The 144,179-nt window shown below is 35.3% G+C and overlaps 1 protein-coding gene across 1 annotated transcript; it reads right to left on the reverse strand.

Annotated features, from left to right (window-relative positions):
- Positions 1-2,523: 2,523 nt before the first annotated feature.
- Positions 2,524-86,373, reverse strand: LOC126992487 (glutamate receptor ionotropic, kainate glr-3-like). Its single transcript, XM_050851244.1, has 9 exons — positions 86,291-86,373; positions 85,382-85,540; positions 84,913-85,093; positions 79,572-79,693; positions 56,754-56,849; positions 49,126-49,284; positions 29,970-30,073; positions 9,018-9,175; positions 2,524-2,613 (listed from the first exon to the last, which is right to left on the reverse strand). The coding sequence occupies exons 1-9, from the start codon at positions 86,312-86,314 to the stop codon at positions 2,531-2,533; spliced, it is 1,086 nt and encodes a 361-aa protein (XP_050707201.1). The 5' UTR covers positions 86,315-86,373; the 3' UTR covers positions 2,524-2,530.
- Positions 86,374-144,179: the final 57,806 nt, after the last annotated feature.

The raw sequence follows: 144,179 nt of genomic DNA on the forward strand, positions 1-144,179 counted from the left end.
TCGACTATCAAATTTGAATCGACACAAGCAACTGGTGTAGCCAGATGGGGATTATTTTACCATATTGAAAACCTATAAGGTGGATCATCCGAAATAATAACCTTAGCGTTAGAGCGTCGGGATATGCAGAGTGCCAAGAATAGTTTCTGGTTAGTGTGTGTGTGTGTGCGCGAGCGCGCGATAGTGTTGCCCGCCTATTATTATGGGTCGTACAGCGACGCGCCTTCGACATTTTTTCGACCATGCGTGCGACGTCGAGCGGCTGGCTAGACGAGGGGCGGTCGCGCATAGTCGCCAGGCCCTGCGTTCATCGCGAACCGTCGCAACGGGTTTTATTTTCAAAATTGGGCTCCTCTGCGTACAGTCGCGCGCATTCACGCACGATTCACCTCGACGTCCCCTCGCCTGTCGCCCTCGTGTGCGTATAGGCGAGCGACCCTCCCTCGCCATGTTGCTGTGAGTTGAAACAGAGGCAAACTTGCAGACAATAGCGATGCTCTCACGATTTCGTGCATTTTCAAAATCGTCAACCGTCGCAGAGCGAAATCGCAGATGTGTGATCCCAGCATTAGGCTTTACTCTGTCCAAGAGATCTGTGTGTGTTTGGAGTCCCCCCACACGTGAGAGGCATACTCCATACGAGAGCGGACGAGGCCCATGTATATGGATAGCAACTATGCGGTGGAATAGAATTGGCGGAAACGGTAGAGAACCCCCAACCTCGAGGAAGCTGATTTAGTGAGATAAGAGATGTGAAGTTTCCATTTAAAATTTTGAGTTAAGGATAGACTGAGGATGTTTAGTGTAGAAGAAGGTGACAGCTGATTGTTGTCGAAGAATAGGAGATAATTGTTCAAAAGATTGTGTCGAGTTGATAGGTTGAGAAATTAAGTTATTGAGGCATTGAAGGACACAAGGTTCTTTCTGCCCCGATCGGAAATAATAGCAAGGTCAGAGGTTAAGCGTTCTGCAGCTTCCCGTCTAGAGACTTGTAATTCCTGTTGTGTGGGTATTTTGTTGAAAGAAGTTTAAAAGTGCAAAGTAAAGTCATTGGCTTATGAGTCGATAGGACAGTTTGTTGTTAAAAGAAGATCACTGATGAATATAAGAAAAAGAGAGGGAGACAGGACAGAGTCCTGCGGGACATCACTGTTGATAGGCTTAGGGTAAGAAAAGTGTCCGTCTACAACAGTATAGATAAAACGTCCCCAAGAGTATACACTCTCCCGTTCAATACTTTCTGACAGCACTAAGGGTGGGTTGTAAAATCCCCAAATCCCATGTCAAATTGCATATGTTCTCCCTTATTTATTGACCAATCTATTTCATCAAAAAGCATTTTAATCAGGAAGGATAGGAAATTAACGTTTGCTATCGTTTAGGTTCATACAATAGTAACAAATATTTCTTAAAGTTCGATGAAAAAAAATGACAAATAATTTTCAAAACTCAAAATCAAATTCAAACAATAGTTTCGATAGCAGACCCTATTCCTTACTCATACATTCATAAGCTGCAGTAGGAAATATGTGTATAATAATAAGAGCAAAGTAGGAGATATTTTTTAAAGTGCAAAAAACATGGTTTTGAGAAATGACGGGATGCAGTTGAAGCATGTGGTGTATTTTACCTATTCCAGCTAGGGACTTGAAATTCACAGGATATATACATCAAGATATGAAGACAAAGCATACATGGTTTTCTTTACTTACTTTCATTGGTTGTGTACACAGGCTTCTTCGTTTATCCAAGGTCAGGTTTTTGTACCGGGTCACAAATGCAGGTACTCGAATTTTATTATATTTCGCCATATTTCAAAGTAAAAACCAGTGTTCCACTGTGTAAAATTAATAAAATTTAATGCAAAAGACATCTGATGGACATACATAAGAGTTTTTTGTTGGTTTTATGAAGAAAATAGGACATATATTGTTTTTTTACGGATAAATACGAGAAAATATTAGTAAGTGTTCAAAAAATCCATTTTCTTAGCTAGTGGTGCGAGAGAACCTTAGAGTTTCATGGCAGAATAGGAAAAAAATACCTAAAATAAAAACTAGGTGAAAACATCGATTGCAAGCCAGAGGCGCCGCGGAAGCTCATTGCAGCACGTTGCATTGCAATGCACTGCATGTTGCAATAGCACTTATTTACTATTCTTTCATCAGATTCTTACATATACCAAAAGAAAGGAAAAATGACAGAATAAAATAAGCCAAAATAAAAAAAAAAACAGGTCGAGTTTGTATGTTGCCAGATTGCAGTTCGATACTTTCAATTCTAGCTCCGTGATTAGGTAATCTACACTTTGTCCTGCTGCTACATCCTGTCCCGCTACACCGGCACCCTGAGCAGGCACAGCATCAACACAGGGGATTGTTAAAACCATTACACCTTGCTTGTACATTTATTCAAATAATGTTATAATTTACATTTTATATATATATATATATATATATATATATATATATATATATATATATATATATATATATATATATATATATATATATATATATATGATGCAAGTTTAATTTATTTTACGTTCGTCACAAAGTTTTTCTTTTCCTTGCCCAAGTTCACACAGGAATACTGTCAGTGATAGGCATTCTCCTGAAAAAAAAACCATATGATATAATATAATATAATATAATATATTTATATATATATATATATATATATATATATATATATATATATATATATATATATATATATATATATATATATATATATATATATATATATATATATATATATATATATATATATATATATATATATATATATATATATATATATATATATATATATATATATATATATATATATATATATATATATATATATATATATATATATATATATATATATATATATATATATATATATATATATATATATATATATATATATATATATATATATATACACACACACACACACACACACACACACACACACACACACACACACACAGATTCTCCCTAAAACCCTGTCACAGAGATTCACCCTCAATCCACCTTTCCCTCCCCCACACTGTGTGTGTGTGTGTGTGTGTGTGTGTGTGTGTGTGTGTGTGTGTTTGTAGAGATATATGTAGAGAGAGAGAGAGAGAGAGAGAGAGAGAGAGAGAGAGAGAGAGAGAGAGAGAGAGATGGATAGATAGATATAAATAGATAGATAGATAGATAGATAGATCAATATATATATATATATATATATATATATATATATATATATATATATATATATATATATATATATATTTATGATATATGTAGAGAGAGAGAGAGAGAGAGAGAGAGAGAGAGAGAGAGAGAGAGAGAGAGAGAGAGAGAGAGAGAGAGAGAGAGAGAGAGAGAGAGAGAGAGAGAGAGAGAGAGAGAGATCAAGTAATGGATGGCTTACTCTTTTTATTTTGCAGAGCCCTTTTCAGTAAGCCGCGAATTTTGGAAATTCAACCGCTATTGTGCGAATCGCCATAACTCCCTTATTTCTGGGTCTACAGAAAGGTTTTTGGTTTCACTCTACGGCAAAATAAAAGGGCTATATTAAATAAATTAATAAATAAATTAATAAAATAAATAAATTATCAAAAAACGACTCTGAAAAAAACAGTTTTTGAGTTCCCAACCATGAAACCCACTCATATTTTGAGAATTAAAAAAAAAACTATTTAACAAATGATTTAGTCCTGCCAATGTGCTTTCCAATATGGTGCATAACATTTCTCTACTTCTAGTAGTTTCCTCGCTAGAACTCGAAACGTAAATCCTATCGAGAACGGTTTTGATTGATGAACTCCAGACACTTTGCCGTTTTTGTCTAGTGTGGCCTTGGTATTGCGTCTAGAAGACTAATTTTACATGTCGCCCATCTTGGCAATGTAGTCTGACCAATTCGAATGAATTTTTGATAGCTTGATTCTAAGTTCGTCTTCGAGCCGTCACAAAATAGTCTGATTTGGACGCGTCCTAGTTTTTTTATTAAAACTGTTTTATTTATATAATACTCACCATTTTTTTCCTGATTATTAATATGTAGAGCATCATGTATCGCGACGAACATTCGCCGAGTCCGACTCATTTAACGCGCCGCGACGAAAAATCTTCCACGCCACAAAAATTAATATATCTGCATTAACATTCATATATGAACACTTCAATATGTTGACTAACTTGTATTAAAACCATTTTAACATATATGAATAAAAAAGTTACTATTTTTTTATAATCATTTCACTATATAAATCTACTTATATTAAGGGCCTTTTTTATACATGATATTTTTTTAGTATTCATCCATATCTCTTCTCATTTATGATCAATACATTTAATTTGCTTTCTTTTGGTACCAAACATATATATATATATATATATATATATATATATATATATATATATATATATATATATATATATATATATATATATATATATATATATATATATATATATATATATATATATATATATATATATATATATATATATATATAAATATATATATATATATATATATATATATATATATATATATATATATATATATATATATATATATATATATATATATATATATATATATATATATATAGTATCAAAATAAAGCAAATTAAATATATTATTCATAAATGAGAAGAAATATGGTTGAATACTAAAAAAATAAGAAATAACATGTATAATAAGGCCCTTAATATAGGTTGATTTATATAGTGAAATGATTATAAAACAATAGTAACTGTTATATTTAGATATCTTAAAATTGTTTTAAGACAAGTTAGTGAACATATTGAAGTGTTCATATATGAATTTTTATGCAGATATATTAATTTTTTTGTGGCGTCAGGAAGGTTTTTCGTCGCGGCGCGTTAAATGAGTCAGACTCGGCGAATGTTCGTCGCGATTTCTGGTCGAGCTCGAGCGAAAATTACTGAAGCTAAGAAGGTGTGCTTTGGGGCAAATGAAAGCTCTTTTAATACAGATTAATAATCAGAAAAAAATAATTGGAAGGCCTTAAATAAATAAAAATGTTATAAGCAAAAAACTAGGACTTGTCCAAATCGCGCCAAAAGGGCCGAAAAACATGCTATTTGGGACGGCTCGACGACGAATTTGGAATCGAGATATCAAAAAATTCTTCGATTTACTCACACTACATTGCCAAGAGGGGCTACATGCCACACATTACAGCCTTTTAAAGGCAATAGCAAGGCCACACTAGACAAAAACGGTCTAGACTACTGGGAGTAGGTAGCTGTTATGCACCATAGTGGAAAGCACATTGGCAGGGCTAAATCATGTGTTAAACACGTTATTTTGACATTCTCAAAATATGAGTGGGTTTTAAGGTTGGGAACTCAAAAATAGTTTTTTTTCAGAGTCGATTTTTTGCGAATTTATTCGATTTGTGACCCTTTCGAGTCGGTTTTTGAGCCCGGTCGCTAATTAACATAATATAGCCCTTTCATTTTGCCGTCGATTGATGTAAAAATCTTTTCTGTAGCCCCAGAAATAAGGGAGTAATGGTGATTCGCACCAAAGCGGTTGTTTGCCAAAATTCGCTGCTTAATGACAAGGCTGGGGCAAGTGTCCGTTCCATAGGATAGAGTTCACTGATATATATATATATATATATATATATATATATATATATATATATATATATATATATATATATATATATATATGTGTGTGTGTGTGTGTGTGTGTGTGTGTGTGTATCTATCTATTCATCTGTCTATCTATATCTATCTATCTATCTATCCATCTATCTATATATCTATTAATCTATCCCTCTATCTGTCTATCTATCTATCTATATATGTATATATATATATATATATATATATATATATACATATATATATATATATATATATATATATATATATATATATATATATATATATATATATATATATATATATATATATATATATAATTCTCACACACACACACACACACACACACACACACACACACACACACACACACACACACACACACACACACACACACACAGACAGAGAAGGATTTGGAGGAGGAAGAGGAGTATGAAAAGGAAGAGCAGGAGGAGGAGGAGGAGGAGGAGGAGGAAAAGTGAGGCTATTAGGTCTTTCTCCTGCTTTGAAGACAATGAACAAAGAAGAGAGAGAGCCTTTCTCCATTTCTAATTCTGCATATTAGAAATAGTCTGTATAGTATTAAATCTAAAAACAGTAAGGATAAGAGTAAAATATAAGTCACGCGTTTAATGACATAGTTACCCATCACTTGTGACCAGGCCAGTCCCCCCAGCACCCCCGTTCTCGCCGCGCGCGCTTATTGGTCCTAATTTCTCCCTATGCCGAACAAAACGAGACTTCGGGAATATGCCTCCCGGTGCTCCTCTTTACCGAAGTCGCTAAAGTTAATCTAATCTTATCTTCCGCTACTCGGCGACGGTTGAATATTGCCAGTGTGCACGCCAACCATCGGCCACCGTCACTTTTATAACTTTCCTGGTTAAGGATTATTTTACAGCTAGGGAAAAACAAGACAGTAACAGGTTTAATGACGGAAGTTTGCATGATTAGAGCTGTCAAATGTCTTTGGATCGGGCTGTATGTAGGCGTACTCTCAGTGGGGAGAAAAGTTAAATAGGAAAGGTTAAAAGTCAGAGACGAAATAGTTTGACCAGACGAGGTATCATCACGGAAGCACAGTTTATTAGTTCAATAATATAATTCTTCTGAGGACTGAGGCCAGAAAGGGCATAGAAAACATTCTCAAGAATTTTAATGACAAGCAAAGAAGTCAGAGGGGGAATGAGTAGGAGGAATATACCCTGAATCATCCAGAGTGGAATTTTTAGAGAAAGCTTGAGCGAAGAGTTCAGCCTTATAGTCAGATGTGACAGTGGTGTTACCATCAGGACTAAAAAGAGTTGGGAAATATGAATAAGTTAAATTGTTACCTGGACTAAGGACACCAGGACCAAAACACCTCTCAAGTATATAGCTAAAAGCAGAGTCTGATCTCGGGGCATGTGTAGTCCCCCCACTCAGTTGGGGACTCTGAAAATTTGATTTGGCAGGATTCCGGGTAGTAAATAATATACAGCTCTTGTTAAAGGTTAGTTCGAAAGCCCATTATGCTTTTATGACCTGTCACTTTATCTTGAACAAGTGCGTTTGAACGGAGCCTTTTGATCACGAGAACAAGTAGGAGGACTATATATACCTCCATCCCATGTACAATCACCTCCGGAATGCGCTGGTCACAAATAAAGAAGTTTGTGACCAGGAATCAGTGACCGTTTCACGGAAGATAAGAACCTTCCAACCCCAGGTCGCACCATTTTGCTGAAGCATAATGTCAAAACGACCGTTTCACCTTTGGGTTCAGAGGCCGTCCATTAGCGATAAGAGAAGATACGGTATTAAGACTGAGATCGGAGGAGCTTAAAGGGGCAGTTACAAATAGTTTGAGAGCGTAGAAGTGTTTTCAAAGAGATCCGGCATACGTAAAGGATGCTGAAGCAGGTGTTAAATTTTACTATGGAAAGCAAAATTGAAGGTTTGTTGACCAGACTGGTCAGTGAAGAAGGATCAAAGTCTAAGCTGGCGTTAAAAGTTTAAGTTTCTGCAAATGAATATTTCAGTAATGGGAGAGTGAGTCAAGAAGTTGGTTGGAAGGACACAAATGATGCGGACGTTAATTAGTGAAGAGAAAGTTATAAGAGCTATCAAGACACCTCTTAGGGTCGTAGCTCGAAATGGGTCATTTCGGTTCCCCTTCCCAGATGGGAACTCCTAAGTGGGTTTTATATTACACAATAAATTTTGAAAAATTCTAAAGACGTGATGTACATCGCTTGTATCCACTATGATGAAAAGTGAGATAATTTGTCATTATAGAACATGTTCAACAACTCTGGTGTTAGTTAAGACAAGAGCGAAACGGAGGTGAAGGTAACCCCGCCCACACCCGTCAGTCACGGGTGTGGGCGGGGTTACCTTCACCTTCATGTCCACAGTGCGGGGCTGGGGCGTCAGTTAATGGCCGCAGAAGTGGCCTCTGGCGCGGTAGCCTTTTAGCCCATCGGTGGTCTGGTCGGTATGCTGCCCTGCCTTCTAGTCAGAAGGCCCGGGTTCGAATCCTGGCACTAAGTGGTGTTCATTTGGGATGTTTTTCACTGTGTTAATACAGTTTCTCTAATGGAGAGTGAGGACACTGGTCGGTCCTTGATTGGGATGCAGCATCCCGTTCCCTCCGTTATGTCTCACCGAAACTTACGTATGTCTAGTGATGCCTATACCTTTTTCCCTTAAGACCTGTAGTACTGAACATCCCGAACGAGTAGTGGGTGTACCCCTCTCTACCGATCTCGGAAGTGTAAGTCCTAGAACGCGTTTATATCCACTTTGTCTAAAAAAAAAATCGTGCAGTAAGTGAGGCAGTCAGTGATCTTCCGAGTTTCAGTATATTCAAGGTGCCTGGTGTAAGGTAAGAGACCGGTTCTAAAGCGCTCCGGTCGCCCCCAAAACAAAATTAGGTTTTAGATGACCTCACTAGCGGAATATATAGGTTCCCGGCGGTTTTCCTTAGAGAGGTGGTACGCTCTCCGATCCTCATGTGTCGTGGGAGCACGACGTGTGGCAAGATTTCCATGAAATACCAGGTCATGGGTGTGACCTAAGCCTGGACTTCAGCATCTTTCCAAAGTGTTTTGTTCGGCGAATTAACAGCTTTTCTGCCGTAAGCCATAAGGAATGAGGTTACATAATCTCTGAGACAAAATCCACCGGCTATCCCAATAGCTTGGAATATTTAGGGTTTAGATGTTTTAGAGCTTTCGCTATTTATGTGTGTGTGTGTGTGTGTGTGTGTGTGTGTGTGTGTGTGTGTGTGTGTTTAATGAAATGGTGTATGAATTTTATACCATAGTTTTGTTAGATATATTTAAATCTAAATATCCTAAATATTATAATAAATTGTTAATCTGTGTCTTATGAGGTAATACAGTTGTACCAGCTATAAGCAAGAAAAAAATTCCGTAAAAATCCTGGAGTTGAAGGGGCCGTTGTTCTGAAGGTTCTGTACCCGGTTGAACCAAACAATAGGTGGCATTTAAAAGCTGGAGGCGCATCCAATAATTTATGAGGCCAGATTCTCCAAGTCGTCGTATTCTGTGAAAAGAAGAATAGACATAATAGTTTGGTGTGAAAGTATTTAGTTTATTAGGTCTGACAAATAATATCGACCATTAAGCTTGTTATCTTGCCATATCATATACATAATTGAGTATACAAGACGCCCCCCTTATAGCACTGGCCATGAACTAGTAGAACAAGGATCTAATGAAAAGAAAATGGGTCCGATGTCAAGTTTATTGAATTATAATATCAAAAGAGGCCCCCCGGTTATTGATAGCAGGTCAATCAAAGATATGTTTTCTAGGCATCAATCAAGTCGGTGTACAGTTGTGGACATAAGGGGCTGGGTATATTCTTGTAAATTCAATGTTCTTATCCACGCCTCTCCTCCATTCTCTCCATTCCCTTCCCCTCCTCGTCCCTGTTGTACTCATTAACCCTAAAACATCACCCGCGATAATGATCTTGTTTTGCGGTAAGCAGGGCACCTGCCCAGGCGAACTCGCAGGCGTACGGTCTTTTTCTTCCTAGCAGTGTTCATTTATAGTTATCTCATACAGCTGTCATGAAGGTGATTAACGCCTCCACGTCATACGACCAACCAACACACACACACACAAAAAAAAAAAAAAAAAAATATCACACCACCATTAGGGACTTAGGCCCACCTATCACCTCGACGCAATACACCCTCCCCCCACCCTTCCGCACCTCATTACTACCCGTTGTGCTGTATTCCTCCATTTTTGCATGTTGTAGATTTACAATTTTTTTGTAAATTTACAGCCTAAAGGCTGCTAAGGAATGAATAAACCATTTATTATTATTAGTATATTATAATTATTATTATTATTATTATTATTATTATTATTATTATTATTATTATTATCATTATTATTATCATTATTATTATCATTATTATTATTATTATTATTATTATTATTATTATTATTATTATTATTAGTAGTAGTAGTAGCACCAGTAACACACACACACACACACACACACACACACACACACACACACACACACACACACACACACACACACATTCCATGGACTTTCTCTACACCTTATACTAAAAAGCTTTCAGAAGTTCAATCAGGATTCTTCTCGTGCTGTCAAAGCTAGAGGGGCTGCTCACAAACGTTACCCAAGCCTCTGCACCCCTGATAATAATGATCTTTACAGTTCTGCCCGGAATCGTGCATCTACCACACTTAACTATAAAGGCTATTGTGTTATCTCACCTACTACAATCAACTTGTGAAGGAGGACAACGGTAACGCCGGCCCTGTGACGAGTGAGATAACAGCTCGCGCCTTAAATTAATCACTTCACATACACCACCTTAAAAATAACACTTAAAAACGGTTCACAATCGTGCCATCTCTTTTCTTCGACTTCCTAAAGAAATCCTTCACTAATATAAAATGCGACTTCCTTGCTTTTTCTAATTCTTCCAGATACTTCTGCTGTCTAGCCAAAACTATATCTAACAGTTTTACTTCTAGATTTTCCCTACTTCTGCTTAGTCCTGGTGTCCACCCAGCTATCATATATGTATGTAAAACTGAACTCTTCGCTCAAAAATTCTCTGACAATTTAAGGCTGGAGGATTTAGGGCATATTCCTGCTACTCATCCTTCCTCTGACTGCATTATGCCTCTTCTTGAAATTCTTAATACTGATGTTTGTATGCCCTCTCTGACATGCCTCCTCAGAAGGTTTGAAGACCTAATGGCCTCCTGTCGTTCTTTAAAAAAAAATGTATCTCCGTGCTGACACACAACCTGGTCAAATTCTCGTCTGTGTCTATCTTACAGCCACATGCAACCTCTGCGTAAGAAGGGTGACCGATCTAATCCAAACTATCATCCTACAAACTGTCTTTCTTGTTTTCCTACAGCTTCTAAAACAACCCTTGACAGGTAAATTTTCATTCGCCTATCAACTTCTGACCTCCCTGATACAAGTACGGGTCATGCAAGGGACGTTTAACTGGTGATTTTTTTTCTAGCTGACTCATCGTTATCTCCTCTTAGCCGTTTCGGTGAAAATTTTGCTGTTACCTTTGACATCGCGAAAGTTTTTGAGAGTCTGGCACAATTCTTTTCCTTAAAAACTATCATCCTACTTTCAAACCAATATATATATATATATATATATATATATATATATATATATATATATATATATATATATATATATATATATATATATATATATATATATATATATTGTACTGGAAGGCAGGTCTGGGGTCGTTTACATTGAAACAACCTTCTACATCCTCAGCGAGTCTGACAGACTTCTTATCCCTTCTCAAAAGGGTTCCAGTTCTTCGTGACAGGGTCTAGAATCAGTCCCAGTCGTTAAGCAGCCTGGGACCTCGACTCTATATCATCCAGTGTCACCCTCAAGGAAACTTCACTCCTAGACTTTGGACGCTCTTCAATACACTCCTCAGCCGCTTAAAGTTTAGCGTTTAAAGGTATCCCACAAAACCTCCAAGCATCAAGCATCTCAAACCAATTTGAGACTGCCACCGCATACTCCAAAACACACACCTAGTTCCTCAGTTTCTGAAGATGGAACCCGGAGTACTGCATCTTTTGAATTTCCTAGACTCGATGCATATCCTCATGTTGCACCAACAAGTCGGTAATGGGTCCCAAAGAACTCAGCACTCCGGAAACTACAGTTTTGAAGTATACCCAACGAGAATTAACGATAATGTGATCGATCTTTGCCACACCACATCTTTGCTATACCAAGCCAAGGGGCGAGGCTCGTGTCTCTGAAACCAGGGGCCATCAATCCTCATCCTTCTGGACTTAGGGAGGTCCGAAGGAGTAAAGTGCTTACGTTTCCGGTGTCAGACCAGTGGAGACCAAAGCACAACTCGTAGCCCAAGACAGTGATTGCGTCATGTCGTTGGCGCTGGTCGACTATATGTAAAACATTTTTTTTTGTTTTTGCATTTTTGCCTGTGGCGCCGGTTGGCTTCCGTAGTACAGCCTGATGGTCGACCCCAGACCGTTGTGGCGCAGGCTAGGGTTTATAGTGATGCCATCTTGCATTGGTTCATGCTGCCTCTCGGAGCTCATCTTTGATCCTAGAATCTAGAGTCCGGGTTGATAGGTGGTCTTCTGGACAGTATGTGGGTCTTAAGCCACTCGGCGGTGACTGAAACAAAACAGCACCGGGCGGGGCGTAAATCCGCGTCGTCCTGGACGCGGCGCCGTCACCCTATCAACTCAGTCACCGATTGGCATAAAACATCTTTTTTTCTCCTTAACCCAAGAAAAGTAGCCCCGGATTCACGGAACTACTTGACGCTAGTGGAATCATAGTTCTGTATGGTTCTCACATTCTCACAACAACGGCGTACCTAGTAACTTCAAATTCCCTCCTGACGTGCTAGAAGAGCAGACTGTCGCGTCCTGCTCGTTGTTGTTCGTTTGGCTGTGGGAAAGCCGGAGTTAGTGATAAAGTGTATAGTGGGCATCGGGTTTTTTTCTTATCAGATAGTGCTGGTAGTGTTATCAATGTTATACGCTGTGTCCAATGCCTCTCAAGATGACCTTGGAAGACATGATTCAAGTGTGTAACCTGCCAACAAGCTGTGAAATTACTACATCATCTGGGGCAACTGTGTGTGGGGCTGATCTTTTTTTTTACAACAAAGGAGACGGCTCAAGGGCAACAACAAAGCGTAGAAAAAGCCAAAAGATAGGTCAGTTTCGGGTGGAGAGGTGTCTAGATACACTCTTCTTGAAAGAGGTGAAGTCATAGGCAGGAGGAAAGGCAGACGAAGGAGGGCTGTTCCAGACTTTACCAGTGTAAGGGATGAAAGAGTGAAGATACTGGTTAACTTTTGCATAAGGGGTTTGGACAGTATAGGGATGAACTAGAGTAGAAAGTCGAGTGATGCGGGGCCGCGGCAGCGGGGGAGGCATGCAGTTAGCAAGTTCAGAAGAGCAATCAGCGTGAAAATATCGATAGAAGATAGGAAAAAAGGCAACATGGCGGCGGAATTTAAGGGGTAGAAGACAATCATTAAGATGAAGAGAGCTGATGAGACGAAGAGCCTTAGACTCCACTCTGTCCAAGTGAGCTGTGTGAGTGGAGGCCCCCACACGTGAGATGCATACTCCATACGAGGGCGGACAAGGCCCCTGTTTTTGGATAGCAAACGTGCGGGGGAGAAGAACTGGCGGAGACGATACAGAGCGCCCAACCTCGAGGAAGCTGATTTAGCAAGAGAAGAGATAAGAAGTTTCCAGTTCAGATTTTGGGTTAAGGATAGACCGAGAATGTTTAGTGTTGAAGAAGGTGACAGCTGGGTGTTGTTGAAGAATAGGGGATAGGTGATTGGAAGATTGTGTCGAGTTGATAGGTGGAAAAATTGGGTTTTTGAGGCATTGAAAGACACATGGTTTCTTTTACCCCAATAGGAAATGATAGTAAGGTCTGAGGTTAAGCGTTCTGCAGCCTCCAGTCTGGAGTCTTCTAATTCCTGTTGAGAGGGTCTTCTGTTGAAAGAAGTTGAATAATGCAGAGTGGAGTCATGAGCGTATGAGTGGATAGGAGAGTTTGTTATGGAAAGAACATCATTGATGAATAACAGGAAGAGAGTGGGTGATAGGACAGAGCCCTGTGGAACACTACTGTTGATAAGTTTAAGGGGAGAACAGTGACCGTCTACCATGGCAGAGACAGAACGGCCGGAAAGGAAACTGGAGATAAAGGATCAGAGAGAAGGATAGAAACCGTAAGAGGGCAGTTTAAAAAGCAAAGATATGTGCCAGACTCTATCGAAAGCTTTCGATATGCCTAGCGCAACTGAGAAAGTTTCACCGAAACGGCTAAGAGAGAATGACCAAGAGTCATTTATGAGAGCAAAAATATCGCCACTAGAACGCCCCTTGCGGAACCCATACTGGTGATCAGATAGCAGATCAGAAGTAGAAAGATGCTTTTTAATCTTCCGGTTAAGGATTCATTCAAAAGCTTTAGATAGGCAGGAAATTAAAGCTATGGGGCGGTATTTTGAGGAATTGGAACGGTCACCCTTCTTAGGCACAGGCTGTATGAAGGCGTACTTCCAGCAGGAAGGAAAGGTAGAAGTTGATAGGCAGAGGAGAAAGAGTTTGACCAGGCAGGTCGTCAGTACAGAAGCACAGTTTTTTAGGAAAATAGGAGGCTGTCCATCAGGTCCATAAGCCTTCTGAGAGTTGAGGCTAGAGAGGGCATAGAAAATCCGGGACTTTATCTAAAAACAAATATTCACCTAAAAAATTAATTTATCTTAATAAGTGCTCATCTACAAGGGCCACTGTATATTCATAGAAAATAAAATGAGGAAAATATGTTTTTGTAGGGGTAGGCCAATCTGGATAGGTAGCGCAGCGCACTCAATACCCTCCCCCAAGCTGTATGCTTTCTTCCCCGCTTTCTGAAATAGACAAACAGGACGCAGAGAAATACGATTCTGTCTACGTGGAAATAACCGCAAATAACAAGAAACTAACACTTGCAACCGTATACAGGCCTCCGAAATAACAGGCAGCCGATGACACTGCCCTCTACGAAGAGATTCACTCTGTTACACAAAGCAAGGAAGCAATTATGATTGGGGACTTTAATTGCCCTAACATTGACTGGGGACTGATTACTGGAGATCAAGAGGGTAACAGGCTTATAGAAATGGTGGAGGATTCGTTCCTCACTCAAGTTGTAACTAAACCAACAAGAGAAAACAATCTGCTGGATCTGGTATTAGTAAGCGACCCCGACCTCATTCGCGACTGTACAGTTGGTGAGAAACTTAATGGGTGCGATCACCACTTAATCCGTTTTAATATCAATATATGTCACAAACTCGTAGATAATCCGTCAGTGATACCAGATTACAAAAAAGGAAATTTCAACTTAGCCCGTGCGCTGCTTCCCCCTACGACCTGGGACCAACTTGGCATCACCGACAATACAATCGACAACGCGTGGAACGTCTTCAAAGATAAACTGTTGCAAGTAGAGAAGGCTACAGTGCCTACGAAATCCAGGCGAGTAAATGGGGCCATAGATCCACCGTGGATGACCAGATAAATAAAAGGGGCAGTGAACCTAAAAAAAAGGAATTATAATTTGATGAAAGAGAATGCTACGGCCGAAGCCAGCACACAGTACCACAACAGCCTCAGAGCTTGTCGCAGCCTTATTCGGAGTAGCAAACGCAACTATGAGAAGCAAATAGCGCGCGAAATCAAAACTAACTCCAAGAAATTCTTCACGTACATAAGATCGAAAAAGAAAGTAAAATCCAATATTGGTCCCCTGACAGACGAGACTGGATCTGTAACTCAGGACAATAAACAGATGGCCAGAATCCTCAATAGTAACTTCGCATCCGTATTCACAGTCGAGGACATCGAAACCATTCCCGAGGGTCCTGACCCGCCGAGTGAGATCACGCCTCTGGAAATTGACTCAATATGCGACCAAGAAGTAAAAAAGTACTTGGACAAACTCGACACGAACAAATCAACGGGACCTGACAGTTTGTCCCCGCGGTTATTAAAAGAGCTTAAACAACAAATACTTCAACCACTCACTAACATATTCAACCGGTCAGTTCAACTAAACAAGGTCCCAGAAGACTGGAAGATGGCGAACGTAACACCGATTTTCAAAAAAGGAGACAAAAGCGTTGCATTGAACTACAGGCCCATAAGTTTGACATCAGTGGCAGGTTAAATACTCGAAAAGATTATTAGAGATAAACTTGTTAAGTTTCTAGAAAACAATAATATAATCTCCGACACCCAGCATGGTTTCAGAAACAAGCGCTCCTGCCTAACGAATTTATTAGACTTCTTCCAAGGTATATATAAGAACTGGGATGCCCACATTCCCAGTGATGTTATATACCTGGACTTTCAGAAAGCCTTCGACAAGGTACCGCACGAGCGACTCCTTAAGAAACTGCACTCGGCGGGCATCGGAACCAATCTGATCGCGTGGATAAGAGATTGGCTCACCGACAGAAAACAACGAGTACTACTCAACGGACAGCCTTTCGATTGGCTACCAGTCACTAGTGGAGTGCCTCAGGGGTCAGTGCTGGAACCCATCCTCTTTATCATATATATCAATGACCTAGAATCAGGACTGAAATCCACAATATCGAAATTTGCAGATGACACCAAGGTGGGTGGAGATGCCCTCACAAAGACCGACTGCGAAATCATTCAGAAAGACCTCAATCACATTATCGAATGGTCGGAAAAATGGCAAATATCTTTTAATGTTGACAAATGCAAAGTCATGCACATTGGGTCCCAAAATAGTAACCATACATACATCATGAATGGGAGACCTCTGCAAGCGATGCAGGAGGAAAAGGATCTTGGAGTCACTATCAGCAGTGACCTGAAACACGCGAATCACTGTAAAAAAGCATACAACAAGGCCAACATTATGCTCGGGTTCATAGCGAGGAACTTCGAGTGTAATACACCAGACGTGATGCTATCCTTGTATAATTCCATGGTAAGACCGCACCTCGAGTATGCAGTGCAGTTCTGGTCTCCCAATTACAGAAAGGACATTGCTCTACTGGAAAGGATTCAGCGACGCGCCACAAAGATGATTCCAACCTTCAGGGCTCAACCGTACGAGGAACGACTCAAGCGACTCAATCTCTTTACATTGGAGAAAAGACGCCTACGAGGGGATATGATTCAAGTCTTCAAGTATCTAAAAAAGTTCAATAACGTCGATTACTCCAAATTCTTTGAACTGCAAACCAACTCAAGAACTAGAAATAACGGTTTACCCATTCAGTCGAGTCGATGTAACACAGACATTGGAAGGAGTTTATTTTCAAACCGAGTCATCCGCCACTGGAACAATCTTCCCTCAGAAGTAGTAAATGCGAATACCATCAACTCCTTCCAATATAGAATCGACCGTCATTTCGCTGCGTCGGGAGTAAACTGAATAACGAGGGGCTTCCATCTGCTCCTCAATATCGAGGTGCTTTCATCTGCTCACCAAGCCCCAAGTGGCGGTCGAGCAGACTAAATCACCCAAGCGGGCGACCTCGTAATGAGCCAATAGGCTTTCTGTTGCCTGCATTTCCATGTTTCCATGTTTCCATGTTTCTCTCCATTGAATGTGCCAAACCCTGAGGACAGGTTGGCAAGGCCTCCGTGATTGATGGGGGCGTAGGACAGCGAATTCGTCAATAAAAGCATATTGCATCCAGCACTTTGATAGCTCTAGGGACGGAGGGGAGCACTTGCCCCACCAATCTCACAATACTCCTTTTCCAGGGGATCGCCAAGGTGGAACAGCCACGCTCGGGGTTAACCTCTGGTAGGCTCTCCGTACGCATGCATATAATATCCTGAGCCCTTCTGATCAATAGCAACTACTCAATCAATTAGCTGAACTCAGGAGCTGGACAGAGTGGGCTCTCAGAGACGAATAAACCTGATAACAGAAAGATCAGTAGTTAGGGTTATACATACTACTTGACAAGCCAGCGCGATGGTGCATGTCTCAGAGGAGTAGCTATGGCAATTTCTAGCCAACTGCAGTCCTATGTTGTTGGGGTTAATTCAGTTCATGAGCGTATGACGCTGGTGAGGTTGAAACACACATGGGGCTTCATATTTATCATAGCAGTTTACGATCCTACAGAGATGTGTGAACTTAAGGAGAGAGAGTTGTTCTGCGCCAAGCTCGACTTTATAGTCGACCTACCTCCGTGACACGCTCATTATTTAACCTTAAAGTGCATCTACTGCTAGAGAGAGATGGACACGATTTATATGTGTGTGTCTCAAGGCTCTGGCACCAGACACACAAACACTTCTTTCTTCCTGACCTTTACACAGTCCAAAAGGCTGATGGCTGCTGCTTCTTGGTTCCAGAGAAGCGAACCGCACCCCTGGAGTTGGTACAGCTGTAGGGTTTTCCAGAGTGATTAATCTTTTTACGACTGACCATACTTTTTTTGGAAAACAAGATGCAACACTCTGAGGTTCCATCCTGAGAAACTGAGGGACCTGGCGAGTGGTCAGGAGTATACAGCGGTAGTCTCAAATTGGTTTGAAGTGCACCGAAATCTAGAGGATAGTGAAGAGTTGTGGAATACCTTTAAGTGAACCTCTTAAAACTGCAAAATAGTTTATTAGTAAGCGTCTAAGGGCTAGGAGTGGAATAGCCTCGCAGGACACGTTAGATAATAGAGAGGAGAGGGGTGCTGCTAGGCTAGCTAGGGACTCTGGGCGATACAGGACTCTCTCACGAAGGACTATAACCCTTCTAAAGAACGATAACGAGAGCTATGTTAGAGGTATCGCTGAGGAAGTCGATGCTTGTCTAAAATCAAGCGACCTTAGACCTGCCTTTCATGCTCTAAAAAATCAATCAATTAGGGGAGGCATACACCAAGGGGTGCGTTGCCTCACCCACCCTACGACGCCAAGTCTGGGGTTCCTCCGGGCAAGTCTCCAAGTCTCTGTGGGCATCCCCATGGCCTCCTCCGCTCAGGATGGTCTCTTACAGAGAAAACCCGATGAGCAGGGTCGGCTTCTGTGTAGCTTGCCATATGCCCGTATAGCCGAAGTTGGCGTTGACGGACTATTCAGGTAATATATGTCAAATCAGTCTCACGGAGTAGTCGCCGGTTTGACACAGTCTTTCCAGCGAAATCTTATGATTATGCATAGCCTATTATTACCAAAGGCATCAATCCGCCTCTCCAAATCCCTACTTAGTGTCCATGTCTAACAGCGGTAGTGTAAAACAGGAAGGACAAGGAACTTGAAGATCCGGATTTTTGTTCTTCTACATAGGTATCGAAAACGCCATATACTGAGCGAGTCCATAACACCGTGACCCAGGCCAATCCGCCGAAAGAGTTCCTGGCGAGACCCACAGTTGTGGAACTACGGTTAAATTTTCCAAGATGTCAACAAGTATGGCCAGACTACCGTTTCATCTAGCAAGCCTTCAAACACCTGCATCTTGGTCCTGACCAAGGAGAACTGAAGTCCCAAGGGCCTCGCTTCCTCGTTCAGTGCCTAGAGAGCCATTATCAAAACCTCCACTCCGCAATGATTACAGCATCATCGGCAAAAACAAGGACAGTGACCCTGGTGTTGCCAATAGATGCTCCACAATGACTCTGGTCCACAACTCTGTCCGTCCATACAAGTGTTGAAAAGCGATAGGACAAGGACACAACCCTGCCTCACTCACGAATTCACGGGAAAGAAACTGGACAAGTCCCACACCCTACAATTCACAGCATTCTGTCCCAGAGTACAAGCCAGTAGCAAACCAATAGTCCTTGCAGGAATCCCTCGGAGTCACAGGAGATCCCAGAGTGCCTCGCGATGCACTGAACCAAACGCCTTCTTGAGACCGGCATAGGCTGCAAACACTCCCTGTCGAGTCTCACGTCGGCGTTTCACCAGTTCGCGAAGCGCTAGGATACGGTTAATTGTCGACTTACCAAACGTGAACTCAGACTATTCAGGTCTCTGCATCTTCAGCAGCTGCCTGCGAATCCGCAACATCAATAGGTGGGTAAGCACCTTGCCTGAGCAGTGTAATACCGTATTAGTTATAGCAGTCTTGACGGTCCCGCTTCCCTTTCCAGATAAGGACGACCAGCCCTCTTCCAGTCAGGAGGAATGGTACCAGATTGCCATACGGCAGTCAAGACCGCTTTGAGCAGCTCCGCACTTATGTTACAGGTGTCAGGTTCCTTTCCGCCCCTCAACTTTGCCACAGCCTCTCTGACCTCGTCAAGAGATGGTGGACTTTCGTCGATGGGTGGATCAGCATCCGCCGCCTGCAACCCTGCAACTGGAAGCTGCCCACTCGGAAGGTCCGCCGCTTACAGCTGCACAAAGTACTCAGTCTACGTAGCCCTCTGCCCATGTAATTCAGATATGAGGCAGCTGTCAGCTATTCGGATAGTGCTCAACAGAGAGTGAGACTTGGAGCGGTGCTTATTCAGGGCTCGGTAAGGAGGATGGAGATCATTCGCATTAAAATGTAACTCGACTTTCTCAGCGAGACTCCTGACATGCCTCTCCTCAGGAGAGCTCTAGTTATACGCAACAGAGCCCTGTATTGGTCTCGATTCCCAGCAAGTCTGGCAGTGCGACTCTCCTCGATATTCTCCAGCGTCTCTGCCTAGGTAAATCCATTCTTAGCTCTCTGAAAAAGCTCTACTCCTGATATATATCTCAGACGATTACTGTCAGAGCGGCTGATGGGCAGATACTATCAGATACGAATGAGTACCGTGCTCTTTAGGCCGAGTACATTAGGCAGTTTTACAAGGCAGACCCTCCAAGTAGACAGCTCCCTCTAGCTAGGTTGGAGATGGTGGCTGTTGATCCATCAATAAACGATATTCCATCTCTTCTTGCGGAGGTGAGAGAGGTTGTGAGGAAATTGAAGAGTGAAAAGGTAATTGGGCTCAGTAATATCAGTGCATGCAGAAAAACTAAAAGCCGGGGGTGAAGCCATGATTCATGGGTTGCATACAGTGTTATCTGTCGTGTGGCAGCCCTCTTGACTTGAATAAAGGGCTGGTTGCCCAGTCTTGCAAGGGAAAGAAGACCGACAGGACTGAAGCAGTTCCTGTATTATTACACTGTTCACTGTGCCGGGATAGTACGCGCTCATCTGCTGCTGATGTAAATTCGATCTTATCTGCTAAAAGTTTCACAGACCTGAGAAAGTATGGAGTCGTGCTCGGGAAGCCAACAATTGACCGGATCCTAGTAAGTTGTGTCCTTACGGAACACGGGCGTGAATTTCGACATGGGCTACTTGCAACAAATGTCAATCTCAATAAGGCTTTTGCCTACGTCCATCATTGAACACTATGGGTCATTCTGCAGACCCATGTAATCCCTCCGTTTATTATTTACCTGATGAGTGAGTAAGAGTGCTGTGATGTGTGAGGGAGGCGTTTCTGACCTCTTACCTGTTGATTCAGGAGAGACAGGGGTGTGTCCTTGCTCAGTCAATTTCAACGCTTGCATGGTCTGGGTATTAGGCAAAATTGATTATCAAAGTCGTTGCGGAGCATATGTTAACGACTTGAAGGTCATTGACCTTATTTTTGCTGATGATGCTGTACTTCTCACGGAATCGCATGAAGTCCTGGAGATGGCTCCCGAAGTGCTGAGGAGGCTAGCAATCAATCAATCAATGGAGGCATACGCCGAGGGGCTCGCCGCCTCGCCCACCCTACGACGCCAAGTCCGGGGGTCCCTCCGGGCGAGTCTCCATGCATGCAGGCCTCCTACCTATCACGAGTACTTCCCGGCAGTATCTATCGACGATCTATCGGCTAGCCTTCAGGAAACAGAGTTCTCCTGCGCCAAAACCAAGGTGGTGTCTGAAGTGGTAGCGTGCTGGGCCCATATTCAACACGTAATAGACGATGCGAGTTCGAATCCCCATGCTATCACCTCGGATTTTTCAGTCACGGCCGAGTGGCTTAAAACTACCCACATACTGTCCTGAAGACCACCCATCAACTCGGACTCTAGAGGAAACCGTCCAAGAATCAATAATGAGTTCCGGGGGGCAGCATGAGCCAAGAGAAGATGGCGCCACTATAAACACTTGCCTGCGCCATGACGGGCTGGGGCCGAATACCATCCAGGCCCCTCAAGCAAGCCTACCGGCGCAATAGGCGGAGACGTAAAAAAAAAAGTTTGAAGTCTTCCTGGATGACACAGTCCAGTTTGTCAATGTATGCTGTGATGATGTCGAGGTCACCAAAAGTTTCACATACTTCGGTAGTGTAGTGCATGTCATTGGTGGGTCTTTCAGGTAGTCACTCGACGGATCGGCCTGCTCCACGGTGTTATGAACTCGCTCAACAAGAGTACATGCAATGTAGATATATATGCAGGCTGTCAAAGATTCGAATTTTAAATAGCTTGTGTTCGCATTATTACTGTATGGCAGTGAGACATGGACACTGAATAACCTGGAGAGGCGTGTCATTGCATTTGGTACCAAAAGCCTTCGTAGTGTCATGGAGTATCTTTGGAATTACTTATCTAACCAGCGACTACGTTATGAAATTGTTACCAGCTTAGCCTGTGAACGCCACCGGTTCCATGGTTCCATGATTATACGGGATGTGTATACTGCTCATAGGGTTGTTTCCGTATAAGATAACCCTGAGTGAAGGGGGACAAGGGGTTACCTACGTTACTCATGGATGGTTGAAGTCGATCGATCCTGCCAGGACGGACTAGGGGTAGATCTGTTAGTTGCGTGTGACCTTGCTCCGGAAAGATCGTCGGAAGTAGAGGCGGCGAGTGAGTGAAGCGACGGGCCTCCGGGAGTAAACTTCCCATTAGTTAGTTAGGTGTTGGCTTCCATTTTATCTGCTGATGCGAGATAATAACCCCACTAAGCGGACCCCTAAGCAGACAATTGGTGTTTGCTATACTACGTCCAGCGGTGAGGCTCGGTTCTCAACAGCCCAATACGCTCACCAACTAGAGTAACCCCAACATTAGAGTAATGTAGTTTGCTAGAAATTGCTATGCTACTCTTTTGAGACGGGCACCATCGCTCTGGCCGATCAGTAGTAGGTATAACGCCCACTACTCATCTCCCCATTGTCAGGTCTCATGGTCTCTGAGAGCCCGACATTGTCCACTCTCACCCTCCTGAGTTCAACTGTTGATGGGGTTGTCGCTGATCCTCCTAAAGGCTCAGGATGTTTCAGCCACCAACACGGAGAGCCAACCGGAGGTTAACCCAAGGCATGGGTCTTGTTTTCACCAGCCTGGCTGTCCCCAAGAGGTGGTGGGTGTGGTTGGCGGGGCAGTGGTAATATCCATCTACTGTAGGCGTACAGCCAATAGCGGTTGTTTCTATATTGTCTTTAGATTTCATTATGCACAACTTTTAATAATTCACGATTTTTAACTTCTTATAATTTTACAATTTTATGCGGTAATTTTATTCGGCGCCACATAACCAGTGTAGTTGTGGCGCCATGAATTTAGACTAATCAATCAATCAATCAATCGTAACCCCCTTCTCAAGACCTGTGAGATTAATGGATGCCAGTCACGTTTTGAAGAAGAAATTACCCTTACTACGTCTCCACCCATCACTGATCCTTACAAGGGGGATCTGATCGTTGGGCTGATATGGCCAACAGCCCTAGGTGTAACAGTAGAGTATACGCAGCCACCGTCTGACACAGTTGTTCCCGCTTTGGCCATTGTCACGGAAATGCAGACTAGCCGATTGACCTTTCCGAGCCAGGATAGGTTGTCCGAATAAAGAAACAACAATAAAAAAAAGTTACTTGCCGCAACTACGCTATTGCTTAACCTCCAAGAATCACGTCTCCCAGCCTTTCAGGGAAGCCACACGCGGCAAACATGTGTGGGGAACTAAGGTTAAAGGCTTACCAACCCGTCCCCAGGGTTTTACACGACCAATGGAGGAGGAAGAAGAGGAAGGGTAGAAAACAGTTTGGAGTGGCTGGGTGCCGTGGATTACTCGTCCAGATAGGTCTGTCACTACCCTAGCCCTAGCATGCACCACTTGGCAAAAACGGCAGCTATGTCAGATTGCAACACTGATTATAATTAATGGTCCATACAGACGAGGTTGCACACATATAAATGCCTTATATAAATGAATGGCAACGTATTAAATGCGCATTCTTACGAGCACCGTAGACTACGACCATTAGCGACTTGCCACTGCGGGACTTTATCCATATATGATAATATTTTAAGTTATTTAACATAGTTACCAACACTTGATATTCACACACAGATAATATTCCTTCTTGTACCTGTGCAGCTATATCATTTACAAGAAATTAAACAATTACTAGCCTTAGCTTGTTAAACACATTACCATTTATGTAAATAACTCACCCAACTACCCCTGCGGTGTATGAACATAAGAACATAAGAACGTAGGAGTCTGCAAGGGGCCGGTAGGCCTGTACAAGGCATGTAATATATATATTATAATGCACATGTGAGTGTGTGCCTGTGTGTGTCTAAGCACAGGCTCAGTGCCTTTGCCAGGATGTTATGGAACACGTCAGAGCTGATGGCCGTGGGAACACATGCTGAGCTAACGCAAGAATCGGCAAATGATGACTTTCATCAGCAGTCATCAACCGGAAGCCACACCCTTCCGGACGAACCAACAAGCAAATAAAACGAGCGAACAACGCGAAGACGAGGAGAGAAGAAGACGGGAAGCGGGCGGTGCTCAGCCGCTCCTCTCGGGGTGTGGCTTGCTTATCTTCGTGCGACTCGCTCACATGGACTATTGTGTAAAACTGTTAATATAGTTAAAACTCATTTCACGCTTTTAATGTCCCTGTGAGAGAGATAACTGAAGTGAACTAAAGTGAACTTATAACGGCTACCGCTCGACCACACATCACTTAACTTGAAGGGCTATTGTGTTATCTCACCTTCTACAATCAACTTGTGAAGCAGGCCACGGTAATACCGGCCCTGTGACGAGTGAGATAACAGTTCGCGCCTTAAACTTAACACATAACATTAACCACGTTAAAAGTAACACTAAAAACTACTAACATAAAATGGTCAACAGCGTGGTTACGAACTACTCCGAATAGTTATATCTCTCTCAAACATAACTTCAGTGACAGTGTGTGGGGGCAGTGAACGGTATCGGACGCAGCAAGCAAATGCTGAGTGCTGACCAAAGCACACGGCTTTTCCTGCCCCGGTGAGTCGACTCAGCACGCAGCCGCACCCGAGAGTAAAGCCCCGCCCCGCCCCGCAACTCCACACAGCCCATAGTCTCCACTTAGGGGTCTCGTTACCTTTTTACCGTTCGAAACACCCCATCGTGTACCTACGACTCAGCCTGTCGTAGGTGCGCACTTTTCTTCGCCCGACAACTCGGACCTTTGGGGGTGACTGTGGTGGGTGTACATACTCTGCCCGCCACCCATCCCACCACCGCTACCAGACGACGGACGGCAGACCCTGCCACCCCGGCGATCCTGCCCTGCCACCGGCGAGGCGAAGGACGCGAGCGTGCTGAGTAGTGGGGAATCGAGTTGCGGTCTTCGAAGTATTTTTAACACATTTTATCTGACACTACATTGATACGGTTTCAGAAATTACACCACTTGTACCAATATTTCAGGTGAATTACTATTATTATGTTCACGTGTTTAGGCGTGTGGAGCCGTATCTAATTTTCTTTTTCAGCTGTTGATTTTTTTCTGGCGTGTGGATGTTTAATATTATTCCTGAATAACATTGTTGCGTATTTTTATGTATATTCACTCATTTTATTTTCTCCTTTCTTTTGTGTATTTTATTGCACAGTGGAGAAGTTTTGTCTTGCTAAACCTCACTCATTATTATTTTTCCTTTTTTTTATGCATTTTAGAAGGATCGAGGAGGAGTGAGCACATACTTAAAGGTGAATGATTATTACTTTACTTATTTTTGCAGCGATAATTTTTTTCTTTTACCATTTTACTCCTCATTTTACTAGTAACTCTTTTAATGGCAGAGAAACCAGACCCATAGTTACAAGCTCTCACCGAGGACTGTAAGGAGTGAGTAAAGTGACGTCAAGGATAACGGTAACTGTCATATAAAGAGTGGTAGCAGTCTTCAAAGGGTGCTTTCTCCTCCTTCTTTTAAGCTGCATGAGCAACTAAGAGGTATTTACTTACCTTACTAATCCCACAATGGCTTCTGCCCCTATTCACCCGCTAACAGCAACAGCAGTTAGGCCTTTCACAGGTAGTAAGGGAGGCAGCTTACTCGGCTAGGGACTTCTTGTTTCAAATTGAGATTGTGATGAACATTCCATTCGTGTCAGATCCGGGAGATAAAATATCTCTCAGCCGCTCGAGGGTCAAACCCGGAAACGGAAGGATTATGATGCGTTTCGGTCACTTTTTCTTGAAACATTTGGGGAAGATGGGCAACACAGCCTCATAAAGGGTGTAAATTTTGCTGTGGACACTGTGCAAACGAGTGGACTTTTTAACAGGCCAGTGGACGCCTATAGGCTGTCTACTGATTTGATCTCGTGTTTAAAACAAGGGAACTGGACAGATGGAGAAACCATTTCTGTAGCTATTGCTGGATAATTACTTGAATTCCTAGTGTACGTGATTGTCCTTAAAGTTCCTCTTTGAAGGAGTGAAGTATCCCTTGACTACAGCCCCACTGACAACCTGCACGATTTTGTCAGCCAACTTTTATGGCACTTAAAGTAATTTTGGGTCCTTTATGAAGCTTCTTTTGCCGTCGACACGTTCGTCGGGGAGGGGGGCCTTCGCGACCCTCTGACCTAAACCTTTTTGGATGTCACCAGCGGTAATAAAAAAAAAAATATCCTTGGTGTGTTCTTTTACTCATAGTTTATGCATAAAATAGTCAGATAAATAGGTGGACGGAAATTTGAGATTTACGATCTACTTTTTAATACACAATGGTGCATAGTGATCCTCCCCAAAGATTAGCGCCGGCTTGAGGTTCAGCCTGACGCTGCTTTGTCTATCTTTCCACCAAACGACTATAACCTGCATCCTCGCATTTACTAATTTATGTTTTGTTCCTGAGCTTTTGCCTGCATCTTTTTCATGCGAGGGGGGAGTGCTTGAGTAATACTTTTCACTCTAACCCTCTATTTTCTTTTATTGCTGAGTTGATGCAAAGCAGTCAGTCTTCTTAGTTTATATGGAGCCGTAATAACCGAGGGTGTAGACTAACATAGGCATAGGTACTTTTTAACCTTGAACCTCATGTGCTTCTGCTTGAAACAGACATTTTTCTCTGTAAAGACAGACTTAACTAAACTTGAGCAGATGTTGTCCCTAACTTTTATTGTAACCAGCATGTGGGAATTATTTTTGGCGTCACAGATGTCAGTCATCCACGTTCGTTACGATCGAGGGATAGGTGGAAATTTGTCTTTTTAATTTGATGTTTATTAATGCTGGAATTACTTTAATCAATTATGCTGGAGTTATATATTTCAGTGAGATTTGTTACAACAGTGATTTCACAACTTGGCGACAAGATTTTCTTTTATAGTACCGTAGACCTGAAAAACGGAGTATTAGGAGTTAGTGGTGCTGACTGCCGATGATTCTAAGGTTCTCCAGACTTGTCCTTGTTATCACATTGTAACTATTAGGAGACTCTATGGATAACATTACCTCTTTTCACACAACCTTATCTATTGTTGTAGATCCCGCCCGTCTCGAAGGCGTGACGAGGGTAACGACACTGGCAATTAATTGTCACGCAACGGATGAGTGTTTCTCTGCGACAGTTTTGTGTCCAGGTGTGATGCGAAGGTTCAGTGTGTAGCAGATCTTCTTCAAGGATTTTTCCTTTTTCTTTTTACTATTCCAAATAGCTCCATTACCATGTATCCTAATGACAGTTTAGTCAATTTATTTTTTCTAGGATGTGTCATGTACATAATATTTCAAGCTGTTATTTTGTTTTCACGGAATAGTACTCAACTTCCACGTCCATGACTCTAGCCCTGTTTACCTCAACCTGTATGTACATTACCCATTTCTTGTTACTTCCATGATTATTATCATTGGAATTTCCCTATGTTGTATCGTTAGGCGGGCTCTAACCTGTGTGGTAATCTTTAAAGCAACTGTGACAAGACCACGCTTAGCTAGTACACATTGCGCGAATTTAACATGGGTATGTGCAGTAATTTAAAGGTGGGGTGAGTCGCGGGGTCGCGACTTTTGGGGGACCAAGCGATGTAATGTATATATTATAATGTACATGTGAGTGTGTTACTGTGTGTGTCTAAGCACAGGCTCAGTGCCTTAGCCAGGATGTTATGGAACACGTCAGAGCTGATGCCCATGGGAACACATGCTGAGCTAACGCAAGAATCAGCAAATGATGACTTTCATCAGCAGTCATCAACCGAAAGCCACACCCTTCCGGACGAACCAACAAGCAAATAAAACGAGCGAACAACCCGAAGACGAGGAGAGAAGAAGACGGGAAGCGGACGGTGCTCAGCCGCTCCGCTCGGGGTGTGGGTTGCTTATCTTCGTGCGACTCGCTCACATGGACTATTGTGTAAAACTGTTAATATAGTTAAAACTCATTTCACGCTTTTAGTGTCCCTGTGAGAGAGATAACTGAAGTGAACTAAAGTGAACTTATAACGGCTACCGCTAGGCCACACATTGCTTAACTTAAAGGGCTATTGTGTTATCTCACCTACTACAATCAACTTATGAAGCAGGCCACAGTAACACCGGCCCTGTGACGAGTGAGATAACAGTTCGCGCCTTAAACTTAACACTTAACACTCGCCACCTTAAAAGTAACTCTAAAAATTACGAACAGGCAGCTCCTTTGAACCTTAGCTCACGTGAGTCTAACCCTACCTAATGTCACTGTCCATGAATTTATCTAATCTATTTTTGAATGTGACAATTGTATTGGCACTCACCACGTGGCTGCTCAGCCTATTCCACTCATCCACCACTCTGTTAGTAAACCAATTTTTGCCTATGTCCCTGTTAAATCTGAATTTATCCAGTTTAAACCCATTACTACGTATCCTACCTGGTTCTCTTACCAACAAAACCTTATGAATATCCCCCTTATTAAAGCCCTTCATCCATTTATAAATCTCAATCGTGTTTCCACGCACCCTTCGCCTTTCTAGAGAATGCAAGTTTAACTGTTTGAGTATTTCCTCGTATGGTAAGTTTCTTAACCCCTGAATCATTTTAGTCATCCTCCTATGCACCGATTCTAACATTTTGATATCCATTCTATAGAAAGGTGACTAGAACTGAACCGCATAATCAAGATGAGGTCTAACTAATGCTAAATATAATTTGAGGAAGACTTCGGCGCTTATGTTGCTTACGCTCCTTGAAATAAATCCCAGCACCCTGTTTGCTCGATTTCTAGCTTGAATGCATTGTGCCCTTGAACGGAGATCACAGCTCACTAGGACCCCTAAATCCCTCTCGCACCCAGACCTGCTTATGAGAGTGTCATTTAAGCAATAGTTATGTGACGGGTTGTTCCTACCTACACTCAGAATACTGCACTTCCCTACATTGAACTCCATCTGCTATTTATCCGCCCAGTCATATAATCTGTTTAGTTCATCCTGGAGAATACTGGCGTCCCGATCCAACTCAATTACTCTACCGATCTTGGTATCATCTGCAAACTTACTGACATCACTACTAATTTCTGAATCTAAGTCACTGATATAAATAATAAACAAAAGTGGACCTAATTAATAAAGTATTTCGTCGCTCACTTTTAATAAATAGTCATAGTTTTATTAATAGTCACAGTTTATTCTTCGACCTACTTGTGCACCGGTGAGAGTTCATTAATTCCAAGTTAATCAGATAATATATCATATATAATTCCCAGTGATACCTTAAATAATAGTTGTAGGTATCCGCATTCACAACAGCACTGAGTAGCAGGCCATTAGCTGTACTACTCTATGACTATTTAGGTTTAAAAACTTCCAAGCCCACTTGATTATCTAGTAGGACAAATGTTAGACAACATAAACAAAACATGTCAGTGTTGACCTTACTGAAGAATTGCAGGTGGAATGTAAAGCAATAAGAACTTTTCATTCATGTTTGCTAATGCATACTAAACAAACAATTAAAAAACACTACGTAATGTTTTATGGATGCACGTGTTATAACGATAAGTGTAGACATCCAGTTATGATGTAGTTTACTTACACTGGGTCCATTTTTGATTTCAAGGCTGAATTTTTCGGGAAACCAAGACTCAGTACGTAGCTAACAATCGCCTCCCTCGTCAACCACAACGGACAGGACAGTGTCTGAAATAGTTGCAAATACGAAAACAAATGTATGATAATCAAATATATTGCCAACAGTCATGTTAAAATGATTTCGATCAAATTTATCTCCCACATAACTTGTATGATTTAATGCAACACAGATACATACAGACAAACACTTTCATACGCCTCATGGTTGAATAAATGTTACCGGTAGTCGCTTGCGCTCTTCAGGTGACAAGTGCCGCCCACCACCTATGTCTTTATGTGGTGCACTAAGCTGGTTTCGTCAGGCTACAAAATTATTCAACGGCCATATTTTGGGTAAGAATTTGTGATAAATGTTATGTCATTGAACCATTTTATTGCTGATACGTTTATATTAAGATTACTGGAAACAAGCCAAGTCATTGCAAGTGTACTGTCGACTTTTGTTTTGATAAGCAAAAAAGGCACTACAAGGATACAGACAAGGATATGAGGAGACTACATAAGGCCAGACGGCGCACACAAGGTAGCTCCTGAAGATGGGTGGCTCACCAATTTCCCTTCCTGCCCAATAATGCATCTTGTTTTCGTTTAAAGGTTGAAATACTGTTTGTCTCAACTATATACCTATTCAGTTTGTTCCACTCAGACATCACTTTGTTCGTGAACCGGTTTTTGCCTATTTCTTTTCTGAACTTGGATATATCCCATTTATATCAGTTACTGCGTTACCAGTTACTACTCCAGAAGGACGCGGGTTCGAGTCCTGCCTGCCGCTACAGCTGGGATTTTTCAGTCACTGCCGAATGTCGTAAGACTACCCACATGCTGTTATGAAGACCTCCTATCATCCAGAATTCTAGATTTTCTCTTTAAAAAGAGGCTCAAATATGAGTTCCGAGGTTCAGCATGAGCCAACCAAGATGGCGTCTCTATAACCACTTGCCTGCGCCATAATGGGATGAGGCCGACCATCAAGCCCCCACCAGGAAAACCTACCGGCGCCATAGGCTTGTGACAAGAAAAGAAACTCCAGCCTTGGAGTACCTATGCCATTAATATATTTCCTAGAGACGTCAGACGGTGAGGTATACATAGGAAGAACAGACATCTGACGACCTGGCGGACTATAGCGAGGGTGTCTGTCTACCACCGGTACTACTAACAATCTACGCGTGGAAGAACAGGATAAAATAGATTAAGGCTCCTCCCCATCCACCTCTCCATCCGGCAACGTGCCGGCAGAAAAGGGAAGAGAACACCTTGTGCCTTTTAGGAAGAAAGAGACATGGAAATTTTACAGGAAAGATATAAGTAAGAACAAATTAGTACCCTGGACTTACGCTACTGCTGATTTAAACTGATGAAAAATTGTTAATACATTAAGTCTTTAGGTTGGAGCCATACTGCTTTGAGTCTGAAACATTCGGAAATGGTCAGTAAAATCGTATATCCCTGAAGTACTTATCTAATGAAGATTTAAAACTATTCATACTGTGAGGGCTGAACTAACACACACACACACACACACACACACACACACACACACACACACACATTGGTATTTACACTCGGGGATTATTATATGGTTCGTGCTTTTATAGATTGTTCTCTGCTCAGCCGGCAGTGTGGCGTTACTGCTTCGTTAACCCTGCCTTGCTTCATTTAACGTCCCGAGGCTTCCTGCGATGGCGATACCGTCTCGTTCGGGCTTCACTGCCTGGCGTCACTGATTCTACGTGGCGTCGAGGCGAGTCTCTGTTGGCTGGTTACCAGGAAGGAGCTGACCCCTGAGCTGTCCAGGACCTCTGAGCGTCCGACGCCTCCCTCTCAACTAGTGGAGCCTTGCAGCCAAGCGGGCGCGGTATGCATTGAGCCTCCGTCCTACCTACCCGGTCTGACACAGCCTGTCCGTCTCGCTGGCTCACCCGTCTACCGTCACGTCATCGCCATCGGGTATTCATGCAGCTGCCATTCTGATGAGCCCGTCTCCCTCCATCAAGTGAGGTCTACAAGGTAGCTGTTCATCTCTGCTGGTTCAACCGTCTACACTAACGACGTGTTTCCCGGGAACTGCAAGCAGCTGCCTAACTTCCGAAAGGCCGTTAGCTCTTCACCCGAAGAACCTCTCACTACTGCCGGGTCGGGCTGCCGCGTCACCTGTGTCCTGTCCCAGTCTAGTGGATGTTACGGAAGGTGTATTGGACTTAAGTTAACATGCTTACACTTACACTTTTTGCTTGTTTTGTTCATATTTCCTTAGAAACCTGGTGAAGGTATAATCATCCTTGGACTCGACTGAAGTTGTTGCCGACGTTCTCCTTTCTTTAATCAGTCTACAACCATCTGATCCTTCTGACCTTGACATTGTGGCGACCGCGCCAGGATTATACCTCGCTGATTTCTAAGGATATATGTTCCAGGTCTCTGCTGACCCCTTAAGTCGCCGTGTGCGCGCACTCACTGGCCTGGTCCCGAAATGAGTATTTGTAGCACCACGCTACCGCCGTATAGTTGTTATTCCCACCGGCACTTGTTTCAGACGCTAGCTTGTTTGCTGCACTGGTGATTTGCTATATATGTGCAGACATTCTGTCTTGCACTGTGTTTGGATCTTTGTGGGCTCGTGCTGTCCCGGGAGTGTGCCCTTCCGGTTGTTTTCTATTGTGGCTTTGATTGCCTGTATGTTTGATTTAATCTTTCCAGTCTCTTGTCAGGATGTCCAGCTTCGAACAGCTTAAAGCTCTGGCCCTGGATCTGAAATCGGCCGCTATATGGTGGAGCAACAAACCGTGGAAAGGCAAAAATGTGCCTTAGAAAGGGAAGAAAGGAAGAGGCAAGAGGAGGTTGAAGAACGGAAGAGGCAAGAGGAGGTTGAAGAACGGAAGAGGCAAGAGGACATTGAAGAACGGAAGAGGCAAGAGGACATTGAAGAACGGAAGAGGCAAGAGGACATTGAAGAACGGAAGAGGCAAGAGGACATTGAAGAACGGAAGAGGCAAGAGGACATTGAAGAACGGAAGAGGCAAGCAGAGTTTGAAGAACGGAAGAGGAAAGAAGAAAGGGGGTTTGAAGAAAGGAAGAGGAAAGAGGAGCTTGAGACAAAGGAAGAAGAGCGAAAGTTCGAGTTAGCGAAGCTTCAGGCAGAGAAGGAACTTAAACTGGCTCGGATCTCCGCTTCGAGTAAGTCTGCTCCTCCTTGTTCTGAATGTGAGTGTGTTGACAGACTCGTTTACCGGCTTATAAGGATGGAAATGACTTCGCTTCCTATCTTGCCAGGTTTGAGAGGATAGCTGAGCTTTTAAAAGTTGATAAGAATGCTTGTGCTGATAGATTAGGAGCCCTATTGTCTGGTAAAGCTGCTAGAATTTATACTTCACTTTCTCCTGAGATTGTTGCTGACTATAATCTTCTGAAGATGTCCCTGCTCAAGAGCTTTTACCAGACTCCCTACGGCTTTAGTGGACTTCAGGTCGAGTAAGATTCAGCCAGGAGAAACCTATACGAACAGTTCAGCATTCAACTTGGCCGCTCCTTTGAACAGTGGAGGCTTGTAATATTGACCTCACTTACGCTTCTCTCAAGGATTTTATGGTGCTAGATCAATTTCTTTCCTTCCTTTTCCCAGACCTTCGCACCTTTATAAAGGAACGAGGAGTGCGTACGCTGGCGGCCGCCGTACAGTTAGCTGACGACTGGTCCTCGGCGCGCCACTCGTATCCCAAGTCTTCTCAGTCGTCATCTGCCAGCAAGAAGTCGCACAAGAAAGATCAAGCTTCCTCCGACTCCGGCTCTCATGCTGCCAAATGTCCTGCTTCTACCGTGAAGTGCCATCAATATGGGGGGATAGGCCATATCCGCCCCAGGTGCCCTAAGAACCCTCGCGCCTTCAAGGACGAGCCGTCCTCCTCAATTAAGGTAGGATTTTGTTGGGAGGACACGAAAGTATTCAACTACTGTGTTGCGGGGACCATTAACGGAGCCTGGACTTCTACCATTATCCGTGACACCGGTTGTTCCAGTCTCATCGTCTCTGAGGAGGCCTTACCAGATGTGAACACTACTGACTGTCGGGAGGAACTGTCTATGACTACTTAGGTCGGCCCGACACCTTCCCCATCGTTCGGTGCTACTTGAAGTGTCCCTTTTATGAAGGCTGGGCTGGTGCCATCCGTGCACCGATCAAGTTTGCAACAGCTTTGATTGGTGACATTCTCGGGGCCCGGAAGCCTGATGACCCTGCTTGTACATCTGATTCAAATATGCCTGCCTCTATCTCTGTTTCCCAGGAACAAGATGCTAGTTCTCCACCTCGTACTACGCCTGTTACGCAAGATTCTTCTACCTCGCTTCAGGACATCGCCCCTCCTTCCGAGTCGGAACTAGCATGTGTTATTCAGACTCGTGGTGCTTCGGTGCGTGTGAAACGCCTGCATCCGCTTGTCCTCCAAAACCTGCAACCACTCAAGGTAACACCCGCCGACTTTACTCGTTTGCAGGAGACTTGCCCCTCCCTCGGCGCTGTACACGCCAAGGCTACTGCCGGACTGCCTGACGTAGCCCTGGAAAGGAGCGTCCTACAAGTTCTCCCGGACGAATGGACAGACAGAGGATGTACTTTTTCGATTTCCCGTGGAATGATTATTGCTTCCAGGAGCGAGACCCCTCTGTGTGTGCTCAGCGCATCACATAGGTGATTGTCTCTGGAATAGAGGCATACATTCCACGTACTTTCTTTACTCCTCACGCTAAAAAAGACTTGGTTTAATCACGCTTGTTCTCGTGCTGTCAAAGACAGAGAGGCAGCTCACAAAGGTACCAGAGCCTTCGAACTAATGCTAACCAAGAACTATACATTTCTGCCCGGAATCGTGCCAGATTTATTCTCCGACTAACCAAAAACTCTTTCATCAATAGAAAATGCCAAAACCTTGCTTTCTCTAACTCTTCCCGTGACTTCTGGTATCTAGCCAAAAACATCTCCAACTTCACTTCTTCATCTTTCCCTCCACTCCTCAGTCCTGACGGCAACTCTGCCGTCTCATCTATATCTAAGGCTGAACTCTTCTCTCATACTTTTTCTAAAAACTCCACTCTGGACAATTCTGGGCATATTCCTCCTACTCATCCCCCTTCTGACTCTATTATGCCTGTTATAAAGATTCTTCAAAATGATGTTTTCTATGCCCTCTCTGGCCTCAATCCTCAGAAGGCTTATGGACCTGATGGTGTGCCTCCTATTGTCCTCAAAAACTGTGCCTCCGTGCTCTCACCCTGCCTGGTCAAACTCTTTCGCCTCTGCCTGTCAACATCTACCTTTCCTTCCTGCTGGAAGTATGCCTTCATACAGCCTGTGCCTAAGAAGGGTGACCGTTCCAATCCCTCAAACTATCGTCATATAGCTTTACTTTCTGGTCTATCTAAAGCTTTTGAATCAATCCATAACCGGAAGATTCAAAAGCACCTTTCCATTTCTGACCTTCTATCTGATCGCCAGTATGGGTTCCGCAAGGGGCGTTCTACTGGTGATCTCCTTGCCTTCCTAACTGACTCTTGGTCATCCTCTCTTAGTCGTTTCGGTGAAACCTTTGCTATTGCGCTGGATATATCAAAAGCTTTTGATAGGGTCTGGCACAAATCTTTGCTTTCCAAACTACCCTCCTACGGTTTCCTGCTCCTTCCTGGTAACCAACCGACGTAGACTCGCCTGGACGCCACGTGGAATCAGTGACGCCATGCAGTGAAGCGCGACGCCTGCTTAAACTTCACGCACGAAATAGAACAGAACAAGAAAATCCCTTTCCTCGACGTCATGGTGCACGGAGAGGACACATCCTATTCAACAGAAGTGTACGTGGAAGCTACTAATCTCGGATTCTGTCTGAACGGCATAAGCGAATGCCCCGAAATATATCGGCGCAGCGTAACAAGAGCATTGGTCAAGAGGGCCCTCACGCACACCTTCACATAGGCAGCCGCGAACACCGAGCTTAAGAGAGTTTCCCGGCTCCTCGTCAACAACGGTTACCCGCAGCAAGAAATCGACGACGCGATTAGATGACGACTGGACACCTTCATGAGTCATGAACCACAAGACCAAGACACACCGACCATCACCCTATACTACAAGAACACCATGTCGTCAGAATACAAAGAAGACGAGAAGGTCCTTAGAACATCATCCACAACAACGTAAAACCTACCAACCCCGACACCAAGCTCGAGCTCTTCATCTACAACAGATCAAGAAAATCCGCCAAACTGATCATGCAGAACAGCTGTTTACCTTCGACAAGTCCACTACAAGAGGTGAACGTCGTGTATCAGCACACATGTACTTTTTGTGACTGTAGTCGCCTACACTGCGTGCAGGTACATCGGCGTCGCCACGACTTTATCGAAGCGAATCACAGCTCACCTTACCGACAGGGCAACAAGAAGACACTAGCCCCCACCTCTTCCCCTTAGCTAGCTGTATTGCCGTCGGGGGCGGTCTTGTTTATAGGGACTTAGGGTTCTTTCAAACTACAAGCAGAGCAGGGCAGAGAAGAGCAGAGCGGAGCGGCGTGCACAAGAAGCATTCGCTATGGAGGATTTCGTGTGTGCGTTCCTATTGCTTAACAGCAAAAAACAGAAACGGAAACACTGGGTCCATCCCATTGACGCAAGGAGAGATCTGTATGGAGAATACCACCATCTCTTCAACGAACTGAGGAGAGAAGAATCGCGATTCTTAGCGTATTTACGGATGAAACAGGCAAATTTCGATATTCTTCACTCCCTTATAGAAATAAAAATTTCGAAAAGGTTAAGACAAGTTTTTATTTAGCAATAATTCATAAGAACATAAGAACGTAAGGAGTTTGCAAGAGGCCGGTCGGCCTATACAAGGCAGCTCATGTACACGCAACCTCACCTTACCTCACCATCCATGGCTTTATCTAACCTCTTCTTGAATGTATTTACGGTATTGGTACCCACAACATGGTTCCCAAGCCTGTTTCATTCGTCCACCAATCTATTGGTGAACCAATTCTTGCCTATGTCTTTGTTAAATCTGAATTTGTCTAACTTAAAACCATTGCTACGCGTTCTACCTGGCTCTTTTACTATCAAAATCTTATTGACATCCCCTTTATTAAAGCCCTTCATCCATTTATAGACTTCGATCAAGTCTCCTCGCAACCTTCGCCTTTCTAGAGAGTATAGATTTAACTGCTTCAGCTTGTCTTCATAAGGCAAGTTCCTCCCCCCCTGAATCATATTTGTCATCCTCCTCTGTACAGATTCTAACATCTTGATATCCATTGTATAGTAGGGGGACCAGAACTAAACTGCATAATCGAAATGAGGTCTAACTAGTGCTAAGTAAAGTTTGAGGATGACTTCAGCGCTCCTATTGCTTACGCTCCTTGAGATGAAACTAAGTACTCTGTTTGCCCGATCTTTAGCCTGAATGTATTGAGCCCTAGGACGGAGGTCAGCGCTCACTAGGACTCGTAAGTATCTCTCACGCCCAGACCTGCAGTTTAAACAAAATTAACGTCTTTACATAACGTGTTTTAGCTCTTTTTACAGTATTACAGCTTTTCGTAGGCCAGTTGGAAAGGAAGAGCGTCTTGTAGTTACTTTAAGGTGAGTTCGAGTAAAATAATTACCTTCAGAAATTACTGCTGGTCACATTTCACAAAGGGGTTAAATTTTGCTAATTTGACATGTTCATTTTTGGACAATTCTCATTTGTTAGGAATATATACTGAAGAGCATTGTGTTGGATATGTTGGGTCAGAATATTGGTTAGGTGGCACAAGAGTTTGGTATGTTTGCTGGACGTCAGATGCTCCCTGGACACAACTACATACTTTCTATTTGTTTCAATAATGCCTTCGAAGTAATTTGCTTCAATTCCAGCTTAGTTTGTATGAGAAGTCTTCTGTCTTCAATTTGCTTCAGATCATTGGCCAGATCTATAGCAAACACTTCCAGTGGGTCTTTTGTTTCTTCCATTAATTTCTGCCTTGAAATTGCAACGGTTTCTTTCAACAGATTGAGCTTCTCTTGCTCAATGCTGTCCGAACATGCTGTGCTGTACCTTTTCCGCTTGACTGCGAAGCTGAACTTGTCGATGCCTCGCTTGGACACCTGCTTCCAACTGAGGATATTCCAGATGCCTAGCTGTAGTGCTTGCTCCACCACATCTTCCTCATTATTTTCCTCTATTAGATCGTTTGTGTCATCGAAGCTCTTGTCACCGTTGTCTCGTCCGCTGCACTATGTATCCCCCGGGTGACAATGTAATTTTACGTCCAATGAATTCATCTTTCATGAGGAGAAGCTTTGTAAAATAGGGCCATGTTATCTGAGAGGACTTGTTAAAGGCCGGGGCACCATATTTCGTTTTCGGCAGGGAATTCACGTGCTTTCTCATGTCATGTTTCAGGGTTTTCAGCGCTTTTTGACCTCGTTGACTGAAAAAAAAGATTAACTATTTACTTATATATTATGTTATATATTTAATGTAATATTATATGGTCAAAAGTCAAAAAACGTCAACAATTAGAAAACTTTTGAGTCGAAAATTAACTTTCCAAAATAATGAGTGAAAGGAGAATACTTTCTTACGGTATTATTCTTCCCAATGCGTAAATACCTAAGTCTTTTTCGCTACTAAATTTTTTTTTTCACTTCCACTTTTTTGGCGACGGGAGCATCATTCAGATCATTGGCGTTTTCTTTTCGTCTTGGAATATCTACCGCAGCTGGCATTGTCAAGGCTACTTGCTTTGCTATTTAGGAATTACATACAACGTATCGGCCAATGCCGACAAGGCAATCCCTTCATGATACAGCAAAGGAGTTCCTTGATAGATGGAACTTCCCAAACACCATTTGTTATATTGACGGTAAACATATTCGCCTTCAATGCCCAGACAACAGTGGCTCCATTTATTTTAACTACAAATAATTATTCTCAATCGTGCCACGGGGTGTTGCTGGTCCAGATCTCAAGTTCATTTTTGTGGATGTCAGAGAGTACGGGAAAGAGAGCGACGGAGGAATTTTCGCAAGATCAAAAAAAGCATCTTTTGGCAATGAGTTTAACATCCCATCAACTGCCAAAACTACCTCAGACTTGCCAGCAGAACTGCCCCTCTTCCTACTTGGAGACACAGCGTATCCGCAACGAAAAGACTTCATCACCCCCTATATCACCGGCATGTACTATGAAAAACGAGTGTTCAAATACTGACATTCGCGTTGCCGCCGTTGAGTTGAAAGTGCATTCGGAATTCTGGCCGGAAAGAGGCGTGTGCTGCGCACGGCTATAGAAGTCAACGTTGACAATGCTACTACTATCGCACTGGCTGCAATCGTTCTCCATAACTTTTTCTTGTCAGTGGAACAAGTAGATCCAAATGATTACGAAGATTGGCGTGATGATCATCCTGCCAAACAGCAAACCCTGTATCGAGGAAGACCATCGGCCTATCCCTCATGGATCCGTGACCAGCTCAAAAATTATGTTAATGGTGTCGGTGCGGTTCCATGGCAAGCTGATAGGGTTGGATAAAGTGTATATAGTAAGTGACAATGTAATTGGCGATGGGTTTTCGTAAGTTTTAAACATTTACACATAAGTAAAAAAAAAAAAAAAAAAAACATTGTAAAACCGCAATTGTAATTCGCAATGATTTTTTGAGATGTGCAAATGCTTACTATCTATAAGTTGCGAAAAACCGCCGTAAATAGGGAACTTTCCAATCCCCGTTAAAACCCCTGACGTATGTTACTAACATCAGTAGTCGAACATCTTTGATTTTTTTTTTGTATGTGTGTAGTAGGCTACGCGGCTTTAACTATTTTCTTGTTTCCCCATGTATTATTTTTTTTTTATCATATCATTATTATTATTAGCTATCTATTATTATTGATGTTAAGTAAAACAAATAACGATTATTTAAAGATAAAAATAACGATAATAAAACTCATTATAATCAAAACTATTATTCTCCACTTCTAATTAAATTAAATGTAATCCACTTCCGAAATAATAGGCTACCTAATAAATTATACAGTAGACTAATCTTGGCGCGAGGCTTTTAAATCTTTTAATTTATTCTAAAATTATATGTGTTGTAAGTGTTACATATTATGCAAATAAAAAAAAATATTTCATGTCCTGCTAGCTTAGTATTTCACTTGCAAACACTACTTATGGATGTCATTTACTTTAGTTTCTACTTACCGGTGACTGATAATATATCTGCCTATTCACGCAAGAGGGTGTCGCGGACATCTCGTTTTTGGATGTCTGGGTGACCTTTTTGCCACAGAGCAGGTCGGGCAGGCAACAGCCCGATAAACTCCTCGGTGTTTATCTGGAAGGATGATGAAAAATTTAACGATTTACAAAGGAACATGGAATTTCGTTGTTAAAGCCAAGTCCCATGGCTGTGTGGGTCACTGATGATTGTGTATACTCAGTGTATAGGATCAGAATATCACCAAATTAGCTTTTCTCAACATACGGCTATTATATATCGTTAAATTGTACCTCAACTATGCACAATCTGGTCAGTGTTTTTGTAATTTTGGCTTCAGCAACAAAAACTCACCTTTGAAGATAGCTTCTTGGCCATGTTGATTGAAGGGTGGAGCCGTGGAGGACCGCTAGCTGCGAGCAGCAACAAATAAGGCCAAATTTCCCGAGCGTGCCGCTCCTCTCCGCTCTGCGCTGCTCCGCTTGCGGTGTAAACAACTGAGCGCCTGTACATTCAAAACTATTTAAAAATTAATGCCGCTACTAACCGCTCTGCTCTGCTCTGCTTGTAGTGGGAACGAACCCTTAGGTTGGTGCTGCTGCTTGCTTCTCCGACATGGGGAAGACCAAAAAGCATCGCCGTGATGCAGCTCGCGACCCTGCTCCTAAACGCACCCGCTCCACCTCGTCCTTATCTGCTAGCTCCTCGGGTGAGGAGGAGGACCCGTCTCCTGATCGTCTCGACGATCCTCCTGCCGCTCGGGCTGTTAAGTCAGCCCGTGTCCTCAAGCGAATGGAGGGGAATGACTCTTGACTCGGGGTCAGTGTCTACCTCCGACTCCAAGGTGATCGTGGACGGCACTGATGAGGAATCTGTTGCCCAGTCTCCCGAACCTGATATGCAGCTGCCTCCTGTCGACCTGGGGGATGATAGCGGCTGGCAAGTACAAGCCTCCAAAAAGCACCGTCGCTCCAACTCCGCTTCCTCTAACAACGCTGCTACTTTACCACCCCTCTCGCCCCCTCAGCACCCCTCTCAGTCCGATTCCTTACCCAAACTGTTGATTCCGGCGACGCTCGGCTTCGAGACGACTCTCGACCTCGCCGAGATGCTGGAAAAACAGCTTCAGCAGCGTCTCTCCCTCAAGTTTCTGGAGTCAAGTGCGTGCTTACTACGCCTACCGACCGAGCTCAGCACGACGCCCTGCTCGCAGTGAGGGAAGTCAACGGCAACCCCGTCGAGTTGAGAGTGGCCCCGGGTGCCAACACCAAGGGGGTGCTCTTCTCCTACCCGGTGGCCATGCCCTTGAAGCCGCTGCTGCGCCATCTCCGGGTTATGGAGGTGGAACGCTGCGCGACGCGGGACGGGCCAACCCCCAGGTCTTTATCACCGTCGCGGGGCCACTGCCGGGCTCTCGGGACCTGGGGAGTTGGGGAGTGTTCTACACTCGCCCATACAGCAAGGAGCTTCTCCGCTGCTACAACTGCCAGCAGTTCGGCCACCATCGAGAGGGGTGGTAAAGTAGCAGCGTTGTTAGGTGCACCCGCCCTCCGGTCTGTGGCATTTGTTCGGCCAGGCACGACACCGAAAAGTGCCTAATGCTGGGTTCACACATTCACGGTTTGTGGTCACGGTGCCCTCCCGACACGCAAAAATGGTGAATCGGCATTGTATCCGTGACTAACCTTGACATACCTTGGATTTCCGGCGCGGCATCGTAACCCCGCCGGGGAAAACCTTGGAAGTCGACAGTGTCTCACGATCATTTTGGCGCGAGCAAAATGATCGGGGCTCACCCCGACAACTGTCATATGCCGTGACTATCCGGGATGGCATCGGGAAGGGTCCGGGCTAGCACCTGGAGTCCGTCGGGAACGTCGGTAAGCCATCGGAAATAACCGTGACATTCCGGTGGGAAACCTTGGCTTTCCGCCGCTCAGCCACGGTCTGATCACGTGTGCTGCGGACGCCTACCGACCTCATAATGTTGTCGGGACGCTGCCGGGTTGGGCCAATGACCTCCCGGAGCGCACATCACCATGGCCCAGCGCTCTGACGCCTCCGTGCACGTGTTGCGGGTCGACGAGCTCGAGTTAGCCCTTGAAGCAGCAGAAATGGCTACGAAGCAGCCCCAGTCCTCCCTGCTGGAGGAAGGTACCGCTACCCAGACACAAGACGTAGCCACTCAGCCCCAGGAAAATGGACGGAAGAAGGCCGCCACCACGCTCCTCGATGAGGCGGTGGAGATGGACACACACACACACACACACACACACACACACACACACACACACACACACACACACAAACACACACACCTGGCTAATGACAGCCTTTATCAGTTTGCTGCCACTAATGACCTAAGTAGCCTTGCCGCTCAATTAACACCGAAGCATCAGGTCGTATAATCCCCTTTCTTTAATTTTCATCCCCTCAAAGGTCACTTCCCACGTAGCCTACCTGACCCTACCTGACCTGAGGTCCAAAGATCCTGCCAGCCCCGCCCCGTAATCTGAAAGCATCTGCCACCTGCAAACACTCCACGCCCACAAAAAGTATATCTACAACCGCCCCGCACACCCCGGACGGCTTTGGGGTGGGATTGGGATTGGTCCGGGAACGTCGTTTTCGCTCCGGCGCACTACCCTTGTACACCGTTGTACAGCCGCCACATGGGTAATCCGGCAGTCAGATCGTGGCCAGAGGTCACGGTTTTACCACCTGCTCTCAGGGGGGTGAATGTGTGAACCCTGCATAACGAAGTACAAAGCTGGTCAGGCCATCACCAGCAAGTGCCCGAACTGCCAGGAGGAGCACCATGTGTGGAACAGGAGCTGCGCCAACAGGCGTGTGTTGGTGGAGAAGCAGCGCACGGTTCAACAGCGCTGGGGCGTCGCCCACCGCCCAGCCTCTCCCGGCACCTTCCGCTGGGGCAGCCAGCTGCCTCCCGCGCCCTCAGAAGCTCCGTCTGCCCCACCGCCCCAGCCAGCACATCAGGCGCGGTCTGCAACCCCCCCCCCCCCCTCCCTCCGGCTCCGTACGAGGAAAGCTTCCCTCCGCTCGCTCCCCACCGCCTGCCGCCTCCTCCGGCGGCCCAAGCCCCCGCTCGCCATGTGCCCAGCAAGCCGCCTCGGGCTCCTGCTCCCCAAACTCCGCCCGCCGGCCGCCAGCCACGCTCCTTCCCCGCTGCGGCTCCCGCCGTCCCGCGGCCAGGGTGCCTTCTCATCACGAGGGAGGTGATGGTGGGCCTGTTGGAGGGCTTCGGGAGGATAATCGCGACGGTGCTCAAGCCCGGCGTAAAGCCGAGATTGTTCTCGGACGCAGCGAAGGAGGTGGTGGGGAGTCTCTTCCCGGAGGCGCCGACCCAGCAGGCTGTCACTCTTCCTGAGCAGGCCCAGACCCCCGGGGAGCCATCTCCACCCTCACCCTCGGCGCCCCCTCCAGCCCGGGGCTCGCCCCGTCGACGCCACCTGCCTTTGTGCATGCGAGCCACTCCGCGCCCGTGACGACGCCCACTCCCGGCGCAACCTGTCAGCCTACCCAGGTGCGAGCTCCACCTCCTGCCACCGCCGTCCCGACCACAGGCAGGCTACCGAACCGCCCGGTGCAGAGCCGGGACCCGCGATCGAGGAAGGCGTCCCTGTAAATGCCCGCCGCCTCACTGTCCTGCAGTGGAATGTCTGTGGCGTCCGCAGGAAGTCCAACTTCCTTCAGGAGACATTCCTCCCGGAGCACCGCGTGCTCTCCTTCCGGGGCTATCAGGCCTTTTACCTCCCTGCTGTGGCCGGTCGGACACGTGGGTGTTGCATCTTGGAAAAGGATTCATTTCCTTGTTTTCGAGTACGTCACCCCGTGGCTTGCGGCGACGACGTGGAGGTATTAGCGGTCGCTGTCACATTCCATCTGAAACGGCTGACCTTCTACTGCGTCTACAGTGGGCAGACGGCGGAGCCAGACTATGGGGAACTGCTCACCCTTGCCAGCGAGGAGCCCACCTTCATCGGCGGGGACTTTGACGCACACCATGAGAGATGGGGCAGCGCGTGGCTCTGCCGCTCTCGAGGAGGCCCCTCGGGTAACCCTCCTTAATTAACACTGGCGAGCCGACACACCTCGCGGTGGTGGGGTGTTGGACCTCTCCTTTGTGTCCGGGCCCTTGGGGGTTGACGCGGCGTGGTCGCTCCACCACCACCTCGTCAGCGATCATATCGCCTCAGTGGTCACTCTCCCCATCCATCTGCCTGTCTTCCCGCCTCGCCCTCCACTTTGGAGCTTTTGCAGGGCTAATTGGGGTAAATTCAGCCAGTGCCTCTCCACCTACCTGGCTGACAATCCCTGCCCTGCTGCTGTTGACGCTGCCGAGGCCCGCCCGGTCGCCGCCTTCCACTCTGCGGCAGACTCTGCCATCCCCCTGTCCAGGCGTCCCACGGCACACCACAGGGACAGGTGGTACTACACCGAGGAGATACAGGAGGTAAACCACCGCGTGAACATAGCAAGAAGGCTCAACCGCCAGTCCAACACTGAGGAAACTCGCCGCCTTCTGCGAGCTGCGGTCCGTATCGCGAGGGAGACGGGCGACCGGGTGAAGGAGCGCTGGCTTGCTTGGTGTGCCTCACTCGACTCCACCACGCCAGTCTCCCTCCTCTGGCGAAAGATTCGCTCGGTTGGCCGAGGGGCCGTACTCGGCCGGCGCTTCAACCCCGGCCGCAGGAGGAGGCTGAGCGGCTCGCCGAGCTATTTGCCTCACGATCCGCCATGGCACGTCTCCCCACTGCGGCACAGCTCAGGCAACGGAGGGATAACCCGGGAAGATGGCTGGCGTACCAGCAAGCCTGCCGCTTGCCCCATCCCGCTGACGCCGACATCCAGCTACATGAGCTCCTACGCGCTATTCCGGGGCGGAATACATTGCCGGGAGTGGACAAGATTAGCAATCCCATGCTTCGGAACGCTGCTCTTGACATGGAGGCTGAGGTCCTCCACTTGTTCAACCTCTCCTATGCCTCTCACATCGTCCCTGGCGCCTGGAAGAATGGGGACAACACGCAGTACCGCCCCATCTCCCTCATCAGCTGTCTGGGCAAGACGATGGAGCGGGTCCTTCACTCCCGTCTGGAGTGGGCGTTAGTTCCCCTTTACCGCCACCTATTCGCCTTCCGCCGGGGCAAAGGCACGCGGGACTGCGTGACGACTCTCTTGTCCAGGGTTGTTGGTTGCAAGGCGGTGGCCGTCTTTCTCGATCTCGAGAAGGCTTTCGAGATGGCCTCCACTCCGGCAATTCTGTCCATCCTGGCGGCGAAAGGTGTTCGTGGCCGTCTCCTCAGCTGGGTCGGGTGGTACCTCCAGGGGCGCACTGCGGCAGTATGCTTTCAAGGCACAACATGGGCCTTGAAGTCCTTCGAGAACGGGACTCCACAAGGGAGCATTCTCAGACCTGTGCTTTTCAACCTCCTTGTGGAACAACTTGTCAGCCTCCAGGTGAATGTCCAGGTCCTAAGATACGCGGACGACATCACCATCGTCGCCTCCGGACCCAACCACGTAGCTCGGGATTGCGCCATGATCCACCGCCTCCTTGCCTCCTGCTCTGAATTTGGCCTCGTCCCCAACCCAGTAAAGACGAAGGCCTTGGCGTTTCGTTAGGTCAACCCTCCTGCGCCCATCTACATAGACGCCGTCCCTGTGCCCAGGGTCCCTCGCTTCACGTACCTGGGCATGCTGATCGATGCTCTCGTGCCCACAACCTTGACTCTTCTGAATTTTCCACCATCTGGCTAAGACTTCATTGTCATTCTATTACTAAATACATATGTGCTGTTTATCTCTCACCTAACTCTACCAACTATGTAAAATTCTTTGACTATTTGAATTCTAAAGTGGAGCACATCTTGACCCACTCTCCCTTCGCTGAAATCTCCATCCTAGGAGACTTCAATGTTCACCACCAGCTTTGGCTTTCATCTTCTTTCACTGACCATCCTGGTGAACAAGCCTACAGCTTTGCTATCCTTAACGACCTAGAAAAGTTGGTCCAGCACCCTACACGTATTCCCGACCGTCTTGGAGACCCGCCCAACATTCTAGACCTCTTCCTTAACTCAAACCCTTCTGCTTATTCTGTCAAACTGTTCTCTCCGTTGGGCTCCTCCGATCACAATCTTATTTCTGTATCCTGTCCTATCGCTTCTGTACACCCTCTGGACCCACCGAAGAGGCGATGCTTCTGGCATTTTGCTTCAGCTCGGTGGGACGACCTGAGGATGTACTTTTCCGATTTCCCGTGGAATGATTATTGCTTCCAGGATAGAGACCCCTCTGTGTGTGCTCAGCGCATCACAGAGGTGATTGTCTCTGGAATGGAGGCATACATTCCTCGTTTTTTCTCTACTCCTCACGCTAAAAAGCCTTGTTGTCGTGCTGTCAATGATAGAGAGGCAGCTCACAAAAGGTACCAGAGCCTTCAAACTAATGCTAATTATAAACTTTATATTTCTGCCCGGAATCGTGCCAAATCTATTCTCCGACTAACCAAAAACTCTTTCATTAATATAAAATGACAAAACCTTGCTTTCTCTAACTCTTCCCGTGACTTCTGGCATCTAGCCAAAAACATCTCCTCCAACTTCACTTCTTCATCTTTCCCTCCACTCCTTAATCCTGACGGCAACACTGCCGTCTCATCTATCTCTAAGGCTGAACTCTTCTCTCAAACTTTTTCTAATAACTCCATTCTGGACGATTCCGGGCATATTCCTCCTACTCATCCCCCCTCTGACTCCTTTATGCCTCTTATTAAAATTCTTCAAAATTATGTTTTCTATGCCCTATTTGGCCTCAACTCTCAGAAGGCTTATGGACCAGATGGAGTGCCTCCTATTGTCCTTAAAAACTGTGCTTCCGTGCTGACACCCTGCCTGGTCAAACTCTTCCGTCTCAGCCTGTCAACATCTACCTTTCCTTCCTGCTGGAAGTATGCCTTTGTACAGACTGTGCCTAAGAAGGGTGACCGTTCCAATCCCTCAAACTACCGCTCTATAGCTTTACTTTCCTGTCTATCTAAATCTTTTGAATCAATCCTTAACCGGAAGATTCAAAAGCACCTTTCCACTTCTAACCTTCTATCTGATCGCCAGTATGGGTTCCGCAAGGCGCGTTCTACTGGTGATCTTCCCTTCCTAACTGACTTTTAGTCATCCTCTCTTAGCCGTTTCGGTGAAACCTTTGCTATTGCGCTGGACATATCTAAAGCTTTTGATAGGGTCTGGCACAAATCTTTGCTTTCCAAACTACCCTCCTACGGTTTCTATCCTTCTCTCTGTACTTTTATCTCCAGTTTCCTTTCTGACCGTTCTATTTCTGCTGTGGTGGACGGTCATTGTTCTTCCCCTAAACCTATTAACAGTGGTGTCCCACAGGGTTCTGTCCTATCTCCCACTCTCTTTCTGTTGTTCATTGATGATCTTCCTTCCAAAACGAACTGTCCTATCTATTCTTACGCCGATGACTCCACTCTGCATTACTGAACTTCTTTTAATAGAAGACCCACTCCACAGGAACTTAACGATTCAAGACTGGAGGCAACAGAACGCTTAGCCTCAGACCTTACTATTATTTCCGATTGGGACAAGAGGAACCTGGTGTCCTTCAACGCCTCAAAAACACAGTTTCTCCACCTATCCACTCGACACAATCTTCCAAACAACTATCCCCTATTCTTTGACAACACCCAGGTATCACCTTCTTCAACACTAAACATTCTCTGTCTATCCTTAACTCAAAATCTCAACTGGAAACTTCATATCTGATCTCTTACTAAATCAGCTTCCTCTAGGCTGGGCGTTCTGTACCGTCTCCGCCAGTTCTTCTCCCCCTCACAGTTGCTATCCATTTACAGGAGCTTTGTCCGCCCTCGTATTGAGTATGCATATCATGTGTGGGGGGGGTCCACTCACACAGCTCTCATTGACAGAGTGGAGTCAAAGGTTTTTCGTCTCATCAGCTCTCCTCCTCATACTGATAGTCTCCTATCTCTCAAATTCCGACGCCATGTTGCCTCTCTTTCTATCTTCTATCGATATTTTCATGCTGACTGCTCTTCTGAACTTGCTAACTGCATGCCTCCCCTCCTCCCGCGGCCCCGCTGCACACGACTTTCTACTCATGCTCATCCCTATACTGTTCAAACCCCTTCTGCAAGAGTCAACCAGCATCTTCACTCTATCATCCCTCACGCTGGTAAACTCTGGAACAATCTTCCTTCATCTGTATTTCCTCCTGCCTAAGACTTGAACTCTTTTAAGAGGAGGGTATTAGGACACCTCTCCTCCCGAAATTGCCCTCTCTTTTTGGCCACTCCTTTGACCTCTATTCAGGAGCAGAGAGAGAGAGAGAGAGAGAGAGAGAGAGAGAGAGAGAGAGAGAGAGAGAGAGAGAGAGAAAGGAAGTGACAAGGTATTCTTGATCCCTGTCCGCTTACAACGTCGTAGAGCAACGTTGTCATGGGTTATGAAATTCATACAATTCACATCGACGATCCTACAAAGTGGCATATACATAGCACTCTAGGAAATTTATTAGACGTATGCTTGATAATAATTACAAAATTTCAAGTAGTTAATAGCTGACATATGAGAGAGAGAGAGAGAGAGAGAGAGAGAGAGAGAGAGAGAGAGAGAGAGAGAGAGAGAGAGAGAGAGAGAAAATGTATTTGGTGCTGCATCATCGTTGGAGTGAGGCACGGGCCTCACCACAAAGGACTTCTTATTATGTGTCAGATTATAATCACTGATCACATAATATCTACAGTAGAAAACACAGCTTAAAGCAAACTTTCCATACCTTCGAGAAGGATGTGTGTAGAATGCTTTGGACGGTGGTTTTGTCTACTATAATGGCATTACCATCCTGTAAAATCATCTTCAACCCTTCTTGATATGTCCATGCTTCTCCTGCCCGACGCTTCCATGCTCGTCCAAAAAGAGAGTCCTCAGGAGCCTCCTGTTATGTAAAGTTAAAGTTAATGTAAATTCACCAATAATATATTTAACTGTGTTCAGTTATCAAATCCAATAACTCATTTTTTAGGCCACAATAATATTATTTGTGAATTGATGAAAGAATCCCAAAACCACAGAAATATCGAGAATATGTAAGACAAATTGGTGAAGAATCGGCTACAGCACCGGGGAGGCGGTGGCTGACGGGCCAGCGTTCGGGCGCGGCGTCCTGGCCCAGGACGCCGCGACTCCGGACTCCTGGGTGACTCCTGGTGCAGGTGTAGTGCCCTGAGAAGTAGGGCAGCCCAGAAATGTGGATAGCCAGTGTTACCAGAAGGGATATTCATATCGATGTGTAGGAAATGTCTGTAGATTTCACAGTACGTTTCCCCAATACATATTAAGTCTTTTTGAATTTATACGTATATTTTAGGTGAATAAAATACGAATGAATAAATTATAAACAAAAGGAAGCCTTGCATACCAATGCGAGGATGTGATAACACTGAGTGCGGGCGGTCACGTGATTATCGAGACACTGTTACCACATCCTCGCAAACGGCACAATCTCGTTGTCCCAAGAAGTTTCCATTAGTTGCTAACAGGGATGGGGTGAATACAAGAACTGTGTATTCGAATGCGAATACAAATACTTCATATTTATACGAATACGAATATACTGAAATACTGATAATTCGAATACAAATACGAATACTTCACGAGAGTATTCACTTTACGTTAAAAATAACTTTTTCATGTAGGTCGCTCGGCAATAAGCCTAATATGGTACTAAAGTTATTCAATAGTAAAATGGCGTCACGAACTTATAACTGATGCCAGTATTCTGTACATGTTTATCACACATAGACATATTTGTTTTCCAAAATTTTCAAGTAGCCTATATATCTAAGCTGTACTGAAACACAACAAAATACCTATATCAAATTATCAATCAATCAATCAATGGGGGCATACGCCGGGGGGTGCGTCACCTCGCCCACCCTACGACGCCAAGCCCGGGGTCCCTCCGGGCGAGTCTCCATGCAGGCCCCCTTCCCACCCCGTACCTCCCGGCAGGATCTATCGACTTGCACAAGCCACGAACTCCGTGGGCGTCCCCTTGGCCTTCTCCACTCAGGATTGTCTTTTACAGAGACAACTCGATGAGCAGGATCAGCTTCCGGAAAACGTGCCACGTGCCCGTATAGCCGGATTTGGCGTTGACGGACTATGTAGGTAATATATGTAGTCTACGGAGTAGTCGCCGGTTTGACACAAAGTCATTCCAGCGATATCCCACGATTCCGCGTAGACACTTATTACCAAAGGCATCAATCCGCCTCTCCAAATCCCCATTTAGTGTCCATGTCTCACAGCCAGAGAGTAAGACAGGGAGCACAAGGGACTTGAAGATCCGGATCTTTGTCCTTCTGTACAGGTATCGACAACGCCATATACTCGTGTTGAGCGAGTCCATAACACCGTGGGCCAGACCAATCCGACGTAAGACTTCCTGGTCAAACTCACCGTTGTTATGAACTACGCTACCAAGATACGTGAAACTTTCTGAGATCTCAACGTCCTCGCCACACGCATGAACAGACTGTACTGTTTCATCCAGCAAGCCTCCAAACAACTATACCTTGATATTGGCCCAGGAGACCTGGAGTCCCAAGGGCTTCACCTCCTCGTGCAGTGCCTCGAGAGCCATCACCAAGACATCCAGCGACTCCGCCAGGATTACTGCATCATCAGCAAAAACAAGGTCGGTGACCCTTGTATTGCCAATGGATGCTCCGCAATGACTCTGGTCCACAACTCTGCCCAGTACCCAGTCTATACAAGTGTTGAAAAGCGATGGAGCAAAGACACAGCCCTACCTCACTCCAGCATTCACGGGAAAGAGGCTGGACAAGCCCCCCCCCCCCCCCCTCACACACACACACACTTTACAGCACTCTCTGTCCCAGAATACAGGCCAGTCAGCAAACCTACAGTCCTCGCAGGAATCCCACGGAGTCGCAGAAGATCCCAGAGTGCCTCACGATGCACTGAATCAAACGCCTTCTTGAGATCGACGTAGGCTGCAAGCATCCCCTGTCGAAACTCACGTCGGCGCTCCACCAGTACGCGAAGCGCTAGGATACGGTCAGTTGTTGACTTGTCAGGCGTTAACCCAGACTGTTCAGGTCTCTGCAGCTTCAGCAGCTGGCTGCGAATTCGCATCAGCAATAGGTCGGCAAGGACCTTGCCTGGCCCACTGAGCAGTGTAAAACCACGGTAGTTGTTGCAGTCCTGGCGGTCCCCTTTCCCTTTTCATATAGGGACGACCAACCCCCTCTTCCAGTCAGGAGGAATGGTACCGGACTGCCATACGGCAGTCAAGACCGCATGGAACCCGCGGATCATGGCCTCACATCCAGCTTTGAGCAGCTCCGCACTGATGTTACAGGTGCCAGGTGCCTTCCCACCCCTCAACTTGGCCACAGCCTCTCTGACCTCGCCCAGAGAGGGTGAGCTTTCGTCAATGGTTGGGTCAGCATCCGCCACCTGCAATCAAGCAACTGGAAGCTGCTCATGTGGAGGGTCCGCCATGTACAGCTGCTCAAAGTACTTAGTCCAACAAGCCCTCTGCCCATCTATGTCCGACACGAGGCAGCCGTCAGCTATTCGGATAGCGCTCACCTGCGAGGGAGACTTGGAGCGGAGCTTTTTCAGGGCTCGGTAAGCAGGTCGAAGGTCATTCGCATTTAAATGGCCCTCGACTTCCTCAGCGAGACCTCTGACATACCTCTCCTTGTCTTTCCTCAGGAGAGCTCTAGTCCTACGTGACAGAGCCCTGTATTGGTCCCGGTTCCCAGCAAGTCTGGCAGTCCGTGAGGGCGTCGAATGACTGCGTGGGAAGGCGCTAGATGCCAGCGAGCCGGGGGCCACAGCGAATTGAAAAGTTAGGGGCGCTAGCATGTGCCAGGAGCCGCGGCAGTCCGTGAGAGTAAAACGAACTGCGTGTACTGTAGGCGCTGGCACGTGCCAGGGGCCTCTGTGGCTCGGGGAGTGAACCAGTGTTCAAAAAGGCACTGTAACACTGTACGCTTAGTGGGTAACACTGTGACACTAACTGTTGCTGGGGACGTGCTGCACTGAACTGTTGCTGGACACACTGCACTATACACAAGGATCCACAAGTGTAGGATAATCCAAGACGGCGGTGGTGGATCCAGGAGGCGGTGGTTAATCCAGGGGGCAGCTAGTAATCCCAGTGGGGTGTCACACTGTGTCTGCGTGTACACTGAGTCTGCGATGTGTGGTGGCGTATACACTGTCTGTATGGCGTGTACAATGAGTCTGTGTGTGGCGTGTACACTGAGTGTGTGGCACTGTGTGTCTCAGTAATATGTCGCACTGTATTTGAATGTTCACTGAGTCTGTGTAGTGTGTCACACGATGTGCGTGTCTCAGTCGCCGGACCAGCAGAAAAGCAGGGAGGAGGAAGGGTCGGGGTGGGTGAGCGCCGGGAGAAGCACCATGGGGCACAAAAGATGCCTGAAGGGCGCTGAAGATGCCTGGAGGAGGCGCACAGAGGGAGCCTAGAAGAGGCGCACAGAGGGTGCCTGGAAGAGGCGCAGAGGGTGCCTGGAAGAGGCGCACAGAGGGTGCCTGGAAGAGGCGCACAGAGGGTGCCTGGGGAAGGCACAGAGGGTGCCTGGAAGAGGCGCACAGAGGGTGCCTGGGGAAGGCACAGAGGGTGCCTGGGGAAGGCGCAGAAGGCGCCTAGGGGAGGGCGGGGGAAAACCCTGAAGGTGGCAACTACGCCTATGGCGTAATGTTTCTCCCGACCTGAGTGCTCAGCCCCACGAACCCCGAATGGAGGTGAGGATTTTTGCCCCAGGAGAGGGCGGACGAATGGACAAGTTACCCTGCCCAGGTCCTCCACTCTAGGAGAGAGTGCCCTTAAAACGGCACCGGCTATAAGCCACCTTGAACCATAGCAACACTCCAGGGTCACCAATTGTTGGTGGTAGCGAGTGTTCTAAGTGCTAATCGGTTCACGGATAAAGTCATATCCGCCAGGGTTACTTTATTGGACAGAACTTACACACCTCATCACGACAAGGACAACACATAGGATAGGTGTTTGTTTGTGTATGCTTTTGGGTGAATGTTGTTTGTGTAGGTTAACATTTAAGTGTTGGTGTATGTGTGGAACAATGTGTAACGGTGGACAACAAGAGAACGTGGACGGACAGTCAAAGGTAAACGAATACAAGGAAAGTTAACGATGAAGACGCGACAAGACAGACTGACAGACACAGTGACGATGGACATTACATGAAAACACCGAGAATCTTAGTCTCTCTTTGCAGCACCCCATTTTCTTGTCACTGAGGGGAAGGAACACGGAATTTGAGCGGTGACTGCTACAGAAGAACTGGCGGAGACGATACAGAACGCCCAACCTCGAGGAAGCTGATTTAGTGAAAGAGGAGATGTAAAGTTTCCAGTTAAGAATAGAGTTAAGGATAGACCGAGGATATCTAATGTTTAAGAAGGTGACAGTTGAGTGTTGTCGAAGAATAGGGGATTGGTGTTTGAAAGATTGTGTCGAGTTGATAGGTTGAGAAATTGAGTTTTTGAGGCATTGAAGGACACTAGGTTCCTTCTACCCCAATCGGAAATGATAGCAAGGTCTGGGATTAAGCGTTCTGCAGCCTCCAGTCTAGAGTCATGTACTTCCTGATGGGATGGCCTTCTATTGAAAGAAGCTGAATAATGCAGAGTGAAGTCGTCGGCGTTTGAATGGACAGGACAGTTTGTTATGGAAAGATCATTGATGAATAATAGCAAGACAGAGCCCTGTGGAACACCACTGTTGATAGGTTTAGGGGAAGAACAGTGACCGTCTACCACCGCAGAGATAGAACAGCCGGAAAGGAAAATGGAGATAAAGGAACAGAGAGAGGGATATAATCCGAAAGAGGGCAGTTAAGAAAGCAAAGACTTGTGCCAGACTTTATCGAAGGCTTTCGATATGTCTAGCGCAACAGAGAAAGTTTCACCGAAACGGCTAAGGGAGGATGACCAAAAATCAGTTAAGAGATCAAGAAGATCGCCAGCAGGACGCCCCTTGCAGAACCCATACTGGCGATCAGATAGAAGGTTAGACATGAAACGGTGCTTTTGAATCTTCCGGTTAAGGACTGATTCAAAAGATTTAGATATACAGGAATGTAAAGCTATAGGGCGGTAGTTTGAAGGATTGGAACGGTCACCCTTTTTAGGCACAGGCTGTACGAAGGCATACTTCCAGCAGGAAGGAAACGTAGATGTTGATAGGCAGAGACGAAAGAGTTTGACCAGGCAGGGTGTCAGCACGGAAGCACAATTTTTAAGGACAATAGGAGGCAGTCCATCAGGTCCATAAGCCTTCTGAGAGTTGAGGCCAGAGAGGGCAGAGAAAACATCATTATGAAGAATCTTAATAACAGGCATAAAGGAGTCAGAGGGGGGATGAGTAGGATGAATATGCCCAGAATCGTCCAGGGAGGTGGTGGCTGAACGGATAGCGAGACGGTCCCGCGTTCAAGAGGACGCGAGTTCAATTCCCGACCGGTGCCACCAAGCTGAGATTTTTTCAGCCGCCGCCGAGTGGCTTTAAACTACCCACATGCTGTCCAGAAGACCACCTATCAACCCAGACTCTAGATTCTAGGATTAAAGATGAGCTCCGGGAGGGCAGCATGAGCCAACGCAAGATGGCACCACTATAAACACTCGCCTGCACCAGAACGGGCTGGGCCAACCCTCAGGCCCCACCGGGAAGAAGCCTTGGACCGACCATCAGGAATCCAGGATCCACCGGGAAGAAGCCTACCGGCGCAATAGGCCAAGATGTAAAAAAAAAAAAAAAAAAAGGGGGGGGGAAGTTCTTACGGAAAGTTTGAGAGAAGAGTTCAGCCTTAGAGATAGATGAGAAGGCAGTGCTGCCGTCAGGGTTAAGGAGAGGAGGGAAAGAGGAAGAGGTGAAATTGGAGGAGATATTTTTGGCTAGGTGCCAGAAGTCACGGGAAGAATTAGAAAAGAGCAAGGTTTTGACATTTTCTATTGATGAAGGAGGTTTTGGTAAGTCGAAGAATAGATTTGGCACGATTCCGGGCAGAAATGTAAAGATCATGGTTAGCAGGTGTGCGAAGGCTTTGGTACCTTTTGTGAGCTGCCTCTCTATCTTTAATAGCACGAGAACAAGCATGATTAAACCAAGGCTTTTTAGCATGAGGAGTAGAGAAAGTACGTGGAATGTATGCTTCCATTCCAGAGACAATCACCTCTGTGATGCGCTGGGCACACACAGAGGGGTCTCTCTCCTGGAAGCAGTAGTCATTCCACGGGAAATCGGAAAAGAACATCCTCAGGTCGTCCCACCGAGCTGAAGCAAAATGCCAGAAGCATCGCCTCTCCGGTGGGTCCAGAGGATGTACAGGAGCGATAGGACAGGATACAGAAATAAGGTTGTGATCGGAGTAGCCCAACGGAGAGAACAGTTTGACAGAGTAAGCAGAAGGATTAGAGGTAAGGAAGAGGTCTAGAATGTTGGGCCTGTCTCCAAGACGGTCGGGAATACGTGTAGGGTGCTGAACCAGCTGCTCTACATCGCTGAGGAGAGCAAAACTGTAGGCTTGTTCACCAGGCTGGTCAGTGAAAGAGGATAAAAGCCAAAGCTGGTGGTGAACATTGAAATTTCCCAAGATGGAGATTTCAGCGAAGGGAGATTGAGTCAAGATGTGCTCCACTTTGGAGTTCAACTATTTAAAGAATTTTACAAAGTTAGTAGAGTTAGGTGAGAGATAAACAGCACAGATGTATTTAGTAATAGAATGACAATGAAGTCTTAGCCAGATGGTGGAAAATTCAGAAGAGTCAAGGTCGTGGGCACGAGAGCAAGTGATGTCGTTACGCACGTAGGCGTAACGTTCAGTTTTGGATTGAAAATTAGGATAGAGATAGTAGGAGGGAACAGAGTAGAGATTGCTGTCAGTAGCCTCAGAAATCTGTGTTTCGGTGAGGAAGAGAAGGTGAGGTTTAGAGGAGGAGAGATGGTGTTCCACAGAATGGAAGTTAGTTAACTCACTAAGACCACGAATGTTGCAGAAATTGATAAGGGGGTGCGAGGAGTTATCAGGACGTCTCTCAAGTCGCCAGCCAGAAGGGGAGTCCTTCCTGGGGGAATTTATGACCCCCCCCCCCCCAGGCGGGGATTCCGAGGCAGTTCGTTTATGTGCCATTTTAAATTTTGGGAAAAGGTGTGTATGTTGTGTGAATGTAGTGTGGTGTAGTCACGCGAGGTATTTGTTGATTTCTTGGAAAAGTATGTTTTGAATAATTCCCAGAGTTCTAACATATGCCCGACTCGTCTTCAAAAAGGTCATAAGATAGTTCACTTTATATTGCGCAGATGGCCTCCAATAATCAAACCTTGAGTGTATTGTAGACAACGCTGCCGCCCATCAGTATGAATGGCATTTCGTCCTGCGCTACCATTTCCTCCAAGTTGTTGAAAGGAAGATTCACCTGCGAAAGAGAGAGAGAGAGAGAGAGAGAGAGAGAGAGAGAGAGAGAGAGAGAGAGAGAGAGAGAGAGAGAGAGAGATTTACTTAGATTAACATTTTTCTATTTCAGAACACATAAATCGTATGGCTGTTTATATCGTATCGTATAGTTGTTTGATTTTGTAAAGCACGTTATGGCGCTGCACTTTATCGAACGATTTTTGTAATGAACACATACTAAGTCCTGTGGTTTTGTTACCTCATAACTGAGATGTATGTCGGAAGCATATGAATCGTAAATTAGTAACTCTCTAGTTAGCTCACATTTTGTCAATAATTAGGCTCTCAAGTAGCCTACAATCTGCTGAGGTCTGACTGACGGGCCTGTAATAATCCGGTGTTTTACTGTCCATAGGCTGGTGTGGCCTTATCAGTCTTTCAGTCAGAATGGACTATGCATTTTTGTTAAGAAGGATATGAGATAGTTGATTATCGTTTCTGTTATTAATTTGTGTATGATAAATACTGTCTGATCCTGGACATTAATTACGTTAAGGGATTGCAGTTCAGTAAGAACTTAATTGGTATTTATTTCATTGTTAGATACGTTATTACATGGATTTTTATTAATAATGGTAATTGTCATAACATTGGTTAAAATGATATCGAACATCGAAAAATTATAACTACTCAAAATGTTGGCAATGTGTTGGTTTTCAATTACCAAACCACTGTAGACTATATTATGGTATTCATACTAACGCTTGGGTGACGCGTTCCCTCGCACAAACTACGACACTAAACCCTGGGTAATTATCTGCACGTTTCATGTAGGCCCACATCCTACGTATCTCATGGCAAGATCTATCGACATGCTCAATCCACAAACTTTGCGGTTGCTCCCTTGGCCTCTTATACTCGGGATTATCTCTTACAGAAACAATCCAGTGTGCGGAGTCGGCTTTTGGGTAGCCTACCACATGCCCGTATAGCCGGAGTTGGCGTTCGCGTATATGCAGGTTAGGCTATAACCAATTTTCTAATTTTCTGATTGGGGTAAGAGGAACCTGGTATCCTTCAACGCCTCAAAAATATATATTTCTCCACCTATCAACTCAACACAATCTTCCAAACACCTATCCCCTATTCTTCAACAACACTCAGCTATTACCTACGTTAAACATCTCGGTCTAACCTCTGTGATGCGCTGGGGACACACAGAGGGGTCCTTCTCCTGGAAGCAGTAATCATTCCACGGTAAATCAGAAAAGTACATCCTCAGGTCGTTCCACCGAGTTGATGCGAAATGCCAAAAGCATTGCCTCTTTATGTGGGTCCAGAGGCTAGACATGAGCGGTGGGACAGTATACTGAAATAAGGTTGTTATCGAAGAAGCCCAACGGAGAGAATAGTTTGACGGAGTAAGCAGTCGGGTTAGAGATACGGAAAAGGTCTAGTATGTTAGGCGTGCCTCCAAGACGATCGGGAATGCGTGTAGGGTGCTGAACCAACTTCTCTAGTTCACTGAGGAGAGCAAAGTTGTAGGCTTATTCACCAGGCTGGTCAGTGAAAGAAGATGAATGGATGGAGACTTCATAAGAGAAGGTGAGGTTTAGAGGAGATATGGTGTTAAACAGAATGAAAATTGGAACGGAGACCGCGAATGTTGCAGAAGTTAATAAAGAAAAATAGGTTGCAGGGCTATCAAGAGTCCAGAGTCGAAAGGGAAGTCCGCTCTAGGGGTATTTGTGGTCTCTCCCCCCAGGTGGGGATTCCGAGACTTCGTTTTCTTAAGCCATTTTGAAAGATTAAAAAGAAATTGTGGAAATAGTGTGTGTGTGTGTGTGTGTGTGTGTGTGTGTGTGTGTGTGTGTGTGTGTGTGTGAAAAGCAAAAGAACCCCCTGCAAAATCAAGCAGAATTGGACATCTTAACAATATATATATATATATATATATATATATATATATATATATATATATATATATATATATATATATATATATATATATATATATATATATATATATATATATATATATATATATATATATATATATATATATATATATATATATATATATATATATATATATATATATATATATATATATATATATATATATATATATATATATATATTTGCTGAGTACCTGCTTAGGGTGTATCAGTCTCGCATTCCACGAAATTTATCAAATGCATTAGGGCGTCAACTGACACCATACCAGTGTTGCTACCTGCGGTACAATTGTACCAAAATGGTACATTTTGAAGCTGATGGTACTGTGGTCCTACATTCCAAAATAAGGCCATTTTTTGGTACAATTTGCATGGAACGGTACAATCTTAAATGTCAACGGTACAATTTGAAGTTTAGCTTGAAGAATATCCTAAAATAATGATTTTTTTTTAAATAATTTACAAAAATAAAATAAAAGAAAACATACTTTCTGAAACTTAACCACATGTATTAATTGATTTTGAGCATTGTATACGAGTGGCGTAATGACAGTCGCGGTATCCTGTTGAAACAGCGGCAGGGAGTGACCGTCACGGCGTCATTGGAGCCACCGGAGTCGGGAGGGAGGGGAGTCGGGGACCGTGGGGACGAGACGGGGAGGGGGAGAGCCTGGAGGGAGGTATCACGCGTGGCGTGGGTCAGTATCAATGTATTCCTTTTAGCTTCTTACTTTGATTCGTGTCTCAATATCAGATGTTTGAACAAATGATTTGCATACAAGTAGGTATAATACTAAGTCGACACCGCAGACTTCGTATTGCGCTAATGTAACGTTGTCTGCCGACTTGGCAGGGCGCGCACATTAGAAGATGGTGGCCATGACTGTGTAATAGCGTGTATTGTTGTGTGTGGGATGGTGACAGTGCACCAACTGATATAGTAGCCAGTGTGTCTTTTATGGGAGGGGCACGGCAGTACATAATTATGAGTATGTCTCGTGGTAGTCAGGGTGAAACTGCATTTTGTGACAAGCTAGTTTTCAAAACAAGCCAGACTCTTAGCTGGTGCACCTGGTTCCTTGACTATATCTATAGCCAGTCGTCATTTTGTGCCTAGCTAGTTTTCAAGACAAGCTCAACTGTTAGCTGGTCCACTGCTTCCTTGACTATATAAATAGCCAGTCGTCATTTTTTTGTATTATTATAGTGCGTATACAGATGTAGGATTTATTATTGATGATGAACATTTTCTGTTTAGTTAATAACAAAAACTATGGCACACCAGGCGTAAATGTTTTACATTCACAACATTACACAGCTCTGCTAGTGGTAAGTGAGCAGGGGCTTAGAGGGGTGGCAGGCCCCCAGCAGGAGTTGGTAGCAAAATATTACCCATTAAACTAGACCAACACTTGTCGGGGGGCTAGACGTGCCCACCTCGACCTCCACTCCTTCATACCACTGACAGAGCTTTGTAGTGGTATGGAAGTGTGTAAATAAAAGAATACTCACCAAACAATTTGAGTTATTAATGACAATCATAGTTAATTAAACGGGACAAAATTTAATTTAATAAAATACAAAACCCTACAGTTCAGTGACAGCTGATCTGCTTATGAAATGGACGGTAGTTAATAGAAAAAGAAGAATGTCTCGCTTACACTGGCTCAAGAAAGGCAAAGGTAAGACTATCATAATTAAATGTTGTGATTAACTTTTTGTGCAGTATGCACACAAACAGACTAGTAGGCTAAGGCTTTCCTTTGATACATATGTTTTCGTGTAATTAGTGTGCTGATCACTTAACTTGTCACGTATACGCTACATACTCGTATACTAGGGGGGAAGGCTGACTCATTAAATTAATCATTCAGGGGTAAGGCTGATTCAGCAACCAGTTTGGAAGCTGACCCTGATGACCCACAGTCATCAACTTCTCGTGTAAGTGAACAGGCTACCTCTCCAGGACCTAGTCTACTTTCTGGTTAGTTGCTTTATCATTTCTTTCACAAGTTACATAAACTATCATCTATATGGGAAGTTAACCCATATGATAAGAGAAAGCTGAATTTGTTCTATTGTAATGTAAGGATTTTTTAGAAGAAAATGTCAAGGGCAGTAAAACATGCAGAGGTGACCGTTTTAGTGACCTAGTTTCGTTTGATATAACTATTTTCGTCTAATTAGTGTGCTGAACAATTAGCTTGCCATGTATATATATTATGTACAACCTTTTTTCATATATCATATTATTAAATCATTCAGGGGGTAAGGCTGACTCAGAGGCTAAAGTAACCAGTTTGGAAGCTGACCCTGATGACCCACAGTCATCAACCTCTCGTGTAAGCGAACAGTCTACCTCTCCAGGACCTAGTCTACTTTCTGGTTAGTTGACCCATAATTTATTTCACAAGTTATATAAACTATCATCTGTACTTGAGGTAAACTCATGTGAAAAGGAAAGCTGTTCTATTGCATTGGAATAATTGTTATGAAGACTAATCAAGAATAGTAGAAGTAGGTATTCAAAGGAAACTGTGTTGTAGTGACCTATTATGAACATGGTAGACAGATGTAACGTTACTATAAGGGCTTGCTAGTAGCAGCCTGACAGAGAGTGCTGCTCCCACTACAAAACCTTAATTGGTCAGCCGTGTGGAGTACTGGATGTGTTCCTCCCAAAAATGACCAGACTGTGAAAGAAAATGCCACTAGTACCCGTCAGGTAATATGTAATCAATATCATTCTTAAGCAAGCAGTGGCAGAGGAAAACAGTGGAAAGGGGAAAACCACAGGTTCCAATGATGGATTTTTTTTTTTTAAGGTGTCAATTTGATACCAGCATATGAAAGGGAAACGTCAGTGTAAGAGTGGCTTACACTGGTGTATATGCTTACTAAAATGTACAACTTAACTCTGACTGTTGCTTATATAAAGGTAATATTTGGAATTTTGGGTATAGTTGTAATCCACCGGATAGATAACATTCTAATGTTACGATGTGTATCAGACAAGAATAATAAGAAATAAGCTCATTCTTTGTAGATACTAACTAAAACTGGTGTTGGGTTGCATCCTAATGTGGAAGACCAGCGTTCGGGTCCTGTTAATTAAGCAAAAAAAAAAAAAAAAAAAATATATATATATATATATATATATATATATATATATATATATATATATATATATATATATATATATATATATATATATATATATATATATATATATATATAGATATATATATATATATATATATATATATATATATATATATATATATATATATATATATATATATATACAGTACAACCTTTATAACACGGCATGATAGGGGTTCCAGCTTTGCCGAGTTATTGAATATTCTGAGTTACGCAAATCTCTCATTCCTTCCCCCCATTTGAATAAACAGTAATAATTTTAAAAACACTGCACTACACAGCAGCAGTAAAAGCTTAAATTAAGACATTGAAACGTGAGTGTTTGAGGAGCGAGCAGGAAGAGTAAGACTGCATGTTTTAAATATAGGAATAGTGCGATCAAGCCTTGACGAGAATAAAATAGGAGATGTGACGATAACTCTGCAGCATACTGGGATTAATCAGAGATTGCTGAGGAGTGATATCAGGTGGCCCAAGTGTGGATACAGGTTCTAAGAAAATGTGAGTGAGGCATGCCGAGTGTAGACAACAGGATGTGGTTAAAACTCGGCAATATGCCGAGATGCATGAATCGTTTCCATGTTTTTTCGTTATTTGTTTGATTTCTAATTTTATTTATTTTGAATTTCGTTGCATTGCCGAATTATATCAAATACCGAGTTATACAGTGCCGAGTTATAAAGGTTTTACTGTATACATTTTAGGTGTTTTGAACGTTTCTAATAATCTTAATTAACATCAGAATCGTTCAAAGCAAGTAGCACACCAAAAATAGTATTCATTTTAGAAGTTAATTAGAAATTAATGTTCTGTCTTATATCGATTACTTTCCAAAAGATTACAAGTAGTGGGGCTTTCCATATCAAGTACACTCAGACCATACAGCTACAAATAGGAGACAGGGCAAGACTTTAATTTATTAAGAAGCAACACCTCATCCGAGAATGTGGACAATTGTCTAATACCTGTGGATGAAGATGATCTGAATATTTGCACAAGCACATACTAGGCCTGGGTGTTGAATGAGTTATACTACAAGGAGAGCACAAGAAACTCAGCTTGACTGAATATAAAACTTAAAAAGAAACCCTGAGCTTAGGCTTTCTTTTATGTACGTTTGTTATTTTTCAAAGCTTATTGGCTTGTCATGTTCCTTTCCATATATAGTATACACTTCCTGCAGATGAGCTTCTCATTGAGGGATGAACACTGAGCTTTTGAAGTGTATAACACATGCCAACCAGTACAGAAGAATTATTATTATTTGTGCTATTCGATGTTTGTGATGCACAGCCGTATGTTTCAGGTAAAAGTATAAAGAAGAAAGGTGTGCCTCAAGCTCAGGGGTCAGAATCACCTGAAGACCTGGAGACCCCTCAAGTAAAAAGAAAGAAATATGATTCAAGGAAATTTAAATCAGAGTGGCAGAAAGACCCTAAATTACAATGCTTTGAAAGTCATGGTGATAAGACATTTTGTTCAGTTCGTTCTAAAGTTATTGAGGGTACTGTGTCACATCTGTATAGGCATCTAAATTCAACTTATCACAAGACAAGAGCTTCTGTAATGACAACATGCTCTGATATTAAAGTACAGTTAGTTAAAGATTCTTCTATGAAAGGGCAGTGTGAAAAAAAGTAGATTGCTATAGTTAAAATTCCTGTGTGAGCATAATCTCCCATTCAGTTTGATGGATCATTTAATAAAGACAGCAGAGAAAGCATATCCTGACTCAAAAATTGCACCAAATATACATTCTGGCAGGACTGTATCTAGAGGTTTGATTGTAAATAGCATAGGCAAAGAAAGTTTAGACATAATTGTAAAGAAACTAAGAACCCAAAGGTTTTCTTTATTGGTTGATGAAAGCACAGATATATCAACTACAAAGCAACTCGCTTTGGTTGCTAGGGTTCTAGATGATGACACAGAGACTGTGCAGGGTATATTTCTCCACCTAATTGATGTGGCTGATGCTACTGCAGATTCTTTGTTTAAAACCATTCATTCCATTTTTGAAAAGCATCAGATTCCATTTAGGAACATGATTGGTTTTGCTGGAGACAATGCAGCTGTCATGATGGGTAACGATAATGGTTTAAAAGCAAAACTCCAGCAGGTGTCTCCTAATTTATTTGTTCTTGGCGGCAAATGTCATTCTTTGCATCTTTGTTGTTCATCTGCTTGTTTGAAGCTCCCTAAAGTTATTGAAGACTTGTGCAGATACATATATAATTATATCTGTCATAGCCCCAAGCGTATGAATGAATTCCAACAGTTCCAGGAATTCATGAAAATACAGCCACACAGGATTTTACGTCCAAGTCAGACTCGCTGGTTGTCTGTTCAGTGTGTGGTAGACAGAATTCTGGAGCAGTGGAATGCCTTGTATTTTCAAGGTGCTGCTCTGGAAGACCACTTAGAGTCTGCTGAGAAAATCTATGGAGCATTGATGAATCCAGTGTATAAACTGTATTTCGGTTTTCTAAGCCATATTCTACCTGTTGTAACCAAAATGAACAAGGAATTCCAGAGTGAAGGTGTTCAAATCCACCATGCATTTGAAAAAGTGTGTGCTTTATGCAGATCAGTTCTTTCAAATTACATGAAGAGAAAGGTACTGAACACCCAAGACATATTCACAGTAAATCCTCATGACCCAAATAACTTTTTGAGTGAAACAGATATATATTATGGTACTAAGGTTCAGCGATTGCTTCTTGAGGCTCGTTCCACCATTGAGACATCTCTTGTATCTGGGTTTAGAGTCAAATGCCTTAATTTCTATGTTGAACTAGCAACTCAAATTCGTGAAAGGTTCATGGTAATAAACAAAGTAATCCCTTTTCTTACTGCACTGGATCCTAAGACTGCTATCAATCAAACAATGAGAGATTTAACTGAGTTAATGGATATATTCCCTAATCTTGAATGATGAATGGAGAAATCTTCCTTTTCACACAACCAAGATACAAAAGACATCTGATCCAGTACAATTCTGGTATAAAGTCAGAGCCTTAGAGTATGCTGACAAATCTCAGGTATTTCCTCACCTGTCTGCCTTTATGCTATCTCTACTAGTGTTACCACACTCAACAGCAACTGTTGAAAGGATCTTTTCCCAAGTAAATCTGATTAAGACAGATAGGAGAAACCGCCTTAATGCAGAGTCTGTTAATGGGGTAATGCTAACAAAAATGGATGGGGGTACCAAGCCATGTTATGAATGGGTACCAAGCCTGAAAATGATACATTCTGCATCTAAATTCAAGAGTGATGAAGAAGAGAACACTGATTAGGATAATAAGTAGCTAGTAATTAGTTAAATGTTTTTTTTTCCTTTTTTCAAGTTACACTGGGTAATATTTTCTTTTGTAAAGATGTGATAAATGATCAAGCCAATTTTATCTTGGTCCTTTCCTAATTGTATTCCTGAAAAATATATATGTTAAGTAGATTATTTTGTTCCTTACAAACTATGAGAATTGGACAGTATTATTATTATAGTATAGTATAGTACTGTATTATTCGGAAGTTAGTGGACCAGCTCAGCCAGCTCCCACCGGCCCTGTGGCCTATATTATGCTATTGAAGGGCAAGACAACATATATAATCATAGGGAGTGATAGTTAGTGGATATATATATATATATATTTATATATATATATATATATATATATATATATATATATATATATATACACACACACATGTGCGTGTGTGTGCGTGTGTGTATGAACTTTTTCTACTTTTGTATTCTTTCTACATTTTTTTTCGGAGATGGGCTGGCGCCTGGCAGGCACCTCCCATCTACTTTATTGTATATTCATACAACAATAAAATTATGTCATTAATATCAACTAAATTGAAGTAAACAATGGATGTATTCCCTTGTCGCATTGATTATCAAGGATTTTTCTGTATATTACCTTATCAACCATCATATTTTTATTAGATAGAAAGTGGTACATTTTGTGGTACATTTTTAAAATTTAGTGGTACAAATGGTACTTTTTCGGTGCAACATGCGGTACAACACTGCACCGTACCATTCGTTGTTTGATCAACATGTGGGACAATGGCTTCTGCTTCCAGTGTTAAAAATTCGTCTTCAACTTCTGGACTTAAACGTCATCGCCTGCTGGAAGCGGAAGCTAAGGACCTAATGGAGAGTCGAACACCTGGCAGTCCTAGGGCCGCTTTCACAGTCGTTTTGTTTGTTTTGATCGTTACCAATGGCGACGATCGCCACTTTATAATTTCCACTTAAAACTGGCTGCGGGATTAGCCTAGCCCCGCACCTTGCCACACACTCAACACCTCTCGCTTCCTCTGCAGCCGCCACTACCCCATAGGCCAGTTTCACGTGGAAAACTATAGTGTCGATCGGCGCCATTGGTAACGATCAAAACAAACAAAACGACTGTGAAAGCGGCCCTTAGTGTTTATTTTTTTGAGGGGGTTGTCGAATTGCTTGACGCCGTAATGGCTCTTGATAAATTTTGCTGAAGTCGAGGCTGATACACCGTAAGCAGATACTAAGCAAATATTGTTATGTAAATATTTTTTATAAGTTCAATTCTTCTTGATTTTGCAGAGCTTGCATGCAAGAGAGATTTTTAATGAGGAGAACATTCCAACTGCCATTTAGTTTCTCACTTATTGTATTGAAGTGTAATTATTACATGTCCCAGAGAAACATGTAATTTACGATGTTAGAAAGTATAGTTCTAGCTTCGTGGCCCCAAAAGACGTGGTCGGTAGTGACACTGGCTCGCTGGCAACTCTACATATACCCCATTCCGCCGCAATGTTGCTTCTCTTTCTATCTTCTATCGATATTTTCTTGATGACTGCTCTTCTGAACTTGCTAACTACATGCTTCGCACCCCCTTCCTGCAGCCCCGCTGCACTCGACTTTTTGTTCTTGCTCACCTCTATACTGTTGAAATCCCTTATGCAAGAGTTAACCAGCATCTTCATTATTTTATCCCTTACGTTCGTAAACTTTGGAACAGCCTTTCTTTGTCTGTATTATCTCCTGCCAACGACTTGACCTTTTTCAAAAGAGGAGTGTCAAGACACCTTTTCTCCTCTCTCTTTTTTGGCTCTCCTTTGGCTTCTTGTTCTGTTTCGTTATATTTGAGCAGCGCCTAGCGGACCTTTTTTGTCTTGTTTCATTTTATTGCCCTTTAGCTGTCTCCCTTCCTGTAAAAAAAGCCAGAGCAAAAGTCCTCGTTACAAGCGGATTGATATAGGAGACACGCCCGACACCAGACCTCCTCCTAATCTCTAATATTTCGTCTTATTCTCTTTAACTATTCTCTCCGTTGGGTTCATCGGATCACAACCTCATTTATATATTCTTTCCTATTGCTTTTGTGCAGCCTGTGAACCCACCAAATAGGTGGTGCTTATGGCATTATGCTTTAGCTAGATGAAATGACCTGTGGGTTTACTTTTCGAATATACCGAAGAATGCTTACTGCTTTTACGACGGAGACCCCTCTAGATGCACCCAGCGCATTCTGGAGGTGATTGTCTCTGGAATGGAAACATAGAAATGCAGGCAACAGAAAGCCTATTGGCTCATTACGTGGTCGCCCGCTTTGGTGATTTAATCTGCTCGACAGCCGCTTGGGGCTTGAGGAGCAGATGAAAGCACCTCGATATTGAGGAGCAGATGGAAGCGCCTCGATATTCAGTTTACTTTCGACGCAACGAAGTGACGGTCGATTCGATATTTGGAGTTGATGGTATTCGCATTTACTACTTATGAGGGAAGATTGTTCCAGTGGCGGACGACTCGGTTTGAAAAGAAACTCCTTCCAATGTCTGTGTTACATCGACTCGACTGAATGGGTAAACCGTTATTTTTAGTTCTTGAATTGGTTTGCAGTTCAAAGAATTTGGATTAATCGAGGTTACTGAACCTTTTTCAGGTCCTTGAAGACTTGAATCATATCCCCTCGTAGGCGTCTGTTCTCCAATGTAAAGATATTGAGTCGCTTGAGTCGTTCCTCGTACGGTTGAGCCCTGAAGGCTGGAATCATCTTCGTGGCGCGTCGTTGAATCCTTTCCAGTAAATCAATGTCCTTTCTGTAATTAGGAGACCAGAACTGTGCTGCATACTCGAGGTGCGGTCTTACCATGGAATTATACAAGGATAACATCACGTCTGGCGTTTTACACTCAAAGTTCCTCGCTATGAATCCGAGTATAGTGTTGGCTTTGTTATATGCTTGTTTAGCAGTGATTCGCGTGTTTCAGGTCACTGCTGATAATGACTCCAAGATCTTTTTCCTCCTGCATCGCCTGCAGAGGTTTCCCATTCATGATGAATGTGTGGTTACTGTTTCTGAACCCAATGTGCATGACTTTGCATTTGTCAACATTAAAGGACATTTGCCATTTTTCCGACCATTCGATAATATAATTGAGATATTCCTGAATGATTTCGCAGTCGGTCTTTGTGAGGGCCTTTCCACCCACTTTGGTGTTGTCAGCAAATTTCGATATTGTGGATTTAAGTCCTGATTTTAGGTCATTGATATATATGATACCGAGAATGGGCCGTAGCACTGACCCTTGAGGCACTCCACTAGTGACTGGCAGCCAATCGGAAGGCTGCCTTTTGAGTAGCTCTCGTTGTTTTCTGCCGGTGAGCCAATCTCTTATCCACGCGATCAGATTGGCTCGGCGAAGAGCGAAGGCGAAGCTCCCGCTTCGCCTTCGCCGCGTTGGCGACACCTAGGGTAACCGGCAACTCCAACTTTTCCTGGTGCGCGTCATACACGGCCAAGGTCGGTTGCCCGTATCCACATCCACAATGTAAACAAAGAACTTGCCATGTATCAACATGGCGTCGTCTGATAAAGTAAGGGCTGTTGCGGCTTGTGCTGCCATTACCCAAGTTATGGACTTGTTGCTGCAGTTAAATGGAAGGAAGAAACAGTTGTGGGTGTGGCATGCCTGTGGCTCCTCCATGCCAGTTCTCATTGTCACCACTGCGCGTGCACGGCCAACCCACCCGTACACATGGAACGAATAACAACAAGCACACACACACACACACACACACACACACACACACACACACACGCACGCATGCATACACCAGACTCTTTAGGAACCATTGCAGATGTTTCTGACAAATATAAATGACTTCACCATTTCTTTGCGTGTATTAGAACGTATTTGGTGAGTGGCTCACATGAACCAAACCTAGCTTTTGGCAAGAAGAGAGCAGTCGCCTTTAACACTGCTCTCTTCTTGCCATTGGGTATATTTGGTTTGTATGAACCACTCACCAAATAAGTTCTAACACACTCTAGGAAATGGCGAAGCCATTTTTGTTTGTGAGAAATATCTGCCATGGTTCATGATGAGTCTGGTGTGTGCGTGCGTGTGTGTGTGTGTCTTTGTTGTTACTCGATCCACGTGTTATGTGGTCGGAGTCTAGATGGGTGGGTTGCCGCTCACGCACAATGGTGACAATGAGAACTGGCACGGAGGAACCGCAGACACGCCACACCCACAACAGCTTCTTCCTGCCATTTAACTGATGCAACAAGTCCATAACTTGGGTAATGGCAGCACAAGTTAAGAACATAAGAATATAAGAACATAGGAGTCTGCAAGAGGCCGGTAGGCCTGTACGAGGCAGCTCCTCTGAACCTAAGCTCCCGTGTAGCACCCGTGTATCTAACCCCACCTAATATCGCTGTCCATGAATTTATCCAATCTATTGTTGAATATGACAATTGTATTGGCACTCACCACATGACTGCTAAGCCTATTCCACTCATCCACCACCCTGTTTGTAAACCAATTTTTGCCTATGTCCCTGTTGAATCTGAATTTATCCAATTTAAACCCATTACTTCGTGTCCTACCCGGTTCTCTTACCAACAAAACCTTATGAATGTCTCCCTTATTAAAGCCCTACATCCATTTATAAACCTCGATCATGTCTCCACGCACCCTTCGCCTTTCTAGAGAATGCAAGTTTAACTGTTTGAGCCTTTCCTCGTATGGCAAGTTTCTCAACCCCTGAATCATCTTAGTCATCCTCCTCTGCACCGATTCTAACATTTTGATATCCATTCTATAGTAAGGTGACCAGAACTGAACCGCATAGTCAAGATGAGGTCTAAGTAACGCTAAATATAGTTTGAGGAAGACTTCGGCGCTTCTGTTGCTTACGCTCCTTGAAATATATCCCAGTACCCTATTTCCTCGATTTCTAGCTTGAATGCATTGTGCCCTTGGACGGAGATCAGAGCTCACTAAGCCCCCTAAATCCACCCCCTAAATGCGACATCCCTTAATTTAGCAGACAACGCCATGTCGATACAGGGCAATTGCTTTGTTTACGTTGTAGATGTGGATACGGGCAACCGACCTCGGCCCGGAAAAGTTGGATTTGCCGGTTGCCCAAGCTGCCGCCAACGCGTTGGTAAGAATATGGCCCAGTGTGACACCAGCAAGTTACGGACAACCGACAACTCGCTCCCGGATGGGCGCACGGGCGTTGCCACAACAGTTAGAAGAAAACAGCCAGTGTGACACTGCCCCAAGGCAGCGAGGCCGCTGACCGGGTGAGCGCCGGCGATGACGTCATCGGACTCCTAGCGAATCACAAGCGTGTTTTCAGAGTTCAGCCAATTGTAAGGCTTCATCTGAGGCTTTAAAATGACCCGATCTCTCTTCCTGTTTTCTTCCTTTTTCCAAGGTACGTATTTATAGATAACAAGGGAGTAAAGGAGGAAAAAAAGTGAGCTTCGGGAGGCAGCATGAGCCAATTATAATAGCGCCACAATGAACAGTTGGCTGGGCCATGACAGGCTCGGGGCCGACCATCAGGTCCAGATGGATAGTCTACCGGCGCCATAGCCCACATGTAAAAATAAAAAAAATAAAAAAATAAAAAAAATCCACGGAACGGAACAGATAAGCGCTTTTTCAGTGTTTTCAATACCTCGAGTTTCGCGATCCTCGAGTTTAGCGCTAAACCTTCGGAACGAAGCGAGCGGGAAACTCGAGAGGGTACTGTATTTGTTACATACTTCATTCTAAAAAAAGGTTAGATTCACTAAACTGTCTATAGGATAGATTGGAATGGTATTTGTGGGTGTAAATCCATGATGGACCTTCTCCGGAAAGGTCGTCAAATTGACAGAACGAAGGGAACAAGCCAACCGTACCGCCAGGTGACCGGTAACCTCTCTATAAATTGATCCTTCAGGACAAACCACTGTCACAAAAAATGGTAGTGTGAAAAAGAAGTAGTGAAATCCGGAGAACCTCCTGTGGAAAAGTGGTTTAAGAATGACGTGACGATTGGGGCGAGTCTCTAGAGCTTTAGAAGCATCTGTCTGGGTCAGCACCACCTCGCAGATACCACCTGTCAACGGTGGGAAGGCAAAGAGTGACGCTGAGCAAAAATAGAGATTGTGATACTTTGTTTTGCAGGCCCGCAGGTCCGACAACTGAACCGTTGCATAAAGCGAAAAATCACTACGAATCAATACCACTGTGGCAGGTAAGTCGAGCACCATCACCGAGTCATTTACAGAGAAAGGGAAAGGTTCCAGCTGATAAGCCTCAAACTCATCCTTTGACTTGAAGGGAACGTGAATCACTATAGCTTCCGACGTCAGGAATGACTCCAGCAAAGGATAGTTGTGGTGTATGGCATGCATATCAAACAAAGGTGTTCCTCCTCTCCTATATTTTAAAGCCCTTTGTAAATCTCTGACAGGGAAAAGAGAAGAAGTAACCCTACCACAATCTGCATCCACTACATTCTGAATTACTAGTGCATTAGTATGGAGGACAGAGTTGACCGCACTCTCCAAGGCAGGCAAGGCTTGTCTAACACGTGCCATTTCGTACAAATTCCCCATGCCGGTAAACAACTCAATAAAGAAAGTCACTAAGGTTCGAGAATAAGAAGCAATGTCCTGTACCGCATGCTCAAGTCTGGAAATGTGTAAGTTAGGCCAAGTGGTTATACCTATCCCGCAGCTCCTCCACATCCTCATCATCCATGCGGCGACTTCAATAACCCCTCTGTTAACTGGTCTGCACTATCTGCCGACAGGGAAGGAACTAGATTATTAAATTTTGCGCAAGATACATTTCTTTATCAAACAGTTATCGCGCCGACGCGAGGAAATAACATTCTGGATTTAGTCTTCATGACCGACAGCCACCTCATAACCGCCTGTAAGGTCGGCGAGCCATTTGCAAGCAGTGACCACAACATAATCAGATGCGTTTTAAATATTGAAACAAAAGCACGAGCAAACTCACTCTTAATACCTAATTATAGTAAAGCAAATTTTATGGACCTAAAAAGAGAACTGGCTTCAGTAAATTGGAATCATTTGCTCAACAACGTCAGCGTTCAAGAAATGTATAATCGTTTTACTGCACAAATCACTGCGAGTGTAAATAAATTCATTCCACTCAAGCCACGAAGGACTGATAATCGAAAACCGTTGTGGATGAATAATTACCTACCTACCTACCTGTATGAGCAATATAAGCTGTCACATAATTCACAGGATCATACCAATTACATCAATGCCAAGAGAGAGTGCGAAAGGAAAATCAGAAAACAGAAACGCGAACATGAGATGAAAATATCACTCGATGCTAAGAAAAATCCCAGGTTATTTTTCAGTTACATAAGAAACAAAAAAACTGTTAAAAATAATATCGGCCCACTACTATTAAATGGCAATACGATTAGTGATGATAAAGGCATGGCGTCGGCCCTAAATTCAACCTTTAGTAATGTATTTACAAAAGAGAACATGACATCGATTCCAGCCCCGAAGAAAATTTTTCAAGGCCCTGAAGAACATAAGCTTGCATTGACCAAAATTGATATCAGCGAAGTGCGTGCGTACCTGCAGAAAATAGATCCAAATAAATCTCCGAGCCTCGACAATTTATCTCCTCGCGTGTTGAGAGAATGTAGTCAACAGCTAGAATTACCCATAACATTAATATTCAACAAGTCATTAGCACAGGCCAGTGTGCCTCTCGAGTGGAAAAAGGCCAACATTACCCCGATCTTTAAAAAAGGAGATAAAAAACATGCCAGTAATTATCGTCCCATCAGCCTTACGTCTGTCCTAATTAAACTATTCGAAAAAATAATCAGGGATAAAATGATCACTTTCCTTGATAGTCAGCATGGATTTCGTAGTAATCGGTCTTGCCTTACCAACCTATTAACCTTTTTCAACGATGTTTATACATGTTGGGACGCCCAAAGCCCATATGACGTAATTTACTTAGATTTTCAGAAAGCGTTTGATAAAGTTCCTCACGTTAGGGTTATTTCAAAACTGCGTTCCCACGGTATTAACTACCATCTATGTGCGTGGATTCATGACTGGCTCACCAACAGAGAACAACGTGTAGTTCTTAATGGTGAAGCATCGGACTGGCAACCCGTCACCAGTGGCGTGCCCCAAGGTTCAGTCCTGGGGCCAACACTATTCATAATTTACGTGAACGACTTAGAAACTGATATCCTATCAAAAGTAGCCAAATTCGCCGACGACACCAAATTAGGAGGTACGGTAATGAACAGTCAAAGTTGCGAGAATATTCAATCAGACTTAATAAGACTTGCCGACTGGAGCGAAAAATGGCAAATGAGTTTTAACGTAGATAAATGTAAAGTAATGCACATAGGTGAAAAAAATCCTAACTTTAAATATCAGATTCAAGGACATGAGCTCAGCGAAGTAAAACAAAAAAAAAGATCTTGGTGTCATTATCAGTAACACTCTTAAAATGAATGAGCAATGTTCTGTAGCGAGTAAAAAAGCCAATATGATGTTAGGATTAATCTCAAGAAACTTTGATTATAAGTCATCCGAACTTATGAAGAAATTATATTTAGCATTTGTAAGACCACACCTAGAATACGCCGTTCAGTTCTGGCCATCGAACTTTATCAAAGATCAAGTTTTGCTAGAAAAGATACAGCGACTAGCAACCAAACAAATTCCAGCGCTCCGAAACTTGCCATATGACGAGCGTTTAAAGCGTTTAGATATGTTTTCCCTAAGAAAGCGAAGGATAAGAGGGGACTTAATTGAAGTGTTCAAAATCCTTAATGGATTCGACAACATTAACCCAGATAGTCTATTTCAGAGAGACACCAACACAATAACACGCAGCAACGGTATGAAGTTAAAGGGAAACCGATGTAACACATTGGTGCGTCGATCACTGGAATAGACTCCCACCGTCAGTAGTTAGCGCACAGAGGATCAATAGCTTCAAGTCTTCATTGGATAAGTACTTCAGGGATATAAGATTATACTGACCCTTCTTCGCATATTTTCAGACAGATTGCAGCAAGACCTCAACCTAAATCCATATTATTCTCCCCCACAACCTAGATTGCAAGTAGCGTAAGTTAACAACAGAGTAAAGCAACAGTTAATGTTCGCATGACAGATGGAGTGAGGTGTGGGTGCAGTAAGGTGACAGGTTACTGGTGCGTGCCTAATACCGCCGGTTAAACGAGGATCAAGCCTCCATCTGTGCCCCTGAAACTACACCTCACCCATCGTGAGTATTAAGGGGGGATTCTGGGGCTGCCCTGTGTTGGCCACTCGGCCTCATCCAGCCTCCCTGTGTTTCCATGTTCTTATGTTCTTATGTAATGAAGTCATTTTCCCCCACAGCTTAGGTTACCAGTAGTGTAAGTTAAGGGTAGTAATTTCCTCTTATTTCTCTCTTTACTGTAAAATTTCCATGTCCCTTTCTTCCTTAAAGCTACATGATGTTCTCTTCTAACTATTTCCTGCCGGCACGTTGCCGGAGGGAGAGGTGGGTGGGGAGGAGCCTTCATCTATTCTGTCCAGTTCTACCACACGTAGATTACTAGTAGTAGCGGTAGTAAACAGACACCCTCGCCATAGACCGATAGGTCTTCTGGTGTCCGTTCTTCCTATGTATTCCTATGTATTGCGGTTCCAAACAACATGCGGGAAAGTTGCCCAATCCCATTGATCAAGCCCCGCTTAGTACGGTTAGAATAGGAAAGGTCTGCGTAGTTCTCCAAAGGCAGGGTTAGAGTGTCATTCAAGTGTCTTACGCGCTCATGCATCAGACGCGTGATACCCTCTACAGGAGCATTCCTATCCAGCTGCAACAAAACCTCAGTCACTTGTTCCGTTATTGTCCTCAGCGTGCCCGGTATTTCCACCAGAGCAGTAAACGGGTACTGGACCCGCAGGACATCCTCAACCAGAGAAACCCGACACAAATGGGCAGAGAGGGCTCCCGGCTTGAGGTGCGCAGGGTAGGGCAGAGGGTACCTATCATCCTCAGTTACCTCATTTACTTTCCTAAAATCGATGACAGGCCTGAAACTTCCGTCCTTCTTTGGGACTAAGAACAAGGGTGAGTTCCACGGAGATCGGGAATGCTGAATAACACCCTGGCCCAACATATCTTTAACCTGTTCATCTACAATCCGCCGTTGGCTGTGTCGAAGTCTGTATGCTGGAATGTACACCGGGTTGGTGTCGGGTTTAACCCATATCTTGTGTTCTGTCGTATCAGTTGCACCTAAAGGCTCACCGGGCAGGGCAATGACATCACGATACAGATGTAAAAGCTGTAGAAGCGGGCCCTTAAGCTCGGGATAATCGACTACTTTGACAAAAGAGTCGACAGATGAGGCCTGACTTGTCTTGTCGCCGGCGTCGGGTTGACCCACCGCGCTGACACAAGTCCACGTTATCTCTGAAGGTTCTGGCGACACCTGTCCGTCGAACGCTAATGCGCGACCCAAAAAGACTACATTTTTTTAGTTTAACTGGACCGCCAGTGGCATTAACCACTAAAGCTACGGTCCTACTTCCCTCGCGTACCGTGTTAAGGGTGGACTCTATCGCTAGCGTGTTCACACGACTAGGCCCTTCAAGGCAGACGTCACAACCTACGGTGGCGTTAGGGACTGACACGGGGACGTGCATTGCGGTTCGTTGAGGGATTTCATGATTCCTTACGACTATCGAATTGACATTTTTCCATCCCCTGAACACATCAGGTGGTGTTGGTGGTTTATCATGAAGTGAGGTGGTGCCCGTGTCAGGCACCGGCACCGTGGAAAGAGTCGGAGCGGTATGCACTACTGACTCAGGAGAAACATTTCCCGACCCTTGCTGGGTGTTTCCTTTCTTTCCCAGGGAGAAGCGAGGCGCACAGGTTGATCCATGGCCTTGAAACATCCCTTGAAACCTTACTGTATTAATATCTGGAATTATTACCATGCGGTTCGACCTCAGTGACGACAACCCTAGAAGACCGTCAGACGGCAGTGAAATGTTGGACGTCACGTAAAAATCTAAACGCATGATAGGGGTGTTTCATCCCAAACTCACTGGCAAACACACAATCCCAAGGATGTTAAGCCTGTCGATGGTGACACCGCAAAGGCTTAGATCAGAGTCGTAGCTGGTAGCGGCCTTCCCGCGACGCGCGTTTTAAAGCTATGTACGTCTCTTCTGACAAAACATTAACCGCAGCCCCGGTGTCGACCGCACAGGACGCTTGCAGCGGACCCAATTTTACTTTAAGTGCCATAATTGCAGGCTGACTGCACGCGGCAACAACATATTCAAACAGGCTACTATTGTCAGCCTGCACTGCAGTCTCAATTTCCTCTGGCGCCCGGGTTGCTACCCCGGGTCGGTTTTGGGGAGGCGTTCGGCTTTCCTCGACCTCTTTCCGAACTTTCCTGTTCGCTCTATCTTCAACTTTATCACAGAGAAACACTCCTCTGTGGTGTGGCTACCAGTACCGTGGATAAAACAGGACTTGCCAGTGTTGTAGCCCTCGGCACGACTTTTTTGAAGCGGCCGGGGTCTTCTGAGAAGCAGACTTGCCTGACATCAGCGAGCCTCCCCTTTCCTTATTTGCCTTTCGATCCCGCTGGTGTTTCATACAATAGTCAACCGTACGACCGTCTCGCTGACAATAAGAACAGTGGCGTTTAGGCTTTTCGGTGACGGATACCACCACCGATGAGGACGCGCTACTATTAACATTCTTTTGTTCTACAGAGGCTACATCGGGAGCTGGTGCTCCGTCTTTCTCTTCAATTTTGGTCTTGAGTTTAAGGACGAAATCGTGCAACTTGTCAGTGGGGCCGTAGGCTAGGGATAAAGAGCTTTTTTCGAAACTGGCCCTTGATGACAGCCAAGTACATGAAAAATTTCAGAAATTTGATCACATTAGCTAGAGACATATTCTCTCCCTCTGCCCAGCCACCAGCTCTCAAATATGAGCCCAAATCAGTAGACAACCGATAGGCGTCCACTTGCCCGGCAAAAAGACCTTTACTCTCCACAGTTGAAATCAAGGTGGTCACAGCTACATTTACGACCTTGACGAGGCTGTGTTTAACATCCTCCCCAAGTGATTCAAGAAAATGTGACCGAAACTGGTCATAATCTTTGGTTTGTTGCGGTTTCATGAACGCGCTGGCGTACATGAGAGCTGAAGTTTCTGTTCCAGCCTTTAATCGGGACCTAATGAAGGATATGTTATCTCCCGGATCTGACATCAATTAATTATTCATGACATCCTTGCACTGCAAAATGAAATCCCTAGCAGTGTAATTCACTTCATTGCCTGCGAAAGCTCTGACTGATGCCGTAGTCGGCAGAAGTTTAATGGTATTAGTAGCCATTATGGGTTGTTTGTTATTTAAGTTCCCACCGCTGCCACCATTTTTATGTTAGTCTTTTATGTTACCAGTTTTTATAGTAACTTCAGGTAAGTGTTATGGTTTGTGTTAAGGGCACGAACTACTATCTCTCGTCAGGTCCGGTGTACCGTTGCCTGCTTTCTCCAGTTGATTGAAGTTGACGAGATAACACAATAGCCCTTTAATTTAAGTGATGTGGATTATGTTTGGCCGAGTGGAGCCGTAAAGTTCACTTTGTTCACTTAGTTCACTTATCTCCCTCTCTCTCTGGTATATTAAAAGTGTGATTGGTTTTAACTATATTTACAGTTTTACACAATAGTTTCAAAGTTTATGTGAGCTGTCGCCCGCACACCCAGAACAGAGCGATGTTCTCGTGCTCGCTGCCCAGTGTGATCTGCCTGCTTCAGTCTGGGTGGAAGTATATATGTGCGTTGATAATTCACCGGAAGTGTTGATCTTCCGGATGCCGACTCGCCGGACCTTACAAGATTCCGGTGCTGAGTCTTGCTGATTCCACCGTCAGCTCAGCACAGTTCCCACGGCCAAAAGCACCACGTGTTGTTAAACATCCTGTGGCGTGATATTGAGCTGGCGTTTCGACACATACAGTCATACATTCACATGTACATTATAATATATACATTACATCCCTCCTCATGCTAAAAAGACTTCGTTCAATCACACTTGTTCATAAACTACCAAGACAGAGGCAGCTCTCAAAGTGTACCTGCCTAAGACTTCATTCTCCAGCTAATCATGTTTCATATTTCTGCCGAGAAATTAGTCAAATATCTTCTTCGCCTGAGCAGTCCGAGTTCACTTCCGCTAAGTCAAGAACTGATTAAGCAAGTCAGTATGCCATGTCACGAGGTATTTGGGACGAGAAAGGAGCCCTCATGGAGACTTGCCCGGAGGAACCCTCGGCGTTTGTGTCGGAGGGATGGCGACGGGTGCATCCCCCCGATGTATCCCCCCATCGGTTATTTGATCAGTCTTGACTCACCAAAATATATTTCATTAACGCGAAATTCCAGTCTTGCTTTCTATATTTCTTGCGAAGACTTCTGACATCTAGACAAATATATCCCCAACAACTTTAATTATTGATATTTGATCTATTTTGGCCGCTCTTTTCTATTTCCTTTATTTATTTTTTTGTTTACGTCTCCGCCTATTGCGCCGGCAGGCTTGCTTGAGGGGCCTGGATGGTATTCGGCCCCAGCCCATCATGGCGCAGGCAAATGTTTATAGTGGCGCAATCCTCAGCTGTTTTATTCTTTTCTGCCATTGAGCAGTTTCCTCTCCTGTAAAAAGAAAATGTCTAACCCTCCTTAATTATGATGGCTATACAGATTTCATGCATCTCTAAAGCTGAACTCTTTGCTCAAGACTCCGTGCATATTCTTCCTACTCATAATATTTATTTACTCCTCCTTCTGAAGGTTTATAGACCCACTGGATTTACTTATAGTCTTTAAAAATCTGCTAATAAGTTGACATTCTGCCTGGTCAAACTCTTATAAACATCTATCAGACGTTTTTTTTCCCAAATTTTTCCTCGGTCATCCTATCTTAGCTGTTTCGATTAAACGTTTGTTGGTGCATTAGAAGTCGTTGAGCCTCTGAGAGTCTGGTACAAAGTTTTTGGTTTATAAACTACTGTACTTCGAGCTGTATCCCGCTCCGGACTTTCATATCCAGTTTTCTTTCAGGCTGATCTTACTCTATCCGCTGAGGTGTTCACTGTTTTCCCACTAAAACTATCAACAGTGGTGTTCCGAATAACTAAAAGACACAGTTTAAATTATTCATGATCTTTGTAAACAAAATGTAATAACCACTTATACCAATAAAAACTTGGTCATACTTTAGGAATGATGAGCATGGCCTTGAGGTTACTCCTGTACACGATTGCAATGATTAGAGATGACAGAAGCCACACTCCTCCCACAAGCCTCCCAGTGTTAGTTCCTGGAAACCATCCCATGGCTGAAAAAAATAACACGAATGTTTAGAATTATAAAGGTAGTGAAATTATGATTTATTATGCCATCCACAACCAGAGTGCACACGATTTAATTAAAAATGCATTCGCATAGCATTATATTCGTAGGGCTACCGACATGAAGCTAACTTTGGAATTTGTCCAGAGTGCATATTTAACTATCTATAGGGGAGCATACGCCCATGGGCGCGTCGCTTTATTCACTCGCCGCCGATAGTTCCTGTGATCCTCCCGAGTAAGCTCCCACGCAGCTGCCCTATCCTTCCCAAGTCCTTCCCGACGCCTCAGCCACGAGTTATGAGGTCGTCCCCTTGGTCACCTCCATTCAGGATTGTCTCGTACAGAATTAACCTTGGGAGCAGGATCGACGTCGGTGAGGGATGCCACGTATAGTGTCCATATATCCAATGTTGGCGTTCACGGACTAAGGTGGTATGGCGCCTCAATTGAATTTCATTCCAGCGATACCCCATGATCCTGCAAAGGCACTTGGTACCAAAGGCAACGACACGCCTCTCCAAGTCACTAGTCAGTGTCTATATCTCACAGCTAGATAGTAAGAAAGGAAGCGCAAGCGATTTAAAGATTCGAATCATTGTCCACATGCATCGATTTGTACAACGCTCTATACTCGTGTTGAATGAGTCCACAACACTGTGGGCCAGGCCAAATACTCCTCAGGGCGTATTCCCGTCCAGCGATGTTTTTCTTCCTAGCAGTGATGCCAAATCAAAACCTTCTGTGAAACACTCCTATCTGGTAACACTGCGATCGGTTCATGTTATTGATTTAAGTACAAGCCAAGTATTTTCGTCAGACTGTGTTATTTTCAGCAAAGCAGTCTGATCGTTCCATAATCTTTAAAGTAACTTTGCTACATGAGGTCACATTCGTTGACTTCAATGATGTATGTAGTCACATGGCCCTCTCCTTGTACGCAATAACAAGAACAATAGCTGCCCAGGAATAGCTTTTTGCACCATGTATGTAAGCGTTTGTGGCCAAAAGCCTGCGAAATATACTACAGTGGGCTGGCAGCATAAAGGTCGCCCGTGAACATGTTATAAGCATCCTCTGTCCATTGTAAGCAAGAATCTGAGTAACTTCCATATATAAACCTTCCTGCCGGCACATGATATGATTATCGATGTAGTAGTTACCTCATGTACGAAATATGAATGAGAAAACAGTCCACGGTCACCGTTGCCAGATTATTGTACTAAAGAGCCGCGTATTTACCGGTTTCTGGCACATACCTGTTGCCGCAAAGCATCAATAATTAACCATTTAAACGATACCCATATATGAAGGCAGTTATTTGGGTGATGAAAGCAGTTTTTGTTCGGAAATCGGCAAACATAACAGGCAGAGTACGACAATCTGGCAACGTTGTGCATGGTTCAACTGATGACATTGCTGGAACACGGTATTGCCGCTTCCTCTATGTGAAAAGCGTATAGCTTGAACAATTGAATATTTCTCATTTCTTCTTCTTCCACTTATAAATAAACAACATGTACTTCTTATTCTGAAAACATAAATTTCGTTCATACGTTTCACTTTATAGAACATATTTTACGCTCTCAATAAACGTGACACCTTGCAGAATAATATCAACCTATTATATCCTATATATCCTATACTGCTTAAAGAAACAAAGAGCGAAATACTCCCCTCCCTCACAACCGTATTCAATATGTCCTTGCGACAAGGCATCGTCCCTTCGGATTGGAAAAAGGTTAACGTGACACCGATTTTTAAGAAAGGAGACAAAAAAATACCAGGTAACTACCGACCCATTAGTCTAACTTTAATTGTTGATAAGGTACTTGAGAGCATAATTAGAGACAAAATTGTGAGTTATCTCGAAAGCCACTCATTAATTGGGGATTCACAACATGGCTTCCGTAACAAAAGATCCTGCCTATCAAACTTATTGACCTTTTATAACGACCTCTTCTCAGTTTATGACGTAACTAAATCATTGGACGTAGTCTATCTTGATTTCCAGAAAGCGTTTGATAAAGTCCCACATCGTAAATTACTTTATAAATTAAAGCAAATAGGTATTGACGGTCAAGTAAACCAATGGATCGCGAATTGGTTGAGCAACAGACAACAAAAGAGTGGTGATTGACGGATTTAACTCAGAGTGGGCGCCGGTCACTAGTGGCGTCCCTCAGGGCTCGGTTCTTGGCCCAGTGCTCTTCATTACTTATATCAACGATGTGGATGTTGGACTCAATAATCGCATTAGTAAATTTGCAGACGACACAAAGATTGGTAACTCGGTTCTCACTGACGAAGACAGGCAAAGCCTCCAAGAGGATTTGCACAAATTTTCAGCTTTGTCGGATAGATGGGAGATGTCCTTTAACGTAGACAAGTGCCAGGTCCTTCAAGTTAGAACAAGAAATAAGAAGTTCGATTACGAAATGCACGGCGTTAAACTCACAAGCGTTCAGTGCGTTAAGGACCTGGGGGGTCAAAATCGCGTCAAACCCCAAATTCTCACATCAATGCATCGATGCAGCAAATAAAGCGAACATAATGTTGGGCTTCATTAAAAGAAGCTTTTTATTCAAGAATAAAGATGTAATAGTTCCGCTCTACAATAGATTAGTCAGACCCCACTCGGAATATGCGGTACAGTTTTGGTCTCCTCACCATGCAAAGGACATTGCTAAATTAGAAGGTGTTCAGCGTCGGGCAACAAAAATGACCCCTTCCTTGCGCAACAAATCCTACGAAGAAAGGTTTTCCACCCTTAATATGTTCTCTCTTGAGAAACGTCGCCTCCGAGGAAAACTGATCGAATGTATTAAAATACTTAATGGTTTCACGAATGTAGACAACAAAATTGTTTATGATCGATGACATTTTGCGAACGAGGAACAATGGCATAAAACTCAAATGTAGACAAGTAAATTCAGACTGCACCACATTTTTCTTCAACAACGTTGTAGTGCAAGAATGGAATAAGCTCCCACCGTCAGTGGTCCAGTGTAACACGATTGACTCCTTTAAAAACAAGCTCGACCGTCACTTCCTTGAACTTAATATTAACTAGAGTAGAAAAGCAACGTTTTGGAGCCATCTGATTAATGTAGAATCACTTAGGTTTAAGGACAGACCACCTAGTCTGGACCATGGGGTCTGTGTGGTCTGAGTTTCTATGTAATTCTATGTAATTCTTCGCTTCTACACTAAAGTCTTATAAACGTGTTTGTATTTAATTTTTTCCTCATATTCGGGTCAAGGTGGACTGTAATCTACGTGTTTTACGCCAGTTAGAAAATACTAGCACTTCATCGTGCATAAATGACGATATAATTCATAATTATGTCCCAAGGGAAAGGTTCAAGGGAGGTCTGGAGGTACCTCGGGAATGGATCCTTCGAGGATGATATTGGGAGACAGGCATACGGCCGCTAATCAAACACCTGGATCCATAGTTTTTCAAGATCGAACACTGGCGGGTTTCATATTTTTGTTTTCACATGATGCGTAACCCGAGTTTCGCAACACGCCTGTGATCTCCCTTAAAGAACTCAGCACTCCGGATTGATTATTGGGGAGTTTGGTCTTGGCGCCGCAACCGCAGTGTCATGTGGCGCCGAATATACGACTAAATGAAATATACTATTAAACTATAAGAAACGGTAACTAATTAAAACAAGATTAAAAAAGGACTGAATAAAAGGTCAATAAAATCGACAGGAGGTTGAAGACGCCATCCTCCTGTAGGAAGTCATAAACGTCATGTCCCGGGGAGAGTGTCTTTTCCCACGGCACCAGAGAGAGAGAGAGGGAGCGAGAGAGAAACTCTAATCTCCACCCCGACACCGGGAGAGGTACCGCTCTCGCAGGTCCCCCAGACTGGGGCACTTGACTAGAAAGTGCCGAACAGTCAGGGGGACCAAGCAGTCTTCACAGTACGGCTGAACTCCCTGGGACATGAGGAGTCTATGTGCGTAGCGAGTGTGACCCAACCTAAGCGGGTCAGGACAGTCTCCCTTTTGCGACTTCTTATATGGGAATACGACCAGGGACGCACAGCCCTGGTCGTGACTTCCCGTATCTTTGTCGTGGCAATCACAGCCTACCACCTGCGTTCCCACGGTGTGATGGGGGGTACCTGATAAACTGCTACAGGGAATCGTTACAGTTCAGGAGGATCATCCAACGAGTACTAACAAAGATGTGATTGATTTCCTTTGCCACACCAACACTATACGAAGTTCAGCGACGAGCCATGCGTCTCTGGAAACAATAACCAGCAATCCTCTTCCTTCTGGGTTTTGCAAATTTCAGAAGTGAACTCTTTACGTTTCTTGTGCCAGAGCTCTGTGTCAGTAACTGCACTGAAGTCGCCCAAGGCAATGAGTGTGTCGCGTGCAGGACACTGGTATAGAGTCGCATTTGGCGTAGAACATCTCTTTCTCCTCAAGTCAACACATCTTGGTAGGGACCCATATTACAGTTTAAAATAATATGAAGCCAAAGGTGTGCTTCACCCTCACCAACGTCTTACGCCAATCAACCGGAGTAACCCCAGTGGCAGATGATTGAAGTAGTAGGTATAACCTCCCAAAATGATCTCTCCACTGTCAGGTCTCTTCGTCTCAGAGAGCCCCACTATGTCCACTCTCAAACTCTTGAGTTCAGCTGACAGACTGAGTAGTAGCTGGTCATCCAAGAGACTCAGGAATTTCCACGCTCCCACACGGACAGCCCTCTGAAGATTAGCCCTGGCCTGGCTCGAGAAGCCCGTGCCCCGTCTGCGCCACCTGGCGGTCCCCCAAAAAGAAGGGGATGGGTGTGTTTTGGGGCACCGGAGCCCTGCTGACTCGACCAGACCTGTCAAAAATATTCGATACCATGTATATATATATATATATATATATATATATATATATATATATATATATATATATATATATATATATATATATATATATATATATATATATATATGCCACAACTACTAGTAGATACAACACGCGGCATATGGTATAAAAGAACATTAATTTTGTCAACCCTTCAATCGTGGTGCAGGCATCGAGGTTCACTCTGCTTAATTAGTCCGCCTCCATCGTCCCTCAGAAACAATTGCCTTTCATTTTTCTCCAGACTCCATGGAAGGAACGCACCAGTTGGGATCTGTAGACTTGGTATCTCTAGACTTATGTTATATACTTACGTTGGGTAAGCATTAACCCGTAAGCCCATGTGGCGATCTGAATAATGTGCGATATCCCGTGGAGTCCACCATCTTTTTCTCTTATTCCTTGGAGGGAGTACTGCAACTTCGACAGAGTAATAAGAAAGAAGCTGGTAGCTCCTATGATCGTAATAAATCCAAGGGCAATCATTGCCCATATCTGTCGATGTGAAAAAATAGTTAAACTATGTTTATTCGACGTTCAAAAACATAGAATCTTTCTGTTTTACATGTACATATTTGTTATTATAAACTATCATTTGTGCAAAAATTACTAAATGACAACCAGAGAGTAAAAGTAACTCAGACATCTATAATAGATAGATGATTCACACTTAATATTTTTAAACGCAGTTACTAATATTGTGTATATTTCCATAGAAAAAAACATAAAAAAGACCAATGTAGATTACATCTACCACACACTGCAACTTGTTGCTGATATTACCTGCACCGTGAAAGGCCTGATGAAGCCAGCCAACTCCGGTTGAAGTTTTGGACGTTTATAGGCAATAATCTGCTGGTCCATGAAGAGCAGTGCACTGAAATCCATGACCTCTGCTCGTTCTATGTTGATGCCCATGGGCCCGAGAGCGAAGTCCACTTCCTTAACCGCACCATAATACGCTGAATGAATTAATCGGTCGCATGTGTGTGTGTGTGTGTGTGTGTGTGTGTGTGTGTGTGTGTGTGTGTGTGTAATATTAATGATAATAATATAACGATTTATAATGGAAAACATTGTAGCCATAGAGCTGAAACTATACTATAATAATAATGATAATAATAATAATAATAATAATAATAATAATAATAATAATAATAATAATAATAATAATTATTAAAAAAAATAATAAAAATAATAATAATAATAATAATAATAATAATAATAATAATAATAATAATAATAAGAGTAATAATATCATAGCTAATAATTATAGGATAGATTATGTAATAATGATGGAAATCTGCAAGTGCTGCTCTCGAGGTTAATTCACATTCAGTTTAGACTCGTGACCATTACGGGCACTGTGCTGTTCTTGTAGCGGTCTGTCCATACCCGTATTGGAAGCAAGTTTATTACAACTGGGAAAATACCATTAGGTAAATATCACACACACACACACACACACACACACACACACACACACACACACACACACACACACACGTGCCACCTAAACACAAATTTATGCGCTCACGCAAACCTAAAAACACCCTTTCTTTTTTCCTCTTATTATCTGCAAAAATACTAAATTACGTACACATAAGATCATGTTCATCTAGTTTTACTATACACACAGTGCCATGATTTCTAGGAAAGTTATTTAGTGCAATGATACAAAACTCTACTCACCCCACGTTCGCACATCCCAACCATTCCAGTCCAGGACCCGTTCGGAAGGCGTGATCCCCAAGATCCTTTATTTTCAATTAGGTTAAAGCTTGAAAAGGATAATCATACTTTTATCAATCCGCAATATGTGCATGTCTCTGTTTGTGGATATTTTAGTATGTATCCATTTGTTCCAATGAATGTGAGTGTATATATATAAATATAATATATATATATATATATATATATATATATATATATATATATATATATATATATATATATATATATATATATATATATATATATATATATATATATATATATATATATATATATATATATATATATATATATATATATATATATGTGTGTGTGTGTATATATATATATATATATATATATATATATATATATATATATATATATATATATATATATATATATATATATATATATATATATATATATATATACCTTACCTCACCATCCATGGCTTTATCTAAACTCTTCTTGAATGTATCTACGGTATTGGCACCCACAACATGGCCCCCAAGCCTGTTCCATTCGTCCACCACTCTATTGGTGAACCAATTCTTGCCTATGTCTTTGTTAAATCTGAATATGTCTAACTTAAAACCATTGCTACGCGTCCTACCCGGCTCTTTTACTATCAAAATCTTATTGACATCCCCTTTATTAAATCCCTTCATCCATTTATAGACTTCGATTAAGTCTCCTCGCAACCTTCGCATTTTTAGCGAGTGTAGATTTAACTGCGTCAGCCTGTCTTCATAAGGCAAGTTTATCACCCCCTGAATCATCTTTGTCATCCTCCTCTGTACAGATTCTAAGATCTTGATATCCATTCCATAGTAGGGGGACCAGAACTGAACTGCATAATCGAGATGAGGTCTAACTAGTGCTAAGTAAAGTTTGAGGATGACTTCAGCGCTCCTATTGCTTACGCTCCTTGAGATGAAACCAAGTACTCTGTTTGCCCGATTTTTAGCCTGAATGCATTGAGCCCTAGGACGGAGGTCAGCGCTCACTAGGACTCCTAAGTCTCTCTCACGCCTAGACCTACTCAGAGGAGTGCCATTTAAGGAGTAATTGTGTGAGGGGTTATTCCTGCCTACACTCAGAATGCTACACTTCCCGACATTGAATTCCATCTGCCACTTCCCCGCCCAATCATATAGTCTGTCAAGCTCATCCTGGAGAACGGTAGCGTCCCTGTCTGATTGGATTACTCTACCGATCTTGGTATCATCTGCGAACTTGATGACATCACTACTTATTCCTGTGTCCAAGTCATTGATGTAAATAATAAAGAGCAGAGGACCCAGTACCGACCCTTGTGGGACGCCACTCGTAACACTGCCCCATTCAGATTTTTTACCATTGATTTGCACTCTCTGCTTCCTACCACTAAGCCACGCCCTGATCCAGTTCAAAACTTTCCCATCTATGCCGTGAGCCTGTAATTTTAGTAATAGCCGGTGATGGGGAACTTTGTCGAACGCTTTACTGAAATCTAGATACAATATGTCATAGTTTTCATATCGGTCAACCGCCTCGATTACTTTAGTGTAGAAGGACAACAGGTTAGTAGGGCAAGACCTACCCTTTGTGAATCCATGCTGTGAATCATGAATTAAACTATGCTTTTCTAGATGGTCCCGAATGCTCCCGGCTATAATTGACTCCAACATCTTTCCTACAACTGATGTTAAGCTAATTGGGCGATAATTTGAGGTGGCTGACTTGTCTCCCTTTTTGAAAATCGGCGTCACATTAGCTACTTTCCACTGATTGGGCACATACCCAGAATTTACCGACACCTTAAAGATATCGGTAAGCGGGCCACTGAGGACCTCCTTGCACTCTTTCAGCACCCTTGGGAATACTTCGTCTGGGCCCGGCGATTTGTTTTTCTTCAACCTACTAATCTCATCCTGGACTACATGCCTTGTGATGATCACATCCCTCAACTTGTCGTTCCCTTCGCCCTCGTATACCTGAACTCTCTCCGGAATGGTTGTTAGATTTTCCTGCGTGAAAACTGAGAGGAAATAGTCATTCATCATTCGGCTCCGATCTTCTCCATTCTCAACGAGCTCACCTGTGTTAGTTTTCAACGGTCCAATTTTGTCCCTTGTTTTCGTTCTGTACAATTTGAAGAAGCCCTTTGGATCGATCTTGGCCTCGTTGGCTACCCTAATCTCATAATTTATTTTTGCTAGGTGGGTGTTCCTCTTCACCGACCTGGCTAGCTCAACATACTTACCTCTGAGGTTGGTTTATCCGTTCTTTATTTTCCTATAAATTCCTCTCTTTAAGCCTATCTCATGCCTGAGTCTGCGGGTCATCCATTTGGGGTCGTTATTTTCCTTCCTACGTGCTTGGTAAGGGATATGCTGTCTCTGACCCTCTGCAATTACTCTAACTAAATTATTGTAGGTCATTTCTACTTGATTTCCCTGTCTTTCCGGCGCCAGCCTTGAGATCTGGCCCTCATCCAGCCCTAAGGTTCCCCAATTTACCTCCTCAAGGTGTCTTCTGAGCCCCTCATAATCAGCTCTTCTAAAATCAGGCACCATCACAGGGTTGAATTCATGGGTCACCGCCCAGTCCAATTTAAACCAAATTTCCTTGTGATCACTGCCACCTAATTCTCCCCCAACATCTAGCTCACTGATCATATTCTCGTTGTGAGTCAGGACTAAGTTTAAAATGTTATTTCCTCTGGTGGGCTCAGTCACTGCCTGCTTGAGAAAATTATCATGTATTACTTTCAGAAAATCCTCATATTCTAGATCACCCACCACGCCTTCCCAATCTATATTCCTATAGTTAAAATCCCCCATTACGCAGATATTTTGCTCCTGCTCGCCCTGCCTACCTCTTGCGGTAATATATCAATGTCCTGCCTGCTAAGGCTGGGTGGCCTGTAAAGAACCCCTAGAATTAGTTTGTCTTTCCCTTTGTGGACGTCCACCCAAACTGATTCTGAGTCGTCATTTGGTATTTTCCTATAAATTCCTCTCTTTAAGCCTATCTCATGCTTATATATATATATATATATATATATATATATATATATATATATATATATATATATATATATATATATATATATATATATATATATATATATATATATATATATATATATATATATATATATATATATATATATATATATATATATATATATATATATATATATATATATATATATATATATATATATATATATATATATATATATATATATATATATATATATATATATATATATATATATATATATATATATATATATTCGGGAGGACGCGAGTTCAATCTCCGCCCGGTGCCACCAAGCTGGGATTTTTCAGCCGCCGTCGAGTGGCTTAAAACTAACTACCCACATGCTGTCCAGAAAACCACCTATCAACCCGGACTCTAAATTCTAGGATTAAAGATGAGCTCCGGGAGGGCAGCATGAGCCAATGCAAGATGGCGCCACTATAAACACTCGCCTGCGCCAGAACGGGCTGGGCCGACCATCAGGCCCCACCGGGAAGAAACCTTGGACCGACCATCAGGCCCCACCGGGAAGAGGCCTACCGGCGCAATGGGCCGCGACGTAAAAAAAAAAAAAAAATAAATAATAATAATAATAATAATAATAATAATAATAATAATAATAATAATATATATATATATATATATATATATATATATATATATATATATATATATATATATATATATATATATATATATATATATATATATATATATATATACACAGTAGAGGAAACAGTTCAAGGGCAAAAGAAAGGAAATAATAATGAAAAAAAAAAGCCCGCTACTCACTGCTCCTACAAAATAGTCAAGAAGAGTGGCCGAAAGAGAGGTCAGTTTCGGGAGGAGAGGTGTCCTGATACCCTTCTCTTGAAAGATGTCAAGTCGTAGGCAGGAGAAAATACAGATGAAGGAAGATAGATCCAGAGTTTACCAGCGTGAAGGATGAAAGAGTGAAAATGCTGGTTAACTCGTGCATAAGGGATTTGGACAGTAAAGGGATGAGCTTTAGTAGAAAGTCGTGTGCGGCGAGGCCGCGGGAGGGGGGGGAGTCATCCAATTAGCAAGTTCAGAATAGCAGTCAGCGTGAAAACATCGTTAGAAGATACAAAAAGAGGCAATATCACGGCGGAATTTAAGAGGTAGAAGACTATCAGTAAGAGGAGGAGAGCTGATGAGACGATTAGTCTTAGACTCCACTCTGTCCAACAAAGCTGTGTGAGTGGAGTCCCCCGACAAGGTGAGATGCATACTCCATAAGATTGCGGACAAGGCCCTTCTATATGTATAGCAACTGTGTGGGATATAAGAACTGGCGGAGACGATACAGAACGCCTAATCTCGAGAAGCTGATTTAGTGAGAGATATGTGAAGTTTCCAGTTAAAATTATGAGGATATTTAGTGTTGAAGAATGTGGTAGTTGAGTGTTTTTGAGGAATAGGAGATAGGTATTTGGAAGACTGTATCGAGGTGATAGGTGAAGAAATTGGGTTTTTGAGGCATTGAAGGACACAAGGTTCCTTTTACCCCAATGGGAAATGATTGCTAGGTCTGAGGTTAAGGGATCTGCAGTTTGGAGTTTGCAGTTTGCAGATTGGAGTTTTGTAATTCTTGTTGAGAGGGTCTTCTGTTGAAAGAAGTTGAATAATGCTGGTTAGAGTCGTCAGCGTATGAGTGGATAGAACAGTTTGTTATGGAAAGAAGATCATTGATGAATAACAGGAAGAGAGTGGGTGATAGGACAGAGCCCTGAGGAACACCACTGTTTAGGGTTTAAGGGAAAAGCAGTGACCGTCTACCACAGGAGATATAAAACGGCCGGCAAGGAAACTGGAGATAAAGGAACAGAGAGAAGGATAGAATCCGAAAGAGTGCAGTTTAGAAAGCAAAGAGTTGTGCCAGACCCTATCGAAAGCTTTCGATATGTCTAGCGCATCTGAGACTGTCTCACCGAAACGGCTAAGAGAGGATGCCCAAGAGTCAGTTAAGAGAGTAAGAAGATCGCCAGTTGAACGCCCCTGCGGAACCCATACAGGCGATCAGATAGAAGGTCAAAAGTGGAAAGGTGCTTTTGAATCTTTTGAATAGCAGGAATCGATGTTCATGGACTATGTATGTATTATGCCTTAATCCATTTTGACGAAGTAATTTGTGTAGGCACTGGATCCGAATCAGGGCGTGGCTAAGCAGTTGGACAAAAGGAGTGCATTTCACTTTTAAAGAATCTGCCTGTGGCTGTTGCGAGTGGAATCAGGCAGTGGTCGGTATTGACTCTACTATTGTCTTTTATTTATAGCAGTGATTTCCATACAATGATTAGTAGAGATCTCATCAAGTTTGCTGATGATACAATTATCGGCAGAGTGACTGAGCCTGTTCTCTAGGATGTACTAGACAGATTTGGTGATTGGCGGGAAAGTTACAGCTGAGAGTTTAACGTCAGTGCAGTATTCTAAGTGTAGGCAGGAATGACTCCTCACAAATGCATTGCTTGAGGGGATTGCATAGTACTCAGATACCAAAATTGAATCACGAAGTCGATTTCTAGATTCTGGCATGTAGAGGCACTGCAGGCATCAGCTATGCCAGGCGTATGTTTATTCCTTATATGGCGTGTATTTAAATGCCTCGCAAGGGATTTGAATGGATCAGCTGATAAGGAGTGTTCCCATATCATGTAGTGAAGATTTTGGTTTCAATTTTATTCATAATTTTTATTTCTTTATGTGCAATATGTTGGTAAATCTTAGCCAGACTTTGAGGGCCGTTTTCTCGAATTTACTTTTTTGACTGGTATTGATGATTCTATGAGTAATAACATGTTTTTATTATTTTTGACCAATTTGAAATGTTAAGTTTATTTTGCAGAGTATGATATGCAGAAGATTTAGGCCTGGCAAATAAATTATATTTTTATTATTGTTTATATTTAAAAAAAATATCAATATTTTAGACTTTACCCAGACAGTTGGATAGATATGAAAATCTTCTTTAAAATGAGCTTTTGATATATATAATACAATTAAAGTTAGAGGAGTAGTTAAAGGTTTAACATTTTCTTTAATTAAAAATCTGTAAAAAAAATTTGAATGGCTTGATTTTTTTGGCTGAAGCCTTTTTATGATAGTCTCCACTTTGTATTGTAGGATCATGAAAATTGAACCATTCCTTCTATGTGTTGACCCGATCTTATGTAGTTACCTTAAATGACACTTCCCTAAGCAGGTCTAGGTGTGAGAAGGGTTTAAGGGTCTTAGTAAGCTCTGATCTTCGTCCAGGATCACAATGCATTCAGACGAGAAATCGTGCAAATATGATACTCATTTCATTTCAAGGAACGTGATCAGCAGCAGCGCTAAAGTCATCCTCAAATAATATTTAGTATTAGTTAGACCTCATCTCGATTATGTGGTTCATTTATGATCACCTTACTAAGATTGGATATCAATATGTTGGAATCGGTAAAGAGGAGAAAGGCAACGATGATGCACGGAATGGCACCGAGCTACAACACGGCATGCAACCTACGGATCACGGCTTCACCCCGAGCTTTAAAAATTTATTCCCTGATGTTACAGATCCCAGCTGACTGTCTTCCCTTCAGCTTCCTCACAACCTCTCTTACCTCAGCAAGAGAGGGTGGAGTTTCGTCTATTGGTGGATAGGCAGCCTCTATCCAACCCAACCTGAGGGTAGCTTTCTGCTTGGTGGTTCTGCCGTCTACAACTGCCCTAAGTACCTGCTCAGCCCAAAGAATCCGTTACCCATCCGCATCTGATACTATCTGCCCATCACCCGTTCAGATAGTACTCGTCTATTATGTGGATTTGGAGCAGAACTTCTTCAGAGCTCCCGTCTTCCAGTCTTGTAGGGATGCTACATATGGCAAGCAAGGTGAAGGACTATGGTTAAGGCGTACCAAACCTCCCTCATGGTTTGGCACGTCCAATGGATAGAGGGATTGATCAGAAAGTGGAAAAGAAGGGTACAGCTCGGGGTGACTGACTGGACTCCGCTACTCATCCAGATTGCCCTGCCCCTACCACATATGATATCTCGCAATTGCTATGGTAGATTTCTGAATTTATCGTCCTTACCAGACAATCACGATTAGGAGTGGACGGTGGATATTCACCCTCACCCTCGCACCCTCACGCGCCTAATTGTTTCCGTCTTGCCTCGCCCATATCTTCACCATGACGTCCCTCAAGCGTTGTTCTGGGTGTGGCCTTCGCATGGCCAAGCAGTACTTTCTTTCCAAGGACGTTTGTAGGTTCTGCGTTAAGACTCAGAAGGATGATCAGAGGATCATAGAGTTAGAGAATAGGGTTACGACTCTCGCCGCTCAGGTACACTTACTGGTTAGTGCAGCAGCAACAAGCCCCGCCTCCTCCTCCTCCCCTTCCTCTTCCTCTTCTTCCTCGTCCTCCTCCCCCTCCTCTTCCTCTTCTTCCTCGTCCTCCTCCCCTCTAGTATTGTCTTCAACCACACAGCAGCCCCTCCCATCCTCCTCCTCCTCCTCCTCGACCATCTCCGATCTCCCCGCTTCCCACCCCTCCTTCTCCTCTTCTTCCTCCTCTTCCTCCTCCTCCTCCTCCTCCTCCTCCTCCTCGCCTTCCTCCTCCGTCCCCCCTCTCCCCTCTCCCCGCCCACCCTCCTCCTCCTCCTCCTCTCCCTCTTCCTCCTCCTTGTCCTCCGCCTCTTCGCTCGTCCCTCCCTCCCCCACCTGTCCTTCACCTTCCCCGTCCCCCTCTTCCTCCTCCCTCTCCTCGTCCGTCCCTCCCTCCCGCACCTCACTCTCCCTTTCACCTACTCCTCCTTCCTCCTCCTCCTCCTCCTCCTCCTCCACCACCTCCTCCGCCTCAAATTCCTCGCCTTCCTCTTCCGTCCCCCCTCTCCCCTCTTCCCGCCCCCTCTCCTCCTCCTCCTCCTCCCCCTCGTTCTCCTCCGTGTCCTCCGCCACCTCGCGCGTCCCTCCCTCCAACCCCGGTCCCATGACTGCCCTTTCCCCCGCTTCCTCCCCTCTCCTCGTCCGTGCCTCCCTCCACCACCTCACCCTCCCTTTCTCCCTCTTCCTCCTCCTCCTCCCCCTTTCCACCTTCCACCTCTTCCACAATTTCTCCTCGTTCTTCACAGCAGGTCCCTCCCCTCCCTTCCCGCTCTCCCCTCCCCCCTTCACCCACCCCTCCTGGCCCCCCTTCCGACCGTCGGGTTCTTGTTGTTGGTGATAGTCAGGTTCGTTATGTTGACAGGTATTTTTGCTCCAAGGATAAGAACAGGACGAGGGTGTGTTTCCCAGGGGCAGGGGTGGGCCATATATCAGACAGGATTGAGGCGTGTATGGCAAGCGAGGGATCGAACCCCATTGTCTTTCTCAGCTGTGGCGGAAACGACGTTTCTCGTGTGCCAAGCGAGGACCTTCTCAGGCGTTTTAGAGAATTGTTAGGCAGGATACGTGACGCTGGTGGGTCACCAGTAGTGTGTGGCGTCCTGCCAAGGAGGGGCGTTGGCGATGGATGGCTGTCCAGGGCGATAGCAGTGAACAGCAGACTTGCTGAGCACTGCGAGCGCAATGGGTGGCTGTTCGTCGACAATTGGGACCTCTTCTTTGGCAACGACGCCCTCTACGCCCGTGACGGGATACACTTGACGTTCAAGGGTGTTGAGGCTCTCTCAGACTCCTTGAGCGAGCACTTGGTACCCTGAGGATTTTTAGTATAGGCGAGGGGGAGGAGTAATGAGCAATGGGAGGAGTAATGGGAGGACATCTAGATCATAATATCACCAGGCAGCTTAGAAGTAATTCTAGAGGAGTAACAGAGGACTGGCTAAGAATCTTCTATACTAACAGCAGGAGCCTCAGAAACAAGATAGACTTACTAAGGGGTGAAGCTTGTTCAGAAAATTTTGACATAATAGCGATCACTGAGACATGGATAGACTTTGCTAATAGAAATTTTAGGTCAGAATTTGAAATAACGGGTTATCAGATGTTTCACAAAGACAGAAGGAGCAGAAAGGGAGGTGGAGTTGCACTATATGTTAAAGACCCACTTAAATGTTTAGTTAACAACTCAGTCAAAACTAACATGGATTCAGAATCAGTTTGGGTGGACGTTTACAAAGGGAAAGAAAAACTAACTCTAGGAGTTATATACAGGCCACCCAACCTTAACAGGCAGGACACGGTATATTACTACAGGAGATTGGCAGGGCAGTATGAGTAGAAATGTCTGCGTAATGGGGACTTTAATTATAGGAATATAGACTGGGAAGATCTAGTGGGTGACCTGGAAGCCGAGGACTTTCTTGAAGTTATACAAGATAATTTCCTTAAGCAGGTAGTTACTGAGCCTACCAGAGGAGATAACATATTAGACTTAGTCCTAACCAATAATGGGAACTTGCTACGTGAGTTGGAGGTGGGCGGAGAGTTAGGAAATAGTGATCACAGAACGGTTCGTTTTAGGTTAGATCTGGGCGGTAACCGCGATCCAAACCCAGTGTTAGTGCCAGATTTTAGAAGAGCAAACTACGAGGGGCTTCGAAGACATCTTGAAGGGGTAAACTGGGATAATTTAGGGATTCATGAGGGCCAGAACTGCGGATTGGAGAGCCAGGAGAACCAGGTAGAAATGTCTTACAATAATTTAGTTAGAGTAATAGTAGAGGGGCAAGAACAGCATATACCACAGCGAACACTTAGAAAAGAAAACAATGATCCTAAGTGGATGACTCGTGGACTAAAACACAGATTGGGTTAAAGAATGGAATTAATAAGAAAATAAAGAATGGTGAAACACATCTCAGGGGCCGGTACGTCGAACTATCTAGATTAGTTAAGAAAAACACCAGGATAGCAAAAAAGAACTATGAGATCAAAGTAGCAAATGAGGCGAAAAGTAATCCTAAGGGCTTCTTTCAGATGTATAGAACAAAAACACGGGAGAAAATTGGACCGCTGAAATCAAACACAGGGGAGCTAGTGAAAATTACGAAAATATGAGCACATTGTTGAACGACTACTTCCTTTCAGTATTCACACAGGAGGATCGAACGACTATACCGGAAAGAGTTCAGGTGTACGAGGGCGGGGATGGCGATAAATTGAGGGATATAATAATTACCAGGCAAGTAGTTCAGGATGAGATAGATAAGCTTAAGAAGAACAAGTCGCCAGGTCCTGACGGGATATTTCCGAGGGTATTAAAGGAGCTAGGTGATATAATCAGTGACCCACTATCCGACATCTTTAAGATGTCGGTAAATACTAACTATGTGCCGAGCCTATGGAAAGTAGCTAATGTGACGCCGATTTTTAAAAAGGGGACAGGTCAGTTGCTTCAAACTATCGCCCAATTAGCTTAACATCGGTTATAGGAATATGCTGTAGTCCATATTAGGCAGTAACATTCGGGAGCATTTAGAGAAACATAGCTTAATTCACGACTCGCAGCATGGGTTCACAAAAGGTAGGTCATGCCTCACCAATCTCTTGTCCTTCTACAATAAAGTATTTGAGGCGGTTGACAGAGATGAAAATTATGATGTAATCTATCTTGATTTTAGTAAAGCGTTTGACAAAGTTCCTCACCAACGACTGTTGCTTAAATTACAGGCCTACGGAGTAGAGGTAAAGTTTTGAACTGGGTCAAGGCGTGGCTTGCAATAGGAAGCAAGAGTGCAAATCAATGGTAAAAGATCTGACTGGGGATGTGTTACAGTGGGGTCCCACAAGGTTCAGTATTAGGTCCACTTTTGTTTATTATTTATATCAATGACTTAGACACAGGAATTAGTAGTGATGTTAGTAAATTTGCAGATGATACCAAGATCGGTAGAGTAATTGAGTCGGATCAGGACGCTAGTATTCTCCAAGGTGAACTCAACAGATTATATGACTGGGCGGATAAATGGCAGATGGAGTTCAATGTAGGGAAGTGCAGTATTCTGAGTGTGGTAGGAACAACCCCTCACATAACTATTGCTTAAATGACACTCTCATAAGTAGGTCTGGGTGCGAGAGGATTTAGGGGTCTTAGTGAGCTCTGATCTCCGTCCAAGGCACAATGCATTCAAGCTAGAAATCGAGCTAATAGGGTACTGGGATTTATTTCAAGGAGCGTAAGCAACAGAAGCCCAAGTCTTCCTCAAACTATATTTAGCATTAGTTAGACCTCATCTTGACTATGCGGTTCAGTTCTGGTCACCCTACTATAGAATGGATATCAAAATGTTAGAATCGGTGCAGAGGAGGATGACTAAGATGATTCAGGGGTTGAGAAACTTGCCATACGAGGAAAGACTCAAACAGTTAAACTTGCATTCTCTAGAAAGGCGAAGGTGCGTGGAGACATGATCGAGGTTTATAAATGGATGAAGGGCTTTAATAAGGAGACATTCATAAGGTTTTGTTGGTAAAGAGAACCGGGTAGGACACGAAGTAACGGGTTTAAACTGGATAAATTCAGATTCAACAGGGACATAGGCAAAATTGGTTTACTAATAGGGTGGTGGATGAGTGGAATAGGCTTAGCAGTCATGTGGTGAGTGCCAATACAATTGTCACATTCAAAATAGACTAGATAAATTCATGGACAGCGATATTAGGTGGGGTTAGATACACGGGAGCTTAGGGTCAAAGGAGCTGCCTCGTACAGGCCTACCGGCCTCTTGCAGACTCCTGCGTTCTTATGTTCTTATGTTCTTATGAGTGATTTGTATAAAACTATATACAAAAATACAAAATAATTTAAATTTGTATGAAAATAAATATACAAAATACACATAAAATTATTTTATATCTATTTATACAAATGTACGTTATTTTATGTGAATTCATTTTTCATTTCATACAAATTTACATTATTTTATGTATATTTTTACATGTATTAAATACAAATTTAACTAATTAATATTTTATAAAAATACATATACAAAATACACATAGATTAATCAAATTTGTATTAAAATTAATATACAAAATGCATACAATAAGGTAAATTTGTATTGAAAATATGCAAAATACACATAAAACAATGTAAATTTGTTTCAAAATATATTTTCGAATACACATAAAATAAAGCAGATTTCTATATAAATATATATACAAAATACACGAAATAATGTAAATACGTACTAAAATATATATACAAAATACACATTAAATAATGTTAATTCTTGTCAAAATAAATTAACAAAATATCATGATAAGAATGTGTATTTGTATGAAAGTAGATATACAAAATACACATAAATAACCTAAATTTGTATAAACTGTATACAAAAATACTCAAAATAATTTTAAACTTGCATGAAAATAAATATACAAAAACATATAAAAATAGGTAAATTTGTATTGAAATGCATACAAAATACACATAAAATAATGTAAATTTGAATGAAAATATAAACATATAGATTTAAAATAACGTAAATTTGTATCAAATATATATACAAAAAACATTAAATAATGTAATATGTATAAAAATATATACAAAACACAAATAAAATAATGTAAAATCGTATCAAAATAAATACAGAAAATATTAATAAAATAATGTAAATTTGTATGAAAATTATGATGCAAAATACCCATAAAATAACGCATTTTATAAAATTATAGATAAGAAAAAACATAAAATATTTGATTTTGTATTATAATAAATAGATATACAAAATACACATAAAATAAGCTAAATTTGAATTGAAATATATATACAAAATACATAAATAATGTAAATTTGTCAAAATACCTATACAAATACATATAATAACGTAAATTTGTATAAAATATATAAACAAAATACATTAAATAATGTAATACGTATAAAAATGTAAAAATACACAAATAATCATGTAATTCGTATCAAAATAAATATAAAATACCAATAAAATAATGTAAATTTCATGAGAAAATATATACAAAATACACATAAGTAACAAATATCAATAAAAATATATATAATATAATATATTTTCTCATACAAATTTACATTATTTAATTAGTTTTTGTTTATTTATTTTGATACGAATGACTTGATTATTGGTGTATTTTGTAAATATTTTTATACGTATATACATTACTTAATGTATTTTGTTTATATATTTTTTACAAGTTTACGTTATTAATGTGTATTTTTAAAATATTTTGAAACGAATTTAAATTATTTCATGTATTTTGTATTTATATTTCAATTCAAATTTAGCTTATTTTGTGTGTATTTGTATATCTATTTTCATGCAAATTTAATTACTTATTGTATTTTTGTATATAGTTTTGTACAATTTACGTTATTTTATGTGTATTTTATTTATATTTATACAAATAAACATTCTCTTATTGGTATTTTGTTTATTTATATTTATACGAATTTACATTATTTTATGTGTATTTTGTATACATTTTTATTCGTATTTACTTAATTTTATGTGTTTTGTATATATATATATATATATATATATATATATATATATATATATATATATATATATATATATATATATATATATATATATATATATATATATATATATATATATATATATATATATATATATATATATATATATATATATATATATATATATATATATATATATATATATATATATATATATATATATATATATATATATATATATATATAGATATATTTATAGAAATTATTTTATGTATTTTATGTGTATTATGTGTATTATTTTATATATATTTTATACAAATTATCGTCATTTTAGTGTATTTGTTTACATTCAAATTTACATTATTTTATGTATTTTGTATATGTATTTCAATACAAATTTACCTTATTTTATGTGTATTTTGTATATTTATTTTCATACAAATTTAATTTATTTTTGTGTTTTTTTGTATATACATATAGAGTAAATTTCTATGAAAATATATATTCAAAATACATATAAAATTATGAAATAAGTATAAAAATATATATATCAAATACACCTAAAAAATGAAAATTCGTATCAAAATAAATAAACAAAATTCCGATAAAAGAACGTACATTTGTAGGAAAATAAATATACAAAATACACATAAAATTACGAAAATTTAAATAAAAATAAATACAAAAAAACAAAAAAATAAATTTCAATTTGTATGAAAATAGATATACAAAATATACATATAATTATTTAAATTTGTATTTAAATACATGTACAAAATACACATAAAATAATGTAAATTTGTATGAAATGAAAACAAATTCACATAAAATAACGTACATTTGTATAAAATATATATACAAAATATACATAGAATAATGTAAAATCGTATCAAAATAAATACACAGAATATCAATAAAATAATGTAATTTTGTATGAAAATAAAGATGCAAAATACCCATAAAATAAAGAATATTTTTTTTAAAATACATATACAAGAATACACATAGAATAATTAAATTTGTATTAAAATTAATATACAAAATGCACGTACAATAAGGGAAATTTGTATTAAAAAAATATACAAAATGCACATAAAACAATGTATATTTGTTTCAAAATATATATACGAATACACATAAAATAACGTATATTTCTATAGAAATATATATACAAAATACACATGAAATGACGTAAATACACAAAAATAATTTAAATTTGTATAAAAATATATATACAAAATACACATAAAACTAGTTAAATTTCTATTGAAATACATATACAAAATACACATAAAATAATGTAAATTTGAATGAAAATATATAAACAAATACACTTAAAATAACGTAAATTTGTATGAAATATATATAGAAAATACACATTAAATAATGTAAATATGTATAAAAAAATATATACAAAACACAAATAGAATAATGTAAAATAGTATCAAAATAAATACACAGAATATTAATAAAATAATGTAAATTTGTATGAAAATAAAGATGCAAAATACCCATAAAACAACGCATTTTTCATGAAAATATATAAACCAAAATACACATAAAATATTTAAATTTGTATTACGATAAAAATACAAAATGACATACAATAAGGTAAATTTGTATTGAAATAGATATGCAAAATACACATAAAACAATGTAAATTTGTTTCAAAATATATATACGAATACACATAAAATAACGTAGATTTCTATAAAAAAATATATACAAAATACACATAAAATGAAGTAAATACGTATAAGAAAATGTATACAAAATACACATAAAATAATGTAAACTCGTATCAAAATAAATAAACTAAATGCCAATAAAAGAATGTTTACTTGTATAAATATAAATATACAAAATACACATAAAATAACGTAAAATTGTATAAAACTATATACAAAAATAAACAAAAATAATTAATTTTGTATGAAAATAGACATACAAAAGACACATAAAATAAACTAAATTTGAATTGAAATAAATATAGAAAATACATAAAATAATTAAATTTGTATCAAAATATATATTCAAATACACATATATTAAAATTAATATACAAAATGCGTATATAATAAGGTAAATTTGAATTGAAAAAATATGCAACATACACGTTTACTCATACAAATTTATATTATTTTATTGGTATTTTGTTTATTTATTTTGATACGAATTACATGATTATATGTGTATTTTGTACATATTTTTTTATACGTATTTACATTATTTAATGTGTATTTTCTTTATATATTTTCATACAAATTTACGTTATTATATGTGTATTTGTATAAATATTTTGATACAAATTTACTTTATTTCATGTATTTTGTATATATATTTCAATTCAAATTTAGCTTATTTTGTGTGTATTTTGTATATATTTTCATACAAATTTAATTACTTCTGTGTATTTTTGTATATAGTTTTTTATAAAGTTACGTTATTTTATGTGTATTTTGTATATTTATATTTATACAAATACACAATCTTTTATTGCTATTTTGTTTATTTATTTTGATACGAATTTACATTATTTTATGTGTATTTTGTATACATTTTTTTATACGTATTTACTTCATTTTATGTGTATTTTGTATATATATTTTTATAGAAATCTACGTTATTATATGTGTATTCGTATATATATTTTGAAACAAATTTACATTGTTTTATATGTATTTTGCATATCTATTTCAATACAAATTTACCTTATTGTATGTGTTTTTTGTATATTTATTTTAAAACAAAATAATTTTTTGATGTGTATTTTGGTATATATATTTTTATAAATAAAAAAATGCGTTATTTTATGGGTATTTTGCTTCTTTATTTTCATACAAATTTACATTATTTTATTAATATTCTGTGTATTTATTTTGATACGATTTTACATTATTCTATTTGTGATTTGTACATATTTTTTTATAGAAATTTACGTTATTTTAAGTGTATGTGTTTATGTATTTTCATTCAAATTTACATTATTTTATGTGCATTTTGTGTATGTATTTCAATACAAATTTATCTAATTTTATGTGTATTTTGTATATTTATTTTCATAGAAATTTAAAATATTTTTGTGTATTTTTGTATATAGATTGATACAAATTTAGGTTATTTTATGTGTATTTTGTATATCTATTTTCATACAAATACACATTCTTTTATTGATATTTTGTTTATTTATTTTGACGCGAATTTACATTATTTAATGTGTATTTTGTGTATATATTTTTATACGTATTTACATCATTTCATGTGTATTTTGTATAGTTTTAAACAAATTTATATTATTTAATGTGTATTTTGTATATATATATATATATATATATATATATATATATATATATATATATATATATATATATATATATATATATATATATATATATATATATATATATATATATATATATATATATATATATATATATATATATATATATATATATATATATATATATATATACAAATACACATTCTTTTATTGGTATTTTGTTTATTTATTTTGATACTAATTTACATTATTTTATGTGTATTTTGTATACATTTTTTATACGTATTTACTTAATTTTATGTGTATTTTGTATATTTATTTTTATAGAAATCTACCTTATTTCATGTGTATTCGTATATATATTTTGAAACAAATTTACATTGTTTATATGTATTTTGCATATCTATTTTTGTGTATTCTGTATTTATTTTTGTTATACATAGAATAATGTAAAATCGTTAAAAATAGGTACACAGAATATCAATAAAATAATTTAAATTTGTATGAAAATAAAGATGCAAAATACCCATAAGATAAAGCATTTTTTTTTTAAAAAGACATATACAAAAATACACATAGAATAATTAAATTTGTATTAAAATTAATATACAAAATGCTCACATACAATAAGGTAAATTTGTATTGAAAAAAAAACGCAAAATACAAATAAAACAGTGTAAATTTCTTTCAAAATATATATACGAATACACATAAAATAACGTAGATTTCTATAGAAATATATATACAAAATACACATGAAATTATGTAAATACATATAAAAATATATATATAAAATACATATTAAGTAATGTAAATTCGTGACAAAATAAATAAACAAAATATCATGAAAAGAATGTGTATTTGTATGAAAATAAATAATAGATAATAAATTTGTATGTAATATATATGCAAGATACACATTAAATAATGTAAATATGTATAAAAAATATATATACAAAAAACAAATAGAATAATGTAAAATCGTATCAAAATAAATACACCGAATATTATGAAAATAATGTAAATTTGTATAAAAATAAAGATGCAAAATTCCCATCAAATAGCGCTTTTCTTATAAAAATATATATACCAAAATACACATAAAATATTTAAATTTGTATTGAAATAAATATACAAAATGCACATACAATAAGGTAAACTTCTGTTGAAAGAGATATGCAAAAATACATATCAAAAATTGTAAATTTGTTTCAAAATATATATACGAATACACATAAAATAACGTAGATTTCTCTAAAAATATATACAAAATACGTATAAAAAAATGTAAACAAAATACACATAAAATAATATAATTTCGAAACAAAATAAATAAACAAAATACCACGATATTTTATGTGTATTTTGTATATATATATTTATACAAATACAGATTCTCTTACTGGTATTTTGTTTATTTATTTTGATACGATTTTTATGTGTATTTTGTATTAATTTTTTTATACGTATTTACTTCATTTTATGTGTATTTTGTATATATTTTTATAGAAATCAAAGTTATTTTATGTGTATTCGTATATATATTTTGAAACAAATTTACATTGTTTTATATGTATTTTGCATATCTATTTCAATACAAATTTACCTTACAGTATGTGCATTTTTTATATTTATTTTAATACAAATTTTAATATTTTATGTGTATTTTGGTATATATATTTTTATAAAAAATTCGTTATTTTATGGCTATTTTGCATCTTTATTTTCATACAAATTTACATTATTTAATTAATATTCTGTGTATTTATTTTGATACGATTTTACATTATTTTATTTGTGTTTTGTATATATTTTTTTATGCATATTTACATTATTTAATTAGTATTTTGTATATATATTTGATACAAATTTACGTTATTTTAAGTATATATGTTTATATATTTTCATTCAAATTTCCATTATTTTTGTGTATTTTGTATATGTATTTCAATACAATTTTACCTAATTTTATGTGTATTTTGTATATCTATTTTCATACAAATACACATTCTTTTATTGATATTTTGTTTATTTATTTTGACGAGAATTTAAATTATTTAATGTGTGTTTTGTATATATATATATATATATATATATATATATATATATATATATATATATATATATATATATATATATATATAAATATATATATATATATATATATATATATATATATATATATTTTTATACGTATTTCCATCATTTCATGTGTATTTTGCATATATATTTCTATAGAAATCTACGTTATTTTATGTGTATTCGTATATAGATTTTTAAACAAATTTACGCTTTAATGTGCATTTTGTATATTTTTTCAATACAAATTTACCTTATTGTACGTGCATTTTGTATATTTATTTTAATACAAATTTAACTATTCTATGTGTATTTTTGTATATGTATTTTTAAAAAAATATGCTTTATTTCATGGGTATTTTGCATCTTTATTTTCATACAAAATTACATTATTTTATTGATATTCTGTGTATTTATTTTGATACGATTTTACATTATTCTATGTGTATTTTGTATATATTTTTCATTTAATTTAGCTTATTTTATGTGTATTTTGTATATCTATTTATTTTAATACAAAGTCAAATATTTTATGTTTTTTCGTATATATATTTTTATAAAAAATGCGTTATTTTATGGGTATTTTGCATCTTAATTTTCAGACAAATTTACATTATTTTATTAATATTTTCTGTATTTATTTTGATACGATTTTACATTATTTTATTTGTGTTTTGTATATATTTTTTATACATATTTACATTATTTAATGTGTTTTTTGTATATATATTTGATACAAATTTACGTTATTTTAAGTCTATATGTTTATATATTTTCATTCAAATTTAAATTATTTTATGTGTATTTTGTATATGTATTTCAATACAAATTTACCTAATTTTATATGTTTTTTGTATATTTATTTTCATACAAGTTTAAACTATTTTTGTGTATTTTTGTTTATAGTTTTATACAAATTTAGGTTATTTTATGTGTATTTTGTATATCTATTTTCATACAAATACACATTCTTTTCATGATATTTTGTTTATTTATTTTGACACGAATTAACATTATTTAATGTGTATTTTGTATATATATTTTTATACGTATTTACATTATTTCAAGTGTATTTTGTATATATATTTCTATAGAAATCTGCGTTATTTTATGTGTATTCGTATATATATTTTGAAACAAATTTACATTGTTTTATGTGTATTTTGCATATTTTTCTAATACAAATTTACCTTATTGTATGTGCATTTTGTATATTAATTTTAATACAAATTTGATTAATCTATGTGTATTTTTGTATATGTATTTTTATAAAAATATGCTTTATTTTATGGGTATTTTGCATCTTTATTTTCATACAAATTTATTTTAATATGATTTTACATTATTCTATGTGTATTTTGTATATATATTTTATATAAAATGTATTTGTTTTCATTTCATACAAATCTACATTATTTTATGTATTTTTTGTACATGTATACACATAAAATATTTAAATATGTATTGAAATAAATATACAAAATGCACATACAATAAGGTAAACTTCTATTGAAAGAGATATGCAAAAATACATATAAAACAATGTAAAATTGTTTCAAAATATATATACGAATACACATAAAATAACGTAGATTTCTATAAAAATATATATACAAAATACACATAAAATTAATTAAATACGCCTAAAAAAATGTAAACAAAATACACATAAAATAATGTAAATTCGAAACAAAATAAATAAACAAAATACCAATAAAAGAATGTGTATTTGGATAAATATATATGTACAAAATACACATACAAAATAAACATAAAATAAGGTAAATTTGTAATGAAATATACGTACAAAATACACATAAAATAATGTAAATTTATATGAAAATATATATACAAATACACATAAAATACCATGAATTTGTATAAAATTATATATTCAAAATAAATATTAAATAATGTAAATGCGTATAAAAATATATACACAAAGTACATATAAAATAATGTAAATTCGTATCAATATAAATCAACAAAATACCAATAAAATAAAATATATTTGAATGAAAATAGATTTACAAAATACACATAACATAACTAAAATTTGTATTGAAATATATACAAAAATACATAAAAATAATTTGAGTTTGTATGAAAATAGATATTCAAAATACATATAAAACTAAGTAAATTTCTTTTGAAATATATATACAAAATACCCATAAAATATTGTAAATTTGTGTCAAAATATATAAACAAATACACATAAAATAACTTAGAATAACGTAAATATGTATCAAATATATATACAAAAAACACATTAAATAATGTAAATATGTATAAAAAAATATATACAAAACATAAATAAAATAATGTAAAGTCGTATCAAAATAAATACAGAAAATATTAATCAAATAATGTAAATTTGTATGAAAATTAAGATGCAAAATACCCATAAAATAACGCATTTTTTATAAAAATATATATACGAAAAAACATAAAATATTTGATTTTGTATTAAAATAAATAGATATACATTCTTTTATTGGTATTTTGTTTATTTATTTTGTTTCGAATTTACATTATTTTATGTGTATTTTGTTTACATTTTTTTATACGTATCTACTTAATTTTATGTGTATTTTGTATATATATTTTTATAGAAATCTACGTTATTTTATGTGTATTCGTATATATATTTTCAAACAAATTTACATTGTTTTATATGTATTTTTGCATATCTCTTTCAATAGAAGTTTACTTTATTGTATGTGCATTTTGTATATTTATTCCAATACAAATTTAAATATTTTATGTGTATTTTGGTATATATATTTTTATAAGAAATGCGCTATTTGATGGAAATTTTGCATCTTTATTTTCATACAAATTTACATTATTTTATTAATATTCGGTGTATTTATTTTGATACGATTTTACATCATTCTATTTGTTTTTTGTATATATATTTTTTATACATATTTACATTATTTAAATGTATCTTGCATATATATTACATACAAATTTATTATCTATTATTTATTTTCATACAAATACACATTCTTTTCATGATATTTTGTTTATTTATTTTGTCACGAATTTACATTACTTAATATGTATTTTATATATATATTTTTATACGTATTTACATAATTTCATGTGTATTTTGTATATATATTTCTATAGAAATCTACGTTATTTTATGTGTATTCGTATATATATTTTGAAACAAATTTACACTGTTTTATTTGTATTTTGCGTTTTTTTTTTCAATACAAATTTACCTTATTGTATGTGTGCATTTTGTATATTAATTTTAATACAAATTTAATTATTCTGTGTATTTTTGTATATGTATTTTTAAAAAAAAAATATGCTTTATCTTATGGGTATTTTGCATCTTTATTTTCATACAAATTTAAATTATTTTATTGATATTCTGTGTACTTATTTTGATACGATTTTACATTATTCTATGTATAACAAAAATAAATACATACACAAAAAAAGATATGCAAAATACATATAAACAATGTAAATTTGTTTCAAAATATATATACGAATACACATGAAATAAGGTAGATTTTTATAAAAATATATATACAAAATACACATAAAATTAAGTAAATACGTATAAAAAATGTATACAAAATACACATAAAATAATGTAAATTAGTATCAAAATAAATAAAAAAAATACCAATAAAAGAATGTGTATTTGTATAAATATATATATACAAAATACACATTAAATAATATAAATTTGTTTAAAACTATAGAAAATACACATGAAATGATGTAAATACGTATTAAAACATATATACAAAATACACATTAAATAATGTAAATTCGCGTCAAAATAAATAAACAAAATATCAATAAAAGAATGTGTATTTGTATGAAAATAGATATACAAAATACACATAAAATAACCTAAATTTGTATCAAACTATATACAAAAATACACAAAAATATTTTAAATTTGTATGAAAATAAATATACAAAATACACATAAAATTAGGTAAATTTGTATTGAAATACATACACAAAATACACATAAAATAATGTAAATTTGAATGAAAATACATAAACAAATACACTTAAAATAACGTAAATTTGTATAAAAAAATATGTACAAAACACAAATAGAATAATGTAAAATCGTATCAAAATAAATACACAAAATATTAAGAAAATTATGTAAATTTGTATTAAAATAAAGAAGCAAAATACACATAAAATAACGCATTTTTTTTATTTATAAAAATATTTATACCAAAATGCACATCAAAAATTTAAATTTGTATTAAAATAAATATACAAAAAACACATACAATAAGGTAAATTTGTATTGAAATAGATATGCAAAATACATATAAAACAATATAAATTTGTTTCAAAATATATATACGAATACACATAAAATAACGTAGATTTCTATAAAAATATATATACAAAATACACATAAAATGAAGTAAATACGTATAAAAAAATGTATACAAAATACACATAAAATAATGTAAATTCGTATCAAAATAAATAAACAAAAACCAATAAAAGAATGTGTATTTGTATGAATATAAATATACAAAATACACATAAAATAACGTAAATTTATATAAAATTATATACAAAAATACACAGAAGTAATTAAATTTGTATGAAAATATATACAAAATACACACGAAATAAGCTAAATTTGAATTGAAATATATATACAAAATACATGAAATAAAGTAAATTTGTATCAAAATATTTATACAAATACACATATAATAACGTAAATTTGTATGAAAATATATAAACAAAATACACATTAAATAATGTAAATACGTATAAAAAAATATGTACAAAATACACATATAATCATGTAATTCGTATCAAAATAGATAAACAAAATACCAATAAAATAATATAAATTTGTATGAGTAAACGTGTATGTTGCATATTTTTTCAATACAAATTTACCATATTATATACGCATTTTGTATAATAATTTTAATACAAATTTAATTATTCGATGTGTATTTTTGTATCTGTATTTTTATAAACATATGCTTTATTTTTTGGGTACTTTGCATCTTTATTTTCATACAAATTTACATTATTTTATTGATATTCTGCTCATTCATTTTGATACGAATTGACATTATTCTATGTGTATTTTGTATATATTTTTCATACAAATTTACGTTATTTTATGTTTAAAAATATGTACAAAATACACATATAATCATGTAATTCGTATCAAAATAAATAAACAAAATACCAATAAAATAATATAAATTTGTATGAGTAAACGTGTATGTTGCATATTTTTTCAATACAAATTTACCTTATTATATACGCATTTTGTATATTAATTTTAATACAAATTTAATTATTCGATGTGTATTTTTGTATCTGTATTTTTATAAACATATGCTTTATTTTTTGGGTATTTTGCATCTTTATTTTCATACCAATTTTCATTATTTTAATGATATTCTGCTCATTCATTTTGATAGGAATTGACATTATTCTATGTGTATTTTGCATATATTTTTCATACAAATTTACGTTCTTTTATGTGTATTTGTTTATATATTTTGACACAAATTTACAATATTTTATGGGTATTTTGTATATACATTTCAAAAGAAATTTACCTAGTTTTGTGTGTATTTTGTATATCTATTTTCATACAAACTCAAATTATTTCTATGTATTTTTGTATATATTTTAATACAAACTTTAGTTATTTTATGTGTATTTTGTAAATTTATTTTCATTCAAATATATATTATTTTATTGGTGTTTTGTTGATTTATATTGATACGAATTTACATTATTTTATATGTACTTTGTATATATATTTTATACGCTTTTACATTATTTAATATTTATTTTGAATATATATTTTTATACAAATTCATGGTATTTTATGTGTATTTGTATATATATTTTTATATAAATTTACATTATTTTATGTGTATTTTGTACATATATTTTTTTACAAATCTACCTTATTTTATGTTTATTTTGTATGTGTATTTTGTATATTTATATTTATCCAAATACACATTCTTTTATTGATATTTTTTTTATTTATTTTAATTCGAATTTACATTATTTTATGTGTATTTTGTATACATTTTTTTTATACGTATTTACTTAATTTTAAGTGTATTTTGTATATATATTTTTATAGAAATCTACGTTTTTTTATTTGTATTCGTATATATATTTTGAAACAAATTTATATTGTTTTATATGTATTTTTGCATATCTTTTTCAATACAAATTTACCTTATTGTATGTGCATTTTGTATATTTATTTTAATGCAAATTTAAATATTTTATGTGTATTTTGGTATATATATTTTTATAAGATTACGAAAATTTGAAAAAAAATATATACAAAAAAAAAAACAAAAAAATTCAATTTGTATGAAAATAGATATACAAAATACACATATAATTAGTTAAATTTATATTTAAATACATGTACAAAATACACATAAAATAATGTAAATTTGTATGAAATGAAAACAAATTCACATAAAATTCGCGTCAAAATAAATAAACAAAATATCAATAAAAGAATGTGTATTTGTATGAAAAAAATATACAAAATACACATAAAATAACCTAAATTTGTATCAAACTATATACAAAAATACACAAAAATATTTTAAATTTGTATGAAAATAAATATACAAAAAACATAAAATTAGGTAAATTTGTATTGAAATACATACACAAAATACACATAAAATAATGTAAATTTGAATGAAAATACATAAACAAATACACTTAAAATAACGTAAATTTGTATAAAAAAAATATGTACAAAACACAAATAGAATAATGTAAAATCGTATCAAAATAAATACACAGAATATTAATAAAATAATGTAAATTTGTAAGAAAATAAAGAAGCAAAATACCCATAAAATAACGCATTTTTTTTATTTATAAAAATATATATACCAAAATACACATCAAAAAATTTAATTTGTATTAAAATAAATATGCAAAAAACACATATAATAAGGTAAATTTGTATTGAAATAGATATGCAAAATACACATAAAAGAATGTATATTTGTTTCAAAATATATATACGAATACACATAAAGTAACGTATATTTCTAAAGAAATATATATACAAAATACACATGAAATGACGTAAATACGTATAAAAATATATATACACAATACACATTAAATAATGTAAATTCGCATCAAAATAAATAAACAAAATATCAATAAAAGAATGTGTGTTTGTATGAAAATAGATATACAAAATACACATAAAATATTGTAAATTTGTATAAAACTCTATTAAAAAAATACTCAAAAATAATTTAAATTTGTATAAAAATATATATACAAAATACACATAAAACTAGTTAAATTTCTATTGAAATACATATACAAAATACACATAAAATAATGTAAATTTGAATGAAAATATATAAACAAATACACTTAAAATAACGTAAATTTGTATGAAATATATATAGAAAATACACATTAAATAATGTAAATATGTATAAAAAAAATATATACAAAATACAAATAGAATAATGTAAAATAGTATCAAAATAAATACACAGAATATTAATAAAATAATGTAAATTTGTATGAAAATAAAGAAGCAAAATACCCATAAAACAACGCATTTTTTATGAAAATATATATACCAAAATACACATAAAATATTTAAATTTGTATTACAATAAATATACAAAATGCACATACAATAAGGTAAATTTGTATTGTAATAGATATGCAAAATACACATAAAACAATGTAAATTTGTTTCAAAATTTCTATAAAAATATATATACAAAATACACATAAAATGAAGTAAATACGTATAAGAAAATGTATAAAATACATATAAAATAATGTAAATTCGTATCAAAATAAATAAACTAAATGCCAATAAAAGAATGTTTACTTGTATAAATATAAATATACAAAATACACATAAAATAACGAAAAATTGTATAAAACTATATACAAAAATAAACAAAAATAATTAAATTTGTATGAAAATAGATATACAAAAGACACATAAAATAAGCTAAATTTGAATTGAAATAAATATAGAAAATACATAAAATAATGTAAATTTGTATCAAAATATATATTCAAATACACATATATTAAAATTAATATACAAAATTTGTATTGAAAAAATATGCAACATACACGTTTACTCATACAAATTTTTATTATTTTATTGGTATTTTGTTTATTTATTTTGATACGAATTATATGATTATATGTGTATTTTGTACATATTTTTTTTATACGTATTTACATTATTTAATGTGTATTTTGTTTATATATTTTCATACAAATTTACGTTATTATATGTGTATTTGTATAAATATTTTGATACAAATTTACTTTATTTCATGTATTTTGTATATATATTTCAATTCAAATTTAGCTTATTTTGTGTGTATTTTGTATATATTTTCATACAAATTTAATTACTTCTGTGTATCTTTGTATATAGTTTTATGTAAATTTACGTTATTTTATGTGTATTTTGTATATTTATATTTATACAAATACACATTCTTTTATTGCTATTTTGTTTATTTATTTTGATACGAATTTACATTATTTTATGTATATTTTTTATACATTTTTTTATACGTATTTACTTCATTTTATGTGTATTTTGTATATATATTTTTATAGAAATATACGTTATTATATTTGTATTCGTATATATATTTTGAAACAAATTTACATTGTTTTATATGTATTTTGCATATCAATTTCAATACAAATTTACCTTATTGTATGTGTTTTTTGTATATTTATTTTAATACAAATTTAATTTTTTGATGTGTATTTTGTTATATATATTTTTATAAATAAAAAAATGCGTTATTTTATGGGTATTTTGCTTCTTTATTTTCATACAAATTTACATTATTTTATTAATATTCTGTGTATTTAGTTTGATACGATTTTACATTATTCTATTTGTGTTTTGTACATATTTTTTTATACAAATTTACGTTATTTTAAGTGTATTTGTTTATGTCTTTTCATTCAAATTTACATTATTTTATGTGTATTTTGTGTATGTATTTCAATACAAATTTACCTAATTTTATGTGTTTTTTGTATATTTATTTTCATACAAATTTAAAATATTTTTGTGTATTTTTGTATATAGTTTGATACAAATTTAGGTTATTTTATGTGTATTTTGTATATCTATTTTCATACAAATACACATTCTTTTATTGATATTTTGTTTATTTATTTTGACGCGAATTTTATGTGAATTTGTTTTCATTTCATACAAATTTACATTATTTTATGTGTATTTTGTACATGTATTTAAATACAAATTTAACTAATTATATGTGTATTTTGTATATCTATTTTCATACAAATTGAAATTTTTTTTTGTTTTTTTGTATATTTTTATTCAAATTTTCGTTATCTTATAAAAATATATATACCAAAATACACATAAAATATTTAAATTTGCATTGAAATAAATATACAAAATGCACATACAATAAGGTAAATTTGTATTGAAAGAGATATGCAAAAATACATATAAAACAATGTAAATTTGTTTCAAAATATATATACGAATAAAAATAAAAAAAACCTAGATTTCTATAAAAATATATATACAAAATACACATAAAATTAAGTAAATACGTATAAAAAAATGTATACAAAATACACATAAAATAATGTAAATTCGAATTAAAATAAATAAACAAAATACCAATAAAAGAATGTGTTTTATGTTTTTTTAGGTGTATTTGATATATATATTTTTATACTTATTTACATAATTTTATATGTATTTTGAATATATATTTTCATAGAAATTTACTCTATATGTATATACAAAAAAACACAAAAATAATTTAAATTTGTATGAAAATAAATATTCAAAATACACATAAAATTAGGTAAATTTGTATTGAAATACATATACAAAATACACTTAAAATAATGTAAATTTGAATGAAATTATATAAACAAATACACTTAAAATGACGTTAATTTGTATAAAATATATATAAAAAATACACATTAAATAATGAAAATATGTATAAAAAAATATATACAAAACACAAATACTATAATATAAAATCGTATCAAAATATATACACAGATTATTAATAAAATAATGTACATTTGTATGAAAACTAAGATGCAAAATACCTATAAAATAACGCATTTTTTATAAAATTATATTAACCAAAATACACATAAAGTATTTGAATTTGTATTAAAATAAATATACAAAATGCACATACAATAAGGTAAATTTGTATTGAAATAGATATGCAAAAAACATATAAAACAATGTAAATTTGTTTCAAAATATATATACGAATACACATAAAATAACGTAGATCTCTAAATATATATATATATATATATATATATATATATATATATATATATATATATATATATATATATATATATATATATATATATATATATATATATATATATATATATATATATATATATATATATATATATATATACAAAATTCAAATAAAATTAGGTAAATACGAATCAAAAATGTATACAAAGTACACATAAAATAATGTAAATTCGTATAAATATAAATAAACAAAATACCAATAAGAGAATGTGTATTTGTATAAATATAAATATACAAAATGCACATAAAATAACGTAAATTTGTATAAAACTATATACAAAAATACACAGAAGTAATTAAATTTGCATGAAAATAGATATACAAAACACACACAAAATAAGCTAAATTTGAATTGAAATATATATACAAAATACATAAAATAAAGTAAATTCGTTTCAAAATATTTTTAACAAATACACATATAATAACGTAAATTTGTAAAAAAAATATATAAACAAAATACACATTAAGTAGTGTAAATCCGTATAAAAAATATTTACAAAATACACCAATAATCAAGTCATTCGTTTCAAAATAAATAAACAAAAAACAATTAAATAATGTAAATTTGTATGAGAAAACATATACAAAATAAATAACGTTTTAAGTTTCTATAAAAATATATGTACAAAAATGCACATAAAATTAGTTTGCATTAAAAAATATATACAAAACACACATTAGATAATGTAAATGAGTATAAAAATATGTATATAAAATACCTATGAAATAATCTAAATTCGTATCGAGTTAAATTAAGAAAATAACAATAAAATAATGTAATTTTGGATGAAAATATATATAGAAAACACACATAAAATAACCTAAATACAAATACAAATATACACATTAAATAATTTAAAATTGAATGAAATAAATATACAAAATAAACATAAAATAAGGTAAATTTGTAATAAAATATATGTAAGAATACACATAAAATAATACAAATTTGTATGAAAATATATATACAAATACACATAAAATAACATGAATTTGTATAAAATGTTTCAAAATATATACGAATACACACAATAAAATAACGTAGATTTTTATGAAAATGTATATATAAAATACACATAAAATAGTTTAAATACGTAGAAAAATATATATATACAAAATACACATAAAATGATGTAAATTCGTAAAAAAATTAGATACACAAAATTCCAATAAAAGAATGTATATTTGTAGGAAAATATATATAAAAAAAACAAATACAATAACTAAAATTTGTATAAAAATATATACAAAAATACACAAAAATAATTTAAATTTGTTTGAAAATAGATATGCAAAATACACATAAAGTTATTCAAATTTGTATTGAAATACATATACAAAACTCACATAAAATAATGTAAATTTGTATGAAAATATATAAACAAATACATATAAAATCAAGTAAATTTGGATAAAATATATATATATATATATATATATATATATATATATATATATATATATATTTATATATATATATATATTTATATATATATATATATATATATATATATATTTATATATATATATATATATATATATATATAAATATATATATATATATATTATATATATTATATTATATATTTTGTCTATTTATTTTGATACGAATTACATGATTATTTGTGTATTTTGTACATTTTTTTATACGTATTTACATTATTTAATGTGTATTTTGTTTATATATTTTTATACAAATTTACGTTATTATATGTGTATTTGTATAGGTATTTTGATACAAATTTACATTACTTTATGTATTTTGAATATATAGTTCAATTCAAATTTAGCTTATTTTATGTGTATTTTGTGTATCTATTTATTTTAATACAAAATCAAATATTTTATGTTTTTTCGTATATAAATTTTATAAAAAATGCGTTATTTTATGGGTATTTTGCATCTTAATTTTCATACAAATTTACATTATTTTATTAATATTTTCTGTATTTATTTTGATACGATTTTACATTATTTTATTTGTGTTTTGTATATATATTTTTTATACATATTTACATTATTTAATGTTTTTTTTGTATATATATTTGATACAAATTTACGTTATTTTAAGTGTATTTGTTTATATATTTTCATTCAAATTTACATTATTTTATGTGTATTTTGTATATGTATTTCAATACAAATTTACCTATTTTTATATGTTTTTTGTATATTTATTTTCATACAAGTTTAAATTATTTTGTGTATTTTTGTATATAGTTTTATACAAATTTAGGTTATTTTATGTGTATTTTGTATATCTATTTTCATACAAATACACATTCTTTTCATGATATTTTGTTTATTTATTTTGACACGAATTAACATTATTTAATGTGTATTTTGTATATATATTTTTATACGTATGTACATTATTTCAAGTGTATTTTGTATATATATTTCTATAGAAATCTGCGTTATTTTATATGTATACGAATATATATTTTGAAACAAATTTACATTGTTTTATGTGTATTTTGCATATTTTTTCAATACAAATTTACCGTATTGTATGTGCATTTTGTATATTAATTTTAATACAAATTTGATTAATCTATGTGTATTTTTGTATATGTATTTTAATAAAAATATGTAATTACTTAAATTTGTATTTAAATACATGTACAAAATACACATCAAATAATGTAAATTTGTATGAAATGAAAACAAATTCACATAAAATAACGTACATTTGTATAAAATAGATATACAAAATAATTTTATGTGTATTTTGTATATTTATTTCCATACAAATTTAAATTATTTTTGTGTATTTTTGTATATAGTTTTATACAAACTTAGGTTATTTTATGAGTATTTTGTATATCTATTTTCATACAAATACACATTCTTTTATTGATATTTTGTTTATTTATTTTGACGAGAATTTAAATTATTTAATGTGTATTTTGTATATATATTTTTATACGTATTTACATCATTTTATGTGTATTTTGTATATTTATTTCTATAGAAATCTACGTTATATTATGTGTATTCGTATATGGATTTTTAAACAAATTTACACTTTTATGTGTATTTTGCATATTTTTTCAATACAAATTTACCTTATTGTATATGCATTTTGTATATTAATTTTAATACAAATTTAATTATTCTATGTGTATTTTTGTATATGTATTTTTATAAAAATATGCTTTATTTTATGGGAATTTTGCATCTTTATTTTCATACAAATTTACGTTATTTTATTGATATTCTGCTCATTCATTTTGATACGATTTGACAATATTCCATGTGTATTTTGTATATATTTTTCAAACAAATTTACGTTATTTTATGTGTATTTGTTTATATATTCTGACACAAATTTACTTTATTTTATGGGTATTTTGTATATATATTTCAAAAGATATTTACCTAATTTTATGTGTATTTTGATTATCTATTTTCATACAAACTCAAATTATTTTTAAGCATTTTTGTATATATTTCAATACAAATTTTAGTTATGTTATGTGTATTTTGTAAATCTATTTTCATTCAAATATATATTATTTTATTGGTATTTTGTTGATTTTTATTGATACGAATTTACACTATTTTATATGTACTTTTTATATATATTTTTATACGCATTTACATTATTTAATATTTATTTTGAATATATAATTTTATACAAATTCATGGTATTTTATGTGTATTTGTATATATATTTTCATATAAATTTACATTATTTTATGTGTATTTTGTACATATATTTCATTACAAATTTTTACCTTATTTTATGTTTATTTTGTATGTGTATTTTGTACATTTATATTTATACAAATACATATTCTTTTATTGGTATTTTGTTTATTTATTTTGTTTCGAATTTATATTATTTTATGTGTATTTTGTTTACATTTTTTTATACGTATTTACTTAATTTTATGTGTATTTTGTATATATATTTTTATAGAAATCTACGTTATTTTATGTGTATTCGTATATATATTTTGAAACAAATTTACTTTGTTTTATATGTATTTTTGCATGTCTCTTTCAATAGAAGTTTACCTTATTGTATGTGCATTTTGTATATTTATTTCAATACAAATTTAAATATTTTATGTGTATTTTGGTATATATATTTTTATAAGAAATGCGCTATTTGATGGGAATTTTGCATCTTTATTTTCATACAAATTTACATTATTTTATTAATATTCGGTGTATTTATTTTGATACGATCTTACATTATTCTATTTGTTTTTTGTATATATTTTTTTATACATATTTACATTATTTAATGTATATCTTGCATATATATTTCATACAAATTTATTATCTATTATTTATTTTCATACAAATACACATTCTTTTCATGATATTTTGTTTATTTATTTTGACACGAATTTACATTACTTAATATGTATTTTATATATATATTTTTATACGCATTTACATAATTTCATGTGTATTTTGTATATATATTTCTATAGAAATCTACGTTATTTTATGTATATTCGTATATATATTTTGAAACAAATTTACAATGTTTTATTTGTATTTTGCGTTTTTTTTTCAATACAAATTTACCTTATTGTATGTGTGCATTTTGTATATTAATTTTAATACAAATTTAATTATTCTATGTGTATTTTTGTATATGTATTTAAAAAAAATTGCTTTATCTTATGGGTATTTTGCATCTTTGTTTTCATACAAATTTAAATTATTTTATTGATATTCTGTGTACTTATTTTGATACGATTTTATATTATTCTATGTATAACAAAAATAAATACAGAATACACAAAAATAGATATGCAAAATACATATAAACAATGTAAATTTGTTTCAAAATATATATACGAATACACATGACATGGGTATTTTGAATCTTAACTTTCATACAAATTTACATTATTTTATTAATATTTTCTGTATTTATTTTGATACGATTTTACATTATTTTATTTGTGTTTTGTATATACTTTTTTTTATAGATATTTACATTATTTAATGTGTTTTTTGTATATATATTTGATACAAATTTACGTTATTTTAAGTCTGTATGTTTATATATTTTCATTGAAATTTACATTATTTTATGTGTATTTTGTATATGTATTTCAATACAAATTTACCTAGTTTTATGTTTTTTGTATATTTATTTTCATACAAGTTTTAATTATTTTTGTTTATTTTTGTATAAAGTTTTATACAAATTTAGGTTATCTTATGTGTATTTTGTATATCTATTTTCATACAAATACACATTCTTTTCATGATATTTTTTTTATTTATTTTGACACGAATTAACATTATTTGATGTGTATTTTGTATATATATTTTTATACGTATTTACATTATTTCAAGTGTATTTTGTATATATATTTCTATAGAAATCTACGTTATTTTATGTGTATTCGTATATATATTTTGAAACAAATTTACATTGTTTTATGTGTATTTTGCATATTTTTTCAATACAAATTTACATTATTGTATGTGCATTTTGTATATTAATTTTAATACAAATTTGATTAATCTATGTGTATTTTTGTGTATGTATTTTTATAAAAATATGCTTTATTATATAAGTATTTTGCATCTTTATTTTCATACAAATTTACATTATTTTATTGATATTCTGTGTATTTATTTGGTATGATTTTACATTATTCTATGTGTATTTTGTATATATATTTTATATAAAATGTATTTGTTTTCATTTCATACAAATCTACATTATTTTATGTGTTTTTTGTACATGTATTTAAATACAAATTTAACTAGTTATATGTGTATTTTGTATATCTATTTTGTATGTATATTTTCATAGAAATTTACTCTATTTTATGAGTATTCGTATATATATTTTGATACAAATTTACATTATTGATGTGTATTTTGCATATCTAGTTCAATACAAATTTACTTTATTGTACTTGCATTTTGTATATTTATTTTAATACAAATTTGATTATTTTATATGTATTTTTGTATATATATTTTTATGCAAATATGAGTTATTATGTGGATATTTTGCAGCTTTATTTTCATACAAATTTACATTATTTTATTGATATTCTCTTTATTTATTTTGATACGATTTAACATTATTCTATGTGTATTTTGTATATATTTTTTATACATATTTACATTATTTAAGGTTTATTTTGTATATATATTTTATCCAAATTTACATTATTTTATGTGTATTTGTTTACATATTTTTATACAAATTTACATTATTTTATGTGTATTTTGTATATACATTTTCATAAAAAAATTACGTTATTTTATTGTGTGTATAAGTATATATTTTGATACAAATTTTATACAAATTCATGTTATTTAATGTGTATTTGTATATATATTTTCATACAAATTTATATTATTTTATGTGTATTTTTTCATATATTTCATTACAAATTTACCTTATTTTATGTTTATTTTGTATATTTATTTCATTCAATTTTAAACTATTTTATGTGTATATTTGTATTTGTATTTAGGTTATTTTATGTGTATTTTGCATATATTTTTTCATCCAAAATTACATTATTATATTGGTATTTTCTTAATTTAATTCGATACGAATTTAGATTATTTCATAGGTATTTTGTATACATATTTTTATACTCATTTACATTATCTAATGTGTGTTTTGTATATATATTTTTATGCAAATTTATTTTATGTTCATTTTTGTACATATATTTTTATAGAAATTTGCGTTATTTTAAGTGCATTTTGTATATTTATATTTATACAAATACACATTCTTTTATTGCTATATTGTTTATTTATATTTATACGAATTTACATTATTTTATGTGTATTTTGTATACATTTTTTATACGTATTTACTTACTTTTATGTGTATTTTGTATATGTATTTTTATAGAAATCTACGTTATTTTATGTGTATTTGCATATATATTTTGAAACAAATTTACATTATTTTATATGTATTTTGCATGTCTATTTCAATACAAATTTACCTTATTGTATGTGCATTTTGTATATTTATTTTGATACAAATTCAAACATTTTATGTGTATTTTGGTATCAATAATTTTATAAAAAATGCGTTATTTTATAGGTATTTTGCATCTTAACTTTCATACAAATTTACATTATTTTATTAATATTCTGTGTATATATTTTGATACGATTTTACATTATTCTATTTGTGTTTTGTATATATTTTTTTATACATATTTACATTATTTAATGTGTATTTTGTATATATATTTCATACAAATTTACGTTATTATATGTGTATTTGTTTATATATTTTCTTTCAAATTTACATTATTTTATGTGTATTTTGTATATGTATTTCAATAGAAATTAACCTAATTTTATGTGTATTTTGTATATTTCTTTTCATACAAATTTAAAATTATATTTGTGTATTTTTGTATATAGTTTTATACAAATTTAGGTTATTTTATGTACGCATTTCTATTATTTAATGTGTGTTTTGTATATATATTTTTATCCAAAGTTAATTTATTTTACGTTCATTTCTGGACATATATTTTTATAGAAATTAGCGTTATTTTATATGTATTTGCATATGTTTTCTCATACAAATTTTCATTATTTTATTGCTATTTTGTTTATTTAGTTTGATACGAATTACATGATTATATGTGTATTTTGTACATATTTTTTATACGTATTTACATTACTTAATGTGTATTTTGATTATATATTTTTAAACAAATTTACGTTATTATATGTATTTTTATAAATATTTTGATACAAATTTACATTATTTTATGTATTTTGTATATACATTTCAATTCGAATTTAGCTTATTTTATCTGTATTTTGTATATCTATTTTCATACGAATTTAATTACTTCTGTGTATTTTTGTATATAGTTTTATACAAATTTACGTTATTTTATGTGTATTTTGTATATTTATATTTATACAAATTCACATTCTTTTATTGGTATTTTGTTTATTTATTTTGATACGAATTTACATTATTTTATGTGTATTTTGTATACATTTTTTTATACGTATTTACTTCATTTTACGTGTATTTTGTAGATATATTTTTATACAAATCTACGTTATTTTATGTGTATTCGTATATATATTTTGAAACAAATTTACATTGTTTTATATGTATTTTGCATATCTATTTCAATACAGATTTACCTTATTGTATGTGTATTTTGTATATTTATTTTAATATAAATAAATTTTTTTATGTGTATTTTTGTATATATATTTAAAAAAAAAGCGTTCTTTTATGGGTATTTTGCTTCTTTATTTTCACATAAATTTACATTATTTTATTAATATTCTGTGTATTTATTTTGATACGATTTTACATTATTCTATTTGTGTTTTGTAAATATTTTTTATACAAATTTACGTTATTTTAAGTGTATTTGTTTATGTATTTTCATTCAAATTTACAGTATTTTATGTGTATTTTGTATATGTATTTCAATACAAATTTACCTAATTTTATGTGTATTTTGTATATTTATTTTCATTCAAATTTAAATTATTTTTGTGAATTTTTGTATATAGTTTTATACAAATTTATGTTATCTTATGTGTATTTTGTATATTTATTTCAAACAAATACACATTCTTTTATAGACATTTTGTTTATTTATTTTGACGCGAATTTACATTATTTAATGTGTATTTTGTATATATATTTTTATACGTATTTACCTCCTTTCATGTGTATTTTGTATATTTAAAAAAAATGCGTTATTTTATGGGTATTTTGCATCTTTATTTTCATACAAATTTATATTATTTTATTTACATTCTGTGTATTTATTTTAATACGATTTTACATTATTCTATTTGTTTTTTGTATATATATTTTTTATACATATTTACATTATTTAATGAGTATTTTTTATATATATTTTATACAAATTTATGTTAATTTAAGTGTATTTGTTTATATATTTTCATTCAAATTTACATTATTTTATGTGTATTTTGTATATGTATTTCTTTACAAATTTACCTAATTTTATGTGTATTTTGTATATTTATTTTCATACAAATTTAACTTATTTTTGTGTTTTTTTATATATAGTTTAATACTAATTTACGTTATTTTATGAGTATTTTGTATATGTATTTTCATACAAATACACATTCTTTTATTTATATTTTAATTATTTATTTTGACACGAATTTACATTATTTAATGTGTATTTTGTATATATATTTTTATACGTATTTACAACATTTCATGTGTATTTTGTATATATATTTTTATAGAAATCTACGTTATTTTATGTGTATTTGTATATATTTTTTGAAACAAATCTACATTATTTTATGTGTATTTTGTATATATATTTCATTATAAATTTGCCTTATTTTAAGTTTATTTTTATATCTATTTTCATTCAAATTCAAATCATTTTATGTGTATATATTTATTTGTATTTACGTTATTTTATGTGTATTTTCTATATATATTTTCATTCAAAATTACATTATTTTATCGGTATTTTGTTCATTTATTTCGATACGAATTTAGATTATTTCATGTGTATTTTCTATACATATACATATAGAGTAAATTTCTATGAAAATATATCTTCAAAATACATATAAAATTATGTAAATAAGTATAAAAATATATATATCAAATACACCTAAAAAAATGAAAATTCGTATCAAAATAAATAAATAAAATTCAGATAAAAGAACGTATATTTGTAGGAAAATAAATATACAAAATACACATAAAATTACGAAAATTTGAATAAAAATATATTCAAAAATACACAAAATTAATTTCAATTTGTATGAAAATAGATATACAAAATACACATATAATTAGTTAAATTTGTATTTAAATACATGTACAAAATTCACATAAAATAATGTAAATTTGTATGAAATGAAAACAAATTCACATAAAATAACGTACATTGGTATAAAATAGATATACAAAATATACATAGAATAATGTAAAATCGTATCAAAATAAATACACAGAATATCAATAAAATAATGTAATTTTGTGTTAAAATAAAGATGCAAAATACCCATAAAATAAATCATATTTTTATAAAAATACATATACAAAAATACACATAGAATAGCTAAATTTGTATTAAAATTAATATACAAAATGCACGTACAATACGGTAAATTTGTATTGAAAAAATGTGCAAAATGCACATAAAACAATGTATATTTGTTTCAAAATATATATACGAATACACATAAAATAACGTATATTTCTAAAGAAATATATATATACAAAATACACATGAAATGACGTAAATACGTATAAAAATATATATACACAATACACATTAAATAATGTAAATTCGCATCAAAATAAATAAACAAAATATCAATAAAAGAATGTGTATTTGTATGAAAATAGATATACAAAATACACATAAAATATTGTAAATTTGTATAAAACTCTATACAAAAATACACAAAAATAATTTAAATTTGTATAAAATATATATACAAAATACACATGAAATTAGGTAAATTTCTATTGAAATACATATACAAAATACACATAAAATAATGTAAATTTGAATAAAAATATATAAACAAATACACATAAAATAACGAAAATTTGTATGAAATATATATAGAAAATACACATTAAATAATGTAAATATGTATAAAAAATATATACAAAACACAAATAGAATAATGTAAAATAGTATCAAAATAAATACACAGAATATTAATAAAATAATGTAAATTTGTATGAAAATAAAGATGCAAAATACCCATAAAACAACGCATTTTTCATGAAAATATATATACCAAAATGCATATAAAATATTTAAATTTGTATTACAATAAATATACAAAATGCACATACAATAAGGTAAATTTGTATTGAAATAGATATGCAAAATACATATAAAACAATGTAAATTTGTTTCAAAATATACATACGAATACACATAAAATAACGTAGATTTCTATAAAATATATATACAAAATACACATAAAATGAAGTAAATACGTATAAGAAAATGAATACAAAATACACATAAAATAATGTAAATTCGTATCAAAATAAATAAACTAAATGCCAATAAAAGAATGTTTACTTGTTTAAATATAAATATACAAAATACACATAAAATAACGTAAAATTGTATAAAACTTTATACAAAAATAAACAAAAATAATTAAATTTGTATGAAAATAGATATACAAAAGACACATAAAATAAGCTAAATTTGAATTAAAATAAATATAGAAAATAAATAAAATAATGTAAATTTTTATCAAAATATATATTCAAATACATATATAATAACGTAAATTTGTATAAAAATATATAAACAAAAAACACATTAAATAATGTAAATACGTATAAAAGATATGTACGTAATGTAAAAGTTTATAAATTAAAGATGCAAAATACCCATAAAATATCTCATATTTAAAAAAATATATATACAAAAATACACATAAAATAATTAAATTTGTATTAAAATAAATATACAAAATACACATACAATAAGGTAGATTTTTATTGAAATAGATATGCAAAACACACATAAAATAATGAAAATTTTTATCAGAATATATACACAATAAAATTACTTAAATTTTTATGAAAATATATATACAAAATACACATAAAATAATGTAAATACATAGAAAAATATATATACAAAATACACATGAAATAATGTAAATTCGTATCAAAATAAATAAACAAAATTTCCTCTAAAAGAATGTATATTTGTAGGAAAATGTATATACAAAATTCAAATAAAATAAAAAAAATTGTATAAAAATAATACAAAAATACACAAAAATAGTGTAAATTTGTTTGAAAATAGATATGCAAAATACAAATGAAATTAGGTAAATTTTTTATTGAAATACATATACAAAATACACATAAAATAATGTAAATTTGTATGAAAATATATAAACAAATACACATAAGATAACGTAAATTTCCATAAAATATGTATACAAAATATACATCAAATAATGTAAATATGTCTAAAAATATATATACAAAATACACAGAATAACGTAAAATCGTATCAAAATAAATAAACAGACAACCAATAAAATAATGTAAATTTGTATGAAAATAAAGATGCAAAATACCCATATAATAACGCATATTTGTTTAAAAATATATATAGAAAAATACGCATAAAATAATTAAATTTGCATCAAAATAAATATACAAAAGGCACATACAATAAAGAAAATTTGTATTGAAATAGATATGCGAAATACACATAAATAACGTAAATTTGTATCAAAATATATATACGAATACACATAAAATAGACTAAATTTCTATGAAAATATATATTCAAAATACATATAAAATTATGTAAATAAGTATAAAAATATATATATCAAATACACCTAAAATAATGAAAATTCGTATCAAAATAAATAAACAAAATTCCGATAAAAGAACGTATATTTGTAGGAAAATAAATATACAAAATTCACATAAAATTACGAAAATTTGAATAAAAATATATACTAAAATACACAAAATTAATTTCAATTTGTATGAAAATAGATATACATAATACACATATAATTAGTTAAATTTGTATTTAAATACATGTAAAAAATACACATAAAATAATGTAAATTTGTATGAAATGAAAACAGATTCACATAAAATAACGTTCATTTGTATGAAATATATATACAAAATATACATAGAATAATGTAAAATCGTATCAAAATAAATACACAGAATATCAATTAAATAATGTAAATTTGTATGAAAATAAAGATGCAAAATACCCATAAAATAAAGCATTTTTTTATGAAAATACATATACAAAAATACACATAGAATAATTAAATTTGTATTAAAATTAATATACAAAATGCACGTACAATAAGGTAAATTTATATTGAAAAAATATGCAAAATGCACATAAAACAATGTATATTTGTTTCAAAATATATATACGAATACACATAAAATAACATATATTTCTATAGAAATATATATACAAAATACACATGAAATGACGTAAATACGTATAAAAATATATATACACAATACACATTAAATAATGTGAATTCGCGTCAAAATAAATAAACAAAATATCAATAAAAAATGTGTATTTGTATGAAAATAGATATACAAAATACACATCAAATATTTTAAATTTATATAAAACTCTTTTTATAAAAATATATATACCAAAATAAAAAAATATTTAAATTTGTATTACAATAAATATACAAAATGCACATACAATAAGGTAGATTTATATTGAAATAGATATGCTAAATACATATAAAACAATGTAAATTTGCTTCAAAATATATATACCAATACACATAAAATAACGTAGATTACTATAAAAATATATATATAAAATACACATTAAATGAAGTAAATACGTATAAGAAAATGTATACAAAGTACACATAAAATAATTAAATTTTTATTAAAATAAATATACAAAATACACATACAATAAGGTAAATCTATATTGAAATAGATATGCAAAATAAACATAAAATAATGTAAATTTGTATCAAAACATATACGAATACACACAATAAAATAACGTAAATTTTATGAAAATATATAAAAAATACACATAAAATAATGTAAATACGTAGAAAAATATATTTACAAAATACACATAAAATTATGTAAATTCTTATGAAAATAAATGAACAAAATTCCACTAAAAGAATGTATATTTGTAGGAAAATATAAATACAAAATACAAATAAAATAACTTAAATTTGTATAAAAATATATAAAAAATACATAAAAATAATTTAAATTTATTTGAAAATAGATATGCAAAATACACATAAAATTAGGCAAATCTGTATTGAAATACATATACAAATTACACATAAAATATTGTAAATTTGTATGAAAATATATAAACAAATACACATAAAATAGCGTAAATTTATATAAAATATATATACAAAATATACATTAAATAATGTAAATGTGTATAAAAATATATATACAAAATACACATAGAATAATGTAAAATCGTATCAAAATAAATAAACAGAATATCAATAAAATAATATAAATTTGTATGAAAATAAAGATGCAAAATACCCAAATAATAACGCATATTTTTACAAAAATACAAATAAAATAATTAAATTTGTATTAAAATAAATATACAAAATACACATACAATATGGTAAATTTGTATTGAAATAGATATGAAAAATAAACATAAATAATGTAAATTTGTATCAAAATATATAAACGAATACCCATAAAATAGAGTAAATTTCTATGAAAATATATATTCAAAACACAAATAAAGTGATATAAATAAGTATAAAAATATACATATCAAATACACCTAAAATAATGTAAATTCGTATAAAAATAAATAAACAAAACTACGATAAAAGAACGTATATATGTAGGAAAAAAAATATACAAAATATATTTGTATAAAAATATATACAAAAATACACAAAATTAATTTCAATTTGTATGAAAATAGATATACAAAATACTCATATAATTAAATAAATTTGTATTTAAATACATGTACAAAATATACATAAAATTAGGTAGATTTGTATTGAAATACATATACAAAATACACATAAAAAAATATTTAAATTTGAATAAAAATATATAAAAAATACACCTAAAATTACGTAAATTTGTATAAAATATATATAAAAAAACACATTAAATTATGTAAATATGTATAAAAAAATATATATACAAAACACAAATAGAATAATGTAAAATAGTATCAAAATAAATACACAGAATCTTAATAAAATAATGTAAATTTGTATGTAAATTAAGATGCAAAATACCCATAAAGAAACGCATTTTTTTTATAAAAATATATATACCAATATACACATAAAATATTTGAATTTGTATTAAAATAAATTTACAAAATGTACATACAATAAGGTAAATTTGTATTGAAATAGATATGCAAAATACATATAAAACAATGTAAATTTGTTTCAAAATATACACACAAAATAACGTAGATTTCTATAAAAATATATACAAAATACACATAAAAAGAAGTAAATACGTATAAACAACTGTATACAAAATACACATAAAATAATGTAAATTCGTATCAAAATAAATAAACAAAATACCAATAAAAGAATGTGTATTTGTATAAATATAAATATACAAAATACACGTAAAATAACGTAAATTTGTATAAAACTATATAAAAAAATACACAGAAGTAATTAAATTTGTATGAAAATATATATACAAAATACACACAAAATAAGCTAAATTTGAATTGAAATATATATACAAAATACATGAAATAAAATAAATTTGTTTCAAAATATTTTTAACAAATACACATATAATAACGTAAATTTGTATAAAAATATATAAACAAAATACACATGAAGTAATGTAAATACGTATACAAAAAATATGTACAAAATACACAAATAATCATGTCATTCGTATCAAAATAAATAAACAAAAAACTAATTAAATAATGTCAATTTGTATGAGAAAACATATACAAAATACACATAAAATAACGCAAATTTCTATAAAAATATATGTACAAAAATGCACATAAAGTTAATTTGCATAAAAATATATATACAAAAGACACATTAGATAATGTAAATGAGTATAAAAATATGTATACAAATACCTATGAAATAATCTAAATTCGTATCGAGTTAAATTAAGAAAATAACAATAAATTAATGTAGTTTTGGATGAAAATATATATAGAAAACACACATAAAATAACCTAAATACAAATACAAATAAACACATTAAATAATCTAAAATTGAATGAAATAAATATACAAAATAAACATAAAATAAGGTAAATTTGTAATAAAATATATGTAAAAATACACATAAAATAATATAAATCTGTATGAAAATATATATACAAATACACATAAAATAACATGAATTTGTATAAAATTTGTTTCAAAATATATACGAATACACACAATAAAATACCGTAAATTTTTATGAAAATGTATATATAAAATACACATAAAAGAATTCAAATACGTAGAAAAATATATATACAAAATACACATAAAATAATGTAAACTCGTAACAAAATAAATACACAAAATTCCAATAAAAGAATGTATATTTGTAGGAAAATATATATACAAAAAACAAATAAAATAACTAAAATTTGTATAAAAATATATACAAAAATAAACAAAAATAATTTAAATTTGTTTGAAAATAGATATGCAAAATACACATAAAATGAAGTAAATACGTATAAAAAAATGTATACAAATTACACATAAAATAATGTAAATTCGTATCAAAATAAATAAACAAAATACCAAAAAAAGAATGTGTATTTGTATAAATATAAATATACAAAATACACATAAAATAACGTAAATTTGTATAAAACTATATACAAAAATACACAAAAGTAATTAAATTTGTATGAAAATAGATATACAAAATACACACAAAATAAGCTAAATTTGAATTGAAATATATATATACAAAATACATAAAATAAAGTAAATTTGTATCAAAATATTTATACAAATACACATATAATAAGGTAAATTTGTATGAAAATATATAAACAAAATACACATTAAATAATGTAAATACGTATAAAAAATATGTACAAAATACACATATAATCATGTAACTCGTATCAAAATAAATAAACAAAATACCAATGAAATAATATAAATTTGTATGAAAAAACATATACAAAAAACACATAAAATAACCCAAATTTCTATGAAAATATATGTACAAAAATGCACATCAAATAAATTTGCATAAAAATATGAGTACAAAAAAAATATGAGTATAAAAATATGTATTCAAAATACCTATGAAATAATCTAAATTCGTATCGAATTAAATTAAGAAAATACCAATAAAATAATGTAATTTTGGATGAAAATATATATAGAAAATACACATAAAATAACCTAAATACAAATGCAAATATACACATAAAATAATTTAAAATTGAATGAGATAAATATACAAAATAAACATAAAATAAGGTAAATTTGTAATGAAATATATGTAAAAATACACATAAAATAATATAAATTTGTATCAAAATACATATATACAAATACACTTAAATAACAAGAATTTGTATAAAATTTGTATCAAAATATATACGAATACACACAATAAAATAACGTATCAAAATAAATAAACAGAATATCAATAAAATAATGTAAATTTGTATGAAAATAAAAATGCAAAATATCCATATAATAACGCATATTTGCATAAAAATATATATACAAAAATACATATAAAATAATTAAATTTGTATTAAAATAAATATACAAAATGCACGTACAATAAAGTTAATTCGTATTGAAATAGATATGCAAAATACACATCAATAATGTTAATTTATATCAAAATATATACGAATACTCATAAAATAGAGTAAATTTCTATGAAAATAAAATAATGTAAGTTTGTATGAAAATAAAGATGCAAAATTCCCATAAAATAGGGCATTTCTTATAAAAATATATATACCAAAATACACATAAAATATTTAAATTTGTATTGAAATAAATATACAAAATGCACATACAATAAGGTAAATTTGTATTGAAAGAGATATGCAAAAATACATATAAAACAATGTAGATTTGTTTCAAAATATATATACGAATACAAATAAAATAACGTAGATTTCTATAAAAATATATATACAAAATACACATAAAATTAAGTAAATACGTATAAAAAAATGTATACAAAATTCACATAAAATAATGTAAATTCGAATTAAAATAAATAAACAAAATACCAATAAAAGAATGTGTATTTGGATAAATATAAATATACAAAATACACATACAAAATAAACATAAAATAAGGTAGATTTGTAATAAAATATATGTACAAAATACACATAAAATAATGTAAATTTATATGAAAATATATATACAAATACACATAAAATACCATGAATTTGTATAAAAATATATATTCAAAATAAATATTAAATAACGTAAATGCGTATAAAAATATATATACAAAGTACATATAAAACAATGTAAATTCGTATACAAAATACACTTTAAATAATGTAAATTTGAATGAAAATATATAAACATATAGACTTAAAACTACGTAAATTGGTATCAAATATATATACAAAAAAAACATTAAATAATGAAAATATGTATAAAAAAATATATACAAACACAAATAAAATAATGTAAAATCGTATCAAAATAAATACAGAAAATATTAATAAAATAATGTTAATATGTATGAAAATTAAGATGCAAAATACCCATAAAATAACGCATTTTTTATAAAAATATATATACGAAAAAACTTAAAATATTTGATTTTGTATTAAAATAAATAGATATACAAAATACACATAAAATAAGCTAAATTTGAATTGAAATATATATTCAAAATACATAAAATAATGTAAATTTGTATCAAAATACCTATACAAATACACATATAATAACGTAAATTTGTATAAAAATATATAAACAAAATATACATTAAATAATATAAATACGTATAAAAAAAATGTAAAAAATACACAAATAATCATGTAATTCGTATCAAAATAAATAGACAAAATAAAATAAAGTAAATTTCTATGAGAAAACATATACAAAATACACATAAATAACGCAAATATCAATAAAAATATATATAATATAATATATTTTTATACATATTTAAAATATTTAATGAATATTTTGTATATATATATTTTATCCAAATTTACGTGATTTTATATGTATTTGTTTATATATTTTCATACAAATTTACATTATTTTATGTGAGTTTTGTATATGTACTTCAATACAAATTTGCCTAACTTTATGTGTATTTTGCAAATCTATTTTCAAACAAATTTAATTTATTTTTGTGTATTTTTGTATATATTTTTATACAAATTTTAGTTATTTTATTTGTTTTTTGTATATATATTTTCCTACAAATATACATTCTTTTATTGGAATTTTGTGTATTTAATTTTTTACGAATTTACATTATTTTATGTGTATTTTGTATATATATATATATATATTTTTCTACGTATTTAAACTATTTTATGTGTATTTTATATATACATTTTCATAAGAATTTACGTTATTTTATTGTGTGTATTCGTATATATTTTGAAACAAATTTTATACAAATTCATGTTATTTTATGTGTATTTGTATATATATTTTCATACATATTTATATTATTTTATGTGTATTCTTACATATATTTTATTACAAATTTACCTTATTTTATGTTTATTCTGTATATTTATTTCATTCAATTTTAAATTATTTAATGTGTATATTTGTATTTGTATTTAGGTTATTTTATGTGTGTTTTCTATATATATTTTCATCCAAAATTACATTATTTTATTGTTATTTTCTTAATTTAACTCGATACGAATTTAGATTATTTCATAGGTATTTTGTATACATATTTTTATACTCATTTACATTATCTAATGTGTTTAGTATATATTTTTTTATGCAAACTAATTTTATGTGCATTTTTGTACATATATTTTTATAGAAACTTAAAACGTTATTTTATGTGTATTTTGTATATGTTTTCTCATATAAATTTACATTATTTAATTACTTTTTTGTTTATTTATTTTGATACGAATGACTTGAATATTTGTGTATTTTGTAAATATTTTTTTTTATACGTATTTACATTACTTATGTGTATTTTGTTTATATATTTTTTTTACAAATTTACGTTATTATATGTGGATTTGTTAAAAATATTTTGAAACGAATTTACTTTATTTTATGTATTTTGTATATATATTTCAATTCAAATTTAGCTTATTTTGTGTGTATTTTGTATATCTATTTTCATACAAATTTAATTACTTCTGTGTATTTTTGTATATAGTTTTATACAAATTTACGTTATTTTATGTGCATTTTGTATATTTATATTTATACAAATACATATTCTCTTATTGGTATTTTGTTTATTTATATTTATACGAATTTACATTATTTTATGTGTATTTTGTATACATTTTTGATTCGTATTTACTTAATTTTATTTGTATATTGTATATATATATTTATAGAAATCTACGTTATTTTTTGTGTATTCGTATATATATTTTGAAACAAATTTACATTGTTTTATATGTTTTTTGCATATCTATTTCAATACAAATTTACCTTATTGTATGTGCATTTTGTATATTTATTTTTATACAAATTCAAATATTTTATGAGTTTTTTGGTATATATAATTTTATAAAAAATGCGTTATTTATAGGTATTTTGCATCTTAGTTTTCATACAAATGTACATTATTTTATTAATATTCTGTGTATATATTTTGATACGATTTTATATTATACTATTTGTGTTTTGTATATATTTTTTTATACATATTTTCATTATTTAATGTGTATTTTTTATATATATTTTATACAAATTAACGTCATTTATAGTGTATTTGTTTATATAATTTCATTCAAATTTACATTATTTTAAGTGTATTTTGTATATGTATTTCAATACAAATTTACCTAATTTTATGTGTATTTTGCATATTTATTTTCATACAAATTTAAATTATTTTTGTTTTTTTGTATATACATATAGAGTAAATTTCTATGAAAATATATATACAAAATACATATAAAATTATGTAAATAAGTATAAAAATATATATATCAAATACACCTAAAAAAATGAAAATTCGTATCAAAATAAATAAACAAAATTCTGATAAAAGAATGTATATTTGTAGGAAAATAAACATACAAAATACACATAAAATTACGAAAATTTGAATAAAAGTATATACAAAAAAACAAAAAAATAAATTTCAATTTGTATGAAAATAGATATACAAAATACACATATAATTAGTTAAATTTGTATTTAAATACATGTACAAAATACTCATAAAATAATGTAAATTTGTATGAAATGAAAACAAATTCACATAAAATAACGTACATTTGTATAAAATAGATATACAAAATATACATAGAATAATGTAAAATCGTATCAAAATAAATACACAGAATATCAATAAAATAATGTAATTTTGTATGAAAATAAAGATGCAAAATACCCATAAAATAAAGTATATTTTTTTTTAAATACATATACAAAAATACACATAGAATAATTGAATTTGTATTAAAATTAATATACAAAATGCACGTACAATAAGGGAAATTTGTATTGAAAAATATACAAAATGCACATAAAACAATGTATATTTGTTTCAAAATATCTATACGAATACACATAAAATAACGTATATTTCTATAGAAATATATATACAAAATACACATGAAATGACGTAAATACGTATAAAAATATATATACACAATACACATTAAATAATATAAATTCGCATCAAAATAAATAAACAAAATATCAATAAAAGAATGTGTATTTGTATGAAAATAGATATACAAAATACACATAAAATATTGTAAATTTGTATAAAACTATTCAAAAAATACACAAAAATAATTTAAATTTGTATAAAAATATATATACAAAATACACATAAAACTAGTTAAATTTCTATTGAAATACATATACAAAATACACATAAAATAATGTTAATTTGAATGAAAATATATAAACAAATACACTTAAAATAACGTAAATTTGTATGAAATATATATAGAAAATACACATTAAATAATGTAAATATGTATAAAAAAATATATACAAAACACAAATAGAATAATGTAAAATAGTATCAAAATAAATACACAGAATATTAATAAAATAATGTAAATTTGTATGAAAATAAAGATGCAAAATACCCATAAAACAACGCATTTTTTATGAAAATATATATACCAAAATACACATAAAATATTTAAATTTGTAATACAATAAATATACAAAATGCACATAAAATAAGGTAAATTTGTATTGAAATAGATATGCAAAATACACATAAAACAATGTAAATTTGTTTCAAAATATATATACGAATACACATAAAATAACGTAGATTTCTATAAAAATATATATACAAAATACACATAAAATGAAGTAAATACGTATAAGAAAATATATACAAAATACACATAAAATTATGTAAATTCGTATCAAAATAAATAAACTAAATGCCAATAAAAGAATGTTTACTTGTATAAATATAAATATACAAAATACACATAAAATAACGGAAAATTGTATAAAACTAAATACAAAAATAAACAAAAATAATTAAATTTGTATAAAAATAGATATACAAAAGACACATAAAATAAGCTAAATTTAAATTGAAATAAATATAGAAAATACATAAAATAATGTAAATTTGTATCAAAATATATATTCAAATACACATATATTAAAATTAATATACAAAATGCGTATATAATAAGGTAAATTTGTATTGAAAAAATATGCAACATACACGTTTACTCATACAAATTTATATTATTTTATTGGTATTTTGTTTATTTATTTTGATACGAATTACATGATTATATGTGTATTTTGTACATATTTCTTTATACGTATTTACATTATTTAATGTGTATTTTGTTTATATATTTTCATACAAATTTACGTTATTTTTGTATAAATATTTTGATACAAATTTACTTTATTTCATGTATTTTGTATATATATTTCAATTCAAATTTAGCTTATTTTGTGTGTATTTTGTATATATTTTCATACAAATTTAATTACTTCTGTAAATTTTTCTATATAGTTTTATATAAATTTACTTTATTTTATGTGTATTTTGTATATTTATATTTATACAAATACACATTCTTTTATTGGTATTTTGTTTATTTATTTTGATACGAATTTACATTATTTTATGTGTATTTTGTATACATTTTTATACGTATTTACTTCATTTTAAGTGAATTTTGTATATATATTTTTATAGAAATCTACGTTATTTTATGTGCATTCGTATATATATTTTAAAACAAATTTACATTGTTTTATATGTATTTTGCATATCTATTTCAATACAAATTTACTTTATTGTATGTGTTTTTTGTATATTTATTTTAATACAAATTTAATTTTTTGATGTGTATTTTGGTATATATATTTTTATAAATAAAAAAAATGCGTTATTTTATGGGTATATTGCTTCTTTATTTTCATACAAATTTACATTATTTTATTAATATTCTGTGTATTTATTTTGATACGATTTTACATTATTCTATTTGTGTTTTGTACATATTTTTTTATACAAATTTACGTTATTTCAAGTGTATTTGTTTATGTATTTTCATTCAAATTTACATTATTTTATGTGTATTTTGTGTATGTATTTTAATACAAATTTACCTAATTTTATGTGTATTTTGTATATTTATTTTCATACAAATTTAAAATATTTTTGTGTATTTTTGTATATAGTTTGATACAAATCGTGGTTATTTTATGTGTATTTTGTATATCTATTTTCATACAAATACACATTCTTTTATTGATATTTTGTTTATTTATTTTGACGCGAATTTTATGTGAATTTGTTTTCATTTCATACAAATTTACATTATTTTATGTGTATTTTGTACATGTATTTAAATACAAATTTAACTAATTATATGTGTATTTTGTATATCTATTTTCATACAAATTGAAATTAATTTTTTATTTTTTTGTATATATTTTTATTCAAATTTTCGTAATCTTATAAAAATATATATACCAAAATACACATAAGAACATAAGAACATAAGAACGCAGGAGTCTGCAAGAGGCCGGTAGGCCTGTACGAGGCAGCTCCTTTGACCCTAAGCTCCCGTGTATCTAACCCCACCTAATATCGCTGTCCATGAATTTATCTAGTCTATTTTTGAATGTGACAATTGTATTGGCACTCACCACATGACTGCTAAGCCTATTCCACTCATCCACCACCCTATTAGTAAACCAATTTTTGCCTATGTCCCTGTTGAATCTGAATTTATCCAGTTTAAACCCGTTACTTCGTGTCCTACCCGGTTCTCTTACCAACAAAACCTTATGAATGTCTCCCTTATTAAAGCCCTTCATCCATTTATAAACCTCGATCATGTCTCCACGCACCCTTCGCCTTTCTAGAGAATGCAAGTTTAACTGTTTGAGTCTTTCCTCGTATGGCAAGTTTCTCAACCCCTGAATCATCTTAGTCATCCTCCTCTGCACCGATTCTAACATTTTGATATCCATTCTATAGTAGGGTGACCAGAACTGAACCGCATAGTCAAGATGAGGTCTAACTAATGCTAAATATAGTTTGAGGAAGACTTCGGGGCTTCTGTTGCTTACGCTCCTTGAAATAAATCCCAGTACCCTATTAGCTCGATTTCTAGCTTGAATGCATTGTGCCCTTGGACGGAGATCAGAGCTCACTAAGACCCCTAAATCCATCTCGCACCCAGACCTACTTATGAGAGTGTCATTTAAGCAATAGTTATGTGAGGGTTGTTCCTACCTACACTCAGAATACTGCACTTCCCTACATTGAACTCCATCTGCCATTTATCCGCCCAGTCATATAATCTGTTGAGTTCACCTTGGAGAATACTAGCGTCCTGATCCGACTCAATTACTCTACCGATCTTGGTATCATCTGCAAATTTACTAACATCACTACTAATTCCTGTGTCTAAGTCATTGATATAAATAATAAACAATAGTGGACCTAATACCGAACCTTGTGGGACCCCACTCGTAACACATCCCCAGTCAGATCTTTTACCATTGATTTGCACTCTTTGCTTCCTATTGCTAAGCCACGCCTTGACCCAGTTCAAAACTTTACCCTCTACTCCGTGAGCCTGTAATTTAAGCAACAGTCGTTGGTGAGGAACTTTGTCAAACGCTTTACTAAAATCAAGATAGATTACATCATAATTTTCATCTCTGTCAACCGCCTCAAATACTTTATTGTAGAAGGACAAGAGATTGGTGAGGCATGACCTACCTTTTGTGAACCCATGCTGCGAGTCGTGAATTAAGCTATGTTTCTCTAAATGCTCCCGAATGTTCCTGGCTATTATGGACTCCAGCATCTTCCCTATAACCGATGTTAAGCTAATTGGGCGATAGTTTGAAGCAACTGACCTGTCCCCCTTTTTAAAAATCGGCGTCACATTAGCTACTTTCCATAGGCTCGGCACATAGCCAGTATTAACCGACATCTTAAAGATGTCGGTTAGTGGGTCACTGATTATATCACCTAGCTCCTTTAATACCCTCGGAAATATCCCGTCAGGACCTGGCGACTTGTTCTTCTTAAGCTTATCTATCTCATCCTAAACTACATAAAATATTTAAATTTGCATTGAAATAAATATACAAAATGCACATACAATAAGGTAAATTTGTATTGAAAGAGATATGCAAAAATACATATAAAACAATGTAAATTTGTTTCAAAATATATATACGAATACAAATAAAAAAACGTAGATTTCTATAAAATTATATATACAAAATACACATAAAATTAAGTAAATACGTATAAACAAATGTATACAAAATACACATAAAATAATGTAAATTTGAATTAAAATAAATAAACAAAATACCAATAAAAGAATGTGTATTTGGATAAAGATAAATATACAAAATACACATACAAAATAAACATAAAATAAGGTAGATTTGTAAAAAAATATATGTACAAAATACACATAAAATAATGTAAATTTATATAAAAATATATATACAAATACACATAAAATACCATGAATTTGTATAAAAATATATATTCAAAATAAATATTAAATAATGTAAAAGCGTATAAAATATATATACAAATACAGATACAAAAATACACATCGAATAATTAAATTTGTATTAAAATTAATATACAAAATGCGTATATAATAAGGTAAATTTGTATTGAAAAAATATGCAACATACACGTTTACTCATAAAAATTTATATTATTTTATTGGTATTTTGTTTATTTATTTTGATACGAATTACATGATTATATGTGTATTTTGTACATTTTTTTTTATACGTATTTACATTATTTAATGTGTATTTTGTTTATATATTTTCATACAAATTTACGTTATTATATGTGTATTTGAATAAATATTTTGATACAAATTTACTTTATTTCATGTATTTTGTATATATCTTTCAATTCAAATTTAGCTTATTTTGTGTGTATTTTGTATATATTTTTATACAAATTTAATTACATCTGTGTATTTTTGTATATAGTTTTATATAAATTTACGTTATTTTATGAGTATTTTGTATATTTATATTTATACAAATACACATTCTTTTATTGGTATTTTGTTTATTTATTTTGATACGAATTTACATTATTTTATGTGTTTTTTGTATACATTTTTTATACGTATTTACTTCATTTTATGTGTATTTTGTATATATATTTTTATAGAAATCTACGTTATTTTATGTGTGTTCGTATATATATTTTTAAACAAATTTACATAGTTTTATATGTATTTTGCATATCTATTTTAATACAAATTTACATTATTGTATGTGTTTTTTGTATATTTATTTTAATACAAATTTAATTTTTTGATATGTATTTTGGTATATATATTTTTATAAATAAAAAAAATGCGTTGTTTTATGGGTATTTTGCTTCTTCATTTTCATACAAATTTATATTATTTTATTAATATTCTGTGTATTTATTTTGATACGATTTTACATTATTCTATTTGTGTTTTGTACATATTTTTTTTATACAAATTTACGTTATTTTAAGTGTATTTGTTTATGTATTTTTATTCAAATTTACATTATTTTATGTATATTTTGTGTATCTATTTCAATACAAATTTACCTAATTTTATATGTATTTTGTATATTTATTTTCATACAAATTTAAAATAATTTTGTGTATTTTTGTATATAGTTTGATACAAATTTAGGTTATTTTATGTGTATTTTGTAAATCTATTTTCATACAAATACACATTCTTTTATTGATATTTTGTTTATTTATTTTGACGCGAATTTTATGTGAATTTGTTTTCATTTCATACAAATTCACATTATTTTATGTGTATTTTGGACATGTATTTAAATACAAATTTAACTAATTATATGTGTATTTTGTATATGTATTTTCATACAAATTGAAATTTATTTTTTTGTTTTTTTGTATATATTTTTATTCAAATTTTCGTAATCTTATAAAAGTATATATACCAAAATACACATAAAATATTTAAATTTGCTTTCAAATAAATATACAAAATGCACATACAATAAGGCAAATTTGTATTGAAAGAGATATGCAAAAATACATATAAAACAATGTAAATTTGTTTCAAAATATATATACGAATACAAATAAAAAAACGCAGATTTCTATAAAAATATATATACAAAATACACTTAAAATTAAGTAAATACGTATAAAAAAATGTATACAAAATACACATAAAATATGTAAATTCGAATTAAAATAAATAAAATAAATACCAATAAAAGAATGTGTATTTGGATAAATATAAATATACAAAATACACATACAAAATAAACATAAAATAAGGTAGATTTGTAAAAAAATATATGTACAAAATACACATAAAATAATGTAAATATATATAAATATATATATACATATACACATAAAATACCATGAATTTGTATAAAAATATATATTCAAAATAAATATTAAATAATGTAAAAGCGTATAAAAATATATATACAAAGTACATATAAAATAATGTAAATTCGTATCAATATAAATCAACAAAACACCAATAAAATAATATATATTTGAATGAAAATTAATTTACAAAATACACTTAACATAACTAAAATTTGTATTAAAATATATACAAAAATACATAGAAATAATTTGAGTTTGTATGAAAATAGATATACAAAATACACATAAAACTAGGTAAATTTCTTTTGAATTGTATATACAAAATACACATAGAATAATGTCAATTCGTATCAAAATGAATGAGCAGAATATCAATAAAATAATGTAAATTTGTATGAAAATAAAGATGCAAAATACCCAAAAAATAAAGCATATGTTTATAAAAATACAGATACAAAAATACACTTCGAATAATTAAATTTGTATTAAAATTAATATACAAAATGAGTATATAATAATGTAAATTTGTATTGAAAAAATATGCAACATACACGTTTACTCATACAAATTTATATTATTTTATTGGTATTTTGTTTATTTATTTTGATTCGAACTACATGATTATATGTGTATTTTGTACATATTTTTTTATACGTATTTACATTATTTAATGTGTATTTTCTTTATATATTTTCATAAAAATTTACGTTATTATATGTGTATTTGTATAAATATTTTGATACAAATTTACTTTATTTCATATATTTTGCATATATATTTCAATTCAAATTTAGCTTATTTTGTGTGTATTTTGTATATATTTTCATACAAATTTAATTACTTCTGTGTATTTTTGTATATAGTTTTATATAAATTTACGTTATTTTATGTGTATTTTGTATATTTATATTTATAAAAATACACATTCTTTTATTGGTATTTTGTTTATTTATTTTGATACGAATTTACATTATTTTATGTGTTTTATGTATACATTTTTTTATACGTATTTACTTCATTTTATGTGTATTTTGTATATATATTTTTATAGAAATCTACGTTATTTTATGTGTATTCGTATATATATATTTTGAAACAAATTTACATTGTTTTATATGTATTTTGCATATCTATTTCA

The sequence above is a fragment of the Eriocheir sinensis genome, unplaced genomic scaffold, assembly GCF_024679095.1.
Source record: "Eriocheir sinensis breed Jianghai 21 unplaced genomic scaffold, ASM2467909v1 Scaffold474, whole genome shotgun sequence".
Taxonomy (NCBI): Eukaryota; Metazoa; Arthropoda; class Malacostraca; order Decapoda; family Varunidae; genus Eriocheir; species Eriocheir sinensis.

Bases quoted from the DNA above. Each gene is read 5' to 3' on its own strand.
- LOC126992487 (XM_050851244.1), bottom strand. From the start codon at position 86,314: ATGGTTGGGATGTGCGAACGTGGG. The intron at 30,074-49,125 runs GTATGGAAAGTT...CAACTATTTCAG, and splicing joins TACACACATCCTTCTCGAAG to ACACTGTCCTGTCCGTTGTG. The intron at 2,614-9,017 runs GTACAACTGTAT...TTTTTTTTTCAG, and splicing joins TTTTTTCTTGCTTATAGCTG to GAGAATGCCTATCACTGACA.